At 43.9% G+C, this 143,009-nt stretch overlaps 4 protein-coding genes across 11 annotated transcripts; 2 read left to right on the forward strand and 2 right to left on the reverse strand.

Moving 5' to 3' along the window:
* The first annotated feature begins 24,221 nt into the window (after positions 1-24,221).
* Positions 24,222-35,541, forward strand: TSEN2 (tRNA splicing endonuclease subunit 2). 2 transcript variants are annotated; one of them, XM_062008349.1, is made up of 12 exons: positions 24,222-24,262; positions 25,130-25,325; positions 26,148-26,229; positions 27,944-27,980; positions 30,090-30,546; positions 30,656-30,733; positions 31,288-31,338; positions 31,992-32,130; positions 33,502-33,538; positions 34,040-34,151; positions 34,737-34,826; positions 35,272-35,541. In XM_062008349.1, exons 2-12 carry the CDS (start codon positions 25,152-25,154, stop codon positions 35,329-35,331), a joined length of 1,317 nt encoding a protein of 438 aa, XP_061864333.1. In that variant the 5' UTR covers positions 24,222-24,262; positions 25,130-25,151; the 3' UTR covers positions 35,332-35,541. The 2 variants fall into 2 exon arrangements, with proteins under 2 accessions (XP_061864333.1, XP_061864332.1); XM_062008348.1 differs by lacking the exon at positions 24,222-24,262 and adding an exon at positions 24,500-24,859.
* A 2,399-nt stretch (positions 35,542-37,940) lies between these two features.
* On the reverse strand, positions 37,941-43,952 carry MKRN2OS (MKRN2 opposite strand). The gene is made up of 4 exons (XM_062008489.1): positions 43,747-43,952; positions 42,666-42,715; positions 41,457-41,619; positions 37,941-38,652 (listed from the first exon to the last, which is right to left on the reverse strand). The coding sequence occupies exons 1-4, from the start codon at positions 43,950-43,952 to the stop codon at positions 38,433-38,435; spliced, it is 639 nt and encodes a 212-aa protein (XP_061864473.1). The 3' UTR covers positions 37,941-38,432.
* Positions 43,953-44,058: 106 nt separating this feature from the next.
* Positions 44,059-55,985, forward strand: MKRN2 (makorin ring finger protein 2). 2 transcript variants are annotated; one of them, XM_062008586.1, is made up of 8 exons: positions 44,059-44,145; positions 44,398-44,526; positions 47,247-47,395; positions 48,019-48,326; positions 49,150-49,364; positions 50,886-50,996; positions 52,512-52,656; positions 53,848-55,985. In XM_062008586.1, the coding sequence occupies exons 1-8, from the start codon at positions 44,120-44,122 to the stop codon at positions 53,989-53,991; spliced, it is 1,227 nt and encodes a 408-aa protein (XP_061864570.1). In that variant the 5' UTR covers positions 44,059-44,119; the 3' UTR covers positions 53,992-55,985. The 2 variants fall into 2 exon arrangements, with proteins under 2 accessions (XP_061864570.1, XP_061864571.1); XM_062008587.1 differs by having other exon boundaries at positions 44,084-44,134.
* Positions 55,986-56,893: 908 nt separating this feature from the next.
* Positions 56,894-101,935, reverse strand: RAF1 (Raf-1 proto-oncogene, serine/threonine kinase). 6 transcript variants are annotated; one of them, XM_062008580.1, is made up of 18 exons: positions 101,803-101,935; positions 90,343-90,397; positions 81,215-81,430; positions 80,242-80,354; positions 79,112-79,214; positions 77,067-77,224; positions 75,986-76,084; positions 74,380-74,533; positions 71,321-71,348; positions 71,106-71,233; positions 69,898-70,015; positions 66,274-66,358; positions 65,507-65,683; positions 64,405-64,451; positions 62,936-63,054; positions 60,712-60,843; positions 58,917-59,051; positions 56,894-58,068 (listed from the first exon to the last, which is right to left on the reverse strand). In XM_062008580.1, the coding sequence occupies exons 3-18, from the start codon at positions 81,419-81,421 to the stop codon at positions 57,928-57,930; spliced, it is 1,944 nt and encodes a 647-aa protein (XP_061864564.1). In that variant the 5' UTR covers positions 81,422-81,430; positions 90,343-90,397; positions 101,803-101,935; the 3' UTR covers positions 56,894-57,927. The 6 variants fall into 6 exon arrangements, with proteins under 6 accessions (XP_061864564.1, XP_061864566.1, XP_061864565.1 ...); XM_062008582.1 differs by lacking the exon at positions 101,803-101,935 and adding an exon at positions 101,555-101,784; XM_062008581.1 differs by lacking the exon at positions 90,343-90,397.
* Between the last annotated feature and the right edge of the window lie 41,074 nt (positions 101,936-143,009).

A 143,009-nucleotide genomic window follows, 5' to 3' on the forward strand; every position in this document is an offset into this window, starting at 1 on the left:
ACATTAGGAATCCATTCACCTGGAAATCATTGGAAGAGGATTGGATTGATTGAGTTTGTAGATCAGGTGTGATCTGATAGCCTAGAATATCCAAGAAATAAAGATTCAAATTTACCTTTCCAAACACATGATCCTGTCTTGCCTAGAAGCCCATTTCAAAATACACCATGAATGTTACTGGAGACCCTCCTGAAACTTTGGGTGCTTAGCACTGGCTGTTCCTGGTGACAGTTCTCCTCTTTCTTTTCAGCTGTTGCATTAATTATTAGAGGACGAGCAACCAATGTATTAGGAAGCTTTCTTAATGTTTGTTTCTATTAGGCAACTGTGTTTGCCATGGGGATAATATGCAATCAGGGCTGGAAGAAGCCGCAGTGTTTGCAATCTGTGGATGGATGAGGTGAACTTTTTCAGTGGGTACACCCAAGAACAGAAGGAGAAAGGGTGTACAGGGCAGACTTCTCATTTAAGTGTCATCCTGGTATTCAAATGTGGGAAATTGCTCCTTTAGCAGAAAATACAAAACACCTGTAACAGGCTGAATGGAGCAACAGATCTCATGTGATCAGCTGCTGCTGCTAATGTAACTAGTACTATGCCAGCCCTATAAACAACCTGGTTGTTTATTACTTTCAAAGAGAAGTGCTTATTCTATAGATATGTTTGTACTGTTCTCATTAGCAAAAGTGTAGCCAGTGAAAGAAACAGCTCACTATGTACATGTCCTCTCCAACGTCCTGTGATAACAGGAGCTGCAGGTTAATTATGTTTCATCAACATATTTCCTTCATTCAGCTTAAATGTGTTGGGTTTTTTCCATTTCACTGGTAACAGTATTTTCAGACCTGGAGCTGCCAACAAAGCCTGCAAAACCCCACCTTTGAGACAACAAACAGACTAACTGTATGTTTAACTACCTGTCTGAATGTGCAATTCACAGACTTGCTCATAAAAGCAAGAGATGTGGCAGAAGCACAGGGCTACACCTGCTATTGTACAACAGCATCTTGTTACACAAAGTTTTGTACGTTTGACTTCAAATAAACTGAATTCAGAAAAAGGGAAATGGTACAAATGCTCCTCTACAGCAGTTACTCTTTCAGATGCCTCGACCACCAGCTTGGATTTTTTCCCTTCATTCTGTCAAGAATACCTCAAGGCTCTCAGCTCCTGCCTTGCAACAGGAGGATGGATTAAATCTCTCAGCTCCTTCCAGCACTATTCTTCTGTTTCTCTGTTTCCAAATGTGATATTCACATTTTTCTCCAACCCCTCCACCCAGCTTTCTTGAAATGGCAAGATCTAACCTTGATATCCCAAGTGCTCTTTACTGCTGCTTTGAATTGCTCTTCTTCAGAGCTGAGAACAACTTGATCATCCACTTTATCCAGAGTAAAAATTGAACACCACTTAAAACACAGTCTTGCCTTAAATCCTTTCTTTTACTCAATTTTCCTTGTCATTTCTCTTCTAAATTAAGAGAAAATATGACAAAGGCACACCCTGGACTTGTTCAGCAGAGGCTGAATCTATGAACTACCATAGATTTTCCTTGATCTAGATGATAGATTTCAAAAGTCAAAGAAAGAAAATACAACTATAAGACAGAAATCATTCTTCTGCCTCGATGCTCTCAGTAATTGGTTGCTGAAGCAAATCAAAGACATCAGTTTTTCAGCACAGCTTTTTCCCCTGTTATCAGCTGTCTGAGAAATGTGTGCAATAACCTATAGCTGAAGTGAGCCTCCAATCTCACCATCAGCATTTGCAGTTGCTCCCAGAAAATATAATGACGTTTCATTATTGCTCCCACATTGCCCTGAGGTCTGTTACAGAATGTACTGGGACTACACACCACTGGCCAAGCTGTAACAGCAAGAAGCAGGTGGAAAAAATAAAATACTGCTTTAATTTCCTGACATACACTAACCTTTTACTATACCCAAAGCAAGGAAGGATTATAAACAAGATCTTACTTTTTGTTTGTCACTTGATTGATGAACTGCTTGAGTAATTCTCACTACATGTATTTAAACCATATTTTTTCCCTGCCACAACATGCTCTTGGATTTCTTCTCTGGGAACTTGTGTTTACAGAGCTTTGCAAAGCATAAGTGCTGTAGCTGAGTTTGCAAAATTCCTTGGCTTGCTTGTGTAGGATTGGGCATATAGACAAAATACTGGAGTGACAATCTGCAAGCAGAACACCACTGCTTCAATTCCTGCCAAATTGATAGCAGTGCTTCACTGCCAGATGATAAAGAAATGAAGCAATTATCAGCAAGAGAACTTTGTGACTTACAGACTGTACTGATGTCTGATTATTACTCCAGTTGGGGAATACAGAAGTGGGTAAATGTGTAACTACAGCAGAATCAAACCAAACCACTTGGCACTAGCTTGGAGAAGCTGGCCATCTAGAAGGAGTCAGTGACTGATTAACTGAAGAGCAAATGCTGTGTTAAGGCAGATAGCACAGAGGGAAGAGAATGGCCTCTTTCTATGTTTTTGCCTGCACTGTGCAGCTCTACATTTACTAAGGTCAGTCATGGTCTTGTGTCTGTTTTGAAAGGAGCAATGTAGCATTATCAAAACAACCCCAACAACAACCAACCAACCAAACCAAAAAGCAAAAAAACCCCAAGCCAGTGGTTGTTTCCAATAGGTGATCCAGTGTGTGCACACACATGGCAACATACCTCCCTTCATCAGTAGTTTTAACAGAGAACAAGGTGAACACTCAGAGCAAAAGGCTGCTTGGACCTTGTATCCACACAGCATTTCACCTCTGGTTAACTAACCGACAATTAACTCAAAGTAGATAATCCCCTTATAAAACGTAGCCTGGACACTCCCCAGACATTTGTTCCAGACAAATACATACACTTTTCTCCTGTTCTGACCCTGTTTGGCAGTAGGATACCAACCCCACACACATCTATTGTAAGGAATCTCAACCCAATTGCTCAGAAGTGCAAGGTGCAGGCAGCTTGTCTCAGGCACAGCAGTCTCTCTTCCCAGTCCAAGAAAGAGTGTACGTTGTATTATTTCACAGATTGCTTCCCTGAGCCAAACTCATGAGGGAGAATTTCTCTCCATCAAAACATGAGTTGTTGTTGGGGTCAGAAAAACACAGTGAAACAGAAGCACTTTTAATAAAGAGAAAAAGAAATGCTGCTTTTATTCCCTGTTAGAAAAAGTTGTGCTCCTTGAGGGATGGAGGATTCTGTGACAAATGTTCTCATTCCTCTTTTATTTTTAATCCAAATTCCCAGCTGTAATTGGCCTCAGGTCACATGCTATTTGTTCTGCCTGAACATCCTCAGATGATAGCAGAAGTCATTGTGAGTCATTTTCTCAGAAAGAGAGGCTGCATCTCATATTCTTCTGCAAGCCAGTCAGAGCGAGGGGAAATGCTCTCAAACACAGCAACACCAGAGAATTCCCTTTATGCTTTCTGTGTACAGAGAGGCTATTTACACATCTCCTTTCCCCACACATTAGTCAGTGGAGATTAATGGGGCAGAGGCCTTGCCTGGTGGCTCACAATGACAAGGTTGTCCTGACATCAGAGGAAGGGATAGCAGAGCCTGGGCTCACAGACAGCAGAGGCAGCATGGCAGCCCTTGGTGAGAAAGGGTTGGAAATCACTCCTGCTGAAGTGGTTTGTAAGAAGCAGAATCACATGCAAAGATTTACCACTGTCCTCCTGAAATCTCAGCAGCATTTGGATAAACTGGCTTTGAAAGTACTGATCAATGGACTCACATTTCTGACCTGCTCTCTGCAACTGTCTTGTCTTTTGACTGATCATTTTCACTCTCAGTTGCTTCAGCAAGCAGCTAGATGATGTCTCAACATCTTAAATGAGCTAAGCTGCTCTGATTCCTGGACTTCTATTCCTGCCTCCTTGTCTTGGAGGCCTGTGAAGTTTTGGTGATTGATCACTGAGTTTCACTTTGTTTTACAGCTGCCTCCAGGCAGGAAAAGCCTCTCCAGATATTCAAAAGTGAGTTCCACTGAATTATGGCTGTACATCACTCCCCTGTTCATGAAGATGAGAACAGTATAATTTACTCCATTAAATATCTGCTGGTTTTCCTAGTTTAACAAAATGATGCCTCATTTTAAACTACTTGTATTCTCCACTCTGTCTCTGAGCCAACACCCTTTCCTGCAACCAGGGCTCCAAGGTACAGAATCCTTCACGTTAAAGCATTTGTCTCTTGGCCCCTAGTCTGCACCAGTGTTGATAAGGATGCCTTCTGCAATGATAGGGGAGCCACAGGGTGTATTTTCAGCCTAGTCCTGGAAGTGGCCACACACGTACTGCCACAGCTCATACGCAGACCTCTCTGGTTTTCCCTTTGTGACTGGAAGCTATATCTTTGACAGAGAGATTCTACATACCTCATATACCAAGTTGAATACCCCAGCTCTACCCCACAGTCACCCAGGAACTTGGGATGTTTGATAGAAGGCTTTTTATTTCATTTCCACAAGCAGTGACTCTATGAAACGCAGCAGGTAGGATCAGCAGCCTGATTCATCTGCTGCCTCTGTCCCATTCCCCTGAGGTGTCAGAAAGAATGGCTGGATTTATGGATCCTACTAGGGCTTTGTTTTACATGTTTATTTCCTCCTCTGTTTATACATACAAGATAAATCATAGAATCACAGAATGGTGGGGTGGGCAGGGCCCTGCAGAGCTGCTCCAGCCCCAGCCCCTGCTCAAGCAGGTTCCCCTGGCTCAGGGGGCACAGGGACGTGTCCAGGTGGGGTTGGAAACCTCCTGAGAAGGAGCCTCCACACCCTCCCTGGGCAGCTTGGGCCAGGGCTCCCTCACCTCAGCACCAAAGGAGTTTCTCCTTGTGTTTAAGGGGAACCCTTTGTATTCCAGCTTATTTCCATTATTCCTTGCCCTGTCACTGGACACTAGAGAGGAAAGTGTCACCCCATCCTCCTGCCATCAACCCTTTAGGTACTTAGAAGGTAAGATCCCCTCTCAGCCTTCTCTTCTCCAGACTAAACACCTCCAGATTCTGCAGCCTTTCCTCACAAGAAAGATGTTCAAGTCCTCTCACCATCTTTGTAGCCCTGACTAAATCAGCTTTCTGGAGGGTTAAATCTGTTTACCCTCAGATTGGTACTATTCTGGCAGCAAGACTGTGAGTAGCTGTTTGTGAAGTCACTCATATCCACAGAGTGGCCTAGAAAGCCACTTCCAGAGGTCCATGTTAACTCAGCACTTGTAATCCTTCATTCCTTATCTTTGCTGAGATCATTGGCAACAGGGCTTACTGGCTGACTGGTTCCTTTTCTATGTGCACAGGACTAAACCCAATTTGTTTCCTGTACATTGCTATGAAAGACATCTAGCTTCTGTCCATATTTCACTACCTTTGCATCATTCAATGGTTTTGCTGGTGTATACAGAAGCTTGTGTGGTTTGTGTTTGATACAAAAGGGTTTCTCAAGAAATATAACACTTGTATAAAGCAAAACCAGCCCCTGATTCATGATACAAGGGTCGAGAGTGCTAGCAGTAGCAGACTTTATAACATTAGGATGAAGTTCTGGAATCATTGTCATTTAACACAGGGCTATTTCTGAACTCTTTTTTGTCAATTAGCACAGGCAGTGCTGCATTTAGCAGCTTACCAGGCTCGTGGGAACCACAGACATTTGCACCAGCACCAAATTTGGACCCTGAAGTTTCATACACTGGAAGCTGTAGATAATACCATAGCTGAGCTGCTGCTGATTATAGATAATTACACATTGGCTGGATAATTTCAATAGCAATCTCTGAGCTTTCACAGGAGAAGAAATGGAATCATTTCTTGTCTGAGCAAACGATGTCTATTTGCATGCAACTGTGTTAAAGGGTAGCTTTGCATCCAAATTAGTCACTTGAATACAGCCTGGACAATGAGGCAATGTATGGCAGGATGCTAACTGAGGGAACAGAATGACAAATCTCTTTCCTGTATGTTTTACCCAGCACTTTAAATACACAGAATGTAAGTCATCTTGCACTTCTAAAGAGTACAGGCAAAGAAATTGCTGTATTCTGATTAGCCATAGGAGAAGATTCTCTTTTGCAACTGGACCATGTCAAGTACTGTACCTAGAAATTAAAACTAATCTTTTAGAAGCACTTCTGTAAGTCAGAGCTGCTCACTAACAATGTGCTGGGTCTTGTCAGCACAGGGGTGACTCAGCATACCATCACCTCACAGCATCAGGATGTAAAGAGAGGAAGAGACGGGGGCAAAACCCACATGGATGGCAGATGACAGACTTCTGCAGAAACATTTGCTTCTGGTCACATAAACGTGTGGGTCAGCATGTGCCTAAACATTTATGACAAAAGAATGCTTCTCCTATGTTGATTCTGAAACCTGCTACAGAATCAGTGTTGGTGCAGAATCCTCCTGGATGGAGGTGGAAAGTTTGCACAGGAAAATCCTAAAACATTCAATGTTGTTCTAAAACACACTTAGATTTCAACAGAGATTGTGCATTAAATAATACCCACATTATATCTGATCTGCTTATGCCAAAGTGGGGAAAAAACAGAGATTGTGCATTAAATAATGCTCACATTATAACTGATCTGCTTATGCCAAAGTGGGGGAAAAAAGGTTGAAGTCAGATGGTTTGTTCCTTTCTGTGCACGGGAGGGAGAACGGGGCAAATACTGACAGCAGAGAGCTTTGGGAGGGAGCAGAGAGGAGCAGGGGAACTTGTGCTCCTGCTACATCTATTGTCAAGCTCTGGGAGCCCTAGTTTGTGTCATTTTGCAAGCTCTGATTTCTACTGTAGCCTTTAATTCAAATTCTTGGTGAATCCTGATCTCAGTAGCCAAAAAAAACTCCAGGGACGCTCTTGGAATAATCCTCAGGCTGTAGAAAACTAAAGGATAATTCTTGGCAGCATGCTACTGTACTTTCAGAGAGCCTTTCCAATATGCAAGGTTTAATAAAGACAGCAAAACCAACATATATTCCTCTTCCTTCAAATAATATACCTCTGCATCTCTTTATAACAACTCCTTTATTCCCAGAGTGATGAGGCTGTCACATAAATCACACGCGTACAACAAGTAGGATTAATTATAGCTCCAGAAATATGCTCGCCCACATTCCCACCCCTCCACAGCCCACAAACTCCTGTGGCAATTAAACTATGTGGATTATGGGTTGCTTCCCTAGGGTCACTGGAAAGCTAAGGACAGATGCTTGGAATCCTCTTGCTGTCAGTAACGCTGCTGCTCTCTTAGACACTAATACCAAATAAATAAATAATCTAGGGCCAAGTTGGTTTTACTCAATGTTGAAACCTCAGGTTGATGCAACAGGACCTTGCAGTGCTGCAATAGGGCTGTGTTGGAAAAAGGCAACAAAAGTTTCACCTCATGTGAGTACCAGACAAAGCCACATGAAGTAGCAGACCTTTAGTGCAACTCCGAAATGGGAAGATGTTTGTTGTAGGTTTGCCCTGGCTGCCCTTCACTCATCTTCAAAGTAACAGGAGTGAAGTACCATTACCAAGTGCTCTGTGTTAAGATGTTAGAGAGCATTCATATAGGGAGAGGCACAATGTAGTGTAGTTGTAAATGCTACTGGAAATAATGGAACAAATCAAGGAAAATCAAAAGACCATAATGGAAGAATGGTTTTTCCCTGGTAAGTTCCATGTCTTGGGAGCAAATTTACCCTAATATTTAGAGTCAGCCTTAAAGTCACCTTAATCTTCACAGGGTGACTCTTTCCTACCTAAGAGTCTTTCAAAACCAAGGAATACTCTCATGGAGGACTAGAATGTGGCAAACTGGAGGGAAGTCTTGATTTTTGCCCATCTTCTTTCTCATTTTTCTTGCTACTCTTTTCTCTGTCCTCTGAAAATTCTCCCCTTTCTGGCAGCCATGTGAATCAATGCCTCTGAGCCAGGAAAGCTAAAGGAGACACAAGGCTGCAAGCTTAGGGAATACACACTCTAGCCATGACTGCCTGCCTGGGCCACATCATTACAGGGAAGAAGGGAGCAGATCCCAAAAATGTTGAGGAACACTGAATGTCTGATTATCTCTTTGTGATGAGGAGCAATTCTAGGATTTATTTTGCAGGTTATTGCTCTTGCTTTATGGGAATTTCAGCAATTTCAATCAAAGGAATATGCAGTTGTTGCTGTGGATTTTCCAGCCTTGAAACAAGTTTTAGAACATTGCATGAAGGCAGATTGGGAGATGACTCAGATAGGCTTTGCTTTCCAACACAAAGTTCTGTGTGATTCTCTGCTTTCCTAGAATGGAGGAGTTTATTTGAAGTTCCTCAGAAAATTGACTTACTTAAAATCAATGATCAGTAGAGACCTAAAGCTAGGTTAAATAAAATGCTGGCAGTTTTACTGCAGCAAACAATTCTGTGCAGGCAACCAAAACTGTGCATTTTACCCCTTGCTCTTCTTTTCATGGTTGTGAACATTGTAGTGCTGGTTTTGTAAAAATTAAGGTTCTGGCCATTCATGTGAAAAAACCCTCCTGGAATTAATGGTATTAACATTGTTCCTGGCCAGTTTTAACACTCATTCTACTGTGTCTGCCTTCGTTTTCTATTGCAGTTGATGAAGTGACACTTCCCCTCTCCCTGGAAGACTTTATTTTCTTTTATTGCCAATGTGAACTGACTGCTACTGAAAATTCTTCTCCCAGAAGTGGCTGGCTGCAAACAGGTGGTAAATTATGAACCCTCTTGGTTTCCATAGAGTTATATGTCCTGATAAAGTCACCAAACTATTCTACACCACAGTCAGACCCAAATGACATTGGATCCTTTTGTTCAATGGCACTAGACAGATAGCAGTGGAGTATCTCTGGAGAAAGCTAGTGCTTTGGCACCTCCTTTTTGTTTTGGCTGTGCAATGATAAGATAAGGCTTCTGTTTTGCTTATGAAATCAGTTGCTAGCCACTACCTCCTTTCTTCACTGATAGTTAGAACCTACTAGTTCTGAACACACACTGCCTCACAGAAATGTAATATAGATCACAACTCCTAGCTGTTTTTATTTTCAAGTAGCAGTTTGCAGCCTGAATTTAGGTATCCTAAATTTGCAAGTAGAAGTTGTTCTATCACAGGTCATAAAGTACATATGTTTAAGTTATTTAGGTACACTGACATTATTTAACTTTACAGCAATGTGACAGAGACTAAACAGTTGAGATTGCCTTGAAATTCTGATATGTGGAAGAAAAACTGGTCAAATTATCAACATGGACATTTTATGCAGAAGTCTAAATTGCAGTGATGGGCTTCAGATCCTTCCTAAGCCTAAACCTCTTCTTTAGAAAAGGAGAGGGAGAAATAACGAGAATAACATTTAACCTTTCAGCAGTTGTCCTTGGGAGGGGTCATTTCACCCACCTCTGAAAAGATTGCACGTGTGCAAGTAGGAGAGAAGCAGAGCTGACCCCAGGCCACATATCCAACCCCAGCTCAGTTTGTATGACAGACTCTGAATGGCAGATGTTCTGCTGCATCCATGGCTTCAAAGCCCATATCAAGAAGAGAGGTTCTTTCCTCTGAAACCTAATCTAACCTGGCTAATTCCACTGTGTGTTGACAAAGGGATTGCATTTTAAGAATGAGTTCAAACCAATGAAGTTTAGGTCTTTACTCAGCATACCATACATATTTTTTCCACAATCCTAGTTACCTTTCCAGCAAAGGCAGTAGCTTTTGCAGAAATGCCACATTTACATTGGTTTTTTTGCACCTTGCTTTGAAGCAGGAGGAAGGGTCACACTGGAATACACGCTGCCAGATTAGAGACACCTGGCATCTGGTACAGTTTAGCGATTGCTAACTGCTTTTCTGGCACGTTAGAGGATACTTGTACTTAGATTTGCCATCCATAAAAGTGTGGGAAGGTTTTGGTTAACGGAGCATGGGTTCATTTCATCTCTCAGCTCTGATTCCATGTCATGTGTTACATCAGCAACAATGGAAGGCAGAAGGCATTCATTTTCTGTGAATACTTGTCATGTATTGGTAGAACAATTCCTTGGTGATGTGAACAAATGGTGATCCTCACACCCTCTAGAACTGATGTTACATGAGCAAGCACAAGACTCCTTTTACCACATGTCAAAGAGTGGACGTTTCTACAGCTCAGAACCCGAACTTCTGCCATTACTGCTAGTTTGGAGTTGTGGAGGTGAATGAACAGTTAAATTCTGTCCTTAAGAGCAGGTTTTCTTTAATCCACTTTTTCCAGGTCTTTCCAATTTGCTGCCACCTGCACACAAGCTGTGAGTGAGTCTTCCAATTCCTGTTGCTTACCCATGAGACCAGAGTATTATTCGTGGAGTAAGGAGGTTTATGGAGACTTTAAATATGCATTTTAGATACTTAAAAGGAGAAAATTTGCATTTAGATAGCTGCTACTGCTCCTCTGAATACAGAACCACTTTTAAATGAGTTTTTGTAAAATAAATACATTTAAAATATTTTGAAAAGGAATTATAAGAAATAATAAGCCTTAAATAACAGTACCATTCTCTATTACTATCAAAGTAACTGGTTTATAAGTGGCTTCCTTCTGTTTTGCTAATAGGGACACCGAATCAGTGAGGTGGTGTTTGCCAAGTGCATGTCAGAAGGGAGAATTAGACCCAGCATTCATATTTGTAGTCTTAACATCCTGCCTGCCTAGACCATGGTGCCTCTAAATAGCCTGCTGGAAAGGTGTCAGAAATGTGGCATTTTTGTGAAAGTCTATGGGGAAACGATATAGACCTTGCATAACAAGTCAGTTGCTGTTCTATTTATTCCAAGTATTCAAATCCAACCACGAGTCATTTTTTAATCAGACAGTGTTGACCCAAGAGATTCGTACATCCACTGCAAGAATTGATGCAATCGTGCTACAGTCTTGCAATGATTTGTGTTAATAGTTTGTAGACCCAAGACCTTCCATCAAGATATAACACCAACATCAGGCTGTCATTGGATAACCATGCCATTAAGGTGCACAATATCCAGCACTCCCAAATCCTAAGGTTTTTGTGAGAACCCACAGGTATTTACCTTGCATGATTTCTGTGGCAAGCACAGACACATAGACACACAGACACACAGACACACAGACACACAGACACACAGACACACAGAATGGTGGGGTTTGGAAGGGACCTTTAGAGATCATCCAGTCCAACTCTCCTGCTAAAGCAAAACCCACCCAGATCAGGTCACACAGGGATGTGTCCAGGTGGGTTTGGAAAACTGCCTGAGAAGGAGCCTCCACACCCTCCCTGAGCAGCCTGGGCCAGGGCTCCCTCACCTCAGCACTGAAATAGCTTTTCCTTAGGTTTAATGGAACTGTTTGTGTTTCAGCTTCATCCCATCACCCCTTGTCCTGTCACTGGATACAACAGAAAAACAGTGCTGCCCCAACCTCTTGCAACAAGGAATCATATGTGCATCTGACTTTTTCATGTGTTTGAGGACAATAGGAACATGGATTTATGAGTATGAGAAGTTTTACTGACTACAGACATTGCAGAAACCCTTCCCCTTTTTTTGTGAACTACAAGCCTGGCAAATTTGGCTTCTGGAACACAAGATCTTTCAGGTTCCCTGCTCGTGTTCGCAAGTATAAAGTTCTAGAGGTCAGATTAGGCCCTCAAATTCATCCCTGCTACGCTTAACATCAGCAAACCACGTCCTCAGTGACCCATCTCACTTATAGGGACTTCATCTGGGTGTAATTGAAACTCAGTGAACAATTCTGTTTGAAGTTTCAGGAGATGAACTGTAATCAGCAGTTCACTCACTTGGAGTTGTGTTTAGAGTATGAGGAGGAGTGAAAAAAAACCCCAAGTTTTTCTCTGGTCAGCTGATAAGAACAAAGTACAACTCTACTGAAGAAGCAGCACTGTGTGCACTCTAATTTACAGAACAGACTTGCACTCAATTTAGACCAAACAGTACACTCAGTAGAGATTATGTATGGATCTCAGGGAACTTCTCCAGCACTAACCAATTCAGTCTTTCAACACTTCTGAAAGCTAGATGACATGACAGAGAATGTTCTGTTCTTTAAAAAGTTCTATTCTGTTCTTCAAGCTGACTGTATTGCTTCTTTATTGATGTGTTGATTCAAAAAGATGGGAACAGAAGAGAAAATCAGTGTCTCAGCTTAAGCTATAGATCAGTAAACAGCACTGGTGGACACACACACCTTCAAGAGCAAAGGAAAATCATTCGTGGATCTCTCAAATCAGAACAAGGTGGCAACCTGCTGAGAAAAGCTGCACAAACAGCCTGGCAGGCATCTGAAAATCTAATCCTGTCTTTTACCAACTGGTTACTAGCTTGTCAGCTGGTGATGTTAAACATTTGCTGAGAGACTTGTTTTGAACACTTTTATCTATCCCATATTGAGACTGATATTTTTGTTTCAGAAGGGCAGTGCCCACCACTCATCAGACTTCCAAAGGGAACAACACTAGATGACAAACAGTTCTGCTGTTAGATTGACAGACAAGTTTATAGAGAAGGTGATGAAATTCCAGCTCCACTCTGGAGTCTCAAAGTACTGCAAAATTCAACCCCAGTGAAATCAAAGGCACGAAGCTTAAAAACAGAAAGATGCTTTCAGCAAGAGGCCTCAGAGGGAAGGCAGCTTTATAGCCTTGCAGATGGCTACTGAGAAGCTTTTTCTAACTGAAAGTTAAGCTGAGCCACAGTGAGATGAATGAGTTGATACCCAGAGTTCAAGTGTGTGGCAGTTTATTTAGCATGCAAACACCTTGCTTTTCAGCCCACTGTCTTAATCTACACTGCTCCTGTGACTAAAAATAAACCTCCACCCACAGCAAAGAAAGTCATTTGCTGGCACTTGGACCTCATTTAAGAACTAAAAAAGAAGGAAACCTCAGTTGCATTTCTATAGAAAGCACTTAATCAGCAAACCAGAGTTCCTTTAAAACCTCAGTATGTTTAATTCTCCTTCCTTTTACTAGGCAGCCTTCCCCTTCAAGCCTCAATAATTCGTTTCCCAACAAAAGACAGAAATACTTTTAGAACAGCTTTTACTAATGTTTACTGTGGCATATGATGCTTATAAAATCTTTTTAATATGTAACCATTTAACTTCTCTTGGCAAGATAAATTCATGGTGATACACATATTTTGTAAATACCACACTAACTTAGCATCTGAGTCAGAACGGATTCTAACAGAAAACACCATTAGAATGACACTTGGGTTTGCAAATGCAGTAAGGTATATCAAGCAAAAAAAAACTGGGGATGAACTAGAGTTGAGAGTTCAGTGTGTTCTTTATGGTACAGATGGCAACTGTGTGCCCTGAACTTCTGTGAGGGTATTTCTGAGGTCATCAGCTATCCCGTGGGGGAAGTGAGTCAGCAAAAGCGTAAGTGATTTCAACACCTTTGTTATAAATTCCATAGATTAGTAATATGAACTTTACAAAAGTTTTGCTAATTTGGGACCTGTGAGACTTTCCACTGAGTAACTTTAGCTTTAAAGATTCATATGCTGCCACAATGTTTTTATTAAAGCAGCGTTAAGGATTCGAGCAGGAGTAAAGATCTTACTTTGCTGCTCTGGGGCTGCATTTGAAAACAGTCCCTGCCCTAGAAAAGGTTAAGGCAAGACACAAGCAGCTATTAAAAGCTAAACAAATGAAAAACTTTAAGGATTAGAATGCTTTGAATATTGAGTCAGAAATATACAGCTATTTACAGCACAATTTAAACGTTTTTACAAAGGTGGCTTTATCTAAAAGGCTTGTATCAGTAGGCAATGTCAACTGGAAAACTTAGACCCCAAGCTGAAAGGTAAGCTAAAGAAGCAGTTTTCAGGAAAAAGGTATCACAGACCTCTAGGATCTGGTAAAAGAGTAAGGAGAGCATGTGAGTTTTGAACTGTAACATGCTTTGGGAATAAGGACAGAAATTTAGACCTGAAGGCTAAGGAGAATTATGTTTTCAGCCATCAATAATATAGAATCATAGAATCACAGAATGATGGGCGTAGGAAGGGACTTTTAGAGATCATCCTGTCCAATCTCCCTGCCAAAGCAGGTCTCACCTAGATCAGGTCACACAGGAACATGTTGAGGTGAGTCTTGAAGACCTGCAAGGAAGGAGCCTCCACACCCTCCCTGGGCAGCCTGTGCCAGGGCTCCCTCACTGAAACACTGAAATAGTTTGTCCTTATGTTTAAATGGATCTTTTTGTGTTCCATCTTCATCCCATCACCCCTTGTCCTGTCACTGGACACAACAGAAAAACAGTGCTGCCCCAACCTCCTGACACCCACCATTGAGATACTTGTGAATATTAATGAGATCCCCCCTCAGTCTCCTCTTTTCTAGACTAAATAGGTAGTGACATTCAGATGTCACTACAGAACTGTGGTGTGCTCAATGTAATGAATATTTCTTTACATGACTGCAGAATGAGGCTTCAAAATAGCAGCAACTCCCCAGCAGCAATCAGCATGTGCGAAATGCAAACACAAATACCTGTGTCTTGGAGACAGGCTGTTCACAAGATTATTCTATTATCATTCCCCAAAGGATAAGTTCTATGTATTCAGCACACAATGATTCTCTGCTCACCCTAGGTGAGCAATGGTGTGACAAAGCAGGAAGTTTGATCCCATTGTTCTAGACAGCCTATATATTAAATACTGTTGTATCTAGAACAAATTGAGTGTGTGTAACTTGTTCCAGACATTAAACACTTTAAAAACCATACATCTGAGGCTTCTCAGAGGTGTATTCATCAGGGTGCTCTCTGGTTACAGGTGATTTTCCCAGTCCAAGATCCAAATACATAATCTAGTGGCCTAAAGGCGTTTTGCAGCATTGTGATTCTCCTATGGGACTTTGTGGGTATAATACAATGAATGGAACACATTCATCTGTGGATGGAGTTTTCCATCTGTGACAGGTTGAAAGTGTTAAACAATTCAAATATCCCTCCATTTTCTCTAACTTTTCAGGACTCGACAGAATGGAAATCACTTATGTGAAACATGACACATGTTGAAAGTCTGGGCCATTTCAAATGAGTAAACTGGGTGTGCAACTTCAGTCTGCTGCTGTCAGGGAAAGGCTATGAGAAGTGGAGTGTTCATGCACAGTTTTGCTGGGACATTCAACTCTAGCTGTATGATTTGCATATTTGTACCCACAGTTTTACAAATCTGAATACCAATAACTAGTAGTCATTTGACTTAATCAGCTTCTTCCCTTGTGATATGAAGGACAATCGTGTCATAAATTGCACAGCAGGTTTCATAACACGCTGCAGTGCGATGACAGGAAAGTTTGTGTTCAAATACAGCCACCCATATTGCTTGGCCACATGCCTCTCTTCTGGATTTATATAAGAAGCAAAAGAATTGAGGCTTGATGTAGATTTTTTCCTGAGTGAAAGTAACCAAAAAGCTATGATTTTTACTTGGTGGCAACTAAGGTGCAGAAGCAATCCGAGGTAAAGACACAGGGAAGATCAAGCACTTCAGCTTCTCTTTGACTTAAACACACCAAGGTCAGCTCCAAGTGTGGGCTTGGCTAACAGCACACCTACATCATGGCAAAAATAAAGGGCTTAGTCTTCTCTTTTTACTTCAGAATAGTTCCAACAACTGTTTATTCCAAGATGTAAAGCCTGCATTCTAAGCACTGAAAACAAAGCCTGCTGTATTAGGGTAGCTTCTGTATCAGTTCACCCATTCCCAAGTCAAGTGCCAGGTTAGCAGAGCTCGGTTGCAACCTGCAGCGTGTCCTTGCAGATTTGAAGCACTCTTGACTGCTGTTGTACTGCTCAGAAAAGTCCTGGCCATCCACATCTGTCCTGTGCCAACTTCTTGCCCTCACTGACGTAGTTAGTGTGATGTCACTAACACAGTCACTTCTTTCAGTGGCTCATGATCAGGGTCAATGCGCTTACGTTTTTCAGTTCTTAGCACAATGGACAAAGTCTTTCTGGGCCATCTCTTTTTTTTCTGCCCCCAAGATTTCCAGACCAGAGTTTACAGAGGCTTCACTACTAAATAATGTTTAACTTCCATTTGTTAGACTTGGGGTCTTCCTGCAAGCTTTAGCTGAAGCAGCATGCTCACACTAGCATGCATTACAGAAGGCCACACTTGACCTACTCATTCTAGCAAGGACTGGTCACAGTTGTCTGAATTATGAAAGGTGTTTCCTAGATAAACTATTGGTAAACTCTCTCAGATCAACAGCATTGCTTTTTGTTTCAATGGCTGTGAGACCAGTCACTTTGAAAGGACTGGTAATGATTGTTCTCTGCTGAATCCCATTTCCATGACAAAAATCAGGAGATGGGTATGATCAACAAAGCCTGGGTCTCTGAGCCTGACATTTACCTCTGGACCTTTGGTGTCTGTGTCCGAGATCTGCTGTGTAGCTAAGCTAGTGAAGTTGCAGAACAACTGGGTCGAGATCATGTCTTCCCCAAAGTACTTCAAGTATATAAGATATTGTCAAAGCCCAAGCCTCCATCAAGCCAACCATTTTGTCCATCACGACTGTCCTTTACCGAGCTTGATGGATGGAAGCAAGATTTCCCTGCTGTTTGCACTTCCTTTTATGAGTTATTTACTTTCTTTTTCTTATCTGAAGCCTGGATTTCAAACACTACTGTGCCCACAGTTGTAAGCCCAGGGAATCCAGTCGCTAGCTGTTTGTACCTTACTCGTTGTTTAAACAAGCCCACATCATCTTATAACCATGTGAAGAGAACTATCCAACTTGATACAGTTTGGTCTGTCCTACAGTGGCAGAACTATCCTACTTTTTAAAGACAATGAGGCCAAAATGGTACTTGCCCCAATAAAACAAGCAAGGCCAAAACAGATTAAAGTACTTCTGTAAGAAGCCTAATGATCTTTGAGAGCTATTTGTCATATTTGAGAGTCTAGTTGAGTCTAAGGGCTGTGCACTCAGAAAGCAGCCCTTCAGCTTTAGGATCCACTTCTCCATGCTAGTGACAGTCCTCGTCCCACAGATCCAGTAGCAGACGTAGGATAAACCTTTAGCCCAATGTTCATTCTGGCTGAGACACCAAAAGCAGCAGATCCCAGCAGGTAATGGGGAAATGAAAAAACAAAAAGGACTGAATCTACACTCGAGTTCAAAAGGTACAGAAAGAGGTAGCAAACAGAACACAGGAAGGGCAGGGACAAATGAGACAAGGAACTAAGTAAAGGAGTGAGACACCAAGCCATTAGAAGCTGCTCACTCAGTTTACGATAGGTAATTGTTTGCCTTTGTGTGCTCATAATTGCATTTAAAATAAACAGACCATTTCCTAGTATAGGCCATGGCACTGTTTTTTTTCCTGGTAAAAGTTTTAAGAATACCATAGGAATATTAAGATGCTGACATGTAAAACTCAACAAAAGAGCTACAAACCTTTTCCTGTTATTAAACAAACGGAAAGTAAATATTGAAGATCAGGCTGTATTCCTTAAGAGGATGTTCTGGGGAGGGGGTTGTCTTTAAAAATGTATATACTTTTGGCAACAAAGTCATATTTTTGGGTTTATTTCAGTTCTTAGAATGTGATGATTTAGGGATTTATCTTGATTTCATTGTTATTTTGTCCTTTTGTCAGTTATGACACATGAACCTAGACAGCGTTTAGGATGAGCTTTGAGGCATATCTCAGATGATATCTGAATCCAGCAGGATTGTTTCCATGCTTAAAGGCAGACAGCCATGTCAAAGCACGTTCCTGAAGCAGGAATTGTCTTGGTTAAATGGAGTGACACCAGATTTTCATTTTGTTATATAATAAAACCCAAGCTATTCTGTTTCCTTGATATTGTAAATGAAGTAAAAGTGCTGGAGACAAACTTAGTCTTTGATGCTATAAAGTCTGTGGGAATTATAAATCACTAGTGCCTAGTTTGCATCTGGTCCTGGAAGCTGCCTTAAAATTGTCTGGTACATAGCATTCTCAAATCAGTTCTTACATTTAAGAAAACTGACAATGCCTGGGAAACCAGAAGAAAAACAGTGAAAAAAACCCCACTCTCTCCTGGGTTCTTCCTAAAATGGAATTCAATAATCTTAAATGAGGCCTTCATTTCAGCTCCTGGAAGTTCCCAGTATGTGAATCAAATCATTGGTCTCTGCCCTGTTATTAGTCAGTGGGTCTGCACATCACAAAACACCACAGAGCACAGAAACTGTTACAGGTAATGGAGGAGGTAAGACTGTCACCCATTTGGCAGGATAAAGATGACTCTCTAGATTTGCCAAGGCAAACAAGCAGAGGGATGACAGAGATCATCTTCTGCCAGTATCCATGAGAAGATGTTTGGAGTTGTAGCCCAGCACTTTCCATGCCACAGCACTCACCCCTTCAGCAGCAGATGAGCACACGCTTGAAATGGAATGCAAACCTTGCTCTTAACAGTTGCCATAAGCTTCTCTGGCCCAGCCAAAGCAGCAAAAAGCATCTTCAGTAAACGACTACCAAGGCCAAAAGGCTGTCTACATATAGTTCATTTAAAACAGTGAGGATGAACAAGGCTGTGTGTCCAGCTACTGCATGAGCACACGAGCATAACCCTGTGTTCCAACACTCATTAGATAACCAGAAAAAGCAGGTAAATATTAGACACCAATATCTGAAGGGAAATGTAATGAATGAAGCAACTATTTAACCATTCTGCAGGCATAGCTAAAAATCTGAGCCAGTGGCTTTGGAATCTGCACACAACTGAAGGCGAGGAAAACACTGTGCATAATAAATCTAGGAGCCAAATTGACCAAAAAACCCCAACAATCCACTAAAATCCTTGAGAGCTTTTCCCAAATATTTATTCCTACAAGTTGATATAAAGCACATCATAACCTGAAGAATAATTAGAAATGCCAGGGTGTGAATAACTGGGGAGGTCACAGAATCACAGAATGGTGGGGGTTGGAAGGGACCTTTAGAGATCATCCAGTCCAAGCCCCCTGCAGAAGCAGGTTCCACAGGAATGTGTCCAGGTGGGTTTTGGAAACCTCCAGAGAAGGAGCCTCCACAACCTCCCTGTGCAGCCTGTGTAGGGCTCCCTCATCTCAACACTGAAAGAGTTTTTCCTTATGTTTAAATAGAACTTTTTGTGTTCCAGCTTCTTTCCATCACCTCTTGTCCTGTCACTGGGCATTACAGAAAAAAGTGCTGCCCCAACCTCCTGACACCCACCAGTTAGATATTGGTAAATATTAATGAGCTCCCCCCTCAGTCTTCTCCAGACTGAACAGCCCCAGGTTCCACAGCCTTTCCCCCTAAAGAAGATGCTCCCGTGTGTGTGTTTCCACCCTTCCCCACCCCGATAATGGGATCTGCAAAGCCTGACAGCCTTAACGGACCCGCGTCTGAGAGACTCTGAGTGTTTTGCGCTCGGTTCAGTGCCTTTTTAGACAAAGAGCCAGGCGCACGACTGGACGAAAGTCCATCTCACGTTTACATCTTCCACCGCAGCACAGCAGTTCTACGCGTTCCGCGCAGGGCAGCCACCGGCCTTGAATTTGTGAGCGAAACTTGCTGAAATACGGCCATCTAGTGGAAACCCTTCATCATGGCAGTTCGCTTCCCAACCGAAATAAACCAAAAACCCCTTAAATGGATTTTTCCTGATTATCTAGCTGCAGCCTGGAGTCTTGTCCTTGCCTTGTGAAGGTGACAGAGTCAGAATCTGGCAAAACAGAAGCTGTGTGTCACTTAACAACTGACCTAGGTGACTGATGAAGCAGGAAAACTAATGACCCGTGAAGGAACAAATGTTTCTTCAACAAAAGGTAAATAAATCTGATACAGGAGATCAAGGGATGGGCTCTAAGTGCCCTTAATTTCCCCTGAAATTGCAACCTCAGACCTTTTGCGCCAGTTTCCATGGGGAGTAAGAAAGGGATAACTCTGGGGGTGCTGAAAGCCTTGATGAGGTGAAAATTAATGTTTAGAACACAAACATAGAATTTGTGATGGGAATGGAGAGGTAGCTGTGAGGACAAAAAAAAGGCACACTGTCTGCAGAGAGACACTGATGCCATGGGATGTCAGCTGCATCAAACAGCCCCAGGAGAATTCCTCACTGAATCCTGTTTTAACCTCCAAGAACATAAAATCATGTTCCCCTCTCTGAAGCATGTCAACTACAGACTCAGCTTTAATATTCTCTTTTCTCATGCTGTTCACTTTATTGCAGCCCACCTTGGGATTTGGGCTGTGATGGGATTTCTTACTGGGTTGATGCTTGGCCAATATTTGTCTGACTTCTCTTTTTTGGTCTCCTGTGAAAACCATTCGAAACTAAGCAGAAACCAACCTTGATTTATTTCTTTAATAAACAAAATGAAGATACTGCATATTAATAAAAATGAAAACTATTCCCTAGTTGTTTTCTTTAAAAGTTTCCAAAAACAGTCCTGTATCTCTGTCAAAGTTAATGTAACCAGTACTTCCATGGGAATCGCTGTCAGTCTGGGGAAAGTGGAACTGGCTAATGTAAATAACTGCAGCCCATCCTCCAACTACTGTTCAAATCACCTTGTGAGAAAGGAACCAGCTTTATTGAGAAGAAAGTGTCACAATATTTCTCCTGCAGGCTGTAACTGGTATGGGATTAAAAACAAAAATAAAGCTTTGCAGAAACATTCTGTGAAAAAAAAACAGAGAGAAAAATCAACCTGATGATGAAGCATGACCTGGGTGTCACAGCATTCTATGCCAGGCTTTTATTTTAGTGGGCCATTCAAAATTACCTGAAGACACTACAAGAGCAGGTCATTCTTTTACAATATTGTGACTAACTTCCTTGAGAGTGCTACACAGGGGAATAGTTTTACAAGCTGACATTTCTGTTTCTTTTCATAAGCCTAAGAATGTAAAATATGTATTTAAAGAGTACCTGGCCTGTGTGTTTTGGCTGAGAAAGGATTGGGCATTAACTTCCCAACTCCCTGTAAAATTGCCAAACATCCAGAAAACAACCACCTTGGGTAACAAAACTCCTTAGTGCTTTCCTGCATTCAGCAACTTAATTTTACTGGCAGTAGAATCTTCATAGCACATAGTTACTATTAGATGTTAAACATTAGTTAATATTACATGAGCCCTTATTGTATAAATGGAATGTTTCATCTCAGTGATTCCAGGCAAATTTTGTAATATGGCTGTTACAGGGGAAGGACTCCACACACCACAGCAAGGCTGTGAGAAGATGATTGCAAATGCTTCTGTAGATTTTAAAGGCTGTAATGTTACATGGTCACAGATGGAGTTTAATAAGGCTGATGGGGAGGGCATGCTTTGCCATTCTATTTCCCAGGTCTACGCCTCCACCATCGACTGAAAAATCCTTGTAACAACCAGAGAAAAGCTAGCAGTCTCCCCCTGGAAAGACACATTGCTTCTTCAGAGGGACTACTATGCATGCATCAGTGTCCCCAGACAGGACAATGCCACAGGAGATTCTGGGTATGGCGACAGAAACAACAGGACGTTAAGTCAGGCACCCGACAACTCAGGACTGTGCAGCAAAGGCAACCGTGTCAAAGCTAAAGGCAAGGCATTTCTAGAACTGAAGGGTTACAACTCAATCCTTCCCATCACAGTTTGGAAAAGGGGGGTGTACTAGTTTTCTCAGAAAGCTGACATTGGTTTGGACCATAATTTAACAAGAAGCACCGGAGTAATTCAGCTGAGCATCAGTAGTAAAGCAACCGAGTACTCTGCATGAGAAGCAGCGAATCAGACAGAGATGACATGAAACGCTCTGTTCTCATCATGACATTCCTGAAGCAAAGGACGGTGAAACAGAGACGGGGCTCTGAAAGGTGAATTAAGCAAAGGTGCAGGCTTTGAGCCTCCGCAGGGCAGAACAGAGTACTGCACCTTCTGCCGCACTGCAGGGATCAGAAGAGCTCCCGGCAGGATCGACTCTCAGGAAAGGATCTCGCGTGCTTTCAGTGCAGTCCCTCGTCTCAATGCAGGATTAGCTTGATTTGAACTGTTCCTGAAAGATGTTCGTCTAACCTGCTCTCACAGTTCCCAGGGATGGACATAACACAGCCCACCCAGGTACTGACTGCTGTCTGCACCTCACAGGCACAATGTTATTGTGCAATATAATCTTGCTTCTCCTTTAATTTCCCAGTGGCCGTGCAGAGCAAGATCTGTCTCCCTCTTCGTGATGGTCTCTTTTGCCCATTTTACTTTTCTAGACTGAGTTATTTCAGCCTTCCCTCATGGGTCACCCTTGTCACTGTGCCCTTGACTCCTGACAGCAGTGTGACAGTTTCTGACTCATTCCCAGCTAGTGATTCACTGTAACCTTGAGGCACAGCCTGGTCATTCAGCTGCCCCTATCGCTCGCTGTTTCATCATAAAAGAGAGCCAGATACTTGTGAAAGCGGCTGTACAATTATTGATATGCTAAAAAAAACCCACCCAGGCGTGATTCATCTCGAAGAGAGCTTGTCCTTCAGATGGCAGCATTTCTGACTGAAGCACAATCAGGGCTCATGATCAGAAACGGGAGCAGATATTTGGTTGAAGAAACATGAGGGTGATTTGGTTAATTGACCTACTGGCGTATACTGTGCTTTCCCTCTCAAGGCTGTGCAAAGATAAGGAGATGTGAAGGAAAGCAACTGACCCTACAGCTCTTCTTGCTGTTTTGTCTATAACGTAGGTCTTACAGCAACCTGTCTGCACAATGAGACAATATATCTAGCCTAGATAAATTCCACTTCCATTTAACGAGGCTTGATTTGGCAAATTTAGAAGGAATATTTGAAACAAAGTGACATCTTTGACACTGGCTTCACTTCATATTGTTACCTAGAACACTTCAACTCGTGGGTGGCTTAGGGGTAGAGCTCTAAGAATGAAGCTGGAGTTATCAGAGCATTGCTGTGTAATTTGGTGGCAGGAATACAACAGGGTCCTCTGGGGCTTAGCTTCAACATTTCCTGTGGGAATCAACACTCAAAAGTAACATTCACTGGTATATAAAGTGGACTTTTGTCAGAAGGAACTGTAGGAACATGAACAGCATCCTCATATTTTGTGCTACATCTCTGGTGTGTCCTCACAGCCATCACTGCCCCCTCCCCGTGCTCACCAGTCCCTCTGGAAAATGAGAATGCGAGATAAAATACCTCATAAGAAGGATGTATGCTTACAAGATTTCATCAGTGACTTCACTGGTATTGAAAATCAGACAGATTTGTCTGTTGAGAATCTGTCTTCTTGGAGCCAACACATCATCATCCTCATTCTTTGCTAGTGGCACCTCACAATGTAGCCTCAAAATAAGAACAGGCAGTTGCACTGTGTAACCGTGAATTTGATGAGCAAGGCTCAAATCCATAACAAGTTCACTGTTCACCAAAGCAGAGCAAGGGGGGATGTTTGCTCCTCCCCAACTGGTGAGAATGCCCTGCATTTTATTTGGGTGCTTTTCTTCTCTTAAATCGTGTCCTCCCGAGCTCAGCTCTGGTAATAAGCTGCACGACCACAACTACCCCTGATGATGTTGTGTAAGTAGCACCATTATCCCAGGCAGCTCTATGAGTCACGGCCTCGGCAAGGGTTTGATACCGAGCCAAACCCAACGGCTTCCAGCAGAAAACTGTCTCCCTGCCTCACCTCCCACGGCTGAAAACCTTCACCCGCCCATCTGTCCCAAACGCCCCTCGTTACGAGGCCTGCCGGGATGAGCGGCCACGCAACGCGCCACGTCCCCGGCCTTTATTGCGTTTAAATGGCCAGCACGCGTCGGGCAGCCGTCGGGGGCCGATCCCGCACCACCCGCGCTGGAACCGCGCCGCACCGCCCGCCGCACGGCGGCCAGCCCCGCGGGCAGCGCCCCGGGCCCCGCACACGCCGCCCCTCTCCCGGCCAGGCTCCGCAAACGCCGCCCGCACGCAGCCGGGCCCCGCACACGCCGCCCCTCTCCGGCCAGGCCCCGCACACGCCGCCCCTCTCCCGGCCAGGCCCCGCGGCGGCCGCTCCGCACGCAGCCGGGCCCCGCACACGCCGCCCCTCTCCCGGCCAGGCCCCGCGGCGCGGGCTCGGCGCGGGGCGGGGCCGGTGGCCAGCGGCGCCGCTCGCCAGCCCGGTGCGCATGCGCGCTGGCGCCAGGGGGCGGGTGTCGCGGCGCTGGCGGCGGCCCGGGCGCGCGGCGGGGACGGGTGCGTGGCGCGTGCGGTTGCTGTGGCGACGGGCGAGCGGCTGGGTCCGGCCTGGCCCGTGGCCGCCCGGTAGCCGCGGGGCCCGCCCGGCTCCGCGGGAGCTCGCCCCGGGCGGGGCTGCGGGTGCCGGCGTGGGTCGGGTGCTCTGTGGGCGGCCGCCTGCCCGCCTGAGCGTGTGGTGCCGCGCTGCCGGCCCCAGGCCCCGGCCTCAGCCCCGGCCTCCCGCGGCCGCCGCGCCGCGCTGGGCTCCGGGCGGGCGGAGCTGCGGGGTCCCAGCATCCCGGCGGGCGCGGACCCGGACCCGGCCCTGGGGAAAAGCAGTTGCTGTGCCTGGGCGTCCGCAGGGCCTGTGTCCCTCTCGGCTGGTCCGCGGCAGAGCCGTAGCCGGTTACCTGCGCCCTCCCTCCCCGCGAAAGGGGTTCCCGGGGTTCCCCGCGAAGGGGGTTCCCTGTTTAAAGACGAGAAACCTGCCAGGCCGCGTCTCTTTTCTCCAGAAAAGTCATTGTCGTGGTTATTCGAAACAGTTGCTACTTGGTGCTGTGGTTTCTGTTTATTCTGCTCACTCGCCTGTTCAATTCATGAAACGTTCTCAGCAGGGTATGTACTGGCCTTTCATCGCACGTTTACTTTATAAAGCCTTCCTTGGCTGAGAACTATCCCGACCTGCTCTTCATGGGGGTACTGAATTGCCCGAGAGAGATTAACATCAGCAAATCACTGCTTGTGTTTGGCATGATAGCTACAGAATTCAGCTTGGATTGTACTGTAGGGCTCATTGCTAGTTTTGCTATTGGGAAGGAAATAGTCCTGAAACATGTTAAAACCGGTGAATTCCTGATGGTTAAATGTCTTGTTTCCACTTTTTAGGAGGAAACATTAACATTAGGAGATGGCAGAAGCAGCTTTTCATCCCCCAAGAAGGAAAAGAAGAGTTTTTGAGTCATATGAGGCTCCCTTTCCTGTGGATGTAGGTGGGAAGGATTTCAGAATATGCCAGGCTGAAATCCTCAACAACAATGTTATTGTGAGGAACCCTGAAGATATCGAACAGCTTTATAACAAGGTGCTGTACCCTATTTACACAGTATTTTTAGAGTGTCAGACCTAGGTAGAGCATAATGCTTGTGTGAAGATATGCTTTGCCTCTGTTTTCCTCCCACTTGAGCTTCCAGTCATTCTCCATATCTCCATCCTCTCAGGAAATCGAAACAAAACATCTTTTCAGCATCAAATGTGAAAAGTACTTCATTCCCAGCAAATCAACTTTAAAATGAAGTGATATTGTGAGCTAAAAAACAGGAGCAAAGTCTTCATGTTGATGATGCTTCATCTCAACATGTTATGCAGCCTTGCAAAAACATTTTCTTCTTCTGAAAGCCCAGGAGGGTGGAATAGGAGTGTTTTATAAATGCTTCTATCATTCTTTTAACTTCAGAGTGATTTCTTGCTCAATAAAACAAGCTACATTAGGTCTGTTATGTCTGAGTACTGTTTCACCATTGTTCTTTTGCAGTAGCTTCATCTATCTCTTTGTTTTGTTATGCATTGTCACAGTGTTAATGCACAGGTGTTCTGCATCTGCTTTCTTAAGTCTACTTGGAGATGTTAACTGGCAAATATTTAGGGCTGAATGTAACATTTAGAATAGAATTTAAGTGCAGGTGTTACTCAGCTGCTGACTGGAAGCTGAGCCATGAGCTTCAAGTGCAGGTGTTAGTGACTGGAAGCTGAGCCTTTTGCTTTAGGCAAAGCTGAAATGCTGCAGAATTTCAAGGTGTTTTTCTTCAGCTGATCTTGGCAGGCAACATGTTATAAATAGGAAAGAAAGAAAGAAATGGTTGTGTCATGATACAATAAGGGGTTTTTTTCTCCTTTGTCTTTGAAGGGCTATTTTGGAAAAGGTATCCTGTCAAGAAGCCGACCAGTGTACAGCATTTCAGACCCTGTGCTGGTTACTAAGTGGCAAGGTAAATTGTGTCTATTTCTATTTCCATCCCTTTTCTAATAGTACTTTCCTTTGCTAACTTGAAGATACATGTTTATAAACTACACACTGAAAAATAATCTTTCTACTGGGTCAGATCAAGGGTCTCTCTCCTCCCCTGTACCTTGTTGCTGGTGATGACCAGTACAAGATGCTTAGGAAACATACAAGAGCAGGAAAGATGTCAGTAGCTCCTTAGTGCATTCTTCTGGCCTTCACTGATGTGTTGCATAGGAAGTCTGTAAGTAAAGGTGTCATCTTGAACTTCTTATAACTGTCCAATTCTTCTTGGTTTTAATCTGTAAGTTTGATTATCCATGAAATCATGAGGCAAGGAAATGTGACCTTTTTTACCTGATTATAGTAAATTGCATTTAGTCTGCTCTGGGTTGTTTGCAGAAAGATTGCTGTTCCTCACTCACCTTTTCCATCACAGTTAAGTCTCAATAGACATCACTGGATTTTATCATATCCCTCCATAATCACAGCACAGAATCGAGTTGGAGGCCTGTGGCCAGTGGAGTTCCACTGGGTCAGTTCTGGGGCCAGTCTTGTTCAACATCTTCATCAGTGACCTGGATGAGGGGACAGAGTGACCCTCAGCAAGTTCCCTGCTGACACCAAACTGGGAGCACTGGCTGATTCCCCAGAGGCTGTGCTGCCATTCAGCGGGATCTGGGCAGGCTGAGAATTGGGCAGAGAGGAACCTCCTTAGGTTCAACAAGGACAAGGGCAGAGTCCTGCAGCTGGGGAGGAACAACCCCCTGCACTAGGACAGGCTGGGGGTGACCTGCTGGAGAGCAGCTCTGCAGAGAGAGACCTGGGAGTGCTGGGTGATAATAAACTAACCATGAGCCAGCAACGTCCCCTCGTGGTCAAGAAGCCAATGGCATCCTGGGGGCATCAAGAAGAGTGTGGCCAGCAGGTCAAGGGAGGTTCTTCTCCCCCTCTGCTCTGCCCTGGTGAGGCCTCACCTGGAGTCCCGTGTTCAGTTCTGGGCTCCTCAGCTCAAGAGGGACAGGGAACTGCTGGAGAGAGGCCAGTGCAGGGCCACCAAGATGATCAGGGGACTGGAGCATCTTCCTTGTGAGGAAAGGCTGTGGGACCTGGGGCTGTTTAGTCTGGAGGAGACTGAGGGGGGATCTTATTAACATTTATAAATATCTAAAGGGTGGGTGTCAGGAGGTTGGGGCAGCACTTTTTTCTGTTGTATTTAGCAACAGGACAAGGGGTGATGGGATGAAGCTGGAACAAAAAAATTCTGCTTAAACATAAGGAGAAAGTCCTTTGGTGCTGAGGTGAGGGAGCCCTGGCCCGGGCTGCCCAGGGAGGGTGTGGAGGCTCCTTCTTGGGAGGTTTCAGAATCTGCCTGGACACTTTCCTGTGTGACCTGATCTAGGTGGTTGCTGCTTGAGCAGGGGTTGGGCTGGTCTTTAGCAGTCCCTTCCAATCCCCACCATTCTGTGATTACCTGAAATCATCTTCTTATGGGTGGGAGCAAAACATTTTGTTGTTCCTCTTGTGCAGGCTGTTACCTCTGTACCTTTTCTAGTTCTGCTGTGAATACAAATGGGACCAAAATGGCATAGTGTCTTAAAAATGGGGGTAATTAGTAGGCTGCAGATTACCCCTGTAATCAAAATCATGTGGAAACATTTTCATGTTGATGAAACAGTGTGTGATTTTTCTTTCCACAGGTGCTAACAGAAACATGCCTATAATTACATCCAAAAAGTAAGTTAATTTCCAGGAATTTATTCTTGGTGTTTTTAGGAAACAGATTGGTTTGTGTTTTTCCTCACTGGCTTTCAGATTGTTAGCTGTATAAATGATGATGACCTGCTGCTGTTTCTTTTTGTTTCCTTTATAAATCACATTAGAAAACTCCAAAATGAAGTAGGTGATATTCAGCATGAAGTGCAGCAGGTATTAAGTGATGAATAGAAGCTGAGATTGAGTGCATGCATAGTAGGCTGGTAGTAAACTTATAGTACTATCAGGCATAATAAACTTGTTTCTCAACTGAGGAGGAGGAAGAAAAGTTTCTGGGGCTAGCTATTTAAAATAACTCTCCCCTTTCCTGTGTGAATTATTACAGAGTGAGCTGAAGCAGGTCTTGAACTTTTGTAATGCATAAACAGGCTGGTTTGGTTGTTTTTAGAGTCTGTGAACACTGCTGGTTTGTAGAGCGTTGGACCACATTCTTATTTTCTTCTGCTATAACAGTAATGAGCTATTAAGAGTGTGCAAGTTACTCTGTTTGCTCGAATCTTGTGACATCTCTAAAGATTTTACTTAAAAAGGATATTCCTTCAGCCCTCAACTGTAGGTAGGACAAACAGCAATGTTCCTGCTGCTGCCACTGCTGCAGTTACTGGTACTTGCAGAAACACTTCCCCTTAATGTTTACAAATAGGTAAAAGGTGGGTGTGAGGAGGCTGGAGCCAGGCTGTGCTCAGTGATGGCCAATGATAGGACAAGAGGCAGTGGGTACAAGCTGGAACAGAAGAGGTTCCAAAGAAATACAGTGAGAAACTTCTTCCCTGTTGAGGTGAGAGAGCCCTGGCAGGGTCTGCCCAGATGGGCTGTGGAGGCTCCTTCTCTGGAGACATTCCAACCCACCTGGATTAGTTCCTGTGTGCCCTACTCTAGGTGGTGCTGCTCTGGCAGGGGGATTGCACTGGATGAGCTTTCCAGGTCCTTTCCAACCCTTGAGGTTCTGGGATTAGTCTGCTTTGTGGGTGCTTTATGTGCCAGCAAATACAACTGAGCAGCCATGAGTATACCTTTACATTGCTGCAGAAAAGGCATCATCATCTGTCACAGAGATCTCTAACTGCAAATTATATGGTGGTTAAATCATAGGACAAAGAGGAGTCATGTTTTATACCCAAAAGTACAGCACTGAATGATAACAGCTTTATTATGAGGCTGCAGAGGGATTTCTATGTTGTGTTGACACGTGTAATTTGCATTTCATTGTCTTTGTAGTTCTTCATTACCTGGTTTGTTTGGGGACATAAAGAGTATTGGACTGGAGTGGTCTAGGTTTGATTAATGACAGCTGCACTCAGTACCTGCAGCTGTCACAGAATGAAGATGAATGTCTGTGCCTGGATATTAATGTTATCTTCCAAGGAGAAATAATTAAAAGGGCACAAAAACTCTTTCATAATTGCAAAACATCTCAGATATATTTTCAGCTGCTGTCTCACTGATGGGATTCTGTTTCTCAGAGATGGGAGGGGTTTGGTGAAAACTAGTAGAAGCAGGAGAAAAGTAGTTTCTACTTAAGAGTTTTACACTGATGTTTTTGCTCTACCATTGGTGTTCCAAGGGTAGCTAAAACAGTTTGGAAGATACTGTTGTCAGTAGTTAGCAATGTAATAGATGACGTGTGTGAGAAATCTGTATGTAAAGTCTTCTTGTGTATTTTAATCCTGCAAGCTCTGATACCAAGAAGGTTTTTTTGCAGGGAATTCAGGCTAAAGGCTTCCCTGAGAGAAGGGAGGTTTTGCCTGGTGCAGTTCTTGCTTCCTCAAACAGCATAGCAGTAGTCCTCATGCATGGTTCTTGTGCAATGCTTGGCGTTTGTTGCCACAGAGATTTAAAAGGCAAAGCAAAGGCAAGGAAAGTAGCAGAATCCTGATGTGCAGTAATGTCTGCTGCTTCTTGAAGACTGGAATTCTGCTACTTTGGTGTATTTGCACAGCAGTGATGGGAGAGTAGTCAGGTTTGGTTTGTGAACTGTGCTGAATCTTTCCTTTGAGGTGCTTGGGTTTAAGATGTTCATTAAAGGACATCATGCCCTAGGACTTCTATTTTATTTCACTTGTTTGCCAGGTACCAGTATCATGTTCAGTGGGCTAAAAGTGTTTTGCAAGAGCAAGGATTTGATGACTGCTCAGTTGCCCAGATTCTTGAAAATTACACTAAACCTCTTGAGCTGCCAGTTTTGGAAGGGGATGGAGCTGAACAAACAGGGAACAGTTGCAACAGAATGAGCCCAAGTACAGAAACCAAAGGACTTTCCAGACAAGCATCTGCAGACACTGGAAATGCAGTAGCCCCAGGTCTTGAGAATCAGAATGAAGGCTCCAAGAAAGCCCTTTTGGAAGGAGATCCTGTGCCCACATGTGCACAGGAGCAAGGTGACTTGAAAGAGGCAGCTGAAGTGTCTTGCCAGAGGCGTGGTGAAATGATCCAGTCAAAAGAGTGTGCTCCAGAATATGTCTTGGTGCAAGAGGAAGAGGAAAGTAGCTTATGTCCTGAAGATGACTCTGCTCATGCACAAGAAAATGTAAGGAGACAGAGTATCCTCATCTCTATTTTCAGTGCTATTTTCAGAATCCAGTCTTTTTTTACAGCTTAAAGTTTTACTAACAACAGTTTTGTTTCTTTTCTTGCAGCTTGTCAAGAAGGAAAAACTAGTATGCAGAAAGAATCCCTTTAGGATTTTTGAGTATTTACAACTCAGCTTGGAAGAGGCAAGTCTCAAGTACAGGACAAGTTGCTTTAATCTGAAAAGCAAACATTCATCCATGTTCAAAGTCATTTCATACCTGTTTCTAAAGTGCAGGGTTCTCCACATCTCCTAAGCACTTGGATTGTCTTAGTCATCACATTCATTGTTAATAACCTGTGCTAATTACATTATATGGTTGAAAAAAACCAAAAGCAGGCTGCAATCCCATTCACTTTAGATGATTTATCCCACTGGCAAAGAGGCCAGTGATAAGACTTAAGTCTAGGAACATCAGGAATACAGTATTTATACAAGTTGTGCTTCGGTTGTGCTGCTTCATGTGTTACCACCATTCCTTCAGCAGGCTGCAGCACCTGCATAGTTACTTTGTAGTGCTGTGTCTGTTCAAATGGGAAGGTCACAAAGACAAATCTCAAAGGAAACTTTCAGGCAGCTTGTTTGCCTTGAGGACATTAGAGTGGTTGTATAAAATGAGTTTGAGCTGCTTCTTGCATGGAATATACACCAGAGGAAGAGTCTAGCTGTCAGTCCAACTTACTCCATTTCTTTTTTCAGGCTTTTTTCCTGGTATATGCTCTGGGGTGTTTAAGTATCTACTATGGTGAGGTAAGAGACTGGATTAATTTTGGCTTACTGGGGATACTTCAGATATAGTCTGAAATGTTCACCTCCTGAGGCAGTATTTCATGCTGTTAATTCTGAAGGAGGAAATACCAAACAGAGTAATTAGCAAGTTTTTCTTCCAAGCACTGATATTTCTCTTTATGAAACACTCATCTAAAAGTTTTTCTGTTTACCAAGGCAAAGAAGGTTAAGCACAGTCTTTCTGTAGAGCAAGGTTTTTGTCACTCAGGCAGCAAAGGGCTGGAAGCAAGTGTGGGAGGAGTAATATGAATAGTCTCTCCCAAAACAGGAGAATTCCTTCAAGCTGTAAGCATTGATCTGCAAGTGTATCAACCTACTCTTCATGCAATGGCAAAACTATTGAAACCTGTGTGTCTAGATCAAGCTTTATCAGGTTTTCCCTCAAACAAAGGCATTGTGGGGACTGATAGGGAAATGCTAAAAACAGACCCACAGAATGGAGCAATGGGGTTGTGTCTTATCTTTAGAGATTCCATATTGTATTGCCTGAAGTTCATGCTCTTTGCCATAGCTTGTGATACTTGATGTTTGGCTGTTAGCCTCTGCTACACATACAGTGTTCTGTTATCTGCTTAATATGAATGTAGTCACATTGATGGCTTTGTGATTTTTAGGAGCCCCTGACTATTTTGAAGCTCTGGGAAGTGTTCAGTGAAGTGAAGCCCAATTTTAAAACTACCTACATGGCATATCACTACTTCCGCAGCAAGGGCTGGGTCCCCAAAGTTGGGCTCAAGTATGGAACTGATCTCTGTGAGTACCTTCCTTAAACACAAAACCCTCTGCAGCTGTCTTTTCTGTGTACTTTGTTTGGCAGAGGAAGAGGGGGAAGGGACTTGTTTGTTTGTTAACAGGAGGGTTTCTAATCTTACAGAGTTAGTGGTGTCCATAGTAAGTCAAGAATTACATTCGGTCCAGTCCTGCCTGGCATTCCAGGAAGATGAGGGTAAAGGGAGATGTTTTGGGATGCCTGCATGCAAACCAGTGGGTGTGCTGACACAGCTGTCTCACCTGGGGGGTTGTGTGCTGGGATGTGGCCAGACTGTGCTGAGTTAGCTCATCTAATCAGTGGGTAGGTATGGCTGAGTCCAGCATTGCTGCTCTTAGTGTCTTGGGCTCTAGAGGGGGTTTTGATACTGATCACCTCACAGAATGTTAAGGGTTGGAAGAGACCTGGAAAGCTCATCCAGTCCAACCCCCTGCCAGAGCAGCACCACCTAGAGTAGGGTACACAGGAACTCATCCAGCTGGGTTTGAATGTCCCCAGAGAAGGAGACTCCACAGCCCATCTGGGCAGCCTGTTTCTCACCCTTTGTTTGTGTTCACTGCTCTTGGATTTGTGCCTGACAAAGGCACAAATGGGATGGTTTAGGGCTAGCAGGAGTTCTGCCTTACTCCTAAGCACCTCTGGCTTCTTTGGCAGCACCTTCTGAGGGTTGATGTTACTAGAGTTGCTTGTAATGGATCATTCATAAGTGATGGTTGTCACTGGCCATAGTCCTTTTCCTGCCAGGCCTATGCTTGCCATCTGTGTAAGAAAGTGCCCTCTTTTAAGCTTCTGATAAAGGAGAGGCAGGAAATGGAAGTGTTGAGCTCAGTGGCAGCAGTCCAGCTGCAGTGAGTCTTGTGTACCCTTGTAGAAAAAAGGAACTTTGAGTGGATCTGGTGGGCACTATGTAAGAACTTGTGCCCTGTCCCCCTCCAGGCCCTGTTGGAAGTGCTTGCTTGGAGCAGAAATTCAATGACTTACTGTCATCTTTCACTTGTGCTCCAGTGGCTCAACTTCTGTTGTGAATACTGTGGTAAAAGCATGAGGCTGTTGCAGAAAAATCCCATCCGAAACTTTTTCCTACAGCAACTGCTGAGTGTCCCTTGGCTCTTCTGCTTTTCTCTCTCACCTGCCACTCCCTTGCCCTCAGTCACCCTGCTGAGGGGCTTTTTGTGTCTCTTCCCTCTCTCTCCACTTGCTGGGACAACTTAATTCTGAGCAGAACTCAAAAGTGTTGAAATTCTGTCTTGTGTAATGAAAACTTACAAAAACATTTCAAAGTCTGTGTGGAGCCAGGTGTTAAACTGAGATGGAAAGTGTGATGATCTAACTGAGGTGTTTCTCTTTCCTTTCAGTGCTGTATCGAAAAGGCCCCCCCTTCTACCATGCAAGGTTTGAAACTCATATTGCTGCCTATTTAACAACAGAGCTACTCAACAACAGCATTTCTTGGAATTCACCTAGCAGTGGTTCTGCAGTAAAAAATGACAAGTGTGGATGAGCACATGTGGCATTCATGGGAAGGATGCACTGGGGAAAGTCACTCGACTCGCTCATATTGACTTTAAAAAGTATATGGCAGGGATAATATATGTCATTTGGGACAAAAAAGCTTCTCAATAAAGACAAGTATAACTGTCTTTATTTGTTAGCTAGTCAGAGTGAGCTCCTAGGTCATAAATGTCAAACCAATATCAGATTGGCATTTGTAAGAGAGTGCTACAAACATCAGCAGAAAGGTGAGGGGAGAGAGTGCCCATAAGCACGTTCACAGCTTCATCTCTCTTCCTCATAGAAAGAGACTGAACTTTCACAGCTTGCAGTTTAATCTTAATTTTCATGATCTTCCTGAAATGGTAATGTCCTTTCAGTGACTTCTGCTTTGGTTTCCAGTTACTCTGTTATTGCTGAATTGGTGGATGATAACTTTGAAGGTTCTCTTCGCAGACCACTCAGCTGGAAAACCTTGTCTGGGCTGAACAGAACAACTGTTAATGCTTCTAAGGTAAGAGCATTTAAAAACAGCTTTAAAATGATAAATGTGCAGTTTAGTTCCAAAGAACAGAGACTTGGAGTGAAGCTGGAAAGAGAATCCTTCTGTTTCTGCTCAGCTGAAGAACATGTTGAGATGCCAGTGGGCAAGGAAGTTTCATTTGTCAATGTCCAGGTGGATTCTGGAGGAGGATTATTAAAGTTCTCTCACCTGTTGGGATGTTAAAAGCAGGACCTGGGGGACCCTTCTTTCCTACTTGGACTAGATCCCTTCAAGGTCCCTTCCAACCCTTAAGATTCTGTGATTCTTCTGAAGAGTGAAAGTTTCCAAAAGGGGTCCCCTGTGACAGCACCTCACCTGGAGCGCTCCCATGCTCACAGCCATGCTGCCTGGGGCTTGTGCCAGAAGGCTGCTGGATCTCATACCCCCATTATGCTTTGGTAAGGCAAAGGAGAGATGCACACTACCCAGCTCCCTCCAGCTTGGTTTGCAGAAGGCATCTTGTCAGAAAGCTGGTGTTTTTGTTTCCAATGAAGCTAAGGCTTGTGTAGCTGATTTCTTCCTGGGATTCAGGTGTTCCTGTTTTCTTTGCCACAGGAGCTGATGTTATGCTATTTGATTAGACCATCTGACATGACTGAAAAGGAGATGTCCACACCAGAGTGTATGAAAAGGATTAAGGTTCAGGTGAGTAATTGCTTCTCTCTTTTGCTTGTGGAGCTTTGTCTCGGGGCAGCTGGACAGGCAACTGTCAGAACCCCTCCTGGTGCTTTGGCTTGCACACGGGTAGCTGCAATGAAATAACTGGATTCCTTTGTGCCCCAAGGCATGAGAAGTGCATCTTTAAAGACTTAATATCTTCTAATCTAAATGCTAGTGTTGCTGCTGCTGTGAATGGAAGCATTGGCATGGGGAAACAGGGATAGCTGTGGAGGCTGTAAGCTTCGTGTGTGTTTGCAAACGTGAGACCAGCTCACCTCAGGAACAAATGCAGTCACACGGAATAAAATCACTCAAAGGTCACATAATAAACAGCAGCTTGCTAAAGGCTTCACCCCATCCTTCACTCATTATCTGAAGCTTGTTTTCTTCTTCTTTTTCCCCCCACAATCATTGGTGGGTTTTATTTCAGGAGCTGATTGTAACTCGTTGGGTGTCTTCCCGTGAGCGCAGTGAGCAAGATGAGCCGTAACTGGCTGCACAGGGAGTTGGCTTTGAACGCATGTCTTGTGTTTTACTTGATCTTCTCACCATGAACTGTTGCCTCAGAACAGTTTCTATCAACATACTCAGTTGCTGTGTATAAATGCAAATGAAAATGAGGCATGTCCTGTTTGCTGGAGAGAGTGTTGTACTGAAAACCATAACTGAACCATAATAATGCACTTGGGGAGGGAATAAAGCTGTGTCCCTACTCAAAACACTTGTTTCCTTGGAACTTACACAGGTGTGTGTCTGAATGGCAGTGAGTGGTGATGGAATTTTTAGTACCTGTGAACAGGCACTACAGCCCTCAGAGCCATGAAGTCCAAAACCTGAATGTCTGCCTGAAAGCTGAAGCAGTGAGGGATCAGTTTTCTGGGAGCTGTAAGGCTAACTTCATTTTGTACCTCAGCACAAGGCCCTCAGAAATGAGGACTTAAACTTTGATACTCCTCCAGTTTAGTGCTGGTTTTAACTTGTTAAAAATCACAGTAATGACAGTGACAGCCTTTTGAGACACTCTTGGTACCATTCTTCTTCAACCAATACTAACTTCCTAACCTTGAGGAAGTGGCAGAAACTGAGATTTGGGGAGAGATCAGGTTGCTGCAGCATTACAGCACCTTGCTGTTGAGTGCCTGGACCCTGCAATTCAGTGGCTTGTTTCCACAAGTGCTGCTCAGAACTGAGGAGCTCTGAAAGTGTCAGGATTTAAAGTACTTCTGGGGTTGAAGCACCTTAACAGCAAAGTGAGGCATTGGGCACCTTTCCCCACTTGGTTAAGGTGTCCTTCTTCCCTTGGGATTTGCAGCATAAGTTTCCTCCTTGAAAGTAAGGGCCTGATCATGCCCCATGGCTGCAAGATGCCTGCCCACAAGCTGATGCCCTTTACCTTTGTTGCAGATGGGTTACTGTGCAGAGAATGAAGATTTGCTGAGCTAGTGGGAGGAAGTCAATCTCTTTGGCTGGGCAGGTCCAAGTCTCAGTGTCACCTCTGCTTTTTCCTCTTTGTCTTGTGCAGCTCTGTGTTCTGTGCAGTGTGAGCTCTGGGCAGTGCTGAGCAGCTCCGCCTTGCTGCACTAGAAGCTTCCTATTTTTTGACTCTATTTTTGGTAAGGTTTAATCATCTAGCTTGCAGGTTCTTAAATGTGATGTTTACTATTGCACAGCTACAGTTGGAAAACAAACAACCCAACCAACCCAGCAGGTATTCAGCTGTCTTTCAAGCAGAGCCAGGAGCTTTAAGCAGCAGCTACACTGCACATGAAATATTGCTGCTTTAGATTCAGGCACCTGAGTTTGGTCTTTGCCTTTGAACAACTGGCTCCCTTGCTTCATTCACCCTGCTGTTGGGATTTTTGTCCCCTCCCTGTCCTGTGTTGTGAAGGAACCCATTTGCTCTGGTTTGGATTTTCTTTGTGCTGTTTCACTCACTGTGCAGGGGCTTTGCCTCCTGGGCACAGGAAATTTCCCAGGGCTGGTAAAAATTCAGTGGAGTGGGATTGTTGTCACAAAGCCACAGTGGTGGTACCTGAGGCAGTTTAGGTTGTAAAGCCAGGGCACTCACACAGCTCAAAGTGGAGGATCTTCTGGTCTTTGCTGTCATTTAGTATGACTTCTACTGGAATAATGTAAAATCACAGCACCTTAAGGGCTGGAAGGGACCCTGACAGATTGTCTCGTGGGAGTGTTAATTGCACAGGAGCTTTTTGAAGCTGAACTGGTATGGAGGTGATGACTTGTCTGTCCAGCTGGGTTGTCTCCAGCTGCAGATGCCCTTAACTAATGCCTCAGTGCTGTTGTATCAAGTAACTTACAGTAGATAGTTGTACCACAGCACCTCTACTTGATATTTTACCAATGATAACAGAGTACTTGACTGAAGCATGGATTCAGTTTCACTCAGAAATAGCATACCCTGATTCCTTTTGTAAGCCAGATCCCAGCTGAAGGTTTGACTCACCCCAGGAGTGGGTGTTAGGAGGTCTCCCAACAGCAGCTTGTTTGAATAGGCTTTGAAAGGAGCTAGAATTTAGCATGAAGTAGAAAAACATGGGGGTGTGAAGTGTGCTGTATGCAGCTAGAGAGTGGGGGAGGCAAGGTTAATGCAGCTTGTGCACACAGAAGTGTTAACTTGGCGTGGACAGAACCTCAGTCTTTTATGATTACTTCTCTAGCTTTGAAAAAAACAGCACTTGCATCTAGACTAAATCCAGCTTACTTCACAGAAACTGGTTAGAAGGAAAGAAAGGTGACATTTTCTTCAACTAGAATGTAAGCAAATAAAGTGCAAGTGCACAAAAGGCTGAGTTACAGAATCCCAGCCCCAGCACACGCTGCTGAGGGACGTGTCACAGGTAGAAGTGCTGGTTGCAAGATCTTCCTAATGTCTTTCAACCCCAATTTCCTTTAAGTTCTATATTTAAAGATAAATCCTGAGGCATCTTTTTGGTTATTACAGGTACTGACAGCTACAGACACTAAGTCATTGTCTTCTAATCCTCAGCATCTGTCTCAGTTTGGGGAATAAACATGCAAAATGTAAAGAACTGGAAAACAAATACAGCTGGCCAAGAGGCTGGATTTATTTGTTGTTCTATTTATTGGTGATGAAAGGAAAATAATGTATGTGGTGACTGCATTAAGCCACAGACTTTGGGTTTCAGCAGCACACAAGCACCAGTTCCCTCTTTTTTAACCAACAGTAAACAAATGTGAGAGGAAAAAGAAAACATTTTGGTTTGCTGCAGCTTAAGTGGCCCCAGTTCATTTGTTAAAACCCTTAATTACACAGAAGTTGTGATTTCCAGTATGAAATGCCTTGGCAGAACAGAGCCTGGAGTGGATACACATGGGGGAACATTCTGCCAGAGGAACAGTTCCCATGGAAATCTCCTGTGGCTTGCACATAGTGTTTCCTTATAGTGCACAACTTCATCTCTGCTCCTCCCATGATGTGCAGCTTAACAGGTCGAGTTGGTTGTGTTTTTAAACACATCAGTAGGTCATGCATCATCTTAAACCCTGAGATGTGGAGTGTGTAAGACCTCCTTTCCCTGCTCCATGTTTTAGTATAGCCACTTGCCATGTTCAACACTGTTCTTCTTGAGCAGGAAGGGGTACGATGTAGAACTCATTAGCTGTTAGCTCCCGGTGCAGAGTGATGTATTTGGAAGCTCTCTTTGTCTGGGGTATCACAAACTTCTCTGTGAATTCACTCTTAGTCATCTGCTGTTTCCCTTGTGCAGTCAGGACACTGTTAATGAATCCCAGGGCGTAGGTGTAGCAGTTGTGCTCATGCTCATCATACCTAGGAAGAGTAACTCGTTAGGAAGAGTTAGCACTAAGCCACTAATTGCTGTGCATGCAGGAATATTTTACTGCTCTCCAGGAACCATTGCCACCTTCTTTAATCCTGATGCTTAAAAACATCCTGTTCAGTCCAAGTTGCACTTTCCAGCCAGGGATGCTAGAAGCTGTGAGCATGAAAACAAAAGTGCACGTGGTGCCACACAATTAACACTCCTGCTGCAGGCTTTGCAATAATCACAGACTCTTAAGGGTTGGAAGGGACCTCAACAGCTCATCCAGTCCAACCTTCTGCCAGAGCAGAACCACCTAGAGTAGGTCACACAGGAACTCACCCAGCTGGGTTGGAATGTCTCCAGCCCATCTGGGCAGCCTCTGCCAGTGCTCCCTCACCTCAACAAGGAAGAAGTTTCTCTTTGTGTTTCTTTGGAACTTCTTGATTTTTATACTTCCTTGGCTTTTACCTTGTTAACCTTTGCTCTTCCATGTGGTGTTACTCTGTGTTACCTTCCAAACATCTTCCTGCAGCAGGCATGTTAACTGTGTGGCCCCACATGCATATTGTTCAGTGTGACATTCACTTGGAAGCTCATGAAAATCAAGTTCAATTCTACAAAGACCAGGTTGGTAAGGTTGCTGGAGGGTGTGCCAAGCTGTGTCCCTTGGGCACTCATTTGTGCCAGTCCTGCAAGGATAGAAATACTGACTGAATGCAGGAGGAGCCATTTAAAAACATTCTTGCCTTTTCTTTTCCCCCTCTACCCTGACCTGGGAGCATGTGGCACTTCCCTGTTCTTTTCCCCGTCAGAACGTTTCATATTGGCCACTGAGGGCTTCAGTCACTCACTGCACTCCCTCACCATGTCCTGCTGCTTTGTCCACTGGCCCTGTGCAGCTGCACTCAGTGCAGACCCACTCAGACTCCTGTCTGCCACCTGCCTAAGCCTCAAGCCCCTTCCCTACCTCCCTCATCCTGTGGCATATTGCTCTCCTCCTTCCTGTCCCTGTGACTCATCCCTTGCCTTGTGCTGGCAGTGCCTGCGTGGTCTGTGTGGGAAGATTCCACAGGGAACCCTCTGTGAGGATTCCTGTCAGCCCTGGGGATCTCCAGGGGGTGTTTGTGCAGCCTGAAGGCTGTGACCATCTGAAGCACCCTTGAGCCCACTCCAGGACAGCTCCCTGCAAAGCCTTTTTTGTTTGCTAAGGGTTTCTGAGGTGACCTACAACCTCCCATTTAATGACCAAGTGATTTCCCAGCTGGGTGAGTTCCTGTGTGCCCTACTCCAGGTGGTGCTGCTCTGGCAGGGGGGTTGCACTGGATGAGCTTTCCAGGTCCTTTCCAGCCCTTAAGGTTCTGTGATTCTGTGTGATGTGCTACAGCATCCTTCCCTTCCCTCAGCTGGCTCCATGGTTAAGCAAAGCAAAAACCACCTTACTTTTGTTTGCAGACTACATCTTTGTGTTTATAATGTAAAAGATTCTCTAACTCTCTTCTTGTTACCACCTGTGGCTTCCAGTTAGCATCTCGTTTCTGGGAGGTGTGTCCTTATATCCTGACAAACCCAGCATCCCTCAGTAACTTCAGGTGCTGGTGGTCCTGGCTGTGGCCACTGCTCTTTGCTGCTGTGACATAGCAGCCTCCCAGTAAATTAAAAGCCATCCAGAAAAGCCTGAACCTAAAGGAGTTACAGGGTTAGATTAAATTAAACAGGTCCCTTTGGCAGGAGGGGGCAGACAGAGGAAAAGCAGAGCAAAGCTCATGGAGAAGATGCACACATCTAGCCTCTGCCAGTGCTTTTCTGACACCAGTAACATGAAGGCACTGGGGACTGACTGACAGACACAAATCCTGTTGGCTTTACAAGTTCCACAGACATTTAAATGTTCTATTCTAGGTCAAATTCTTCCATCTCCTGGTACTAGGGAGATAATACCTCTGAAACACCATGGTCAAGCACCCCCTGAACTGCCAAAACCTGCTGGGGACTTGTTGTGGGGTTTCTTCCTGTTACACAAGATGACCACTATGTCCATTAAATAAAACCCTTCCCTGAGCTGTGCTCAGAGGGGCCGTTTGTTGCACGTGTTGGCTGCTGTGGCAGCAGGGTGGATGGAACACCACCACCAGCCACTCACTGCAAGGAAAGCTACAAAGAACTGAACCTTCTTTTGGGAACATCCTGCTTTAATTCAAAATCTGGGGAAGTCTTTTTGTGTTTAATTATCCAAAGCAATGTTACAAACCAGCTGGAAGGGCTGGAATTGATGGAGGGGAAGGTGCCTTAGCAGGGGGTTGGGCTGGATGAGCTCTGCAGGGCCCTTCCCACCCCCAGCATTCTAGGAAATGAGATTGTTTCCCATTTGTGATCACTGACAACAAAGACGATATCTGGGTGGAAGACCTGGGCAGGAATCCCATCAGGATGGTCAGCCTTTAGATGCAGAGACACCTAAAGCTGTTGAATCACAGTGACAGAAGCAGACTCTCGTGCTTTTGCTCTCAGCAGCACATGCTTGGGGCAGTGGTTCATTAACTGGTGTTTGTCACATAACATTCTTTTGTAGCTGAAGAAAACCTCCCTAAAATGATCTCTTAAAGCTTTCACATCCCAGCAGATGAGTTTGCTCCTCACAGCTCAGAACTCTGTGTGCTGAGCAAGGGCAGGGAGGTTGTGCAGCTGGGATTGTCAGCAGTGCGTGTTGGGAAGGAGCCAGGCCCTCAGTGAACCACAGGCCAGTGGAACAGCCCCATTTAGCATCCCAGGGTTAACAACTCCTATCTCACACAGCTTCTAAACTACCTACCTGTGAGGAAGCCAAGCCTCTCCCACAGAGAAGTCCTCTAGGAGCTCATCCCACTGCTGCAGGAGCGCAAACATGTCTGGCTGCACCAGCGGGACGCTGATGCACTCGTCCCATCCAGCTGCATCTCTGTGAATGCCCTCCTGGTCGTAGTTATACACCACACCTGAAAGCACAGCAACACACTGTCAGCTGGCACTGCAGCACCAGAGCCACAACCTGTTCCATGCTGCCATTCTCCCTTAGACTAGCACCAATGCTTCCCCCTTCTGTGGCTGCAGAGCAGCAAGTGCTGTCACTAAACGTGTTCTCATCTATACAATGGAATTTTGGATGTCTCTGGGTAACAAAAGCAACTTAAAGACAACCAGGCTTCTTTTTTAACCCCCCCAGATGAGACTGTCTGTATATTACATAAACACCTGAGGGGAGATGTTGCACAGATGATTTTTAATGTGGCTTTTTTAAATGTTGGGGTTGAATTAGGGATACTTTTGGAATTGGTTTAAATGAAAATGTTCTGTAACTGTCAAGTAGGCTGCCCAGCTCTTTGCTTCCCTGTGTCAGGAACAGGGCTCACCCATCAGCTCTGTGCCTTTGATTTGAAGCTCTTGTGTGCTCGCTGATGCAAGGTGAATGAAATGCTTTTACTCAGGAGTTTTTTGATCTTCACATCATCTTGTGTCCAGTTCTGGGCTCCTCAGCTCAGCAGAGACAGGGAACTGCTGGAGGGAGTCCCAGGGGGGACCACCAAGATGGTCAGGGGATTGGAGCATCTCCCTGAGGAGGAAAGGCTGCGGGACCTGAGCTGTTCAGCCTAGAGAAGGGGATCTCAGCAGCACTTGTAAATACCTAGAGGGTGGATGTCAGGAGAACAGAGCAACACTTTTTTCTGTGGATGCCAGTGGCTGGACAAGGGGTCACAGGCACAAACTGTAACATGGGAAGTGCCAGTGGAACAGGAGCAGAAACCCCTTTGGTGCTGAGGTGAGGGAGCCCTGGCCCAGGCTGCCCAGGGAGGCTGCGGAGGCTCCTCCTCAGGAGGTTTCCAACCCCACCTGGTTTCCTGTGCCCCGAGCCAGGGGAAGCTGCTTGAGCAGGGGCTGGGGCAGCTCTGCAGGGCTGTGGGGATTCTGTGATGCTCTGTCTGCACAAAGAGCCGAGCTCCCGTTCCCAGCCCCGCAGCGTGGGTACGTGTGCGTTTGTTTTTACCGTTGCTGTTGCTGATCCCCACGTGAAGGTCTGATCTCCCGTCGTACTCTCTGAAACAGAAGCCACAGTGTTGACTGCGAGCAGCGCCCGGCCCGGGCTCCTCACAGCCCCTCTCCCGGGGCACTGACCCCACCAAGGGCTGGTGTCAGAGCCCCAGCACAAACCCCACCAAGGGCCGGTCTCAGAGCCCCAGCACAAACCCCACCAAGGGCTGGTCTCAGAGCCCCAGCACAGCCCCACCAAGGGCTGGTCTCAGAGCCCCAGCACAAACCCCACCAAGGGCCGGTCTCAGACCCCCAGCACAAACCCCACCAAGGGCTGGTCTCGGAGCCCAGCACAAACCCCACCAAGGGCTGGTCTCGGAGCCCAGCACAAACCCCACCAAGGGCCGGTCTCGGAGCCCCAGCACAAACCCCACCAAGGGCTGGTCTCGGAGCCCAGCACAAACCCCACCAAGGGCCGGTCTCGGAGCCCAGCACAAACCCCACCAAGGGCCGGTCTCGGAGCCCCAGCACAAACCCCACCAAGGGCTGGTCTCAGCCCCAGCACAAACCCCACCAAGGGCCGGTCTCGGAGCCCCAGCACAGCCCCACCAAGGGCCGGTCTCGGAGCCCCAGCACAAACCCCACCAAGGGCTGGTCTCAGCCCCAGCACAAACCCCACCAAGGGCCGGTCTCGGAGCCCAGCACAGCCCCACCAAGGGCCGGTCTCGGAGCCCAGCACAGCCCCACCAAGGGCCGGTCTCGGAGCCCAGCACAAACCCCACCAAGGGCCGGTCTCAGAGCCCAGCACAAACCCCACCAAGGGCCGGTCTCGGAGCCCCAGCACAAACCCCACCAAGGGCTGGTCTCGGAGCCCCAGCACAGCCCCACCAAGGGCCGGTCTCGGAGCCCAGCACAGCCCCACCAAGGGCCGGTCTCGGAGCCCAGCACAGCCCCACCAAGGGCCGGTCTCGGAGCCCCAGCACAGCCCCACCAAGGGCCGGTCTCGGAGCCCAGCACAGCCCCACCAAGGGCCGGTCACAGCCCCACCAAGGGCCGGTCACAGCCCCACACGAGCCCCGCGGGCCGCGGCCGCGCACCCCAGGAAGGAGCCTCGCGCGGGCCGCAGCAGGAAGGCGCGCGGCTGCCGGTGTCCGCGGGCGAAGGGCGCGGGCACGCGCACCGGGGCGGCGTTGAGCGCGGCGGCGCGCAGCGGGCGCGCGCAGGCGGGGCAGCGCTCGGGCGCGCGGCGGCAGAAGATGATGGCGCGGCAGTGCCGCAGCCGCAGCACCGCGCCGGCCGCCATGGCGCCGCCCCCCCCGCGCCTCGCCGCGCCGCGCCGCGGTGCGCCGGGCAATGGCGTCCGTGCGGCCCGGGCCCGCCCCCGGCGCCGCCCCGCCCGCGCCTCGGCGGAACCCCGGCGCGCGGCGCGGGCAGCCGGCCGGGTCGCGGGACGCGCCGGCCGCCGGCACCATGAGCGCCAAGCAGGTGACGTGCAGGTGAGCGCGGCCGCGCCGGGCCCTGCCGACCCCCGCGGCCCCGGCCCCGCGCCCGCGGCCCGCTCGGCTCCGAGGCAGCGCCGCCGGGCCCGGCCCGGCCCCCGCCGCGGGATCCGGGAGGCCGCGGCAGCCTCCGGGCAGCGCCGTTACCCGCGGGCGGGCGCGGGGTCCGCTCCGGGCACACAGGCTGTGCCGGGCGCCTCCCGCCAGCCGAGCCCAGCGGCCGCCCTGACCTGCACCGCTCTCCCGCAGGTACTACATGCAAGGAGTGTGTCGGGAGGGGAACAAGTGTCTGTTCTCACATGATCTGTCCACGAGCAAGTCGTCCACTGTGTGCAAGTATTACCAGAAGGGACAGTGTGCCTACGGAACGCGGTGCAGGTAACCAGCTGGCTCTCTTTGAACAGCGAGTGCTAATGGTCACCTGCAGTCAGCTTTAAACCCCAGGGAGTCGGTCACGGAACGGTGGGGGTGGGCAGGGCCCTGCAGAGCTGCTCCAGCCCCTGCTACAGCAGCTTCCCCTGGCTCAGGGGGCACAGCAACGTGTCCAGCTGGGGTTGGAAACCTCCCGAGAAGGAGCCTCCACACCCTCCCTGGGCAGCCTGGGCCAGGGCTCCCTCACCTCAGCACCAAAGGAGCTTCTCCTGTGCCAGGGGAACTTGTTGTGTTCCAGCTTCTATCAGTCACTCCTTGTCCTGTCACTGGCCACCACAGGAAAAAGTTTCAGCTCATCCTCCTTCCAATACCTCTAAGTATTGATGAGGTCTCCCTTCAGCCTTCTCTTCTCCAGGCTGAACAGCCTCACGTCCTGCAGCCTTATAAGAAATGCCCTAGTAAATTCCATGCTGTCCTGGTTTTGTTTAGGCAGGGTAGGCAGCCCAGGGCTGTGTTTTGGGTTTGTGCTGAGAGCAGTGTTGATAACACAGGGATGGTTTGCTTATTACTGAGCAGAGCTTGCAAGGTGCCAGAGCCTTTCCTGCTGCCCTGCCAGTGAGGAGGCTGCAGGGCATGGGGAGCAGGGATGGAGTGTAGCCAGGAGAGCTGACCCAGCCACCCAAAGGGCGGTTCCACACCGTGGAATCTCGTGCCCAGGACAGAAACTGGGGGTTGGCAGGGAGGGGGGATCGGTGCTGGGGCACTGGTGAGCAGCTGTGTTGGGCGGCACTTGGGCTGTCCCTTGGGTTGTATTTCTCTCTGGGTTTGTTACATTCCTTCTCATGGCTGTTATTATTTCTGTATTTTATTATTACTGTTATATTTTAGTTCATCTGGTTTGTAAACTGTTCTTACCTCAACCCATGGGGTTTACTTTCCTCCTCTGACCCTCCTCCTCCTCCCACAGAGGGGAGCAAGCGAGTGGCTGCTGGTGCTTAGTGGCTGCCAGGGTTAAACCCAACCTTCGTTGCATTCCCTCAGGCTGTGGGCAGCCCAAAGCCTGGTCAGGGCTGAGCAGCCCGTGTTTGTCCTTCCCCTGCCCACAGCCAGGCTCTCTGCTGGGGCTGGGAGTCCATGGCCTGCCTTTGGGTGGAGGTACCAAGGGTGAGGGGGGAATCAGGGTCATTTTGGCTGGAAAAGCTCTTTTGGCTCATTGAGGCCCAGCAGTAACCCATGGCCCTCAGCACCTCAGCTCTGCAATGGCTCTCCCCTACTCCCCTGGGCAGCCTGGCACAGGGGCTGACAACCCTCTCTGAAAAAGGGGGGTTGAGAATGAACTGTTAGAGAGCAGTGCAGGGGAAAGGGACCTGGGGGTGCTGGTGGGGAGCAGGATGAGCTTGAGCCAGCAACGTGCCCTCGTGGCCAAGAAGGCCAATGGCATCCTGGGCTGGGTTAGAAGGGCTGTGGGCAGTGGGTGGAGAGAGGTTCTGCTCCCCCTCTGCTCTGCCCTCATGAGCTGCATCTGGAATAGTGTGTCTAGTGCTGGGCCCCTCAGTTCCAGAAGGACAGGGAGCTGCTGGAGAGAGTTCAGTGCAGGGCCACAGAGATGATGGAGTAGAGTATCTCCTTTGTGATGAAAGGATGAGGGAGCTGGGGCTCTGTAGCTTGGAGGAGACTGAGGGGTGACCTCATTCATGTTTACAAATAGGTAAAGGGTGGGTGTGAGGAGGCTGGAGCCAGGCTGTGCTCAGTGATGGCCAATGATAGGACAAGGGACAATGGGTACAAGCTGGAACAGAAGAGGTTCCAAAGAAACACAAGGAAGAATTTCTTCCCTATTGAGGTGAGGGAGCCCTGGCAGGGGCTGCCCAGATGGGCTGTGGAGTCTCCTTCTCTGGAGACATTCCAACCCAGCTGGGTGAGTTCCTGTGTGCCCTGCTCTAGGTGGTGCTGCTCTGGCAGGGGAGTTGGATTGAACAAGCTTTCAGGGTCCCTTCCAGCCCTTGAGACTCCGTGAGCCCCAGGGAGTTTGCAGCTCCCACGGGCTGCCCCAGTGGGTGAGTGCTGTGGGGTGTCCCTGCAGCTGGCTGCACCCTGTGCTGCTGCCTGGTCTCAGCTCTGCACTTTGGGGCACTCGATGCACACGTGTGACTCGTGTCTGTGGGCATGTTCAGCTCCTGAAGCATCTACAGCTCCTGAGAGCAGGACCAGAAACAGGTCTGGGGAGTCTTTTTGTTGCCACCAGAAATGCTCTAGCGCTGGGCTGTGCCTGTGGCTGCACTGGTGGGTGTCTTTGCTGCACCTTTGCCCCCGTGCTGTATTTCCAGGGCTGTGCTGGGTGCTGTGAGTCCTGACCTGTCCCCTGTGCAGATCCCACATCTAAGCACAGGAGTTCAGGGCATGTCACCCCCTCCCACAGCATCCTGGTCTCTTCTCTGCCCACTTGTTTGTGCGAGGGGGAGGCCAACATCTAATTCCACGTGCACACGAGTTGTTTCATGCCGGGTGTCTCTGGAGGAGAAGGTACAGGTGTGCTTTCTGAGGCACCCATTTCTCGAGGCTTTCTTTTAGCTTGGTTTTGAAAGAGACTTGAGCGATTCGGGCAACTCGCCAGAACAGTCCTTGGGAACAAAAGGTCTCTCTTTGGCTTTGTTTGGTTGTGAGCGTTCAGGAGGGCAGCGTCCTGCCCCCTCCCCCGCGCTGCTCCCGTCCCTTTGCCTCCGCAGGTACGATCACGTCCGGCTGCCGGCGCCGGGGGCAGCAGCAGCAGCAGCAGCAGCGGCCGCGCCGCCCCCATCAGCGCCCGCCGCCCCCCGCGGGGCCCGGCCCGACGGCGGCCGCAGGGAGAGGAGGACGCTGGTGCTCAGGGACAGGGGTGAGTGCGGCCGGGCCGACGAGGGGAGCTGGCTGGGAAGGGCTGCTCGGGCTCTTCAGTGCTGAAGTTGGTTTGTTCCCCGAGTCCACTGGGCTGTGTGAGCTCTCCCTGACCCCAGCCTTGTCCAGACCCATCGGGAGGGGGAGGAGGGAGTGGCTGGAGGGGGGCAGCCCGAGGTGGCCCCTGGCTGGCTCCCAGCCCTGCAGGACAGGCCTGGTGTGGTGGGAGGTGTCAGAGGGGGTTTGGACTTTGGGGTTCTGTGGGGTTGGTTTTAGTTGTTGTTACAATACCTCTACCCCCTCAGATGTTTCTGTGCAGTTTGTTCCTGACGTGAGGGCATCTGAAGCAGGGGGGACCTGGCATGTGCCCTGTGCCACCTCCTGAAAGCACAGCCTGCTGTAGCCTGTTGGTGAGCAGCAGGCAGCCAAAGGCTTCCCAAACCCCAGCGTTTCAGTAAGCAGGCTGTGCAAAGTCTGGTGACTTGTGAGCAGGAGGCTTAGGGCGAGACATCATTGAGATGGAAACTGGCTTGCAAACCAGCTGTGTGAGCTGCACAGCCCCGCTAAGGGGAAGGGGAGCGTGTGGGGCTGTGCAGCTCATGTGGTGTGTGTGTGTCTCCCAAGACCTGTGTGGCTCGGCTGAGGACAAGCAGAAGGCGGCTGCCCCCGGCGAGGGGCCGTGCAGCAGCGGGCAGGGCGAGGAGCCGGAGCTGAAGCCGCACTCGTACCTGGAGGCCATCTGCAGCGGGCTGGGCGAGGCGGCGGCGGCGGGCGGCGCGGCCGGCCCCGGCGAGCAGCTCTGTCCCTACGCCGCCGCTGGCCACTGCCACTTCGGGCCCCGCTGCCTCTACCTGCACGGGCTGCCCTGCGACATCTGCGGCCTGCGCCTCCTGCACCCCTTCGACCCCCAGCAGCGCAAGGCCCACGAGACGGTAACGCGGGGCACGGGGCGGCGCTCGCGGCCTGAGCTGGGGGCTGCAGCTGAGGAGAGGGGAACGGCACGGACGGCAGCCTGCGGTGCCAGGCGGCCTCTGCTCTGCTGTTGACCAGCTAGGAGAGGGCTCCGGGAGTGGTGTGTTCCAGCCTAACTGGTAACGATGCTGCCTGGAGACTTGCCTGCAGCGGAACGTCCAGAAGCACTCCCAGGGAATGTCCTCTGTAGCCTAGAGGGGCTCTCAGCGCTGTGTGAGGAGTTGTGTGCTGCTGGTACACCCCCAGAGCTCCCCCAGCCCCTCTGCTGAGCCCCCTCAGACGGCTCCTCCTCAGGGCAGGGTCCAGCAGGGACGGGCTGAGGGGATACAGGGATTTTGGAGCTGAATTTGAAGTAGGGTGGCTGGAGTTGGGTAAAGATGGGCTTAAGGCACCGCTCTTCTCTCTGCCTGGCTGCCAGGGTTGAAGTGCTGCAGGAAAGCCTGCAAGAAGGGACTAAACCTGAGCTCAGGCTCAGGTTGGTGCCCAGTGAGGGAGTGTGGCCTTACTGGTGAGCAGAGTGACATCCCAAGTGTGACACCCCTCCTGGACCCTGAATGGGGTGGTTTTTAGGGGGTATGTGAAGCATCTCCTTGTGCAGCACCCATTCTATGACAGAAAGGTGTACATGAGGGGTGGTGGGGCAGCTTCTGGGACTCCTGAAGCTTCAGAGGACATCAAAGGGCTGAGATATGTGACTGAACTTAATGTTTTTAAAGTGAAATGTTGATGGTGAAGGGGAGGAATGACGCTGTCACTCAGCTCACCTTGCTTCCCCTCTTCCAGAGGTGCATGGCGGCGTTTGAGCACGAGATGGAGAAGGCCTTTGCCTTTCAGGCCAGCCAGGACAAGGTGTGCAGCATCTGCATGGAGGTGGTGTACGAGAAGCCATCGGCCTCGGAGAGGAGGTTTGGGATCCTCTCCAACTGCAACCACACCTACTGCCTGTCCTGCATCCGGCAGTGGAGGTGTGCCAAGCAGTTTGAGAATCCCATCATCAAGTAAGTGGCTGGTAACCAGAGGCTCTCCCTGGGCTGTGTCAGCCAGGGGCTCCCTGGGGGAGGCTCCACATGGGAACAGAACTGGTGAGGAGGGATTCCAGAGCTGTGAGTGTTAGTAGAGCCATCAGGAGGATCTGAGCTCAGAATAGCCCACTCCAAGTGCTGGCAAACTGCAGAAGTGTGGCTGTGAGAACTACCTGCAGGAGCAGCAGAGGAAGCACTGGGTGTCCTCTGGGAACAGTTTAGTGCCAGCTGCTGGGAAGAGCTTGGCCCTTTGTAACTGAGCCCTCTGCCACTGCCTGGGCCGTGGGGCACACACATGTGGGGACTCTGGCCTGGCTGAGGCCCTCTGAACCCCTGCCCTTCACTGTGACCTCTGTGCAGAAGCAGTGACTCCTTTTTTCTCTGTATGTGCTCAATTCTAGCTTACTTGAGCCAAACCAGTCCCACATTTAGCTGCAGCTGAGCAAACGCCCCCCTCTTTGACCTCTACCAGGAACATGTTCCAAATGTGTCCCCCCTCACATGAGACAAAACATCCAGTCAGGGCAGTTTCCCTTTTTTCTGAGCCACTCCTTCAAAAACTCTCAGGTTCCAAGTGTGCAGAGGAAAGGTGGGAAACAGTTCTGGTCTTGTCCCAGAGCAGACTTCTCTGCACAGCTCATGTCATGGAAATGACATGGAAGTGGCCATTGCCTTGGCAGCCTGTGCTGGGGCTGAGCTGCCCTTGGGCAGGTGCTGAGAGACTCTGCCTGCAGGATGGGCTGCCAGGGGATGTTTTGGACTAAATATGAATGTAATGGGGTTCCTTCTCCATAATGAGAATTAAAGGAGAGACTTGGGCAGTTCTGAGAGCAGTGCAGGCTGGGACAGAGTGGTTGATGGGGCTGGTGGGGAGGGACAGGGGGTGAAGACTTTCCTGAAGCTTCTCCAGGGCCTCTCAAGGTGCCTGAAGTTGTGTGTTGGATTCTTTATGTTAGTTCCTTGTGTGGAAATCTTCACTGAATCACTGAATCCCAGCGTGGTGGGGGTGGGAAGGGCCCTGCAGAGCTGCTCCAGCCCAAGCCCCTGCTAAAGCAGGTTCCCCTCCATCAGGAGGCACAGGGATGTGTCCAGGTGGGCTTGGAAACCTCCTGAGGAGCCTCCACAACCACTCAGTGAACAGCTCCTCAGTGCTGGTGGGAGTGAGGCCACATGTGGCAGGGCTCAGAGCTCCTCTGTGTCTGGGCTTGGGCTGATTGCAGTGCTCCTAGGGAGCTGCTTCTTCGTGCACCTTGGGGTTGGTGCAGAGTTACTGCTGTCCCTGAGGAAATGCCCATGGTGGGTGAACCAAACAGAACAGGAGCAGAACCCCAACTGCACTGAGTTGGGTTGTTTCAGTTGAAACCAATGGCAGAAGTGCTGGTGGCTGCCCTAAGGGGATGGGGACAGGGGGGATCCCTGCTTTGTCTTCTGCTGCAGGCCTACTGCTGGGTGCCTGTGGGAGGTGACAGCACTGCTCTTGTGTGTCCATCCACTCAGGTCCTGCCCCGAGTGCCGGGTGATTTCCGAGTTTGTCATCCCCAGTGCCTACTGGGTGGAAGACCAGGAGAAGAAAAACGAGCTGATTGAAGCGTTTAAGCAGGGAGTGGGGTAAGTTCAGCACCCACAAACCCCATTTGCAGGGCTGTTTGACATGGATGCTGCAGGGCTTAGTCACAGGAATTACAAACCATTCTCCAGAGAACTCTTTCATCTCTGCTAAGGCTTCTCTTTAGCTTTGTGACTGCCACAAGAGGGTCTGTTGTGTAATTACAGACCTGAAATTACTCAGACTGCTGAAGCTATTTCAGTTTGTTGCCAAAACTGGCCTCTTGTGTTTTCTGCTGATCCCACAGAGTTGCCTGGAAAGGTGTTGGTTGCTGGGGAAAACAAACAGGGAAGGAGAATGCAATGGTCTCTTGCAATATGGGACAGGAATTCACAGGGCTCTTGTAATGTCTCCTAAAAATGGGAGATGAAGCCCCTCTCAGCCCGAGGGCAGAGCTGTGGGCAGCAGCTTTTCAGCTGCTTGGGGGGCTTTAGGTCTCTGAGGTCCTGTTACAACACAGCAGAACTGTTGAAAGCAGCACCACTCCAGCAGACATTTGAGCCAGCATCTTGCCTTGGTTTGATCTTCCCAGTGGGGAGAAGTATCTGAATAAAGTGAATCCCTTTCAAGGGAGGCTTTTGGCAGAGAGGTGTCAGGTAGGGCTGGAAGTTAGGTTTGGCTCTCATCAACCTACTGCAGAGAAAAGGATAAAAGGTTTTCCCCAAGTGCTCAACTGACTTGAGGAGAGTTGGGTTGGATGTGGTAGGGGATGGCAGGAAAAATGCTAATGAACTGCTAATGAAGTGGAGAGCAGGGCAAGAGCTGGGTCCTGCCAGCACACATCTCCCCTCATCTGTGTGCCAGTCACACCTACATACCTGAAGTCAGGGTCCAAGACAAACTCATTGTGCTTTTAATGCACTGCCTGCTTGGGGAGTTGGGTTGTTGGGGGTCTTTGCTGAACTTTCTTCTCCCTTTAAGCTGCTACTTGATATCTCTGGTTCAGAAACAGTTTCATCCCTGTTTGCATCTGAAGTTTACAAGTTCAGTGGCATTTTCTCTGTCTTGCCTCTTCAGCTGGTTTTCATTGTGGAACCATCCACCCCTCCCCCTGAGTTCCCCCTTTGCACAGAACAGTGCTGCTCCTCCCAGAGCAGGCTGCTTGCATAACAAAGCTGGTGGAAATGTACATTAGCAAAGTATTGTCATAGATCATCCAAAGGAAATGATGAGAGGGACCAGTTCATAAAGATGGAGTGGCAGAAAATGCAGGAGAGGGATGGGGCTGGGCCAACAGCACCAGGTTGTTCATTGAGCTGAAAACACACGTGTGGGCTCAAGGGCATTCTGGGAACATCCTTCACTTTCCAGGCCCTAAGACAGGGAGTTGTTTTTTGCCTTGTGATGCCATTTTCTGCACCTCTTTGCTCACTTTTAATCACCTTCCCCATCCCCTGTGCCTGCTCTCGGCGAGGGAGGGGGAGCCCGAGGCTCAGCGTGCGGCGGGAGCAGCGCTGGGCACTGTGTCTCCTTCCTTACTAACTGAAGGCAGTAACTCTCCCTTCTAATTAAATCAGGAAAAAGCCCTGCAAGTACTTTGAACAAGGGAAAGGAACTTGCCCCTTTGGAGGGAAGTGTCTGTACCTTCATGCTTACCCCGACGGGACACGGGCAGAGCCGGAGAAGCCCAGGAAGCAGCTGAGCTCCGAGGGGACCGTGCGGGTAAGGGAACGCTCCAACCTGTCACCAAACACCCCTCCTGCAGGGACAGTGTGCTCCTGCCCTGAGCCTCACACCCTGCAGGGCCTGGGAGAAGGCAACAGAGCATCCCTCCCTTTTCCTTGAGGCAAAGGTTTGGTGTTAGGGAAGGGAGAAGGCACCTTTCATCTCACAGCACAAATGTATTAGTTCTGTTCTTTCAGCCACTCCTCATCCAGGTCACAGCATCCCCCAATGGTGGGGTGGGAAGGGCCCTGCAGAGCTGTTCCAGCCCAGCCCCTGCTAAAGCAGGTTCCCCTGGATTAGAGGGCACAGGGACATGTCCATGCAGGGATGGAAACCTCCCAAGAAGGAGCCTCCACACCCTCCCTGGGCAGCCTGGGCCAGGGCTCCCTCACCTCAGCACCAAAGGAGTTTCTCCTCCTGGGCCAGGGGCACTGTTTGTGTTCCAGCCTGTGCCTGTTACCCTTTGTCCTGGCACTGGGTGCTGCAGAAAACTGTGTCATCCCATCCTCTCAACAGCCACCCTTTAGGTACTGATAAGTGTTAACAAGGTTCCCCCTCAGTCTTCTCCAGACTAAACAGCCCCAGGTCCCACAGCATCATCGGGGAAGATGCTCCCTTCCCCTGAGCATCTTGGTGTCCCTGCACTGGCCTCTCTCCAGCAGTTCCCTGTCCCTCTGGAGCTGGAGAGCCCAGAACTGGACACAGGACTCCAGATGAGGCCTCAGCAGGGCAGAGCAGAGGGGGAGCAGAACCTCCCTTGACCTGCTGCCCACACTCTTCTTGATGCCCCCAGGCTGCCAGTGGCTTTTTGCCCAGGAGGGCACATTGCTGGCTCATGGTTAGTTTGTTACCAACCAGCACTCCCAGCTCTCTCTCCCCAGAGGAACATTGCTGTTAAAGCTTTCACTTACAACATTGTGAACTCCTGTCCCTCGCTGGCATGGCCCCTGCAGTGGGAGCAGCTCACAGGGCTGCAGTTCACCTTCTGCCACTGAGGTTGGGTCCAGCCCTGAGGGTGCCACAGCAAAGGCTGCTGAAGGGGGACAGATCCCAGCCCAGACTCAGCTCTTGAATCTCAGCTTCTGCCTTCTGTGTTAGTGAAGAAATCAGAGTGCTACAGGCAAATGCTTGGATGGAACTGTGAGCCAAGGGCTGGCTGATGCTCAGCTGGATTTTGTTCTGTTGCAGTTCCTCAGCTCTGTTCGTCTGTGGGACTTCATTGAGGACAGAGAAAACCGGACAGTGAGCAGCACAGAGGAGGAAGTAGCAGAACTTGGAGAACTGTTCATGCACCTTTCTGGGGCTGACGAGGACTCTGCCCCCTCTCACTGAAGAGCAGCCTGATGCTCTCTGCAGCACCCATGCTATTTATTTAGCAAGGCTTTTACTCTCTACAGCACACTTAGAATGAACGTGCCCTGTGGTTTTCCTTGTGCAGTCCTGGTAAAGTTTTCAGATAGTTATTTTGTATGGCAACACAAACCCTGAAATATATGGAGAAAAAGTGCAGTTGATTGCATGGAAAAACCCCCTGAATTGCAAGGGGAGGCTTTCCTCCCTCTCTGGCCTAACAGCCACTGTCTTGTGACCTGAGTGGTAGTGTCAGTACAGCTCCTCTTTACCATTTAAAGCTTAAGATGTTGAAAACTGTTGCTAAATCTATTTTGGGTGCTTCCCCCCATTCCCAATCAACTAAACATGTAGCTACAACACCCCAGTGGGAATAAGTGTAGCTTAAAGAGGAAGTTGACTTCAGAACTTACACATTATACCTCAACCTAGGAGCTGGCTGGTGCCTGTAGCCTTGCAGGAGCCTGCCTGGCTCAGAGCTGAGGGCCTGAGACACCACAGTGCTGGCTGCTGCGTTCAGCCAGGCACAGCACGCTGGAGGCCCAGCACCCCCCTGCCCTACCCTTACAGCACAGCCTGCACGGGGGAAACTGCCATCAGAGTCCCTTGCAGTAGTCATTGCAACAGTTACAGTGACATTTCTGTTCAGTTGAATGAGTTGAAATGTGTTGAACTGGAAGGGAAACCTTGAGCCACTCAAATGAAGAAGCTCAAGAGCGTCCTGGCCACCTCACGGCAGGGACCTGGCAGCGTGCAGCTGGACAGCAGAACTGATTTGGGCTGTAAAACAGCTTTCACTGCTGCTTTGCATTAACTTTGCAGCTCCACTCGAAATTCAGGCTGGCCACAAGTGGAGAGGCTGCTGAATTCCAGACCCTGAGGACAAGCAGAGCTCTCTCCCGTGCCCTCAGCCTTACCCTGGGCAGAGGGCCGCTTCCAGCCCTGAGGCCAAGCCTGAAAGGCCCCGGCTCTGCTCGAAGCCTCCAGCAGGCCAGAGAGCTCCATCCTTGGGGGACAGACATGAAAGCAAAGCAGAGGCAGGTGTGCAAAACCCCTCAGGTCAGCTCTCATGGGTGAAAAGCAGGGCCTGGGTCGCTGTCACAAAGCAAAGAGCAGAACCTTAACCAGTTTTAACTCACCAAGAGCCAGCTTGAAGTGGCAGCGACTGGGTGACTCCAGGACTCTCCACTGCTGGTTGGCATTTCTGGGCCAAAACCAAAGCTGACAAGGCTGGTTCCTCTGAGGGTTCCAGCAGATGAGGGAGAGCAGCTCCTTCCCTCGCTGCTGCAGCCTGAGCAGCCACACTCTGACCTTCAGGACAGAGCTTCTCCACACTTACCCCCTTTGAAGTTAATTTTGCCCAGTGCTTGGTGCCACATCAGGCCTTGGCTTGGCAGCACTCTGACCACTCCCTGGCACATGAAGGCACCAGGGAAGATCTCACACTGGTACCACTCCCTGCAGTAATTCCTCATCAGCAATTGCAAAGGTGAAGGAAAACAGTGTCCCTGAGAGATGCAGTGCTGCAAGGTGAATGTTCAGGGACACTGACAGCCCTCAGCCTCCCCTCTGTTTCTAGCTGGTCTTGCACATGTATCTTCTTTCCAGGGAGAAATATCTTCAGTAACATACCAAAACAAAGTCAATGGAAAGGATATTCTTTACCTTAAACAAGACATTCTTGATTTACTTTGCCCCAAGATGACACAAACCAGGTGACAGTCATCTGAAATTAAGAAGATAACTCGTTTTCCAAAGCTGCAGCAACACCAACAGGAGTTTTCAGTTCAGAGCAGTAAGACAGAACCAGAGACCTTTTCAGTCCTTACCTTTGCAGCTTTCAGCTCATCTGCCATCAAGTGCTGTCAAAACACTCCCAAGTGTTTTATTTCAAGAGACAACCTGTTTTAAAAAGCAGGAGCTGCAGGTTTGTTTGGAAAGGAGAGCTAAAATAAAAGCAGCTTATTTTTTTCCTACTTCAACTTGTTATTGTGAAGGTCAAAGGAGAGAGAAATGATACTGAGAGAGGGCCACAATTAGAGTACCAAGAACATGGTTAACAATCATGTAGAACTCTATGGAGCAGTGTCCTTCAACCTCAGTTTGCTCTCTAGCAAGCAAATGTTATGGCTGTGCTCGTTTATCACCTCAGGATTACTATTCCACCCTCCTGTAACACTGTACAAGCTCCTGAGGACAGCCTCATACCAGTTCTTGTGTCTGTACTTCAGGTTCCTCCCTTGTTGGGTTTGTTGCTGCTGTCTGCACACAGACAGTCCCAGGCTTCCCCTCCGAGGATGGAAACCAAGCACAGGAGCCTGGCTCCCCTCCTTTCCCTCATGAACAGATCTAAACAGAATGCTCTTTAAAATACTGATTCTTAGCTGAAAGCCCTTTGTTTGTGTCATCTGTGGAGTTCAACCAAGACAAAACACTCCCTTCTACCTGAGTAAACAACAGGCTCACAGCAGATAAGATGCAGAGCAGAAAGGCTGCAGTGAACTAGCTCTGTGGTAGATCCCTGAGGGATCTGAGTAAGTAGATGCTGCTGAAAGATGGCTACCAGGGAATAAAGAGCATCCTGTGATGCAGGCAGGTGGACTGTGGAGGCTCCTTCTCTGGAGACATTCCAGCCCACCTGGACGAGTTCCTGTGTGCCCTACTCTAGGTGGTGCTGCTCTGGCAGGGGGTTGCACTGGGTGAGCTTTTGAGGTCCCTTCCAACCCTTAAGCTTGTGTGACTCTGCTGCCTACAGGCTGTCATCTCACCTGTGTTTTCCCTTGGACTCCTGCTGCTTAACTCTTAGGAAGTGGCTCAGGAGGTGCTGTGAGTCTGGCCAGGCCACTGGGTTCCTGCATCAAATGATGACATTGAACCTTACACCTACAATTTAATTTATTTTATTAAAATAAGATAATCAGAGGAACCTTGGCTTACAATAAATGCATTTTCTCAGGAGCAATAAAAACAAAATTAAAACCCAAATCAGCAAGAAAAACTGTGTGTGCTCAGTTTCCTCTTGATAGTGCATCTCTCTGCCGGCAGCTCCGGGTGGGCTGGAGGCTGTGCTCGGCTGCAGCAGTGTGTGGATGCTGGCAATTGGCCTCTCCTCAGCCACAAGAGCCTGTCCCTCTGCACTGGCCCCTCCTCAGGCTGCAACAAACAAGTCAATAGTACCAAAGTAAGCTGCTGAAGTTACTGCAGATGACGGTAGCGAGGCTGGCTAGCTTCCTTCTGAGCAGGACAATTGGGAACAGATTCCATTCTTTTGCAAGAGTTTGGTTTGTTTTTTCTTCTATGTGCAAAACTATTGCAAAAACTATCTTGTGTTGAATTAGCATTTTCACTTATGTCATTGGCTTGATGAAAGCTCTTTAGGCAGGAGCTGATTTCCAGGAAGTTATTCTTCCTCGTCCCTCAAGTCTTGTGTGCAGACCAACCCACCCCAACTTCCAGGCAAAGCTCCCCCAGCTCACGGGGGCAGGGGGCACCCAGGGGCAGGGGGCACCAGCAATGCTCCACCTTCCTTCCCTCCAGCACCGAGGCTGCTCTCCCTGCTGCCCAAATCCCACCTCACCACCAGATTCAAATCAATCCAGAGACACTGCCAAAGAAGCAGCCGTCGCTTCTGTGGATGGGGAAAATAAGGCTCAAGTGCATCTATTAAAAAAATAGTAATAGATCTCTTGATTTGTAAAGTCTGTGAACTATCCCAGTACAAGAAACTGTAGAAAAAGGCCATGTGGAGCTGTGTCCCTGCGGGGCAAACCGCGGGGATCCTTAGCAGCTTGTTCTTCAAACTGGGACGCAGATCATCCTGCTGGCACTGATCCTGTACACTGAGGCATTAAAAGCACAACTTCTGTTACTTCTGTTCCTTTCCCATCCCTAGGGAGAGCAAGGGAAGGGGAGCAGAGCCTAAAAGACGGGCAGTCTCGTGGATGTTAGTGTGCAGGAGTTGATGTCCTCTGTGTGGGCGGCGCGGTGCAGAGAGGGCTCGGAAGCGCTGCGGTTGATCTTGGGCAAAGAATGTTGCAGCAGTTCGATGGATGACAGGATCTGAGGACAATTCAAAGCAGCCTCATTAGACAAGCAACTCTTTTCCATCTAGGTCTTAAACCTTCCCTTACTATGGCTTTAAGCAGATCTTCAGAAACATGCTACAGGGTGGCCCGGGCGACGCTCGGGTCTGGCCCCGTCGGAGCATCGCTGAGTTTCAGGGTGGGAAGGTGCTTCTCATTAGTTCACAGACATCAAGATCAATTGACAAGTTTTGCAGAGTGACAGGGAGGGGATTGCATCTTCTGCCTGCCAGCCTCTTCACAAACCAACACTTGGAACTTTTTCAACAACATAAACTGAGCTTGAGCGTAACAAATCTGCTGATACGTAACTCCAGCTGTCTAACGAGAAAGGACCTTCCTCATCCTCACAGGGACAGGAGGAGGGAAAGAATCCTTTGTAAAAACACCCCCAATTGCTACACGACTTTCCATGCCCCTGTGGGCTTTGTTTGCTTGTTCATAGCTGTGGGGAAGAAGAGGGGAATGGTCTCATTTCCCTCACACCAAACACTACACCACCACAGACAAAGGTAGATTGGATTTCCCTTGTGTTGGGGTTTTTGGCTTGTCCCTCAAATGGGTCAGCTGTTGAATGCAAATCACACTGGTGCTGCTTCAGGCTGGTGCATTGTATTTGTTAGTGACCTTTAGAGGAACTATGCACAGAGAGAACAGCAAACTGCCTCAGGGAGCTGGGCCATAAAAAACACCCCTGTGAATGACCGAAGGCAAAACCAGGTTGTGCTCTACAGAAACCAACTGACCTGTGTACTGGAATGTTTTGTGTGCTCCTGGCTGCTTGTGACATACTCTGAAACTTACACGAGGAAAAACTCAACTTACTTGTGGAAACAGAGGTCTTTCTTCCCTAACTTTCTTCAAGCAATCTGCTACGAGCCTCTTCATGGCCTTGGGGCAGTTCTTGTAGAGCTTGCTGAGGTCTGGAGAAGCATATCCTCGGCCAACCATGAAAATAATCTGAAAGACAACAAGCAAGTAGCAGAAACCCAGAGCTGTGACAGTCGTTTCAGTGGCTGTGTCCCAAGGGGATGAAACACAAGTACCCAAAGGCACGTGGTGAGTACCCAAGGCCCAGGCTCAGGCAGCGCTTTGGCCACAGCAGTTAAGCCAAACAATGCTCCTGCCCCGTGGGATGTGGGACAGGCTCTGTGTGGAAATGCTCAGGAGGTGAGGGAGCTCTTGCACTCAGAAGGGAACAGCAGATGGCCCATGACACAGGCAAGGCCTGGCAGCTCCCTTCCTCCAGCCCCAGCCCAGGTGGGATTGCAGAGCAGGCTGCAGAAAGAGCTGTACAGCCATGCACTTGTGAGAGAAACCACAACTAACACAGCAACTAAAGGGCTTGGCTGCACTCCAGGACAATAAGGCATTAGTGTTGGTAAACACATTTCCTGCCCTAGTGCAAGTTACCAGGGCCATCTTTGGGGACTTCCATCAGACTCCAGCAACTTTAACAGTTGACTACAGAGTATTGCTCCCACTATTGGCCAGGAAACCAGGGGTAGGTTTGGTTGGTCGAGGGGAGTTTGTTTGTTTGAGGGTTTTATTGAGGGGGAGGCAGGGATACAGAACTGACTGTGCTATTGTTTCAACTCATGTTGTCTCAGGGGGTAAAAAAAAAGTCAATGGAGTGTTGCTGAAATAAAGTCTCAGTGTTGTTCTCCAGAACACAGTCTGTCCCTCCCCTGAAAACTTACTTGAGGGTCAGTGTCACGTTTTGCGACAGCCACAAGCACTAAAGCTCACAAACAATCCAATATTCTGAACCAAAACACACTCCAATATCCTCACTTGGAGACAACCTTAAAAAATGAGAAAAAACCCACCTCCTTAACAGAGCTGGTCTCTTCTACTTGGAATATAGACTCTGTAACATAACATGGGCTAAAATCGAGCAGTTTGTGTCCCCACACACACACTTCTTGTTATAAGATCAAGAAGAGTGTGGGCAGCAGGTCAAGGGAGGTTCTGCTTCCCCTCTGCTCTGCCCTGCTGAGGCCTCATCTGGAGTCCTGTGTCCAGTTCTGGGCTCCCCAGCTCCAGAGGGACAGGGAACTGCTGGAGAGAGGCCAGTGCAGGGCCACCAAGATGATCAGGGCACTGGAGCATCTTCCTTATGAGGAAAGGCTGTGGGACCTGGGGCTGTTTAGTCTGGAAGAGACTGAGGGAGGTGTTCATTCATTAATATTTACAAATATCTAAATGGTGGGTGTCAGGAGGTTGGGGCAGCACTTTTTTTCTATTGTATCTAGCAACAGGACAAAGGGTGATGGGATGAAGCTGGAACACAGAATGTTCCACTTAAACATAAGAAAAAACTCTGTCAGTGTTTCAGTGAGGGAGCCCTGGCCCAGGCTGCCCAGGGAGGGTGTGGAGGCTCCTTCTCTGGAGGTTTCCAAACCTCCCTGGACATGTTCCTGTGTGGCCTGATCTAGATGAACCTGCTTCTGCAGAAGGTTGGACTGGATGATCTCTAGAGGTCCCTTCCAACCCCACTATTGTGTGATTCTGAGATCTCAGTTCTTGGTTTGCATTTGTCTTGATCTTGCATTTCTGAAGGGTAACAAATCATCCTGTGCCCAGGAATGCAGTGCAGCCCTGGGGGAAGGTTTCTCACCTGATCCCGGTTGTTGATGTGGGAGTAGGGCAGCTCCCCCGTCATTAGCTCATATAACACTATTCCATAGGAGTAGACATCTGACTGAAAACTGAAGGGGTTGCTGTCCTGCATCCGTATCACTTCTGGTGCCTGCAGGAGGAGAAAAGGAACTAACCATGAGCTGAACTAATTAACAGAGCTTGGAAACAGAAAGGGGAAAATACCTGGAAAGCAGAGAGTGAGCTCAACTGACAGCCAGTGAACAAAGGACACCTGAAAACCCTCGGTGAGCTCTACCCTGAGGCTCTGCAGAAGTTTGGGCATTGCTACTCTTACCTATTAATTCAGCTGAGAGTAGACAAAAAAAGCAATGTTCAATTCAATGAGAATTACTACTCCAACTTGCAGTATCTATGGACTTCTGTCACACACACAGTCAGAGACTCTCACCACCCGTTCTCGAACACGTATGGATGGTAGAGGGGAGAAAGAGACATTTCTGACAGACTGAATCTCTTGTAAAATAGATACCAGAACACTTCCATGAAATGTGAAAATCAGATACAAAGTAACATCTGCTGAAGAACAGGAAAGGAGTGGAAAGCTTTCTGCTATCTGGAAAATTATGACGCTAAAGAACTCGAAAGAACACATTGAAGGACTTTATAGGACAAGATCTAAACCATCAAAATATCTTTCCTGTTGACTATGATGGGTTTTTTCCCCTAAAGAAGCCTCTCAGAATCACTGAGCAAAGCACTAGTTAAAGTACAAGAGCAGAACAAAAACCCAGTAAGAGATTCTATCAGCATTCAAGGAAATCAGCCTCCCCTTCTGCGTAATGACAACTCAGCAAAGATGGTCTCTAAATGATTAAAACGGGGGAAAGAACCCAAACCAAATCTGCTCAGTGTACACAGCTGAACCATCAGCTCAGCTGCTTCCCAAGCCTTTCCTGGAAAGCTCTAAGAAGCTTTGGCTTTTTGTATGTATTCACTGTAACTCTGATGCAGGTGATTTGGTGCCTTGCATAGGTCACAAACAAAGCTTGGCCAAGAACACTTCATGAACATTTCCTGACTCAAATGAGAAACACTTCAGTTAAAACCAAGGCTGCAGGCCTAGGCACAGAGAACCATGTTTTAAAAGGGAAACCTGCTTCAGCTACCATCCCCAGTGCTAAATACCACAAGATTTCACATCTGGTAGGAAGGTATCAACAAATCATTTTTATCTGGCTACGCTTCCCTGAAGCAGATGCCACCAACATTGCTGTGCCTTGTGCTGGGAGCTAAAAATAGTGAGCACTCTACCTGCTGAACTGGAGTAACCTGCACAGTATTAACACAAATGGGACAAGTGGAAACTTCCAAATATTTTGAGTTCTAAATCATTTTAATTATTTATTTGAGTTCTTGCATCATTTTAGTGATGCTTTTTAACCTGGCAACAGGCCCTGTCCTGCTTTCCCCAATGTCCTCAAGTCTCACATTTGAAAAGTCCAGGTGATTTTCGGAAGGAAAATTGTGGAATTGCCTTTTAAGTTCCTGCAGAAGTGAAACATTTGTAGGGAATGTCCTCTCAGACAAGGACTTTGCTGTACCACTTCCAGAGGCAACTCCATAAACCTTCCAGTAGAAGCTGAGCCCTTCTGTACCTCCAGTGGCATTCATCTGCCACAGACAGCCTGAGCTGCCTCAAAACCTACCACAGCTCTCTTGGTGCACCTGAAATGTCTCACCAGAGCGCCAGAGGTGAACTGTGCTCATTCCCATCCTCCAAGAAGCACTCCCCATCCCCTCCCTAACCATCTGCCAAAGCTGTGCCATCAGCAAGTGTGTGTGAGAAGGGATGTGGCCATGTCCCGGGCAGCAGAAGAGGCTGTGATGAAGAACATACAGACCTGGCCTCCAGTGATCCCACAAAGCCACCAGTAAGCAGCTCAGAGCCTGCTCTCCTGTGAGGCAGCCCATCTGGGACAGGCAGGACTACAACAGCAGGGGAAAGGCTCTCCTCTTCCCTCAGAGCAGCTCCCTGCTCTTCCACTGACAGCCCTGTCTCTGCCCTCAGTACTTAAAGGGACAACCCTCAGGTGAATGGTGTCTACTTTGGACAATTCAGCACTCCATTCTTCAACTTTCATGTATCCTGCATGTAGAGTTAAGCTTTAAAGTGATGCTCTGATGAATATAATAGCAGAATGAAAGCCAGTTACTTAAAAGCAGTGAAATGCTTTGCTCACCATCCACAAGATCGACCCAGTGGGCTGCTCCACCTGTTGAGATCCACTCCACCTGGATTTTACAGTTGCCAGACCAAAGTCTCCTATTTTCACCGTGAGGCCTTCATGAAGAAAGATATCTAAACATTTGTTAAAGAAGTTCTGTAGGAAACTTGAGCAAAGCATTCTGAATGTCCTGACTCTGGTTATCACAAATGCAAGCTGAACATCCAACTATATGGTCAGTTCCTCTTTAAAAACCTGCCATGAGTTGTATCTTAAGCACAGGAGAAGCAATTTTATGGCCTCTGTATTGAGAGAGTTAAAACTTAAGACTAAACAGGAGCAGATGTTTCAGCATTATTTGCACAGGTGTCTTTACAATGAGCTAAGACAGAAATCAGCTGTGTGAATTAACATCAATGACTGCAGGTACTTAAAGAACTGGTGTCAGACACCTAAAGAAACACCACAGAAGTCACCACAACTCAAGAAAACACAATCACAAGAAGACACAAATATCACAACAAGAATCCATTTACACAAAGCTCTCTGGCACATTTCCTGAGATTTAACTATGATTGAAGTATTTCAACTGGAAATGCACACATACTTCAGAGCTTTGTCTGTGAAGGTTGATGAGTAGCACTGTGTTTGTTGGGCTTATTTGGAGAAGATCTTGTTTTACAGCTTCATGTCACAACGTTTTCTGTTCAAACAGTTCAGACTCCTACTCCTCATGTCTATGTCAGAAGAGGCAATTGATTCCACAAAAACGGTCACCATTAGCAGGAATCACAACCTCCCCTCCTCCTAAGTGTGAAAATGAAGACTTTTCTGGCTTAACTGAAAACAGGAATCCCCCTGGATTACAAATGTACTGAACTGGGTGTATTTACAGGGACAGTTGCAAACGTTCTGTTCACATTGTAGATAGGGAGTTGCAACTGATGCTGGGAGTTCAATGGCATTTCCCAAGGTCAGACACATCAGTTCACATTTTTACTCCACATGCATTACTCAAGTCATATTTTTTTGCAGGAAATATAGTGGCAAAGGGTTGCCTTTCCTGGAGTTAAAAGTAAGGTTTTGGGCTTTGTTTCTGCCAGTCATATGACCCTGATTTAAATGTATTAAAACTTTATGGGCAACAGTAACAAAACCCACATGTGCAGACATCCATCAGCATGCACAGGCACACATCCCTCCCATGCACTGCAGCTTCCCTCCCATACAGTATACTGCATAAACAGCAGTTAGCTAAAAGAAGGCCCTTTTGGAGCACATCCCTTGCACATCTGTTTTCATCACTCTATCACAACACTTTGGTAAGCAAGCACATCTTGCTAAAAAGTATCTTCTTACTCATCAGTAGGAATTACTCATTAGTAGGTACTTTCATTTGAAACAGTTACTTCAACCCCTCAGCAAGCTCCACATTAACAGCAGATCACTCTCACACTGAAGGAAATAGGATGGAGAAAGGATACTATTGGATTTCATGTCTCTGTGGATGATATTCTTTGCATGTAAATAGCTGTGAAAGAAAAAGCAGACAAGTGCCATTGTGAAGGCTGGTCACAAAACTTACCTTTTCAATTTACTGACAGTTTATTTTGTACTCAATCATTTCATAGACCTGTTGCTTTAGACAATTTACAGGATATGTCTACTGTGGGAAAAGAGAAACGTAGCAAGCAGTGCCAGCTGCTGCCTCGTGAAGAAAGTGGGAGCAATGCAGGAAAGAAGAAATCTCAGGAAGATAAAGAGCAGCATCATTGTTCTGTAGCTGTACACTGTCCTCAGACACTTCCAATTTGATGCTGTGCTACTATTTGCAAAGTGCTTTCGTTCTCAGTCACAGTACACAGCCCTTGTTTTGGGTGTCCGATGGGAAACTTATGTCTTGATCTACAAAATGGGTGAGCAGTGACAGTGTCAACCAATGTCAGCACCTTCTATGCTATGAACATTATAGCCTCCTGAAATAGTGAGGTGGCTGCTCCATCAACTCAGACAGCTGGAGACTGCATCCAAAATCTATGTGTGTGAGTGCTGCAGCTGTAGAACAGGAACAGCCATTCCCTCAACTCACAGAAGTACTATGAGTATGAATTAGGGTTTGCCAAACACTGATGTTTGATGTTGTAGGAAGAAACAGGGGGAAGGAGAAAAAAGAAGTTAATTCTGTGTTTAAAATAGGATTTCATCTAGTGCACTACAGAAAGATTAAGCTGTAAAAGAAGACAAAATACAGACGAGCTGGCTGTTAAGTGACAGGTGGTCTAACATGAACTAACATGTCATTAGACACTACTATTAGTGATAATAAATGCAATATTGTTGTAATACTATGTTACATATTGTTATAAATGAACTATTTTTCCCCCTCATGGGGAAAAAACCCCCAAATAAAATTCAGAATGCATCCATGAACACAGCAGTGCTGAACTGAAGCTGCACAAAGCCTCTACCCAGCCTATCACATTGACCTGTTTCTATCTCAGTGTACTAACTCCACATGTTTGGGTTTCAGAAGGGAAACACCATTCCAAAGAACAAAAGTAGCCAGTGTTGTTTGTAACTACTCACTCCATCCCCTGTGCTGTCTGCCGAGCAATGTCAATGAGCTGGAACATTTGGAACTTGGTCTCTTGAACATGCAGGTGTTTATACAGGCTGCTTCCCTCGCACCACTGCGTAACGATGGCCAGGTTATCTTTAGTCATGTAGCCCATGAAGAGCAGAATATTAACATGCCGAGTCTTCCTAATAGAAAGTAGCAGAAAGAGACATTAGGATCTGTGAAGAAATGGCAAGTTTAGGCAAGAGGCTGAATCCCAATAGCCAAAACGGCTCAGTATAAACTGTGAAGGAATTACTAGATGAGAGGATAATTTTACTGTACTGTAACTGCTTCAGTTTCAGGATTAACTGGGTGGTAGAAGAACAGTATTTGGAAGCAAAAAATATTAGATGTATGTGGATCAGAGCACACATGAAGAAAAGGAATTATGCTGCAGTTTTGGAAGGTGCAATTTAAGTATTCTGCCCAGTGATGAGAATCATGTCAGAATTGATGAGTCCCCCCTGTTTCCCACATGCCAAATGTCACCTCACAAATCACAGCTGTTAGTACTATTTAGGAAAAGATGATGTTCAGAAACAGTGAAGAACCACTGAAATCCCCTCAGTCATGATTTGCTGCCTCAAGTATCACTCTTTTTTTATTCTGCTTCTCTGGAGACTGGCTTGTAGTGTCTATCACAGACTTTTGACCAAGATGGCTTCAAGGAGGGGTAGCAGTTAAATACAGTGCCTTGGAACAACACAATTTAGCAATCAAACTACCAACTCACCTTAATACAGCCACCTCATTTCTGAAAGCCTGGAACTGTTCTGGGGTTGGATCTACAACCTTTAGTATCTTCACTGCTACATCCCCTGAAAATACATTTACCAGAAAGGTTACTAAAAATGCAGCTTTTTCCCTTCCCCAAAAAGAGATTCAAGTATGAACAGTATACTTAAAATCCTTAATTTGGGCACAGGACATTTCGTGTACATAGGTCAACATTTTCTTGCAGACATATGAACTTCTGTAGTATCAAGCAATTAATTTACCTGAATTTCAGTCTAATGGAAAAAGTCCCTAATTGTTCACACACTTCCCTTCTGGGTGTGATCAGCTGTGGTTGGCTAGAACCACATCTATGCTTTTTGCAAGATATGAAGCTACTGAAACCTCAAAGAGTGGCTGAAAAGAAAGGTATTCCAGTGCAGGTGCACTCTCAGCACATTAATTCAAGCAGAGTCACATCAGTCTCAGCTTCCAAACAAGCAGCAACCAGAGTTTCATCACTTTCTGTTTTCCATCCACCTTTAGTGTGCATATATATGCACATACATCTTTTCAGCTCATTAAATTTATACATTAAAAGTTTACACACACACATCTTTTTTAAATATAAACTTCATTTAAAAACCAAACTTGCTAGATTTCAATACTGTTAATTTCAGGAATGGGAGGGATAAATCTTCCACCAGGAATAACAGAAGAATCATGAATGACAGAAGTGGTTTTAGTACTGCAGTAAGAAATTTGGAGCCTTAGGAAAGCAGACTATTAACTGTTCTTTAAGCTGATACACTATAAAATGTTATTTCACAGCTTCTTTTGAATTTGTTTCAAGTATCAGTACTTTAACTTTCAGTGTCTGTTAAAGGGTCATACAGAGCAGAATCTATGATGACCCCGTGCTACCTGTTTAGAGACTGCTTCCAGAGAATAAAGTTGTCCAAATCCTCACAGCACACATCCAGAGAAAGAGCAGAATTGAACAGATTCAAAACGATACAATAGTGGAATGAAGCCAACTGCTCTAACAAAAAGAGTACTAACAGTAAGACCCAGCAATTTCTCAGTGCAAGGAGTAACCATCCACATTCATTTTAACTACACATGGGCAGCGTTTTGGAATTCAAGAGGAGATACGTTTGCCTTGATACTGTCCCAGGAAGGTAGAAGCAGCTTAAGAAAACTGAAACTTCAACCTTAGTCCACATGCAGTAAAAAAGTCTGAGAGGTGCTATGCTCCAACAGAGGCTTATCCAACCGTATAAAGGCTGCTGCCACTCAGCATCACAGAAACATCTCCTATGTTAAAAAAAAACCCTTGAGTGACAGCCTCGACTTCAGCAAGGCTTTTGACACTGTCTCCCATCACATCCTCATCAGAAAGCTCAGGCAGTGTGGCTTGGATGAGTGGATGGTGAGGTGGATGGAGAGCTGGCTGAATGACAGAGCCCAGAGGGTGCTGATCAATGGCACAGAATCAAGTTGGAGGCCTGTGGCCAGTGGAGTTCCACAGGGATGGGTTCTGGGGCCAGTCTTGTTCAATATCTTCATCAACCACCTGGATGATGGGACAGAGTGACCCTTGGCAAGTTCCCTGCTGGCACCAAACTGGGAGCACTGGCTGATTCCCCAGAGGCTGTGCTGCCATTCAGCGGGATCTCGACCGCTTTGAGAATTGGGCAGAGAGGAACCTCCTGAGGTTCAACAAGGGCAAGGGCAGAGTCCTGCAGCTGAAAAGAAACCCTGTGCACTAGGACAGGCTGGGGGTGACCTGCTGGAGAGCAGCTCTGCAGAGACAGACCTGGGAGTGCTGGCTGATAATAAACTAATGATGAGTCAGCAATGTGCCCTCGTGGGCAAGAAGCCAATGGCATCTGGGGGCAGTTTTCCTCTACAGAAACAAATACACAGTAGCACTTGTTTTGTTTAGAAGCAATCTGAAGACAAATCAGCTTCCTCCATCCCCCAACCACCAAATCCCTAGAACTGATTACCAGGGTCAAAGGGGAAATGTGAGTGTTTATGATAGGTAGTCTTCCAACCCATTGAAACTGCCTTGGTTCTGCCTTTTAAATTTAGAAGCATGCTACAGGACACTGTACAGGACCCAAATGGGGTCTGGAACAGAAGTGGGGCAAATTAAGAAAATTGGTACTTGACCATCAGAACAATCTGGAAAAATATGTAAGTGTGAGATAGCTGTTCAAGGAGACATGCACTGCTCAGAACAAGGCTGGCCTTGATACTTGGTTTTTATTTTGGAAGACTAAGTGAGGGAAGCTTATTGTAAAGGTAACACAGTGTGCACAGAGTTGTACACAATCTTCCACAGGTGCTTTCCAAAGGTCCACTGCAAACAGCTGGGCACTTTAGGAAACACAATACCTTTCACTTAATGTAGAACTCCTACTTAAGTTTGCAGCAATCTGACCAATTCATTTTGCTTCATTAAGACATTTGTATTGCTGCATTTGCACTATCAGAAAGTCTGCAGTGTCACTAATTTGTGCTGTGAAATCTTCTGTTTAGAACTGAGGAAACTGAAAGACCTGCAAGCTTTTACACCTTCGAAGAGCACAGGGCAAATGATGGTTAAAATAAAGAGAATGATTAAACTTGGACTTTCTGGAGGAATCAGTGAAACTATAAATGCTTCCCACAAACAAGACATTGACTCTTATCAACAGCAAGTCCAGAGACAGCTACCCATATATCTTGTGCACACTACTGAGGGCTCTTTCCAAATATGCCTTTCCTGTTTAACAAACCAATGTTCTTGACATATAAAGAGTTGCCAGTGTTTTATTCTAATGAATATTAACAAGAAATTCTCATTTATTACCTTGTTTAGTGAGATCTTAACCTATTTCTCTGAGTTCTCTGTTCTATTTAAATACAAAAAATTAGTGTAAAGGTTGAAGAATGTTACTCTTAGCACAATACTCCTTCCATTGATGTTGACAACTTTGGGCTTCAAGACATGGAAGTATTTGTTCTTTAAGAATAGGGAGCAGAAGATAAGTTTCCAGATTGTTTTGATAGCTTACTTTGTGACAAAAATGCTATTGAAATTAGGGGGTGGAGAGGGTTGTCTGTGTTTCATTTGAAATCACAAGCCTTGAATTTGAAATTAAATCCACAGTTTGCCCCTTCTCAAAGTACCTCAGATAACTTTATACCAACAACCATTTTTGCCTCAGGAAAAGCTCCCCAGGAAAAGCAATTCATGCTTGTTTCCTTTCCCTGACACCTTGCACGTCAGTACTCTAATCAAATCACAGAGATATTCTAAAGGGTAAACTTCATTTAATGCCAGGCTGTGAAATCAGCTAATTTTGCTTATTCATTCCTGCTAATGGAAAGCAAAATCTTGTCAGAAAACAAGTTGTTGGAGGGCTTAAAGAAAACAATGGTGGCCCCAATGCAGTGAGCACGTGGATGGCAGTTGTGAGACTCATATTTTGCCTGAATTTCCTCACCAACGACGTGAGATCTGTATTTCTCACCGAGTACCTTCGGGAGCCCATAAGCACACAGCACCATTAAAACAAGTTTACTTTTTTCTGGATTGCTGTCCTACCATATCAACATTTAGAGAAGCCAGTAACACTTGTCAAGAACTTACCGTGCCATTTGCCTTTGTAAACCGTTCCAAACGAACCCGACCCTATTCTGGTGGAAAGCATGACTTCACTCGCTTCTATTTCCCAGTAATAACTGGAATCTCTTTGTCCACGAGGCCTCTGGAACAAAAATTGACATGGCTTTTACTCTAAATGTTTCTGCAAATACATGATATACACACCCCAAGAATGAAATAGCTTCCTTCACACAAGTTAAAGATGCAATGAAACCTCCAGGCCTTGTCATGCAGTCTGGACTTTTGTATTTCTCTTTCATTTGTGAGGGCTGATGGGTTTGTTTACAAAAAAAGACCCCTCCCACAAAAATCTAAGACACCCAACACTTTCTCAGCCAGCTTGAACTGCTTCAGAAGCCATCATTAAGTTCTGCACTAGATCTTATACCTTAAGAGGAACAAGTATTTGAAACTGGCTAACTTTCTGATAATCAACCATTTTAAGGTATCTGAAATATGTAGGAAACTTACTAACTTTTTCAGAATTACAATATTAAAGTTCAGGAAGTCATTCATACTGATGGCATCTCATTACTATCTACAAACATCTCAATGGCAGGTGTCGGGAGGTTGGGGCAGCACTTTTTTTCTGTTGTATCCAGTGACAGGACAAGGGGTGATGGGATGAAGCTGGAACACAAACAGTTCCATTTAAACACAAGGTAAAACCGTTTCAGTGTCTCAGTGAGTGAGCCCTGGCCCAGGCTGCCCAGGGAGGGTGTGGAGGCTCCTGCACTGGAGGTTTTCAAACCCACCTGGACATGTTCCTGTGTGACCTGATCTACATGGGACCTGCTTGAGCAGGGGGGTTGGACAGGATGATCTCTAAAGGTCCCTTCCAACCCTACCATTGTGTGATTCTATTAAATCAATTTTTAGTGCAGAATAGTGCAAGGCAATAGTGCTACCTTTCCCAAATCAGTTAAAATCTTATCACTACTATATACACACAATACAGAGAAATCCAGGATTAGAATCATAGAATCACAGAACGGTAGGGGTTGGAAAGGACCTTTAGAGATCATCTAGTCCAACCCTCCTGCAGAAGCAGGTTCACCATCACTATCAAATCAGCAGGATTACCATCAGCTTTTACTGCCACTCAAGTACAGAGGTTTATCTCAACAAATCACTACTCTGTGCCTATAGTTTAACTTCAAAGAAAAAAGATTATCAGATATTACCATACTTACAATTTTGTTTTTTTCTTGTGTGTTAGACCCAGGGGCTCGCTCTCTTTGGGCTGGGACTGGGGTTTTGGGCTGAGACCAGCCAGTTGGGCTCATATTGTTAGGACTTCCAGACAGAGCAGAAGGTGAGGCTTAAATAGAAAAAGAGAAGACCAATTTATGGACCAGAAAATAAACACAAAACAATTAATTAATTTAGTGACTTTTTGAAACCATACCTGATTCACTATGGCTTCGGATTGCATCCTAAAACAGAAAAGATAGATAATGAAGTTAATAAATATAAGAAAGTACACAAAGGAGCAAGCAAGAATAGTGTTGAAATCGTTCCTGACAGTTTTGGGTCAAGTGCAACACGGTATTGACTTACACCCTCCAAAAGATGACAGCTTGATTACGTTCTAGTTACAAGAATTCTATATGCTAAAACACATGCAGCTTGTGAATTCTTACAAAACATTAAAAATACTCACAGCATATGAAAAGGTATTACAACCAAAAAAAGAAAGGAGAAAATGGACACAGAACAAGGAGAAACACCAGAAATACTGTCTGCATTCCTATCACTGGATTTCTGTACATGCTTGTGTTTCAGATCTGTGATGGTGCTGCAGCTCTTGGGGACAAGTTCTCAAGAAAGTTTTGGGTTAAAAGTAGGGAAACTTTTAAAAGCTCCTAAAACACTCCAAGACAATACCCATTTTGAAATATCACCACTGTACTACTTCAACCCCAAGAAAGGCTACATCTAATGCCCTAATACACAGCCATCTAATTCTCAAAACATTTTTCCCACAGATGAAAGTTTGATGTTTGAAAAGCGTGTGCTTACACAGGTCACTAGTTGGTACAGTGCGACAACTCTCACCTCATGCCACAGGCACTTTACAACACAACTCTACAGCCATGCACAAGATCAACTAAGCTCTGACAAACATGACTTCACAACTTTTCTCACCTGCTATGTATTATCCCAAAGTACATACAGGAAAGGTAAAATATCCAGGTACTGTGTAAGTACAAAGCAAGAACATGCACTACAGAAATGTTAAATACTGTCAAAGTTAATAGAAGTCAATTCAAACTTTCTAACTAGTTAGTAGAATAACAAATGTAAGATTTCATAGGAGGACAGAACAAGCCTACATTCCACCATACAGTTTTCAATTAGGTCAGATTATCCTTAGTACAGATTCATTAATGAAATACATCATTTCACCTAGTTAGTTGCATTCTCCCAGGCTTGACTCTCTACATAGTGTTCTTGCAGAGTACCTCTACTCTACACCTAAGTGGATTAAAATCTGGGTAAACCAGCAGTGAAGAACTCTTGCTACTTTTTTTTTCCTCCCACTTTGAGGACAAGAAAAATCTTTAAGAACCTGAATTAATAACAAGTGATGGGTTTTGAACACCAGCCTGAGAATGTAACTGCTTTCAAGTAAGCTGGTAAAGGATAACAATCTTATCCAATTGTTCTTGTTCTTCTTGAGGGAAAAGTATTTCTGAACTTGAATCCTGAAGTGAATATGTTCAATTTTGCTTATGAATCCTACAGCAAATGAAGCAAAACCAGCATTCTTATAACACAAATAATACCATACACAGTGCTGTAGTTTGTCACCTTTACTTTGATGTGAAATAAAAATAGCACATCATGTTCTTATTCTCGGGGCTTTGTACAGTTATATTCAACAAAATAGTTTCCAGAGGAAAAAAGCCACACAACAGAGGAGTTCCAAAAAGTTTTGCTATAAAAGCTGTGTGACAAAACACATCTCTACTCCAAGCCAAGTTTCATAACAGTATGGATTCATTCAGCTAAACTAAAAATGAAGCTCTTCTGTCAATATGCCTCTTCCAATTAGCATCATCAATATTTAAGTATAAACATGCTATACAGATTTTCATCAAATCAGCTCCAGATTAAACATTTCATGTGGACATTGCCATGGCTGACAAGTTATAGCAATCCTGTTAATCACAAGAAAACAAAAGGCACCAAGAAAATACCTACTCTTCCCCTCAAACAAAATCGTCTGCACCAGGAACTGGGAGAAGCATTCAGGCTGTTATTCTAGGGCAACACGGTAAGAGATAAAAGAAAAGAACAGAGGAAGTATAGGAAAAAGTAATTAAAAAAAGTCAAGGTAAAGGAAAGAAAGAAGTAACCTAATCTGTTTGATTGATGATAATTAAGTGCAGCAAAACTTTTAAGTAAGCATTCATGTTCAAACCCCAAAGCTCACCAACATCCATCCTTCGGCTTCGTGTAAGCCTAAGGAAACTGAAGAGAAAGGGAGCGTACCCTTCCCCATAAAATCCAGCTGACACAAAGCCTCCAAACAAAAAAGCTTCATGGGGCTGCAGTGCATTTCTCTTCAGTTCTAAAGGTCCAGGGGACTTCTCTGGCACATTTCAGGGAGTCTTCACATTTCATAGAAACCTATAAACTACCAGCTGAAGACGCAAGAAAACTTGGCAGTCAAAGGCTTTTGCTTGGCCTAAAGAGTTTTTAAACTGTTCCAGAGCAAAAAGCCAACAAACAGTGCTCTCTGAAGTCCTGCAGTTCAGCATTTTCTTTCTTCAAGCCTTCCTGCAAACCACTCCCTTATTTTGTTAAGCTTAGAAATGAAACAAAACAAACAAACCAAACTAAAACACTTTAGGCCTGACTTCAAAGAGCAGTGTCTCACTACTGCTAGTCTAAGGTAGGAAAAAAGAAAAAAAGGTGCTTGAAAGCAAGTAAGAGCAGAAATATTCCCATATACAGATGGCTTCAACACACAAGCCCAGAACCATTGCTAATACCATACAGGTATAACACAAAACATATTGCCAGTAAGCACTGAGTATTCCAACTCTGAGAACTACATCCAAACTTACAGTACCCAAAGCCTGATTTAAAATAAACACCAGCCCTGCAACAAATCCAAATCTTTCAGTTTGAAAGGAACATTTTAGACAAGTCTACTAAGCATTTCTTCAGCAAAAAATGAGTTTAATTTCTTTTCAGACCTGTGAAACTTGTAAAGCTCCTCCACATCTACACAGGCACCACAAACCTGCCTAGAACTTCAGCAAAGCTAATAAAGACTTGCAAGAATAAACTATTAACTTTCTGTGCAAACATGTCACCTATACTCTTCATCATTCAGCTAACTAAGGCAAACAGGAAGCAAATGACAGAAAGCAAAGGAAAACCAACCAGTGATTATTAGATGGCCAGTCACAATTTTAGTTTAACTTTATGCTATTCCCTCCCTCCCAATGTTACCTCAATGATCCGGCTGTCCACAGGCATTGTAGTGCTAACCATATGGACATTTGGTGTAGATGTAGATCGCTGTCTTTGGGAGAGAGAGCCCTCAGAGGAAGGATTTGATGTGTTGAATGTGAAGGCATGAGGTGTAGAATACCTGTGCTGGGAACTGAGAAGGAAAGAGAGAGAAAGGAAAAGTTGTGGTTATTTTTTTCCCCTTCTAGCAATTGAAACACACTGTTCAATGTAACCTGTCCAAAAGCAATACACACAGAGTCCCAAACAGGGAAAAAGTTGGGACTTACAGGCTAACACAACTGTTTGGTCAGTTGAATCCTTCCTGCTTTAATTCAGGAAATAAATTAAACAACTTGGAGATCTTGTCAGGTCACATACTTTAGATCTAGTACTTTTAGCATAAGTCTGTTTCTGCCATTGTAAGTTTTTGCTACAGTTCATCTCAATTCCCATCAAATTGCATTTAATACACTGATAAAACACTGGCTCTGCTGGATGAATTCTGTTTAAATTTCACAGAACAAACTGCTTCTTTCAAGTCTGTTAAACACACAGCTGAAGAGCTACTTTTACTGCTAAGCCCTGAATTTGTAAAGTTTTGCAAGACTGTTCAACGGTTCACACAGAACAGCCAGCAAGGAAGTCATGAAACCCAACACCAGTTAAAAGGAGGCCAACACGACAACCCAGTTCAACAAAGAGTTATAAATCACAGCTAAGGTCACTCAAACCTTATTTATCCCAAATTACACAAGCATCTTAACTGAAATCAGACAGCCTTCACCAAAGCTTAAAAATCTATCAAGTTAATGAGTCACCATTCAATAGAATATTGAATAGGATATAGAATAGGATGGTAAAGAGAATGTAAGATCAACTCCTGCTGCAGTTCCCACTAAAGCAGATTAAAAAACACATAGAACCATTTGCAGGTCAGCTACGTGCTCTGTGCCTCATTCCTGAACAGGCCGAGGATTTTCAAAGGGATGTAGAAAAAACAAAAGATGGCCTGCCCTCTTCAGCTTCTAGGATTTCAAGGAAAAGAATACAGGCACAAACTAGGATCAGAAGACAGGCTCCTTTGAAAGGAAGGCAATTTTTATTCTAGCATTTAAAGCTACAGGAATGTTCTCTTTAGGTCTCAGAATTTTCTTTAAAAGGAGCATATTTTCAGTTTCCACTGTTCTCTCTTTAAACTCTTATCTGTGATCGTAGTATTTGAACATTGGATTTATGTATCGAGTCATGCAAAACCAATCAAACCTACTATCTGATCAGATAAAATCAAATTAATTCACAAAAATATCAAAGGGAGCCTTGAATTCTCTTAGGCAGAAAAACAAAGGTCTCCAGAAAACCTTTAGGACCCTCCTTTAAAGCCTTAAGACTAAAATTAAAAATATAAACCTCAAATCACTGTTCTGCTTGAATCTAAGAAGAAGATGTTGATCTATGACGAAGTGGTGTTGCCTTCTTGCACATTTATCCCAACCCTCTAGAAGATTGTTCTATTTTTGAGGAGTTGGGGGTGTTCTGGTTGTTTGGGGCTTTTTAAAAACAACTGTATTTCCCAAAACAGAAATGACAGGAAATACTAGCTTACCTAACAGGTATCCGGGAGACAGACTCCCGCATCCGTCTCATTGTCAAGGGAGGTAGTGCAGGGACACCACTGTCACTGATATTTGTACTTGGGAACAATCTGAAATATCAACACAAACAATTACAATTTCAACTGCTACACTACCTCCTGTACAATGCTCTTTAAAGCTGAAAATTTAAAGGGCTGCTTTCTTTCAGCATAATAAACTTCATGAATGCATTCCTGTCTTCACATAGTACTTTTCCTCTGAGTATGGCATGGCTAAAAACTGCGTCTTCAGATTCCCACAGAAAATTTTCATGGGTTCTTTCTAAACTTAAAATACAAATTGTTTTACAACAGGCTTCAGATTTCCCTGAAAGGTTACTTGACAGCAAAGTTTTCAAGTTCTATTAAACCCAGATAGCACCAAGTGGCACAGGTCATCCTACACTCTAACAACTAGTCAGCACAAGAACACGTGTAACTATTTGACCAAATCTAGTTATTAAAAATCACCAAGACAGACATAAAATCAATTCTAGGTTTCAGCACTTTTGTATAAAAAGAAACCTTCCACCATAACAACTTTCAACTGTTGGTATTAGGGAAGTATGATCCTTCTTCAGTTTTCTCACCATTCCATGCGTTTTCAACAGGGTGTCAAAAGTTGTGGTAGTTCTGAATGCTTGTGCTTCCAACAACTAAAAACCAACTGAATCGTGACTTTTGTTTCTTCTATCAAGCATTCCAGCATAAAGTGTTATGTGAGAGGAATGCCTATTACTCTGTTGAAACAGAAGACACTACAGTAACTGCCTGGTCATTCAAGATCCTTGCTTGCTTGTCCCAGAAGACTAAGATTTACAGCAAGAACAAAATGCATTTCATGTAAATGGCCTTCTTCACCTGGGAACAGACAATCATTGCTGGCTGTTTTAGGAAATCAATACACAAGTTGTGTGTACTGATGAAAGTGACTGTGCTCCCCAGTGATCCAAATTGGTCTCTATGGTAAGAGATCAAAGAGAAAGATGCTTCTCTGTCACAGAGAGTTACTATTGCTATTACATATTACTGTGGCTATTAAAAAGGAACTTACAAGAGTTGCCTGATATTGCTCCAGTCGACACACATGGTTGGAACTTTAGTGCTGCAGTGTTCATGGAATTTATAACCACATGTCTGACACCGAAACCCATTTAGCAGGAACTTCTGGCAGATGTCACAGAAAGCAAGCTTTAGAAATGTCTTCCGGGCCTAAAAAACACATTAAATGATTAATCCAAGCTGCTAGCCTCTCTTCTTTAGCCAAGGTGACCATCTTCAGAGCTTGACATACGTAAACTCCATGTTGAAATGTTATTACCAGTGCCCCCAAAGTGCTACCGAATTGAAAAAAATCACACTTGAGTGTCCTTGCATGTATCTCCAGTCTGGCTGGAAATCTGGAAGGTTTACCACCATTTAGGGCTTTGTTTACATCATAATTTTAAATTCAAATTCCAAAGCACTGCTTTGTGCTCAGTAGGGTGATGGAGTTGAGTGGGCTAAAAATTGGGGGGTTTGTTCAGTTTTAGTATCACCAAGGAGGACCAGATCATAACAACCACCTCATTTTTATTTCAGTAGTCAAAGTGCTTGTTCTGTGTTTATGACTAACCAATACCCTCACATAAGAAATTAAGTCCTAAGTAAATCAAATAGCCAAAGGAAATTCTAGGGTTTTTTTTAAAAACTAACATTTATTTTAGAATCTTCTGAAGTAAGAAAAAAAAGGTTAAAGTGAACACAAAAGTTTCCTCCTCTAAAGCAAATTGTGTGGCAGTCCTGAAGCTTGAGCTTCCTCCAAATCTGGAGAAAACACCTCGAGACCAACTGAAGGTGATTTTATTTATAGCTTTCTAAGAATGTGAAAAAGTAGAAGCAAAGCTACTTCCAATTTTTGTAAATCAATCCAAACCCTTCTAATGGACATAAATGATAATCCTTTAGTTTTGCCACTTGGCACAATACATTTTGAGGACAAACAATAAAAAGGCTAGAATATAAGAACAGAGTTCCCCAGGGGACACAATAATGCAAGGTAAAACTCTAAAGAGCCAGGCATTACAAACAAACAAACACAACAAACCCCCAAACCCTTCTATTTATTTGCTCTACACATACAATCCCCAAGTGCCAGGGGTTGGGGAGGGCCCTGCAGAGCTGCTCCTGCCCAAACCCCTGCTAAAGCAGGTTTCCCTGGCTCAGGGGGCACAGGAACGTGTCCAGGTGGGGTTGGAAACCTCCTGAGAAGGAGCCTCCACACCATCCCTGGGCAGCCTGGGCTAGGGCTTCCTCACTTGAACAACAAAGGAGTTTCTCTTTGTGTTCCAGTGGAACTCCCTGTGTTCCAGCTTGTGCCTGTTACCCCTTGTCCTCTCACTGGTCACCACAGAAAAAAGTCTGGCCCCATACTCTCACCATCCACCCTTTAGGTCTACCTATATCAGCACTGATAAGGTCCCCTTCTCAGCCTCCTCCAAAACTGCCCCAGCTCTCACAGCCTTTCCTTATCAGAGAGATATTCCAGTCCCCAAATCTGAGCAAACAGTCCATTTTGGAGAAATAGTTACAAAGCTTTCATTCCTCCCCCAAAATACTGTGCCAAATTACAAGGCAATATCAGCTCACAAAACAAAGTAATGATCTTGCAAATATACATTCAGTACAATTACCAGCTGTCCAATAAAGCTGCTGAACTTATCCAGCCTGTTTTGACTTATGAGCCAGAGACTGAAAATGCAAGTTACCCTCCAGCTCCTGACTTTACAGACATGATATCCTAATGCAACAGTTTCGAAAATATGTATTTATGTAAAATAAGAAAGGCAATCATCAGACCTTTGAAGAATATGTGTAATGTGAGCTTTTAAAGTCTCTGACACTTAAGAATCATTATACATAAATAGAATTCTGGCACTTCATTGCAAATCTGATATTTAGACAATGTAATCTGTCGGGAGTAGGGAACCACATCGTCACTTCTGAAATTCCCCCCTATGTTTAGAAAGCCAAAAGTTTCCTAATGCCTAAAACATTTTTGTTGACTGTGTGATTCAACTGACCCAGTTTACATTCTAATACAGAAGAGGAAGAGCTTACAAAATTGTGTGTAGTGAGTGGAACGTGATCAAGAAAGTCCACTTGCAGTTCCTCTCCAATCAAGGAGGCAGCATCTGTATTCCAATCCAAACGCACTTTTTTTCTGCAAGAAAGAGAAAATGGGGACAACAAAATTACTTAGGAGGCACAGTCTGGCCTAAACAATGATCTATGTTTTGTGAGTTCTCGAGTAAACTGAAAACAAATACAAAAAGGCACAGACAACCTCTTGTGGTGAGCTATATTTCACTGTCTTTCCCTTGAAAACTCAGAAGCAACTTCAAAAACATAGTGATTCACTTCTTTTTGTGTTTGTTTTTTAACATAAGTCATTCAGATAGATAGATTATTTGAAACAAGACACCTAGGAGCTGTAATGGAGTCACAGAAACACCCTCATAAACAAAACATAAATTATGAATGGCAGACTCAGTGACATGAAGGCCAGATTACGTGCTTCAGCACTAAAGTTACTGGTGATCCCAGAATGGACTCAGTTACATAGAGATGTAAACCCACAAATGACTGCCTCATGATCGAGGCTTAAAAGAGCATTAAGCCCAAGCCTTACGAGGTGTGAAGTTAAATGTATTAACTCCATGAAATACCTTCACTCCCTCAGCTTGTAAAACAATCATTTGGTATTTAAAAGCAGCATCACCGGTCCTACAAAAAATAAGGAATATCTGAAGTGAGATTTAAATCCAAACATTGAAAAGTTGTAGAGGAATGTAGAGCCCTAAAACTGAGCACACAGAAGAGAGATGTTCATTTAAGTTGGCCACGAATCACTAGTTTACCAACTACAAATGCAGAGGAGGAATGCATCTCAAATATGAAGGTATATCCCATCATTTCATCTAGAGTATAACAAAAAGCTCTTGAGTGTATCTCTTAAGTTTGAGCATTTTTAATGTTTGGCTTTAAAACAAACAAAAAAATTTAGTACCCAAGAAGCCAAAGGAGTTGCCCTGCAGGAGGGTGAAGAACGCATCAGAAGTGTTCACCACAAAACTGTGCTTTCAAAAGAAATTAGCAAGAGAGGGAGAAAGCATTATTGCTGCTATTCTAAACCCAAGAGTTTTACATTCTGCAGCTGAAAGTTTCACACAGAACATTGCAACTCTTACCCTTTTGGTTCAGTCAGAAGTCGAAAAACCGCACAGCATTCTGGCTGCAGACCTCTTACTTTCAGTGCCTTCATTAGACAGTCATGTAAGGTCATCCCATTTCGCACATTGACCTGTCACCAAGGGAAAAAAACAAGAGACTGCATCAGTGACTGCAGAATTTAGGCTCTTTAGGGGGAGAAAAGTCTTTATCCCCCCCTTTTCTTTAGAAGGACCAGTAAAACTGCACAGCCATTCACTTCTGAAGTTAATAAACAGGTAACTAAAAATTACTTGTACGATGTAAAAAGAAGACTGCTGGACCAACCTGTCAGGCAAGAGCACTTTTGGTCATGTGCATTAACTATTGTGTACTTCAGCAAAGGAGGTTTTGAAGCTGTTTGATAACTTCTCAATTTCTTACAACTACCAAGTTTCTATGATGCAGGATTTTAAACAGCATTCATAAAAGTAGGCAGCCTGTAGGCACTCATACAAGTAAGTAATAGAAATGCAGGCAGACACAGATACCTTAAGTACAGAAAAAGGCTTAAATTAGAGTTCAGATAACTTGGTGTGAGACTATTATTAGTACTCTGAGCTCCAAGAAATCGAATAGAAGTGTTCCCTCAAGAAGTTTCACTTCAGCTTTAACTACCGCCCTTCACTGTGCGCGTGCAAGTGAGGAAAACGGTGACAGAAATGAACCTATGCTTCAAATCCCACAGGCATCATCCTTTAGGTCAGCCAACTACTGTTTGAAATGTTAAATACGTAAGCAAAGTATCTTTCTCATACATACTGCAAATACAGCTTCACTAAATAAAGATATACTGCTTTTGAAACGTCCTCTAGAATTAACTAACTGATGACAACACACTTCATTACAAAAAGAGCTTTTGTGAAGCCTGGCATTTCTCTTGCCAGATACACATCACAGTGTTGGCAATGGGGACAGAATGACATTTCACACATAAAGGTGATGGAGACTTACCACAGTGCGCTGCTTGTTGGGCAAGAAAACACGAATAGTATTACTAGTCTTGGAAGTATCTGATATTTTTCCATCATCAGATGCTCGGCGTTGATAACCAAACTGCTGGACAATAGTAGGTGAAATACAGTTTGGGCCATCAAAGACAGAATCCTTGAGTCCAAAACCATTACTGATAGTCTTCCAAGCTCCCTGAATGTGCTCCATTGATGCAGTCTAAGAAAAACAAACATTTAGAGAGTCAGGGAAAATGATGATCTCTTTCACTCTACAGTGATGCTCTCTCTTCCTGAGACAACAGGCTCCATAGCCTCTTTTGAAAGCATCTGAAAAACACACTGCCTTCTCCCCTGGGATGTGATCAACCTACATACACAGTTCACCCACATCTGCAAAATTAGCCTGAGTCTTCAAAGCATGTTCAAGAAGGACAGAGAGCTGCTGGAGAGAGTTCAGCACAGGGCCACAAAGGTGATGGAGTGAAGCATCTCCCTTCTGATAAAAGGCTGAGGGAGCTGGGGCTCTTGAGCTTGGAGAAGAGGAAACTGAGAGGTGACCTCATTAATGTTTATAAATCCATAAAGGGTGGGTGTGAGGAGGCTGGAGCCAGGCTGTGCTCAGTGATGGCTAATGATAGGACAAGGGGCAATGGGTACAAGCTGGAACACAAGAGGTTCCAAAGAAACACAAGGAGAAATTTCTTCCCTTTTGAGGTGAGGGAGCCCTGGAAGGGGCTGCCCAGATGGGTTGTGAAGTCTCCTTCTCTGGAGACATTCAAACCCACCTGGACAAGTTCCTGTGTGATCTACTCTAGGTGGTTCTGCTCTGGCAGGGGGTTGGACTGGGTGATCTTTCAAGGTCCCTTCCAACCCTTAACATACTGTGATTCTGTGTGACTTTCTGCACATAAACAGATATCAGTAATATAGGCATAATTCCTCTCACTGCATCTCTGGTGTCACAGGAGCATTGATCATGTTATTTTTGCTAATCAAAACCTGGGGGCCTTCAGAGAGGTGGGTAGATGCTAGCTGCAGGCCAAAAGAACGGTCCTGCAAGCCAGGTCTGGCATGGAAGCATTAGCACAGACTGTACTGTTAAGAAAGAGAGGCTCAACAGGAATTATAATAAAAAGCATTCCTTGAAGAAATTCTATCTGTGGTTTTGAGGCTTTGGTTTGGGGGCTGTTGGTCTGTTGTTTTGTTTGGGTTTTTAAAATGGTAGCAAGTTTAATACTGTTGATATACAGTGAAACAGATAACATTTGAACAGGAGCAAAATTCACACGGTATGAAACAGTAATAAAATATTCTAACCCCCCCACACACACACACAATGTTATGTTACATTTCAGCATAAACCTCTCCCAGTGTACAGACATAAACAACCCCCTGCTTATTTCCAAAGCAGCACACAGTACTATTTTTGCACGCTCAGGGACAAAGATAAAGGTTACCAGCGTATTTTTTGCCCTGCTATCGCAACTTCAATGCAGTTTGAACTCCAGATTATATTCCAAATGCATCACATTCAAAAGTAAGCAAAAACAAAGTCTGAAACAGTTTTGAACAGTGAAATGTACTCCCTGCTAAATTTCCAAGCAGCCAGATTCCCTACCAAGCTTTCTAGAACAACAGTAAAAAGTACCAGTGAAAACAAGCACATTAGCCTATTTCCTCCATAACACTGCATCCTTGGGCAAACATCTGAGAAACTGCTGCTCAGAACTACCCAGTGCAATGGCACATCTTTTCCCACATTAGTAGATTGTTTCCAAATCAATCATCATTGGTGATGCATACCATCTATATTCCAGATTCCCCTATGAAAGGTAAAGAAAGTCATGTTAAAGCTACAAAGTCAAAAAGCAGATCAGGAAATGCCAAAATAAAAGTCTTCCTAGCAAGCCTAATTCTGTCTCCTTATGGTACAGGAAAAAACTCACACTGAAAGACCTACATGCTCCTCTGAAATCACAACTTAATACCAAATACTGTGTTACTGAACACCTATCAGTATCTACTAAAGCCTCATTTCATGTATGGTCTTGTATCTCCTTTTTTGCAACTATTCAAACCCTGCAGGTCATTTCCTCATGCTCTCTACTGTAGCCAAAAGAACAGTTGAAGCACTCAACTAATGGAATTCATGATAAGAAAAAAAAGATCTCCACCAGTGTTTACTGTCCATTTTGGGATGCCCAGAAGCGTAAAATTAGAGCTTTGAAGTTTCCACCCACAGCACCAATCCAGAAAGCCTTAGCTAGATTTGTAAGTACCGACCATCGCTACAGACCCAAACCCAGATGTGACTAATACCTAGAAAGGAAACTTGTAACACAAACTTTAAAAGGTTTGGGTTATATGAAGCACCTACCACCACATGCAAACTGTGGGTGAAGAACTCTAAGCCTCTTCCACTGCCTGCTACAAAGGGACCTTTTGGTCAGTTCATGAACATTTCTACCCCTGGCAACATATGCAATGACACGCACATACTTCCTGTCAATTGTCTTCCCTCCATCAATGGCATCAGTTGTGTGGGTCCAGTTGTTCAAAGGTTCAAAATATTTAAGCAACCCAGAGATTTAAAACTCAATATTAGTCAGGATTTAGAAACTTGGGGTTACTTATTTCTTTTTTTAAATGGCCATAAATGACCACAGTCTTATATTTGATGTAAAAGGGAAACAAGGAATGAGAAAACAGAGATATTTTGAAAAAAGGAGGGAAGACAGGAGATTAAAACTGAGGGACACAACTGAGTTCAGTGTGCACAAGCAAGTACAACACTCTCACAGTTCATATGCACTGCCCTACTGTCAGGAATCAGAAAGGTTTAAAAAAAAGTTGTGTACAGTTGTAACGACCATATTATGCAAATGGGCAGCTGTAAGAGTAACTAGTTAGATGGTAACAACAAAAATAGAGTGGAGATAAACTGCTAGAGAAGAGGGGTAAAAGGAAATCCAAACAGCTTGTTCTCTCTCCTCTTCACTTACCCACTATGGGGAACTCTGCTTCACCCTTGCAGGCAATCCATGGGACAAAGCAAGAATCAGGGCTCAAATGGATTTCTGTACCAAGTTGAGACAAGGAATAGCAGGGTAACCATCAAAACCTCCTTCTTGTTACTCCTGCTGTAAATTGACAACACCCTAATGTTACAGCCTTTACATTTAATATTTTGACATGCTGACAACATTTCCTGAAAATTTCAAGAGAAAACAGGAAGTGACAGAAACTTCAAACTTGCATCTCAACAAAAGCTAAGCTCCATACCAAAAAAGGTGCTTCCCTACTGTGTTCTGAATACAAGAGGCCTACTGCATACTGTAGAACGGCCTACCAGAGATCACCACAGAAATACTTTTTGAGGTTGCTGTACACACAGTCAGAAAAATATAAAGAAAGGAATTGCTCTCTGCTTTCTGTAAAATACAAGCGTCAGTGGTATCTTTGACTGCCTCGGGTAAGCACTGGGCATTGTACATTTGGCATAATCCTCTCTTCCAGCAATGTCCTGCTCTCTCTTGCCACAATGCTTCAGCAGTGCCTGTCATCTTTTTGGCTGCAGCTGACGATTGTGGCCCTGGCAACTTGGGTTCACTTACAGATGTTGGGAGGTTTTTTCTAAAAAATGAAAGTATCTCCTCATCTCAGTAGACAAATTTAAAACCTGTCCTTATTAGCTCTTCTTTCTGCCCAAACTGAAGGCAGAAAGTTCTAAATACATACTCCAAGAAGGAATCACCATGGAAAGATGATGATGAACTCAAATCTGCTCTGGAGACTAAACCCTGCATGTAGCCTGAGGGTGGAGGGGTAGTGGGGAAGAAAAGGAAGTTTAAGAGATGTTCACCCTGAGGAGAGATGGGGAACCTAGGATAAAAAGCTGCTAAACCTGCTGTTGGCATCATCAGTACAAGGGCATGCAGTTGGCAAAGTGGAGCTTGTTGATGAAACTGCAGTAATCAATTGTCCTAATGTTGACTTCTGCAACTATTCAGAGGCAAACTCCATGTGAGATGACAGGAAGCTCCAGGTCCTCAGAAACATCTTTTCACTCGGGCCAAGAGGAGTCTAGTCAAGAACACAGGAACACTTCAGTTCTCATACCACATAGGCAGTCACTGGACACGTTCACTTCTCAAACCTTGTCACTGACCTTATTCCTATTATTGCCATTGAAGAAGTCATAAAAGCTGCTTCTCAAGAAGAAATTTATGAATCACACCTTTCCCCTGCAAAGAACACTAGCTTAAAAAAATTACATGAACATACACAAAAACACACACTTTGAACCCAAACACTTCAGTGCATACATAGCTATGAGGTGAGAGAATTAAGGTGGTAACCACTTGACTAGCTTTCAAATGTCAAAAAAAATATATTTACATATAATCACACAACATAGTATCGCATATACACCATTTCTAGGTGGCACCTTACAGAACCACACAAGAGCAGAAGACAACAGACATACTATTTCACAGGACCCAGGTTAGTGTGTTGTCTCCCTTCTGACCACCTTCACAGATCATGCACAATTCAATTTTCACTGTCCTGTGACCTGTGCCCTAGCATGGATTTGTTTATTCATTTTTTTGTTCCAAACAGTAACTGATGAAAGCCATTTTTCTGAAACTAATTTTCTCCAACTCTCCCAAGAACCACACAAATTCACTCCCAGGGAAAGATGTCTGATGTGTTCTGAAGAGAAACTGAACTCAAAATAGAGGAAAGATTTTACAATGATGCCTTCATAAACATAATTTTTAGTTTGTCTATTACAAAAACCTAGCTTTTTTTCCATAAGTTACAAAGGTGTTTCTGAAACAAATTGTTACTAGACATTACATTTGTGTTTGTCAAACAGTCCATTGCCAGCTGAACATTTTCATGCCTCTTTCTAACATTTTTCTTTAAAACTTTACTTCCTGCAGCTCCTCATTTTCATAGAATGGTAGGGTTGGAAGAGACCTTCAAATAGCCTGTCTATGACTGAAGAGCTGCTATAGCAGCAAAGAATGTTTTAAGATATTAAAGTATCAGTTCCCCAATAGACCCAGTACTGCTGGGAAGCTGATATTGATTCACTTCGTAATAAACGTTCAATCAGAGTAGGAAAAAATATCATACTATTCCTCTAGTTCTCAGAGGCATACTGCACACTATGAGAAATACTGCAGTTTTCATTAGCATTTTTGCATAATTACAGGTTTTGATAATTAGTCATTTAACAAGCATTAAAAACAAATGCACAAAACTCTTACACAATGTGCACATCTGACAGTAACAAATTTCTAGAGATCATTTACTCAGATCATATACTCTCATCATTCATTCCTTTCTGATAGATACTTTCAGTTACCTGAACTTTTTCCATGACTAGTAAGAAGTGTTTAGTCTCAATTAAAAATTTCAGCCTGTCTCCCTAAGGGATGCTGAAATTGGTAATGAAAAAGCCTGAAAGCTAATAGAATACAAAGCTAAACTCCTCTCAGGACAGAGTTTAGGTGCCTTGCCCTTTCATTTGTTTCTGAAACAAACACCAAAAGCTTTTAAAAGAAAATGTAAATACAGTCCTCCTTTTTATCAACACTCAGGTTTAACAAAACACATATACAAGGGCAAAGCACCACAAAACAAAGGGCAGAAACCATTTCAAAATGAACACTTTTTTTAGAAAATATAAGCTTTAAAAGTTGGTTATAAGAAAAGGTTTTGTTTCCTATGTAAAAACATCAATAATGCATTTAACAATAACACATTTCCCTTCCCATACAGTAATTCTCTATTGACTTAACAGTGCATGGGTGACCAGTTGTCAAGGTAAAAAAATAAATTCACACCAAACACGGATCTATTTTAATATATAACAGTATTTTTTTTAAAGTAGCTTCTTACAGCAGTAGAAGATGAATAGAGACACATTTCTATATCAATAAATAAAGCTGTGATCCATGTCAACATAATTGCAGGGCATGAATTAATGTCAGTCTAACAACCCAAGCAAATCTTTCATACATCTACAAGGTTGGTGCTTTTCCTTTCAATACCCTTCATCTGAAGAGATAAAATGGCAAGAAGCAAGCTTCCCCAAAGTAACCTGACAAAAACAACTGAAAAACTAGCAGGAAGAAAAGTTAATTTTTCAGGGGAAAAATCCAACAAAACCCATAACCAATACTGAAAGTTTACACATACCATTCCAGCCTCAGCTGTTCTAACCTTGGAAGTATCTTTTCTCATCTTTTCCACCACTTCTCTGAACCCTTCATTTCTTGGTCAGTACTTCAGCACTATGCTGGTAATGTAACTTTGAAGTATTTAAGGAAAAAAACCCCACAGTGATTTTCCAACATTTAGGCTCTACAGTAAGGAGGGCACAAGCAATATTGATTCCCCCTTTTTGTATTTAAGAAAAACTTTCAGAATACAACTTTGATTAGTAAGCATTAACCAGGTCAGACTACTTGGCTATAGCAGGTTGTACTTTGGGCTCTAGTTAATAGGTATTTGTTACCAAAACTATCTGGCCTTTGGTTGCTCTATGCCCGTAATTAGAATGGCTCCAGGTTACCTTTCCTAACCAATCTTTAGAAAGAGCTGTTCAGTTTGTCCTTTCCACACAGATCATTCCCACGTCAGTCACTCATTTCTTTCCACATGAAACTTCTATGAAATTCAAATGCACAGCTCTGTAAGTTTCCCTACAAAATCTGAATTCCTTCATTACAGAAATAGAAGCATTGAACCCTCTGCGTATACCTAAAAGGTGTAAGAGAGCACAAAGGGACATAGAATCCAAACTCTTCCCTTTCCCAAAGCAAAACAAAAGCAATCCCAGGTAAAAAGAAAAATGCAGCAAGTGTTTCCAAGCATTTAATCAGAATTTCTTAACATTTCAGCACAGCTCAGCTGCTGGGTTTATACAGATGCACAAAAGAGCTTATAAAATTGCTAATACAACAGCTAGGAAAGGAAAAGGCAAGAAAGGAAGGTATATAAATGTTGCACATACATACAAGTTTTGCTAACAAAGCACCAGTACTCCATGTCACAATAAAAATTCTGCTTGCTAAAAATCTTATCATCAAAACTGATAAATATTGAGAAGTGGTCACTCAAATGTTTTAAATATGTTCTCTTAGCATTATGAAGACTGTTGAAGTGATATTTAAGACATTTTCATTTTCTAACGTGGTAACATCAAATGCATTACTAGAAACAAAATGCTTTGTTTTATCTGATTGTATCAGAATCACATTATATGACACTTTTGTCATGCTTAGACTTGTCTCTTCACAATAACGTTAAATCTTCACAGCGGATTCCTACAAAGAAAGACTTAGAAAAATTTTTAAAGCAAAATACACCTTGCATGGCTGGTGTGGGGCTCTGAGTTTACATGTGTATTGACATGACACAAAGACACTTTGAACAAGTACTCTTTTCCCCAAGTCTCTCAGTCAACAGTACAGACATTCTCAGACATATGCCTATTTGCATTCTGAACTTGCTCATGTTTGAATTGTTTCAAGTATGGATGAAAGCCCCAAACTGTGTTTACAGTTGCCTGGAACTCATCCACTTTACAGCAAGGATGAAAAAGTTACTCAAATGTCAGCAATCCACCAAATGCCCTTCCCACACAAGTTCTCAAGGATTAAACAAAAGTGACTGAGAATCTCAGCACAAAGAATTACTGAATGTGTCCTCCCTCAGTTGCACGTAGTAAATGAAGTAACACTGAGGCTATCACCACTGAGAACATACCACGCTTTAAATCAGCCTCACTTCTGTTGAAAAAGACCACAGCCTGAGATTAGGTTTTTAAAGTAACTGCTAGGAACTGCTGGACAGGCAGGCTAACTGTACAGCTCAGACATGTCACTCTGACTGTTAAAATACCGTTGCAAAATACCAGCAAGGCCAGATTCTCTGTACAGTTCAAAAGAATAGGATTCCGTGCTCCAGTTCAGTCAGGAGTTAGGTGTTCTCTGCATTCACCCAGGGCAGCTGGAAGCTAATAAATGTGGTTCATTAAATGTGGGCTCAGTGCCAGAGCCAGCAGTGCCACCAGGAGGTCAATACTGCAATTCCAACAGCCTGGGCATGGAAACAATGTATAGACGGAGCCATGGGGGTGGTAAGGGCAGGGAACAGAGGCAATAGCACCAAGAAAGGTTTGGAAAGGGCTTTGAGATATTTTTCTGTAAGAAGATAGAACAAATGATGCTCCCTTATGTTTTATAAAAAAAGCACACCTGGGAATAGTTGAAAATATGTTACTCCAATATGAACTACATCTAATGTGATATTACTTCAGCATTTTAGTTGCAAACTGCCTGGACAGTTCTACTGACTTTATCTTATTGTTTCCTATGCACTCATATTTGCAAAGAGGCCTCCATGAAATTGCAAATAAAGATTGAATATCATTAGAAATTACAGATTGTACACAAGTAAAATTACTTATGACATTTACTGTTCTGAGTACCTCCAAAAAGAAGTTATGCTCCATTTTAAATCTATCATACATTATCTTACTAAATACATCCATGAAATAAACAGTTCAGGTTTGGGTGGGTTTTTACGTGTTTTAAAAAATGCCCTAACAGACTTCTTATTTCAGAGATAGCATCTCAGAAAAGAAAGAAAAAAACAAACCAAAAAGGACCATCAGTTGTACCATAATGTCACAGACATGATTACATTAGGTCTGGATTATTCACGATGTGTCTGTAGTCATGTGGAAAAGCAAATGATCTTTGGAGAAGATAGGCAAATACTCAAGATCTAAATTTCTAAACTGAGGAAGGGCTTCCCCCTGCAAAGTAAATATCCACAGAGACTGACTAAAGTAAGAGCTTACATTAAACACACACTTGGTAAAGCAAACACTGACATGACTGCAGGTACCATAGCAATTTCGTGGAATTAAAAAAAACCCACAAACCCAAATGAATCAAACAGCAAACTGTAGAAGCAGTGAAGGGACACAACCACAGAGCTCGGTTGTGGTAAACTTCCCTTCCTCCAAGAAAGACCTTGGGACCTCAGAAGAAAGAATAGGGCACAGAAAGGAGGAAGAGAAAGATAACCAGAGAAAGTTATCTATACCTTTAGTTTTCCTTAAGTGAATGAAGTCCTACGACAAAAGGATGAAGTACATCATCTGTGGAAGATAACACAAAACCAGAAGATTTTTACTATGTTATTAGACAAATTCATACACATGCACAGTATGACAAATTAATAGCAGAAAAATATTTTGTGAATCACAACAACACTAAATAATATCATCCTTCTACTGTTAATCTTCACTGCCTTAAAACCTTTCAGCATTTCACGCAACATTTCAGTGTAATGAGACATGCTGCATATGGCAAGACTGCATGACAACTAAATGCTACTCCAGCTCAGCATCATCTCATTCAAGAACATCACAAAAATCTTTTGCAGCTAAAAACTCACTAAAGTAAAAATTGAATACAACTTGAATACTTTCTTCTCAGACATCAGTTCCTCACTGATACACAGAAATACCTTGATGACTCACAAATGTTATGACAAACCTTGGATCCAAACCAAACAAATGAGTAATAAGAAGCCAGGCCTCTGAAGACTATCTGTGTCTTGTATACAAGCATCAACTCTATGAGCAAGAATTCCTAAGGAAGCTGAAGAAGTCTGGATTAAAATACTGAAAGCTCAGATTACTTAAAAAACAAAAGAAGTGTAAGTCAAAAATACAAAAACAGTCACTAGATAGTAAAATGCTTTCCTACCCAGAGTTCCCATCTTAATTAGCAATTTCTAAAACAACTCCATGCAGGGATGATTGGAGAAGGCAAAGATGTAACACAGTCACAGAGTCATTGAGGCTAGAAGGGACCTCTTGATATCATTTAACCTCCAATCTCAAGCAGGGCCAGCTACAGCAGGCTGCCCAGGACCACAGCAGCTGTGTTTCAAGCATCTGTGCTAATACACACTCCAGAGCCCCTCTGTGCAACCTGTTTCAGTGTCTGATCACACTCCACAGTAAAAAAAAAAAAAAAAAAGAAAGTACTTTTTCATGTTAAAAAAAATCAAGAAGAGATCTTAGATTGCTGATCACTTTTAGTTGCAATATCCTCTCTCCTGGATAGAGGAAAAAGAATTTGTACCCAATACAGCAAACTCACCAAGGCTAACAAGAAAACAGAAGAGTGCTTTGGGATCTCCACCTTGAGCCACTCAGCAATTTAAAATTAGATCCTACTTACAGTCTGAACTGTACATTTACTCTGCTTAGCAACTTGCATACCTCCACAGCACACACTGAGGAACATGACAGAAAAACATTGTGAATATGGTTTCCATCACAGAAAAAAGATAAGCAAGGAGACTGGGGAGAAGGGAGGAAGACATTCTGTCGTCTTTCACATACCAGATGAAAAGCCGAGATCTTTAGTGCTAACGGAAGACAACCAGTCAGCAATAATGACATACCGAGAAAATAATCCACACTGAATCAGGGGGCAGGAGGCATTGCTTGTGTGATAATTTTTTAACAGATGACATTACTGGGGAATAAGGTGTGGAAAGTGACATGATCAGAAAGTACACAGGGGCCAGAAGCACAGAAGAAACAGGGAAAAAAACAAAACCACCATAAGAACCACAAGACTAAGCAAGGGACTAGAGAAAGACATCTTCTTAAGAACCACGATAGGCATGGGTGGGGTGAGGGCAAAATGTTGGTTGTTTTTCAAAAGTAGCTATGCTGACAAGTAGCACATGGATAAAATCAAGGATACAGTTCGGATCCTCACACAAGGCTACAAGGTCGAGAAGTTTGTAAAGACCAGTTCATCAGGAAAATGAGCTATAAACAGAGGTGAAAAGAGTCTGGGATAAACCTTGAGAAAATGAATCCAGTCAGTATGGATTAATAATGAAAAGGAGAAGAGAAAATGATGGGGTGGCACAGGTTTTACAGACCTAAACCTCAAAGCATTTTTATTGCAAAATCTGCCACAAGAGAGAACTCTCACAGTCAATAAGGAAAGCACAGTATTTCTACCTGCAACCAAAGAGACAGATGTAAGGGAGTAAAAAAAAATACAAATCGCATATTCTTCTTGACAGATACATGAAAAAGATACACACAAAACCCAAAATTCAGTAAGAACATTTGCTAACAGAATTCATAGAATGGTAGGGGTTGGAAGATCATCTAGTCCAACCCCTGCTCAAGCAGGTCCAGCTAGAGCAGGACATACATGAATGCATCCAGGCAGGTTTTGAAGACCTCCAGGGAAGGAGACTCCCTTGGCAGCTTATTCCAGTGCTCTGTCACTCTTATAGTAAAGAAGATTTTTTCTTAAACTTAAGTGGAACTTTTTGTGTTCCAGCTTTTGTCCATCAGCCCTTGTCCTGTCACTCGCACTACAGAAAAAAATTTTTCCCCATCCTCTTGACAAACATCTTTTAAATATTTGTACATATGAATGAGATTCCCCCATCAGTCTTCTCCAGACTGAACGGCCCCAGGTCCCGCAGCCTTTCCTCAGAAGGAAGATGCTCCAGTCCCCTGAGCATCTTGGTGGCCCTGCACTGGCCTCTCTCCAGCACTTTCCTGTCCCTCTTGAGCTGGGGAGCCCAGAACTGGACACAGGACTCCAGATGAGGCCTCACCAGGGCAGAGTAGAGGGAGAGCAGAACCTCCCTTGACCTGCTGCCCATACTCTTCTTGATGCCCCCAGGATGCTATTGGCTTCTTGTCCACAAGGGCACATTGCTGCTCATGTTTAGTTTATTACGAATCAGGACTTCGAAGCCTCTCTCTGCAGAGCTGCTCTTCCACAGGTCACCCACAGCCTGTCCTGGTGCAGGGGGCTTTTCCTCCCCAGATACAGGACTCTGCATTTGTCCTTGTTGAACCTCAGGAGATTTCTCTCTGCCCAACTCTCAAAGCAGTCCAGATCCCGCTGAATGGCAGCACAGCCTCTGGGAAATCAGCCAGTGCTCCCAGTTTGGTGCCAGCAGGGAACTTGCTGAGGGTCACTCTGTCCCCTCATCCAGGTCACTGATGAAGATGTTGAACAAGACTGGCCCCAGAACCCATCCCTGTGCAACTCCACTGGCCACAGGCCTCCAACTTGATTCTGTGCCATTGATCAGCACCCTCTGGGCTCTGTCATTCAGCCAGCTCTCCATCCACCTCACCATCCACTCATCCAAGCCACACTGCCTGAGCTTTCTAATGAGGATGTGATGGGAGACAGTGTCAAAAGCCTTGCTGAAGTCAACATAGATGACATCTGCTGCTCTCCCCTCATCTAGTCAGCCAGTTATACTCTGGCAACCAGGAGAGTTTGAGAAACAAAAGAGTTGACAAAAATACCAGCTGTTACTGCAGATGTGAGATTCCATTAAACCATCAAAGTAGAATTGTTCACCTAAGACAATGGTAAAACCAAGGGAGAAGAAAACCACTCTGTCCTGGAGGAAGTTTGCCTACTGGCAGGATTTCCACCTGAGATATTCTACAGTACAAGAGAAGGAATGAGGGAAGCATGTGTTCTGTAAGGAGAATGCTGAACTTGCACAAGTTGATCACTGGTCATACTTCAGTGTCAAACCACTGCTTTTGAAAAACTAAAAATTCTGCTACAAATACACATCTAATTGCACCAATAGCAAGAACAAGAGTTTGGAACAGAGTTTTAAATTATGTATTTGCATTTGTGTTTCCAAGTTGCTTTTAACTAGATGCTGACAGTTTTAGAAAATTCACCTGGTCAATGTTGTACTTAAGATTAGGTAATCACAAGCATTAGACATTTAGCACTGTGATTCGGATAGTCATACATCTCCACAGGTGACATCCTATATGTGAAGGAATCATCAACATAAATTTAATCAAAATCAAAATTTTTAGAAGTTATGACAAAAAACCTTGCACTACTTTTATTCCTGGGCTGTGCTGTGAATTCCCTGGCTTTAAAGAAATGAAATCATATTGCCTATTTGAAGTCTCTGCATGATAAACTGAAAAAGACAAAACACTCAATATACAAAAACCAAAATTAAACAAAAAAACCTCTGCCAGACATAAAATATGCAAACAAAAGGAAAAGAATCCTTATACTTCCAGTGGCAGTACTATTTCTGATGACAGAGCAAAAATATTTTCAAGTGTAAAACAACCTTAATCTCAATCTGCCTGACAATTATATTCAAAACTTTCTCCAGAGCATACAACATTTCTGTAACACAAAATAATTCCAGGTACTGTTCTGTAATGTAACATCACAAGGGCAGTTCTTACTGGAATAAGTAAAAATAGCAGTAGTGAACATGCCAAAGGAGAGTCTTTCCACTATATGGCTGGTGCTTAGATTGCAACATCAGCTGGCTCTCTTTTTATAACCTCTTGATTGCCAGTGAGCAAGTTACACGGTCAACTTAAAAGGTTTGAGAAATCTAAGAGTAAGCTCTGGAACTCACTTTCAGCTGAAATCAATCTACTGTATCACTCTGACACAAATGCTTTGTTTCAGCATGCTATTATTGCCTGTGTAAGCTTTATGCTTGCTTCCAAAGCATTTAGCACAGATGAATGATGTAATTCAGAACACGATTCTTTTTTTTAAATGTCAGCATAAAATTAGAGGCTTGCACACTTTGTTGCTTCTTTTGGCTGTAGCAAACTCTGGAAGCTACTTAACTTACTCCATTCTCTTGTAGTCATGTATGTGCCATCCTCCAACGATTTTGGCCCATTTCTGCAAACACACCTCCCTCAACACCAACCACTCCCTGTGCATCTGCACTTTAGGTGGATCTTTTTCCATGTTTCTACATAACAACTCTGACCACAACTATCACAAAATGAACATTTCAAACTGTTAGATCAGTGATCAAACTAAGACAGAAATGTTGATTTGCTAGAAGCAATTCATGCTCCCTAGCTAGCAGCTTGGCTTACAGGTGACTGAAGTTGCTTAGCTTTCTAATTCTAACAAGGGAAACCAGTAATCTCCCACCTTCAACACCATAAACAGGTTTCTGCCTGCTCATGCCCAGAGACTGGTATTGATTGGACATAGCTTCCAAAAGTTAATGGAGAGGAAGATGGTCAGCAAAAAGAAAGCTATTTAAAAAAAAAAGGCAGAATTCCACTTAGCTTGCCCAGTAACTGCTACATTTTTTTCCCCCCTCAATCTAAGAAGATACGTTGATGATCATTATTTCAACTCCCTTTAAGTTTGGAAGTGTTGGTATAATCAAAACTATGTTTATTTGCACACAGTGGCCCTGCTGTTGTATCTCCATATGAAGAAACATACATAGGTTTCATGGAAATTCAGAAGTAGAGATATTTTAGACATTTGCCATAGTTAATCCATGAGTTTTATAGTGCAGGGTTTACAAAAGAAACACCCATGGAATGACAACAAGAAGAATTGTTTAAAACTATTGTAATAGATTAAACCTGAAGGAATTAAAATTCAATCAGAAACTGTGAAAATAAGGAAAATATTAATCTGTCAGTAATCTTGAAGTTAGCAATTGCTAAGTAAATTCTGAACTTCATAGAATCATAGAATGGTAGGAATTATAAAGCTGCAGTTACACCTTATGTCATAAATATGATCAACTTTCACTGAAACTTACAATGAAGCCTCTAAAACAAAGTTTAAAAAAAATCCTTGCTATATCAAAAGATATCTTTTGAACTGAAAGCTTAGAGAGGTAGTTACAGCCTTTTTCATCTTCTCATGAAGTGGAATTAAAATCCACCTTGCTTTTTCTTTTAAAAAACAAAAATTAATGTACTTTCTATGACAATCATCCAGGAATAAGGTAACTAGTATTGGTTTGGGTAGCAATAAATAAATTGTTACAATATGATTATTGTTCTTTCCTCTCAGCTACATTGCCACCACTGAAGCTTCCAATCTAACGATTCTCCCTACATTTACTGTAATACTTTGCAGGACTATCCCTCTTGTGTGCCTACGTTTTGTAATAACTCTATGGAAACAAAAGGGAATGTACAAATATTTGCCTGTTTCACTACCTTTCCTTCAGTTTTACAGAGAAAGTCTTATCTAAAACCTCACAACTAGTTTCTTCTACACAGGGAAAATATCAAATAAAGAAAAAAGAATGATAATTTACTTGTTTGTCCAACATGTAGTCACAGTGGGGGAGACACAATTCATCTCTTCCACAGGTAGCAAGAGGGTAAAGCGAGAAGCATCTTTAATAGACTGTTCAGTATTACAATATTCAGGAATAGATTGAAAAGACCACTCTAGGAAATATTGAAAGCATGACCATACTTTGAGTAAATGCTGTTAAATGATTGAGAACAGAACAAGAAAGTGGAATACGTAAAAGCTACCACAAATTACTGAGAAAGTTCACAGGGACATATACTGGAAGCAAATGACTAGAAAAATAAGACATTAAAGGAAAAAGAAGCAGAAAGATTACTCATATGTTAAAGTTTCTCAATATTCACCTCAATATTCACCTCAATACTAGCCACACAGAGGTAGGAAGGCACTAAAGACATCTTTCTTCCAACTGCACGCTACCTTGCATTTCCCTTGCAGTCTCTCCAGCTAGGTGTTCCTCAAACACTCATTTTCAAAACTCTGGCTTGTTCTATAGTGAAAAAAAATGTATGTAACAGAAGACTACAATGGGGGCTCTGAGCCATTTTTTTAAAGTCAAAACCTCTGAGCCAGCTTTAATTAATATGGTTAACCCCATGCCACGCCCAGCTGCAAGTTAGTGAAGCAACCTCCCTCTAGCTTGTGAACTAAAAATATACAAGATGTCTCAACTGCTCTGAGCTGATACTACGTATTTCAATCGGAATGCCATACTAATTAATACCCTTTTGTCAGCTGTTTGTCAGAAATGAAATATTTTAGGGTCAGAGCAACAGCAAGTATGTAAGGTAAGTTGAAACCTGAAATGAAACAAAATAATGCAGTAGTAAGAAAACAGGCAGTACTACCACAAACTACTCAAAGTCTGCAGAGAGCCACAACACAGCAAGTGAAATGATTCCACGGAGCAATGAAACCAAGAACAACAACAACATTAAAAGGGGCTTATATCAGAAGAGCTGGAGATACAGGTCCCACTTGCAGATTTTCAGATAGTGCAAAGAAAACACGGCAGAGTCACTTACACACTCATCACATGCACTGATTATTTGCAAGGCAATTCTAAAACTCTTTTGCCTAAAGTTAAAACCAAGCAGCTTTGATTTAAAAGCGCTGCTGCTCTGCTTCATTTCTGCAGGCGTGCAGAACAAGCATGGAATCAACGGCAGAACATCGACACACCTGCAACTGCAAACAAATCCAGCGACTTGCATTTGTTTCTCCATTGGTCTACACAAATCCAGTTTTTCTACCTTAAAAATCTTGTCTCTAAAAAGCTTGTCATTCCCCATAAGCTAGCAAAAAACATCTGGAAAATGTATAACTCAATCACATTGACTATGCTGCTTAAATGTGTAAAGTCTGTTTATTAATTACCAGTTATAATTCTTAGCTCTGAAGTCGACCAAGAAAACGCTTTACTCATTTACAAATGACTCAAAGACCAGCACTTTGTTTATCCTCATCTACTGTATGCACTGCAGCATTTCAGTACACAAGATGACCATAATGTATTAAACTGTAAAAGGTCAGTCCACACTGCTGCAATAAAATCAACTTTGTGTGAAACAGATGACATTTATAGTACAAACACAATATTCAAGTCACTAAAGGAATAAACGTGCGCCAGCTGCTTTTCAAAGCAAAATCATTGTTTACAAAAAAAATAGCACACACAGCAAGAGGCAACGGAGCACTGAGAATTATTCACAGAACTTTGTCCAAAACAGACTTTCTTTTCAGAAAAATTAGAAACATCTCTAAATATCTATCTGTATTACCCATACAGAGTAAGCTGTATCTACTTCATGCTGTCTCAAAACTCATGAGCTAATCCATGCTTATTGTCCAAATACTTTGTTCATTTTTTCAAAAAGCCAGCATTTTTACCTGATGTCCTACTGTTACAACAACTTCTCTTTCAATTAATTTCTGGAGCTGACAAAATGTTACCACGACCTTACTCAGTTCACAGTGGATACATTTCATCCCAGAAAACACTGAAGGGTTTTGCATAAGCAATTACACAAAAATCAATCAACATCGGTACAATGCAGATGTAAACACATCAGCTCGTTTACAAATGAAACACCAAGGTGAAACTTAGTGAAACTGGTCTTAAAATTACCATGCTTGAAATTTTAGTTACATCACAAGTTTTAGTCTTGATTGAACTATTTTTGTTCCTTCCCCAAATAAAGGTAACTTTGATTGATGCAATTTGATGTTTTCACACGAAATAGAACCTTGCTTTCTATTTTTCTTCATGCAAAGTTGCACTGTCTTTACATTTCTGCATTTTTAATTTAGAAGATGGTCCAGGAACTAACTTCTAACAAAACAATCGTCCTTTTCAATTATTCGTTTGTTTCAAGCTGACTTTGCATGGCAGTTTTGGAAATTCAACTGCACGAAAACACCTTGTTTCCTAGGCGACTAGTCTTACATGATCTTGCCACTCAGCTGTCCTTCTGCCTCTCCTCCAGCAACTCTTGGACATATTAACTTATTTCAACTAAGCTGATAGGTAAGAAGTATCAAGAACACGAAAATCCCATGGGCTATGGAAAAGGAAGCCAGAGTATGGAAGAATCATCTTTTGCTCTCCCAGGCTCTCCATCAGCCTTTGGTGTGTCAGCTGCAGCTTAGCACCACAGGAGGAAACCAAACCAAAAACCCTCCCTCTTGCCTAGCTGGCAGGCCAGGAAGGTAGACAGGCAACACAGGAATAGAGGGGAGAGGAGGAGAAAATGTCTGGAGATGGTTTCAGCAAGGCAATAGCAAAAGTGGGGAAACAAGGGGTGCTGGAGGTCTTACAGAGGTTTGGCAATGGGAATGACTGAAGGTGTCAAGGAAGCTAAGAACAGAATGTTTGCAGCAGAGGTGATCAGAGACCCTGAAAGAAATATGTATTGAACTAGACTTTGTTAGTTCATTCACTCTCATAACTTTATTAGGAACACAAAAGTAATTTAAACATGCTGTATCTATAATAGAACTGAAATCATTAGGACAACTCTTGCATTTGAAACTAACTGATTGAAGCTTTATTTACAGTAATTTGAACTAAGAGCTTTTCATTCTCATCTCCTACAGAAGTTTTAGAACCAACAGCTCTCATCATCTCAATTTAATTTGTTTTCAAATACAGAAAACAAGGAAAACTTGTTTTTTCCTCAACTGCCGCTTCCCACTAGTGAAGGAGCCAAATAAATAAACTGGGGGGAGGTGAGGAGTATATGTCCCAGAAGAAGCTAGTGCTGATTTAGCATACCAAGAAGTGCTGACCAATCATTTCCGTGGGTCATGTTTGTGGTTTATATAAATATGAGTTATTTTAATAAGTTGTAGTAAGTTCAGGCCCTCAGACAGCAGTAACTTCCTTGAGTAGACTTTGCTGTTGTTAAAGAATAAAAAATTGACAATCACAGGTAAACACCAAAGGCATTCCACTGAAAAAAGAAATATTTTCTCTGCTATTTTCTCTCCAAATCTCTTTCAAAGTAGGTTAGTCAGCAGTGTTGCACAAGAAGTTGTCCAGTCCTGAAGACATTAAGTATGGCAACAAACCATATGAAAAACACATTCCAGATTTCTGAAAGCACCAGTGCTCCAACCAAGTAATCTTGTTCACTTCTGATTTAATAATCTAAGATTAAATTGCTCAGTCATCCATTTCATGAGCATGTATAGAGATCCATACCTTTTAAAAATTAATTATAGCCTTAGGGTTTACCTATAGAAGTTTTTCTTTAACACAAACTAAATTAGAGCCACTTCCACTCTGAATGAGTGTCCACAGACACATGTGTAACTGAACTTCCTGAAATTAACTCTCACATTCACCAATTCAATCCTTTCTCCTGCACCAACACTGCAGACATGTCCTAGAGGATAAGCATGTCCATTCAAATCATATCCTAGTTTTACATAATGCAGTGATCCTTTAGGCAATATTTGGAGCCGAGTTTTTCACAAGCATTAAAATAAAAGCCGTTTTCAAAGTCTTTTGTATAAAACTATTTTCAGATATTTAAGTTGGTTTCAGTTTTGGAAGAAGCTTCATCTTATTCCATTATAGACCATTCTTGTTTTGCATAACTACGACAACCTACAATTGCACACTCTGCTGCAGCAATTCCACTACAACTGGTTTTGAGATCTCATCGTCCTAGCTAACATCTCTGTATTTATAAATGTCACTTAAAGGCTAAGAAAGGGAAGAAAAAAAATCTACACAAGTATTTCAGCCTGATGCAGGCAAGACAAACAATGGATAAGAGACATGGTGCTGTTAGCATGGCAGGTCATTTGTGTGTACCACAGATAAAAAACAAAGAGTCCAAAAATCCCCAAGCCCTAGCTCTGGAATAACACTATTTCTAAATTATAAAGTTGTAACAGTTTAAGAAAAAAAAAATCGGAAAACTAAAGAATCTTATTCCAGTTTTCAAACGTCTTTTTCTTTAACTGAATCTAAGCCGAAAAAACAACCAAGCACACAGTTCAAACTGAAGAATGCCTAAGCAGAACGCGTTGTTATGCCAATACGACTTAAATGCTTTTTCCGTTCATAAGACAGTAGATCAGAGTAACAGAAAGGCTAGGGAGTCCCCGCTGGAAGCTCAACAGGGACAATGCTGCCAGCAGCGCAGTGGAGACTCGAGAAGGCCGGGCATGCGGAGCCACCGCTGGGCATCCCCCCGCCCCTCCGCCCCGCGACTAGGGCACCGTTCCAGGTGCCGCTGGATGCCCGTGGCTCATCCCGCCACGGGCCGGGCTCTGCGGGGCCCCAGCTGCGGGGCACACCCGCCTCGGCCGCGCATCCCCCCGCCAGCTCCCCGGAGGCGGCTCCGGTGGCGGGGCTCCGCGCTGGCACTGACAGGCGGCCGCCACGACGCACCTCTGCTCCCACCTGACCCGCCGCCGCCATGGGCCTCGGGCACCCTCCCCCTATGCCGGGCTTTGTGACACCTTCCCCGCTGCCGGGTGCGGGCCAGCTCCTCTGGGGCGGGAGCGCCGGCGCGGGCCCCGCGGCGCACGGGACGGGACGGGACGGCCCCGCGCAGTGGCGCCGGCCCCGCAGGCGGAGGGGACGCGGCGCGCACCCGATCCCACCGCAAAGCGCTCCGCGCCGAGCCGCGACCCGCACGTACACAGTCGGCCGCTTCCCCCGCCGTCCTCGCCGGTCTCCGTCAGAGGAACGCACGGCCGCCCTCGCTCCCTCCCTCTCGCTGGTTTCCCTCACAGCCGAGGCTGGTGCGGCGCCTGGGGCTGAGGCACCGCTGGGCGCAGCCGGCGCCGCTTCAGGCGCCAGCACCGACGGAGAGCCCGAGAGAAAGGGGAGAATGGGGAGCCCGTATCTTCCTCGTTCCCTGCCGCGTTCTCCGCCGCTCGCTCCTACCTATGTCACTCCCTCCCGGCAGCTCCCTCCAGGCTCTCGTCCCGCTCGGCGCTGTTCGTTTCGTTCCTCATCTAAAATGGCGGCCTCACACTCAGCGAGACATTTATCCTCCGCCCATCGATCGCTCGGCACTCGGCTCCCTCCCTTTCTCCTGTCTCTCCTTCTTTTCCCGTCCTGCTCCTGCTCCTCGCCTCTGCGCCTGGCCGCGAGCGCCGAGCTGTCGATCTCCCGCTCCTCCCCCGCCCCCTCAGCGGGCCGCCATTTGGGAGCGGCTGAGGCGGCCGCAGCTCAGGCGTCGGGATGCGGAGGGAGGTGAGGCGGTCCCGCCGTCACTCTCCTACCGCTTGTCGGGAGCCGAGCTGGGGAACATCGGCAGCGAGTGAGCCGAGAGCTGCGTACGGCCCCTCCCCGGGCCGACACCTGCCTCAGTCGCGCTTCCAGAGCTCAGCCCGAAAGTCTTACCTGTGCAAAAGCACCCCCTGTTTCTGAGGGAGACAGCCCGAAATTCCCAAGGGGCGGTACGTGTCGAGCGGGGTGGGGTGTGAGCTGCTGGGAAAGGTATCTGGGGAGAAGTTGGAAAACAGAACGTGCAGCCTCTTTTCCTGGAGGAGACAGGGAACAGCTGTGGGACAGCAGGCTCCTCCACAGCTCGCCACGGCCTCCGGGTACCGACAGAAAAGGTACTGAAGGCCTCTGCAGCCTCTTAAGTTACAGCTAGTGCACCACAAACTAACTTATTTTAGGTCAGGTTTTGAAAATGCAGCGCTGCACGTTAAGTGGTATGCAGTTAATTTGTCATCCCAAAACAAAACTTGGAAGGATAACCCTTCCAAAGTAAAACGGCTCTCCGAGGACTGTTTTTAAAGAGCATACATGTTTGCATTTACAGTCATATAAGTTATATTAATTGTTAATTAAATGAGCCTCCAGCACAACTCTCAACCTTATTTGGGATTTCTCTACAGAAAAGAGTTTATTCTGATATCAACCAAGGCCTGAGCTCAGCTGAAGTCACATTCACCTCACAGAGGCACAGCAAGGACAAGAAAGCAGCAATGTTGAGCTTGCCTCTCCAAGGGAGCAAATAAGAAAAAAATCCCCATACAAAGTCTTTATCTACAGGTGCTCTCCAGGAAGAAGTGTGGTTGGCAAGTAGTTAGATTGAAATGGGGGAGGCAAGCAGGAGCTCTAGAAGGCTGAAGCAGAAATTTCCATACCTCTAGAATGTTTTGGTTCAGTATTTTACCCCCGTATATACTACAAGTTACCCACTTACTCCAGTGTAGTAATGCCTTCAATTTAGAGGATAGAAAGATTCAGCTAAACCTGTGTAGCAGTCTCTTAGAAGACATAGAGATATCAAGCTTTCTATTGGGAAAAGCATTTAGTCTCTTTTTCCCGTTGCCATGGGTCAGACCTACCCAAAAAGCCCCCAGAAAAAACAAATCCAGATCAAAGTGATATCAACCAAAGACAAAATTTTTGAAGTATGAATGATTCTTTTCCAGTTCTTACAGAGCAGCTTCTCTCTGAAATGTCACATTGAAACTGAAGGAGTCCTCTGTTGCACACACACAGTTTACATGATAACAACAGCAGTCACATCCATGTATCTGGCAGCAATGAGCTGAGCCAGGAGAAACAAATAAAGCAACAGTGTGTGCAATAAATATTCATATGGCTTAAGACCAGGCATATCCATTTAATATGGTAGACAGTAGTACAGGCTTTTGCAAAGTATGCAAAAGGAGCTTAAAATGCTGTAATATAAAATATGAATAAACATGCCATGAGAGGCTTGGAAAGAAAAGAGAGATAACTACCTCAAGAAGAGGTGGTTTGGACAGAATAACATTTTAAACTTCTTTTGAAAGAGTAGAAAGATCTAGGTTTATAGTAATGGAACAAATGACCACAGATGTAGAGGAAAGCAAGCCAACTTTCAGATAGTTAAACAGTGTAGCACATGCAAGGAAATAAAATAATTACAAGAAAGAAAAGCAAACAAGGAAACAAGCAAAGAAACTCAAACATTACAGCAGTAAAGTAGAAGGGAAACAAAAATGCAATAAGCTTTCCAAACTAAACTGTAAATTATTAGCATTCTTCCTGAGGTTGATCTGGTTTATGTTTGTGTGCAGTGGTTGGATTTACAATGTGTTTAACATGTGAATGTCCAGGTATTCGACTTTCACTCATCTAGGCACATAATCAAGTCTTACATTTTCACCATCTAAAGCATGTTCTACCTCTATAAAAAGCAACCCAAGGAGTGGTCAGAAAAGGAATGAGAACCAATGCCACTGGGGGTTAGAGCAGGCTGAGTTAAATGGCAGGAACTGTTATTTGAGATATTAGACAAATCTGTCCAGTGGTTGCAGGCTTGGGAGCTCCCTTTCATCCAGTGGGTACATCACATAGGCAAAGCCATCTCAGCTCCACAGGCTGCAGTTTCCTGACAGTTAAAAGCAGGATGGATGATTCTGAGTGACCACTTTGAGTTTCATGTTGAGTGCTGAAAAGATGAAGATGTAAAAGTTAAACCAAGTACTTCTTCGTTGTAGTTTGGTTTGCTGTGTGCAATATCCTTGTACTCCCAGCCTACTTAACTGTGATGACTTGGAGTCTCAAAAAACTCAAGTGTTTGAAGTGGCACCATCTAACCTTAGTTGTATCTTTAGTACATAAATGTACCTATAAGCCTCAGAAGAATGAGTAGCAAGAATTAGGAGTGTAATGCTGGCTGGGGAAAAAGAAGAAATGTATATAGACACACCCTTTATTATGGAATTTTGTGCATCAAATCTTACTCCCCTACTCCTCAAGCCAAGGATTGCTCTGGACTAACTTTGCCATTTTATCCATTGTACTTCAGCCTGAGCCACCTTCAAAGCATTGTCTTCTGCATGCTATTTTGATATATGCTATAAATTGTTGTATTATTCCCCCATAAGAATGGATTTTTTTAGTGAGGAAACATTGCTTAGGAAAAATGTAAGTCATTAAATACAAAAGGAGTCCAACATAGAGAGGCCAGGAAGAAAGTGGCCTTGAACAAATCCAGCAATAGCAGCCTAGAGCAGAAGTACTCCCAATAAGGAATATCTTATTTGAATGATGGTGTGTAAACCATTTCTATTTTATAGTTCAACTGAGAGACTTTCCCCCTGTCACTGAAGTCATCAAAGAAGGCAGGTGGGAATGTAATTTATGGCTTGTTTGGGGTTTTTCGTGCATCGGAATTTAAATTGCATGCACTACTCTCCAACAATAGGCCATCTAATATATGAAGCTGGTAACAAAGCAGTAAACTTGTTTTGTTGGAATGGAAACCAGAGCACAGTCTTGTTCACATTAATTATTTTCGTTGGTTTATCCTGAACAAACTCTTAACTTTTTATCCATATCCAGTGAAATGTGGTTGCTGCTGGGCTGGCTATGGGTACATGCCTTTCTCCACTCTGTTCAGCATCACTTCAGCCAAACAGTGAAGCTAAATCTTGGGAGTCTTTCTCTTCCTCATGAAATTAACAGCTGACTTCACATAGGCACAGTGCAAAGGACAGCTCCTCACAAAAGCTTCAGTCTTTAGCATCAGTCGCAGATTAAGCACATGGTGACTTCATTACTTCCCTGGAAAGGCTGGATTCTGGAAGCAGATCCATTTAAGCAATTCCTGCACTCAAAAAGGGGAAATGAGTCAGGCTGTAAGACACGGTTACGTAGGTTTGTGTATCTACAGGTTCCAAACCCAAGGATTTCCTTCAGTAAGTCTTCGTCTCAGTGTAAAGTCAAGTCATGTACTACATTATACAGAATGGGCTGCCTGATATAAACCTCAGAGATACTGAAACACAAAGTAATAACAGCATCTATTTTTAAGTTCCCTTTAGTTTATTTACTTTCAGGGTGAAGCCAGTTTAAATGCTTTAAGACGGTTACCAAGAGCTGTCCTGCAGTTTCACACACTCTTGTGAGACACACTGTCTCAGCTAAATACACTGTGCCATAGTTGCCTCCACAAGCCTGCTAACAAGTCTTGCCTTATCTGTTCACCACTTCATTCTGGATATAGATTTAAGTTAGTATCATCATTTTTTTCCTTTCTTTCTTCTTTTTTACTGCTTGGCAAGGACTATTATCCTCTGCAGACTGGTATATTCCAGAACCAATTCCATCTCTAAGACTGGATTCCATCCATTAGGCATTCATACTCACATGGGGTTTGTTTTGCTCTTACATAAACTTAACAATTTTTCTAAAATGACAAAAACACAGATTGCAAGAGACTTTCAGTACAAGTTTAGTTGGGAACACTTCAGAGCAAAATTTAAGCACATTTTCATTAAGCCTTGCAGTAAAAAGTATTCTGCAAGAGCAACTCCAGCAACAATAAACAAGAATCTCTCACTGAAAGAGAAAAGAAGTCCCAATAGCCTTTCTTCACTGATAGTCTTACATGAAACATTCTTCAAATTTTCAACAAACTCCCTACCAGTTTTCCAGTCCTCCATATGCTCCTACTGTAATTTATGGTATTAGAGATATCCAGTGTCTCTGGGCTTGTTATATGCAGTGCAGCAGAGAATTTCTGGTTCTCCAGTTTCAGTGCCATGCAATTTGCTTCTAAGAAAATTCAGAGGCACTTCACTACCCCATCCAGTTCTCTCAGACTCTTCTCCAGACAGAATGAGTTAAGTTACTTTCCTGAATTTTAGATACTCATTTGCAGTACTTATTACCAAGATTTAGTTTTCTTCTACAGTGAAAAGAAGTTGTGACACATGAGAGTGCTGGTCGTAACTTTGAAACCCGAGATGTAAAGCACAGGTCCTGCTGACAGACAATGGTCCCTGCTGCCCAACTCAGCCCCTGCCCATCAACTTACTGGCTGTTACAGACCTTGCCTACACAGATGCAGTATAAGCCAATGAAAGAAACATAATAACAAAGTAAAAATATCACTAAAGCCATGTGGTTTGAAAGTGATCTCTGTTGTATTGTGTCTGGGAGGTAGAGTTGTGTTTTTGTTAGACATCCATAGCTGTGGGTTTTTTTCTATAGTTGGAAATGTATCAGAGGGATAGCAGTTGGATTCCTAGTTAGATTGAGAATCTGGATAGCATTGCATTTGCCACAGGCCTTCAAAAAGGAGGCCGGTCAGCCTCACCTCCATCCATGGAAAGGTGATGGAACAACTCGTCCTGGATGCCATCTCAAAACATGAAGGAAAAGATGGTTATCAGGAGGACTCAGCACAGATTCACTGAGGGGAAATCCTGCTTGACCAACCTGAGAGACTTTTATGGGAGTGTAATTGTCTTGCTAGATGAGGGGAGAGCACCAGCAAGGCTTTTGACACTGTCTCCCATCACATCCCCATCAGAAAGCTCAGGCAGTGTGGCTTGGATGAGTGGATGGTGAGGTGGATGGAGAGCTGGCTGAATGACAGAGCCCAGAGGGTGCTGATCAATGGCACAGAATCAAGTTGGAGGCCTGTGGCCAGTGGAGTTCCACAGGGATTGGTTCTGGGGCCAGTCTTGTTCAACATCTTCATCAACCACCTGGATGAGGGGACAGAGTGACTCTTAGCAAGTTCCCTGCTGGCACCAAACTGGGAGCACTGGCTGATTCCCCAGAGGCTGTGCTGCCATTCAGTGGGATCTGGACTGCTTTGAGAATTGGGTAGAGAGAAATCTGAGGTTCAACAAGGACAAATGCAGAGTCCTGTATCTGGGGAGGAAAAGCCCCCTGCACCAGGACAGGCTGGGGGTGACCTGTGGAAGAGCAGCTCTGCAGAGAGAGACCTGGGAGTGCTGGTTGACAATAAACTAACGATGAGCAGCAATGTGCCCTCGTGGGCAAGAAGCCAATGGCATCCTGGGGGCATCAAGAAGAGTGTGGGCAGCAGGTCAAGGGAGGTTCTGCTCTGCCCTGGTGAGGCCTCATCTGTAGTACCGTGTCCAGTTCTGGGCTTACAAATACCTCAGTGGTGCATATCAGGAGGTTGGGGCACCACTTTTTTACTATTGTATCTAGCAACAGGACAAGGCCTGATGGGACGAACCTGGAACACAAAAGTTCCATTTAAACATAGGAAAAAACTCTTTCACAGTTCAGGTGAGGGAGCCCTGGACCAGGCTGCCCAGAGAGGGTGTGGAGTCTCCTTGGGAGGTTTTCAAAACCCACCTGATATATTTCTGTGCCCCCTGATCTAGGTGGATCTGCTTTAGCAGGGGAGTTGGACTAGATGATCTTTAGAGGTCCGTTTCAACCCCTACCATTCTGTGATTCTGTGAGTGTAAGACAAACATAGTAAGTCAGTTGATATACAACCATATCCTGAGAATGTCAAAGCATCAAAGTCATTTTAGAATAATGCTTTATAAACTTAATGTGGAGGTGCTGAACTGCTGGGTGCCACCTGCACAGTGAATAAATAGTCTGAATAAGCATTATTTGAGCTCCAACAGAGGAGGAAGAACTAAAGGCTTTAATTTATGGCTGTTTGAACAGTCATTCTTACTTCATAGACAATATATACAGCATGTTGATTTATACATGCATTCTATTTTTGAAACCTAACCAGACTGGTTTATTTGGTTTATTTTGACTTTCTGAAAAAGTCTAACCACAATAAAATCTATTCAGAGATAGGTACTACAGTTTAAAAATAACAAAGCATAAGTAGCTCTTTCCTGACAGACATTTTTAGAACCAAGCCTGAATATAAAATTGCTCAGCTGCTGAACATTTTTTTATTACACTTGATAAGAGCTTCATAAAGAAGCTGATGAGCTGATTTGAAATAACCTCAAGCTATGCCTTATTTTTCCTGTGCATGGACAATTCCTAGAGTTTGGTAACTGAACTACATTCACTACTCAGCTTCTCCAGAAACTGTTTGTTGTAATAATGTACAGCAAAATTTCACTTTCTTGTGAAGAACCATGAGTATTGAATTGGTAGTAAAAGGGTAACATAGGAAGATGTGTGTACATACATATGTGACTACATGTGAGCATGTAGATGTTCAAAGTGTATGAAGGGATGATAGGCAACAGAAGGAAAAATATAAACTCCCCTTTCTGTTTGTATAAATCCTGTTTGTTGTGATTCTTCATATAAAAGACAACTTTCTTTTTTGTAGCTATTCTAAGGAATCTAATCCTGTGGTCATGTGTTTGTATTGTGTACAGAAACACTCACTTATACTCTTTTTGACACACACTCAGCTTTTATCAAAGGTAGATTCTAAGAGGGGAATCAAAAGCAGTCTAGCTGTATCTATCCAAGCTGCTCTCCAGCCCTGCTATTCCCAGATAAAGCCAAACTGATTAGAATGTGGATATAAGGTGATCATCCCTGGCATCATTCAAAGGTTCAGTGTATCTACCAAAAAGACAAAAGTCCATTTTAGTCACATGTGTACATTCATGAACTAAGAGAAATGTAACTCTCACTGGATTCTGTTATAAAAAGCTATGCAAAGTAAAGGGGGGATAAAAAAGCATTTGGCTTTCAGCACAAGCCTATTTATCCATTGTCTTTCAAGTTCATCTCAAACATTCAGATAAACAAAGATAGGTGATCAAAGGCATACATTACCATCAGCAATAGAGCCATGTTTTAGCTAGCCAGACTTTGATACTTTGTGTCTCAATGTCACATGCAGCAAATTGTGCTTAGAAGGGTATGACAAGTCAGGATTCTGTTGTAAGCACATAGCTTCAGAAACAGCCTGTGAAGGACAATATGACAATAGCAAAAGATTTTTATGAAGCTGATGAAGCTTGGTAGCTTTACAAGTGTAAGTTCATAATGTACCAGTCTAAAGCATGCTGGGACATAGTGTTTCAGAGCGAGACTAATGTGAATTTGGGAAGGTTTGGGTATGTGCTGATGGACCACATCTGTTACAGGTATCAGCGTCATTCTCAGCAGCGGCAGAGCACATCAGTAGATCTCACCACCTGAAGCTCTGTAAGATGACACACCAGTTGAGGTATGCTGTTTAAAAAAATAATGGTTATATATATGGCTAATTCAATCTCTGATTATAAAGGTGGGGGGTGTTTTTGTCAGGTATGTCATGTCATTTATTAAGGCTTTTTTGTTGTTCCTACAAATTGATTTCCCTTAGACTGGCCGGTGGTAGTTGGGATTATATGCATCAGGGGGTGCTTTTCCTCCAATGGAAAAATCAGTTTAATTATGTTTAAAGCTTCTAATAAAAAATATGTTCATTTTGGTCTTATTTTTCTAAGAACTTTTTTTTTCCTTTTTTAATTTCTTTTTGCAAGTTAATAAAAACCCAAAACAATGCTATGAGCAAAACAACTAAATTACTTGAACAGTAATTAGCAAAGACATCAGGTCAAAGGAATGCAAACATACAAGTCTATTGCTATGCCTCACTGCAAAACTCTAGTGTGCTGCGTTAGGAGATTTGTTAAATCTTTCAGCAACTGCAGAGAAATGAGTATCGACATGTCTGATTGTACCTGAGTATTTTTAATACTTTCAAGATGTTTATCTAATATTCAGATGTATTCAGATTAATTTATTCAGACATTTCTTAACTTCAAGCTTATTTCTGGTGGAGACAGGAGCTTTCAATTAGCAACAATTTATATAAGCCCATCTTCTGCCTTTCACCTAAACCAGTGACAGAAGAACTTAAGCAACTGCTAGAACATTATTGCTGAGACAGCAGTTTTGTTTGAGAGTAAGGCTGAATTAAAAAAAAAAAAGCAAAACATTTTGGTCTAAAGCCTCATTTTGCATAGTGTAAGCATCTTTGTGAGTTACAGTAAGCCCATTCTATGTCCACACTAACTTTCTGCCAGGAAAAGGAAAGTAAGGGTATGGGTTTTTTTTCCCTAAGACATATAAAGTTGAATGGAGGGAAAGGAATAGCAAATTCTAGTTGCAAGTAGCCAATACAAATTTACTTACAGTTCCAGCTTAGGGATTGATGACTTTGACATAGCAACATTTTAATTCTTTTATATGTGCCATACTATTACATTAATTCTAAATAGAGTATAACTTGCAGCATTAGAGGGTCAGTAGTGCTTTATGATGGGTCTGTAACTGAAGTAAAACTAAATCTTTCTTGGGGCAAGTAGGGTGAAACTCAAAAGCATTATTACTATCTGAGGAGGATCAATTGCTGAGACATCTCCCCAGGACATATTTGACAGATCCACCTCTTTTAAGGTTGTCTTCTGAAAGTAAACTAAGGTGGATTTTTTTTTTCCACCTCCTGTGAGGGTCATACAGTGAATAAGATACCTTTGGTCATATTGTTTCATATATTGGTGCATGCAGTTTTCAGCACTCTCTGGGGAAATTATCTGACTTTTTGTAGCTTTCAGAGTGACAGACTTCAAAATTACCTATTTTTAGCAAAGTATTTGGATGATATATTCAATACAAAGCAACAAAGTGGTTTCTTCAAATAATGGATTTTGATTTATCAAGTTTTCAAGTAGGGTCATGCTCTTAGCTGACAAGACTGCAAGCAAAACGATTTGCCTTTTTTCCCCCTACAGGCTTCATTTAGCATTTGATAACATGCAGTCAACTATGCTTACTCTTACACATGTATTGCTGACTGTAGACACACTTTGGATCAAAAGAAATAGTGCATATTTTTATAAGAGAGTTTCCAGAATATTTGAAATAGATGATACCTTATAGATATTATTATAAAACACATTAATATTTCACACCACCTTTGTTTCTATCTAGAAGAATTCAGGATATTTCCATTGAATCCAAAGGCCTAACCTTAGATTTTTGTGCTATCATGGTAAAGCATGTTACCTTAGAACACATAAGGGCAAACAAAAAAATCATTACCTGTCAGTATCAGAGGACAGGATTTACTAAATTTAGTAAACTCCTTGTTAGTAAATTGACTATAAGAAAGAAAAATCACCTCTTCCAGCTGCAGCTGGCATTCCACGTTGCTTCCGGATTCTCTCTGAGGTGGGCCATTACTTTTAAATGCACAAATATGCAACGAGATGTGCCAAGCCTTGGTGCAATTATGTTTTCATTTGAACACACCTTAGAGCAGTCTGGAGTATTTAAACATTATCAATGCAAAGCTTTATCATCAATCACTACCCTAAGTGTAACAATTTGTCCTTGCAATATTAAAAGTGATGAAATCTGATACTAGAGTATATCCCAGTTCCTCTGGTATCTGGAGGAAAGTAGTGAGTGTTATCAAACTCCAAGTTAAAGACAGAGTTACTGTACACATGTGTTAGCCAGTATTCTGTATTTGAAAGATGGGATTTAAGAAGCTTGCATTTATCAAAAGGAATTATGGCAGCTAGTTCTTACATTTGAAAACCACAATGAAATGTCACATGAAAGTAATCAAAAAATAAACCAAGTCTATTAGAGATGGATTTCCACTTGTGTCGCAATCCTAGGAAGCCTTTGAGTATGGGTAAGAAATAGGATCTGTTCTCATGTTTGACACAATACAGTTCATATAAAATAGTAGAGTATAGACTTCAGTTTAAGACAGACCATGGTGTACTTGAGTATTTAACTTAAATATGTGGAAAATCCTACCTTCTCTTAGAGATAGGAAATAGACTCAAGTCATTAAAAATCTTCTGGTTACTTTTCCTGTTAGTTTTTTCTGACTTGTTTTTGTAGGAAGTTAATAATTCTCTGAGGAAAGCTCCAAGATGTTTGTGTGGCTTTGTGAGTAACGGAAAGAATTTACAACTGAATCTGCTCCTGCTGCATTGTGGTGTAGAACAGTAAATAATAAAATAGTCAAGAAGTAAGGATCACTGAGACTCCCTTTCTATAAAATAGCTTTTCCTAGAGGAAGGTGGAACTGCTGTACAACAACTTCAATGAAATATTTGAGCTGATACTTGCCAAGGAAGCCTACCTTGGAATTTGGCAAAAGGCCAAGATGTTCTAATTACCTTTACTTTGCAGTTTGAGTTCTTGGTGAGAAATAGCTGCTTGGAAGTAGCTAGTACTGTACAACTTGATAATCCTGAGTGAATTCAATTGTTCTGCTGGGCCAGAAACCTAACCAGTCGTTCAAAAAGAACCCAAGAGCATACTGAAAAGAAAGTTTTGTTACAGGACAAGGGTATCAAATGTTAGGTAGCAAAAGCTGAGCAGTATCATAAATAATAATTGATGTAAGATATTGAAAATAACAATTATTTTCTTATACAAATAGGTAGTTTTCATACTGCCTCATTTGGGCAAAACAAGAGCAGTTTTAAATTGGTTCTTGTTGTAGGAGAGAAGACAGAATTCATTCACCATAACTTAATGCAGCAGAAAACTTTCAAAGCAATAAGCCTTATAAATACTATTCTTACTATAACTGTTTACTAGAAGGCATCACAGCCTTGGTCTCTATTCTCATTTTAGGATAAATTAAAGTTATTAGGAATGTCATTATGTCCCACTGAAGCAGCTGTTGATACAATTACTTCAGTTATATTAGCATCTACCTTCAACCAGTCTAAATTGCTTTATTTTTATCTTAACCTGAAGCTGCTATTCTGGTCTCCCATTGATGTTACAAGAGTAAACAAGCATGAAAAAGGCTACTCTTATCAGGCAGCCATAATCACTGTCTGCCTTCATACATTTCTCTTCCCCTACCTTCGCTACTGCCATCAGGTCCAAAGTTGTTGCATCCCTTTCACAGCAGTGACTGTTTGCCACCCAGTATGCTTTCCCACCAAGAATGCCAACTACATTTTTCTCTTTAGAATTAAGATGTTGCAGGGGGCTTTTTGATTCATAGAAGTTACAGAAGTAGGCTAAAAAAATGTTCAATTTACTTCTCCTAGAAGTATCAGACAGATTTAACTGAGTCACTCTTTTCCTTAGAGAGCTTTTCACTTTTTTGGCTCAATTTCCTAACGCAAGCTTTCACTTTCAGCACAAGCAGTACGAGTGCTAACTTGTATAACAAGTACAGATGATGTGCCCAAAGCAAGTCACAGGTTAGATAATGGAGACAAGCAGGTTATGGGTTTTGTCTAGGGTTAAAGCTTCATACTGCATCAGAGCATTTGGGCTACATTCCTGGTTGTTACATGGAGAAAAGCTGTGGACTTGGTTTAAGTTCTCTGTACATCAGGTACATTCCTCTAAAGTAGAAATACTGCTATGGTTTAGGGCTTTGGTGCCATTTCCCAATACATATAACATACTAACTATATACTGCTGCCAGAGACAGTCCTTTTTTTTCCCTTTCAGCCCCAGCTTGTACACTGGGTCTGGCAGTCATGATACTGCACCGGGAGTCAGATTTTTATGTTTTCATGACTAATCTCACAATCCCAATGCTTGTCAGTCAGTGCAAGGGAAGGAGCAGGAAGGCCTTCAGCTATCATACTCAATTCCTAATGTTGTTTCTTGTCTTAACCACTGCTGAACACCGAGCTGGCATTTTTAGGGAGCTATTCACAGTAAATACCACGTCTTCATCTGGTTGACAAGAACTAAATACCAACTCCCTACTGTATACATACTGTACCATATACATACTGCATACATACATGTAGGTGAGGTGTGCAGGGACTGGAATCTCCCCATTTGGCAACAGTTTACAGATCCAGTTAACTTGATTTATGAAACTGCAGCCTGAGTAGTTAAAAACTCGGTGATCCCAGAAAGAGTGTCTTTTTGCATATGCAAAGTACATCTCAAAGGCTAAACCTTTTTACTCATCTGTTTCTCACACTGGCATAAGCAGCAATCTTCTCATACACAAACAGAGCTGAAGTTGCTAAATTAGGGGTTTTGGTTCATACATTCTACATGTTGTAATGAGTTTATCTTACACTATAGGTATTGTCTGTTTTGGAGAAAGCTAATATGACTTCTTGAGAAGGTTATAAAAAAAGAACAATAGGAGTAGAGAAGTAAGAAAGTTTGCTGATAATCACAGTTTTTCAAGATACTTGAGTCTATAACACATACACTGAAAAAGCACAGTATTAGATTAGGAAGTAGTAGATTAAGTCTTACACAACTGAATACAAAGCAGCAGTCTAGGAAAAGACAGACTACATCAGCAAGGGCTAGTGGAAGGTGTCCCTGTCCATGGCAGGGAATCATAGAATCACAGAACCATTATGGTCAGAAAAGACCTTTAAATTCATCAAGTCCAACCACTGACCTCACACTGCCAGGCCCAGGACTAAACTAACCCCTGTCCCTCAGTACTTCATATATGTGTCTTTTGAATATCTCCAGGGGTGGGAACTCCCCTTCCAATGCTTAACAACCCTCTCAATGAAACAGTTCTTCCTGATGTCAGGTGATGGAGCAGTGGAACAGGCTGCCCAGAGGGGTTGTGGAGGCTCCTTCCTTGGAGGTCTTCAAGACCCACCTGGACATGTTCCTATGTGACCTGATCTAGGTGACCCTGCTTCTGCAGGGGGGTTGGACTAGATGATCTCTAAAGATCCCTTCCAACCCCTACCATTCTATGATTCTATGATTCTATGTCCAACCTAAACCTTCCCTGGTGCAACTTGCACCAATTTCCTCGTGTTCTGTCATTCATTACTAGAGAGGAGAGATTGATCCCAACCTCACTACAACTCCCTTTGGGGAGTTGTAGAGAGGGGTCATGTCTCCTCTCAGCCTCCTCTTCTCTAGGCTGAACATCCCCAGCTCCCTCAGCTGCTCCTCATAAGGCTTGTTCTCTAGATCCTTCACCAGCTTTGTTGCTCCAGCACCTCACTGTCATTCTTGTAGTGAGGGGCCCAGAACTGAACACAGTATTTGAGATGCGGCCTCACCAGCACTGAGGACAGGGGCCAATCACTTCTTTGGTCCTGCTGGCCACACTGTTCCTGATCCAGGCTGTGATGCCCTTGGCCACCTGGGCACACTGCTGGCTCATGTTCAGCAGCTGTCGATTACCACCTCCAGGCCCTCTTCTGCAAGAGAGCTTTCCAGCCACTTTGCCACAATGCCTGCAGCATTGTCTGGGGTCATTGGCCTTGTTGAACCTCATGCAATTGGCCTCAGCCCATGGATCCAGCTTGTCCAGGTCCCTCTGAAGAGCCTTCATGCCCTCAAGCAGATCTACACACACACACAGCTTGGTGTCATCTGCAAATTTACTGAGGGTGCCCTCAATCCCCTCATCCAGGTCATTGATGGAGATGTTAATAAAAATGTTAATGATGAGAAGTTGATCTTTAAGATCTCTTCCAACACAAACCATTCCATGGTTCTACAGTATGTATGCAGTATGTATACAGTACAGTATGTATACAGTAGTGGGTTGGTATTTAGTTCTTGTCAACCAGATGAAGACATGTGGTATTTACTGTGAATAGCTCCCTAAAAATGCCAGCTCGGTGTTCAGCAGTGGTTAAGACAAGAAACAACATTAGGAATTTAGTGTGATAGCTGAGAATAAACCAGAAAGGAGTACTTATTTCATTGTTTAAATTAAGGATGTACCCACATTGTGAATCCAGCATGCAGATCTGTTCCTGTGACAGAATACGTTTAATAAAATGAAGAGGAACAGAAAAGGGCAGCAGGGATTTTGAGATATAAACCAGCTTCCACAGGATAAGTAACTAGATTAGGACTCCTCAGCTGGGAAAAAAAATACAAGAGGAAAAGAAAATTATTTTCATAAGGCAAGTGCCTCACATGCCCATAGAATCATCTCACCAAATAGATTTGAATAAGAACTAGGCAAACTCAGAAGACAGGTACTCTGGTGTGTGTTTGTAGGTATTTCTATCCTAGATTCTTACAGCACTTCACAAACCACAAATAATCCAATGATAGATGGTTAAGAAGAATGCTGAGAACAAAACAGAAGCGTTTTCCCCTTACTATGACCTCCCATGTTCCAACAATGTAAGGTTTTCCCTACTTAAAGGCTAATTTTCTATTTCTGTGCATTTTCAAGTCCTTTACAGTTTTATACTTTCTGCAAGTTGCCTTTTGGTCACCTTACCGTGATTTTATATTTAAATTACAAGAGCCAAGGGTTTTTAAACTCTCATTTAGAAACAACTTAACACTTTTTGATTAATGACTTCTTGCAGCTAATAGTGCTCTTTGTTCTGTGGTTTATCCTGCTTAGGCTTGGAGGGGAAAAATCCTTTCAGCTTTTTCTTTTCATTTTTTTAATTGAACTCGGTAGATTTTGATGAGTCTCTAGAATAGCAATAAACTCCAATAAACTCTAAACCACCTGCAAGCATTTCATCCTCTTAGATGTTACTTCAAAATGAAAATAGATTGATTTGCCTAAGGGCAGGTGGTGCATTAATGAGGGAGGTGGGGAACAAAATCAAGAGGCAAAGCTTAGAAATCTGTTGTTTCAATATCCAAATATACTGTTTTGCCCCATAATTCTTCTTGTATAACAATACTCTTCACTTCTTGGCAACAGTTTTCCTGCAGTTTCACTATACTGACAAACACAGCTACATAGAATCAGAATGGTGGGGGTTGGAAGGGACCTCTAGGGATCATCTAGTCCAACCTCCCTGCTCAAGCAGATTCATCTAGATCAGATCACACAGGAACGTGTCCAGGTGGGTTTTCAAAATCTCCCGAGAAAGAGCCCCCACACCCTCCCTGGGCAGCCTGGGCCAGGGCTCCCTCACCTCAATAGGGAAATACTTTTTCCCTATGTTTAAATGGAACTTGTTGTGTTCCAGCTTCTTCCCATCACTCCTTGTCCTGTCACTGGATACAACAGAAAAAAGTGCTGCCCCAACCTCCTGACACCCACCAGTTAGATATGTGTAAATATTAACGAGATCCCAGCTCAGTCTCCCGCAGACTAAACAGCCCCAGGTCCCACAGCCTTTCCTCAGAAGGAAGATGCTCCATTCCCCTGATCATCTTGGTGGCCCTGCACTGGCCTCTCTCCAGCAGTTCCCTGTCCCTCTGGAGCTGGGGAGCCCAGAACTGGACACATACATGAGGTATGCTAGAACTGAACAATGTTGAAATATTCTTAATCACCAAGATTTTGATTTTTTATTGTTTCCATTCAGGCCACAGTTAACATGTAACCTATTGATAGGGTACAACTGGACAGTTTTAGAGCTAATTTAGAAAGCAGATGCCTTCCATTTGTATAATGGGACTTCTCTCAGTTTAACTACTACGTTTAGAGACATCTGTGTACTGAGTTATCAGATTTGAACTTACATGCGTGTCTGAAATATTAACATACAGATCTTGGTGGTTTACTGGGTGTAGCAAGTACAGAGAGTATGATAGAATGACACAGCAACTGTCCAAAAAGATGTATACAAAGTTGTTTTGAAATTAATTTCTACTCCTACAAAATTATTACCAAAATATTATCACAGTTTGTCACTTATGTGACAGCATCTCCATTAAGTACATTCAAGACATTTTAGCCCCTTTCCTATTTCTGCTCTGTGCTGATCTGATTTTCACAGAATCACAGAGTGTTAAGGGTTGAAAGGGACCTTGAAAGCCAGTGCAACCCCTCCGCCAGAGCAGCACCACCTAGAGTAGGGCACACAGGAACCCATCCAGCTGGGTTGGAATGTCTCCAGAGAAGGAGACTCCACAGCCCATCTGGGCAGCCCCTGCCAGTGCTCCCTCACCTCAACAGGGAAGAAGGTTTCCCTTGTGTTTCTTTGGAACCTCTTCAGTTCCAGCTTGTCTCCATTGCCCCTTGTCCTATCATTGGCCATCACTGAGCACAGCCTGGCTCCAGCCTCCTCACACCCACCCTTTATGGATTTGTAAACGTGAATGAGCTCACCCCTCAGTCTCCTCCAAGCTCCAGAGCCCCAGCTTCCTCAGCCTTCCATCAGAAGGGAGGTACTCCACTCCATCAGCTTTGTGGTCCTGTGCTGAACTCTCTCCAGCAGCTCCCTGTCCTCCTGCAGCTGAGGGGCTCAGAACTGGACACAACATTCCAGACGCAGTCTCACGAGGGCAGAGCAGAGGGGGAGGAGAACCTCTCTCCACCTACTAACCACAGTTTGCTTGATTTCCATCCTGAATGGCTTGTTCATGACTTTCTCCTTTGTTCAATTACTGAAATTCAGATGGGCAGATTTGTGCCTAATGTACAGGCTTCTGGCTCATCCCAGTCTGACCAAATAGAATAAGTCATCTGTATATTGATATACATTACTTGCAGTTTAAATCATGTGCATCTTCTAATATGAAAAGTATTTAGGAGACAAGATTTAGATCCATTCTTTGAATGATCCATGGTTTTTGCAACCTTGATCTGCTAATCCAGGACTGTCTGATGTTTGTAGAAAAGTTATGTCTCAGATTTAGTGATGTTCTTGTTCCTTCTCAGAATCCCCATGGAATCCTGGAGAGTGCATATTTTGCCTTGCTTGACCTTTGTTTAAAGAAGTAGGATAACATTTATTTCTCTAACACCCAGAAACTACAGGAAAAAAAACCCAATGTGACATAAAACCACTTAGAAATATCTTTACAGTAAACCAGATGCTATTTCTGCTTCAATTTGAAGGGTTAAAAACCTGTAGTTACAATAATTTTGCAAATAAGATGCAAAACCCTGACAGATATATCCAAAAGAAGTACAGAGTATGTAAAAGGTGATGGTCTTGGAGTTTTTGTTTATACATGGCATTTTTCTAGGCAATCCAAAGGAGCTTTAAAGCATGCCATATGTTTTAAAAAAACAGTTTTCAAGCACATAGGATTGTCGTCCTAGACTGCTCACAAAAAAAAAACCCAGAAAGACAAAAAGGGGAGCTGGGGAGGAGGAAGAGAAATAACGTTTTCCCATGCAGGTATTCTGGAAAGTATAGCAGACTACACCCAACATAGTAAACAGTTTACAAAAAGCTAGGCTTTGACTTCAAAAGAGAAGTAAAATGAGGAACTCTGCAGTCAAAAAACACAGAAGTGCACTAAGAAAATAAATGTTCAGTGTTAAAATTTATCATCCTGATTCTAGGAACTAAGTGACATGACCACAGGCTACAAAAATAGCCACAGAAGGAGTCACATGGAGTGATGTAATGTGAACATGGAATAAATCCTTGCTTTTTTTAAACTGAAAAATTTATATTCAGGGAAACTCTAGGAAAAACACAAACCAACAAAGTGGTTAGCTCTTGTGCAACAAATCAGGTCAAGGGCAACAGTCATCTGTATGCATCAAATGCATACAGATCAGTATCCCGTGGCAGAAAAATCTTATACTCACCTTGGCATAAGAATGCAAAGCACTGCACAGCAGTAATGAATAACACCTTAATTTCTGGAAAAGTTACTCCACACTGAATACATCATCCTAGAGCCACTTGATTTCTCCTGTTCAGAGACAGAAATAGATGTGGGAGTGTCAAGCAACCTCATTATGAGGTTCTGTTCCCATGAAGGAGGTTCATGGCTTCTCAAATATGAAGGATTTTTGGTCTCTTGTTTTTGTACCACATGTTCTTGTAAATAAAGGTCCCCAGGAAATCTGAGATGCCACAGAGGGCAGGGGATTACATTTCAGTTTTGCCAGCCTGCACTCCCACTCCTATAGCAATATGCTCCAGGAAAAGCTTTTACAAAATCTGAAGTATTTTGAAGGGATTTTATTAAAAATGGTAATCCTAAAGCATGTCTAAGGAATCTAAAAGAAAATAAAACAGCTTTCAAGACCTCTGTTAGAATGTATTGGAAAACACACACCACAGTGCTGAGCTGTGAATGGTTAAAGAAAATTAATAGCTGTATGCAGTGTGCTAATGCACTAATGCAAGCAAAGCACGTCATTCCATATGCCCTGGTGCATGAGATCATTGGCCAAGTAGCTGAATATTTCAAACCACATGAGAGGAGCATTGCTTCTTCCAGCATGGAATATGGCCAGGAGAGAAACAACAAAAAAGTTGTAGAATCTCCTCAAAGAAAAACGAAACAGAAATCAGCCTGGCTATGAGCTGCATGTGACTTGCCACCTCCGTCTTTTACAGAACAAGAGAATCTCAAGGGCTGGAAGGGACATCAAAAGCTCATCCAGTGCAACCCCCCTGTCAGAGCAGCACCACCTAGAGTAGGGCACACAGGAACTCATCCAGCTGGGTTGGAATGTCTCCAGAGAAGGAGACTCCACAGCCCATCTGGGCAGCCCCTGCCAGGGCTCCCTCACCTCAACAGGGAACAAGTTTTCCCTTGTGTTTCTTTGGAACCTCTTCAGTTCCAGCTTGTCTCCATTGCCCCCTGTCCTATCATTGGCCATCACTGAGCACAGCCTGGCTCCAGCCTCCTCACACCCACCCTTTATGTATCTGTAAACATTAATGAGCTCACCCCTCACTCTTCTCCAAGCTGCAGAGCCCCAGCTCCTTCAGCCTTTTATCAGAAGGGGGATGCTCCACTCCATCAGCTTTGTGGCCCTGTGCTGAACTCTCTCCAGCAGCTCCCTGTTCGTCTTGAATTTAAGTTATCCCACAAGTAGATTCTGTGTTACCTTCTCTTTCTACCATGTCATAAGACCATTGAGGAGCTCAGCAGCAGGCTCATTTGGCCTTGGAGCCTGTCATAGCTTCTGCTTGTTGACATTATACTTATTATCCAGCTTCATTAATTCCAGTTTTCTTTTATTCTAGAGCACTTGAATATTCAAGTGTGATGCTTTATGCCATTTAATTTTCTTCATAGAGCTCTGTGTTGGTAAGGAAACAATGTAGCTTTAAAATAAAATGCACAATAAAAATATAGAGAACAATATTACAGCAAATTTGAGATTATAATGAGGAACAACTACAAAGCAGTGAAGGGCTCAAATTGTGGCTCTGCCAGACACTCTTTAGCCAAGACATTTAGGTGAGTAATTGAAATATGCTTAAGTAGATGTTAAGTACTTTACTGACTCTGAGACCAAGTTAAACACAATAGAGAGATTTTCAAGAGTGCCCAAATGAGTTTGTATGTGAAAGTGTGTCAGTTGGGAATACGGTGAAGTAGCAAGGCAGTAACAAGGAGTATCCATTCTTAGCCACACCTGGAGCTTCCAAAGCAATGACCCAGAACTGGGAAATTGCACCTAAATATTTTTCTTAGTCCTACGTAAGGTTTAGATCTGTCTCTTGGGTTGTCTGTTTCTCCTCTCTGAGCTATCCCCAAAAGATAAGGGAATAGCATATGTCATTGTTACCACCATTCTCAAGTTTACTTGACCTCAAATTCAAAAGCTCTTTCACACTCAGGCATTCCACTCTCCTCTCTGACGGGGTTAGTGCTGCATCCCAGCCTAGCCTACTGTTGCTTCTGCTGGTACAGAAAGAAGAAAAGTAGCATTTCATAGAGTCATAGTCCTGTGGAAGGCTGAAATCCACAGTGGGGATGGAACTTCTCACATCCTCACAAGACTGATAACCAGTCCTCACTGGACTCACATGATACAAGGAGGTCACAGGACTTGGTGACACTGAACTGGAAAGACAGGGGTGAAATTGTCAGCTCTGCTGTGAGTTGTACACATGTCCATGAACTTGGGCTGTGACTAAAGGGCTCTGAAAGAGCCTTCTCCAGAGCAGCTATACCTACTGCCCTTCTGCAGGCTGCCAGCCCACATGTTCACCAGAATGTGCTCGAGCTGTGCTCAAAGCAGTACCAAGAGGTTTGAAGCCTTTGGATCATGCTGCAGAGGCAATCTCAGAGGTTGTTTCTGGGAGACATTAGAGACAGTTTTCATCTCCAGTTCTTAGTCTTGCTCTTTGTTCTTACTTTATACTTTCATACCTCACTGAGGAAAGATTAATCAAGGATAAGCTAAACATCACAAGACTCCCAAGTATTACTGTAATAAACATTCCCTTCTAACATTTTGGAACATATTGGAAAGCTGTTTTGTTCAGTAAAGGTCCATAGCTTCCTGATGCCTCCATTTTCTGTTCTTAATGAAAACAGTCATGCTTCCCTTGTTCTTTCAACACTTGAGGCATCATATTGGTTATTATGAAGGACACATTCATGCCAGAATTCCTCCTAGCATTGGATGTAACTGTAATATTGACAGGAAAAAAACCATCTCTAATGCTTAGTAACATTGGAAAGCTACAAAAAATAACCCAGGCCAACAAACTGCATTAATGAAGAATGAGACATTGGAAAACAACGAAAAGCCCCGTTAACATTTTCAACAGAAGGAAGATGAAAGAGCATACAAGAATAGAAACCAGAACTATTTACTGTATAAAGTTCCCCCTCCAGCTACGTAAGTGTTATTCCACTTCTAGTGGGTGAGGAGCAAAGTCTACCATGGCAGTCAGGTGGGAGTAAACCTCACTGACACATTCCTGGGGCAAGTAGACATGTGTGTCCCTGCACAGTAAACTTCACACCTGTAGGAGAAAGTCCCACCTGCAAGTAACATGCTCCTCCTTCATCCGAGACATCTGCCTCCTTTCTTTGCTATGGGGAGCAAAGAAGGGAAAGGGACTCTTGGTAACCAGTAGAGAAACTCATCATAGAAAGGCATGCTCTCCAAAAGCATATACATGCATATCCTTTTCCACTAGGAAAAACTAGTTCTGATTGCAGTTTAATATGGCTTTTATTTTCCATTCTTACCACTCATAGCAATTGTACATTTGTTCCAGACATCTGTTAAATCTCATCTGTCTACCTAGGAAGAGTTTCACTAGCATGATTGCAGCATAGACAGTCTGCTTTTGCTGTCCAAAACATAAACAGAACAACAATTAAGAGTTACTCACTTCTCAGCATACTGAGATGACATTGTAGTGTTATGAACATGGCAATTTTGTGGCTAGCAGCCTTGTTTTCCCTATGGTTTCTAAAAGAAGGAAGAAAATTAACACTCAGCTTATGTTGCAGGAGTTAGAGATTCTCAATTGCCCGTCTGGCATTATTTTATAGATGCTACTTGATCCAAAACTCTGTCTGTGAAGTATCAAATGCAAATGCCATCACAAATCAGCAAGTTCCCTAAAGAATAAAGGTGATGACCACTTTGTTTCCCAGCTGTCCTATGACATGCAGTTTTCTCTTACTTTGCCTCATCTAATCTTTTTTGGGCTGGACAACTAAACTTTGTTGAGCTACAACCTTCCAGGGATTCTGGACAATAACAGGTAGTTTTGCTTACAAATCTTTCTTTAAAATGTATGAAGACTTCCAGGAGGAAGCTTAAAATAAAACATTACATGGCAAGTTTCTCTTGAATTCTGTGACCACATACAGGTTTTCAGTTACATTAAGCTCTGGTGTCCTGAAGCCAGTTATGTAATGACAACTTGGTGTTTAATCCTGCAAAGCAAAAATCTCCCTCATATCATTAGTGTTATATCCCATCCATGACGTAATCTTGGTTTGGCTTAAGGAACAGATTATATCCCTGATCAATTCCTTTGAACTTTGGCAGCACAGTGTTGTTCATTCTTGTGATTTCTCCAAGAGTAGAATGATTCTGTCCTATGAGCCAGCCCATCTTTTGGGACATCCAGCAGCTCCAGCTCTCACATCATTCTCAGTCCTGTCTGTGGGAATCTTCTTCAGTTATCTGCTATTCCCATCTCCTGGGGTACAGCATCTAGGTCATTACTTCACAAGGTAGATGGACCTCTCTTTCTCTGCTTCCATACACAATATGATTTTTTCCAGCTGTGGTGAAATGAGAAGCAGAATCATTAATGCAGCCTTCATAGGTAGAAAAGCAGCAGAAAGTGTCCAGAAGTCCAAGCCAGCTCTCATCTTTTCTCCCTACCAGTCCAGCAAACAAGGAGCCAGTTGGGCTTTGCCTCCTTCTCAGCATGGTGGTGGGCTGAAGAACACTTGGGGTTTCCTCTAGCTGACTGGAGGACTCCAGCCTGGAAGCCATCTCAAGCCTGTGGTAAAAGCAGATGGACGTTGCAGCCCGCAAGGAACAGAAATGTAAATAAGGGCAACATGTGAACAAGGCATCAAAACCATGATTAAATGGAAGCTGGCTACTGTAAGTATTGATGAGGGATGTTGTCATCAGGTGGATCACTAACTGGTTTAAGCAGATAAGGTGGTGGAACAGAATGCAAAGCACTACTGCAAGCCTCCATTATCAGGCAGTTTCAAAAGCTCCCGTACCCCAAAGGCAAATTGCATTCTGTACATTTAGGAGAATTGCCAACATTGCAAACTGAAGTTCAGAGTGCTCAGGATAATCACATGAATAGATGTACTCTCTCACACACACACTCCATATGCTTTTCTTGGTTTTGTTGTTGCCCTTGTAAAGTTTTCTTCCTCGGGATCTTTTGGGAGTCTGTGCTTTTTGAGGTGAACTGTGCAATACCAACACTGAATTTATAGTTGAAGGTGTTCTCCAGCTATTCAACACTGGGAGCCTATGCACACCTAGTATAAAGTGCTAGCTGAAGATAGACTAAAAGCAGCATGAAGTCAGGAACATAGAACCCAGCCATTAAGATATAGGAAAAGAATTCAGGAGTTCTTCATTCTCTCTCCTGCCACCACTCCACCCCCCTGAAAAAAAGAGAAAGGTTTACTCTCTCATAGACCATGAGGAAGAAAAGAGATAGTGAATTATGATCTGTTTGTTTTCCCATCTCAAAGCTTATTGGAGAGGTAGAGATCTGGTCTTTTGGATTCTAATTAGAAAGAAAGGGAACGGTACTAGGGCACAAAGAGGTAGTTGAAAACCCTCAAAACAAAATGAGGACTGCTGTGGTGCTGTGTACAAAAGGCTGTAGTAGGATACTTCTGCTTTAAAGAAAGCTAGTTTGATTTCTTTTGCTGCTTTTGTGATTGCACATCTCCTGTTTTCCATCTGGAGTCCCATAATGGTGCAGCTGTATTTAGCATCTGCAAAACAGCTTTTTCAGGATTAGAAGTTACTCAATCACAGGGTGGAAGTGTTTTGGGAAGAGCCACCAAAGAAGTTTTAGGGGATAAGACCAAGACCATTTTTGGAGCTTGTCAATAAAAACCCCCAAATATTAGGGGTAAAGTCAGTTACCCACATGCTAGGTCCTTGGGTTCTGCCATGACCAAGTTGGATACCCAAACCCAGCTCTGGTGGCAGGGTTTCAATAGGTCTTTCAGTCTCCTGAGGAAACTGGTTTACACAGTTTGCACACAAATAGAAGCAAAATCATGGAACTTATTTTGTCCCAAATAATTGGCCACATTATTTGATAATTTGGAATGGAGGGATGTCTCATCTAAACCAGAAACTTTGTCTTGGAACACTGAAGCCTATCCTGACAAAAGCTTCACCAAAATGAATTTCCATGCAAAACTTTGGCTTTCAATCTTGTTTTCCAGTGAAAAAGCATTGTGTTGAAAGATTCTTGATGAGTTATCTTTCTGAACAGACACATTTCAAGTACTCACTGTGTAGGACAAGGAAGCATTTGAACATCATGAGCTTCATCAGCGTTATTCAACATAAGCGTTATTATACATAAGTAATTAACTGGAAAGAAATATACATAAGCATTCTCTACTGGTCTGCAGTTCTTTGCAGAGTATAGTGAGTAATCCACTGAAAGCAGCTGCAATTTATAGAGGCATAATCTTTGCATATGAATAGATTTTGATCCGTGAATGAATAATTTCTACTTCTGAAAGAAATTCAACATCTTTTGCTTCCTGTTAGAAGCAATTACAATTTACGTGGACATTTCAGCATCGAACACTACACTTAGAATGGAAGCTCTATTTCATTCTTGACTTGCTTTTGACATTACCCAACAAATTCCATGGAAGCAGAATCTTAAGGCTCGTTGGGTGCTAATTTCTGGGCCTGTTCAAGCAGTTAAATTGTGTGAACACATGAGAACCTGAATGTTTTGGATTATCTTTGTACTTACTTCAAGCCAGATAAGTAATAAGTCTTTTTTCATTCAAGTGGTTAGAATGTATGCTACATTGCAAGAAAACATCACTGTAGAGCCATGCCAGCTCTAGTATGGGTAAAACACGTGAAAATAACAGCTATTGTGGATGTCAAGCCAGAAAGCAACTGTGAAGGTGAGGGAGCCCTGGCACAGGCTGCCCAGAGGGGTTGTGAAGGCTCCTTCCTTGGAGGTCTTCAAGACCTGTCTGGACATGTTCCTATGCAACCTGATCTAGGTGGGACCTGCTTCTGTAGGGGGGTTGGACTGGATGATCTCTAAAGATCCCTTCCAGCCCCTACCATTCTGTGATCTGTATTCCCTGGGGTTACTATATGTATGCTTAAGATGCCTCCAGTCAGTTTTATTGACCTTTAGACACGTAACAATATTAAAGAGACATATGCCTGCCAGTCATCTAACACAGCCTTCACTGGGTGTGTTGATACCACCTTTGCAGAGAGACTGTAGGTAACTGCAACATTTGAAGAGATTCAATGTGTATGACGTAGAAACTGTTCAGGAAATTACTGCTACAGAATTTATTGTATGTTTCAACTCCTAATCTAGTTACTGGCACTAAGACTTCAGAAATACATTTTTCTTTGGCCACCATTTGCACAAAAGTTCCTGTAAACAACATAAGCAATAATTTCCCCCACTCCAACTCAGAAGTCTGACTTGAATATTTTATGTCTTGTTACTACAGTCTAGAAGAAGAATCACCAAAGCTCTATTAACATAGCCAGTATGGTTGTGCTTCCCAAAAGGCCTTTTTCAGAAAGCAGCACAAGGTAAATGTAAAAGCTACCAGACTTACATTAAGATTTCCACACCTGTGTTGAAAAGAGCTGTGAAATGCTGCATTTTGCAGTAATTTTAATTCACTGGTAGCTGGAGACTCTTAAGCAGTGAGATCATATCTTTTTATCAATTTAAAATTTAGTACATAACTGAAACCAGGAGAATAAAAACCTCTTTTGAAGACAAAATGTCTCTATTGGGTACATGGCCACTCACATTTGGAGATGCAGAAAAGTGGGATAGTTAATGTAAATGTGTGATGGGTGTGGGAAATAAGAAGAGGCACAAATATTGGATAGGAAGTATTAGCACAAAGGACAACTTGGTGCTTCAAGCACAAAGCATTCATTTCACAGAACTCTGTATCAAAGAATGATGGCCCTATTCATTCCATGGTTCATCTCTATTATTTTTGTCCATAAATAAACACTTTAGCCAGTAATCTGTTTCATTTACAGTGATCTGGATCAGGATACAAAGGCTTATTACATAGCCTGACATCTAAAACTAGCATGACTTCAAAACACTAGTATAACCAAGGAAAAACTTCTTCCCTGTTGAGGTGAGGGAGCACTGGCAGGGGCTGCCCAGATGGGCTGTGGAGTCTCCTTCTCTGGAGACATTCCAACCCAGCTGGATGAGTTCCTGTGTGCCCTGCTCTAGGTGGTGCTGCTCTGGCAGGGGGCTTGCACTGGATGAGCTTTTGGGGTCCCTTCCAGCCCTTGAGATTCTGTGATTCTGGACAATTGCACCAAAAATATTGCACAAGTTTCTGATTAAGACCTAAATGTGTAAAACTTGGCTCTGGCTTGTGTAACAGTTCTTCTTCATTAGCCTGAGTTCAAGAATTTGAGCAATTCTTCAGTGAAATAATAAGTTTTCCACAAGCCCTTGTTAGCAAATGAACATTGAATAGAAGTTGGTGGGAGTTAGAAATTCAGATGCATCATCTCTTCAAACAATATTAATTGCTTGTGTTTTCCTGAAGGAAATTAGGCTGTCATAGCATTCTGTCAGCTCTGTGAGGAGAACTGGGTCAATTAAAGATCCAGAAAGAGGTAGTCAAACCATTTATTTTAGATGTGGAGCCATTGAGGAAAGGCCTGTGAGCTTTTGGCAGTACGTGAAGGAATCCAAATGCAAAGCCCATGAAAGAAACTGGATTCAGAAAGGTGCTGGAAAACACTTTGAGGGAAGCACTCACTCAAAAGATCAGAGAGAGCAACTAACGCCAGGAAGCTGGCAGAGAGACTGGGATGGGTGGGTTAGGTGGAATTGAATCAGGTTTTGGGTTGTTTTGCACAGCACTACCCTAAGCTAGTTCTTACAGCTTCATTCTGGCAAATGGATGGGGCATCAATCAGCAAGACAGGGTACTATAAACTTAACTTTGAAATTGAGGGCTCCCTATCTGCAAAAAAGGGCAGCTGTGATCATCTCTCACTCCTGTAGCCAGAGGAAAGGGGCCCCTCACCTTGCAGCCACTTTCTACAAGAGATGCTCAAGTCACATCTGGTTCAGCTGTGCTCCCTTAGCTACCATTTCCTTCTGTACAGTAGAAAGTAGCAGCAGTGTGAAAAACAACATAGGAGCAGGATACTTTTAACCAGCCTAACATGATTTCAGAGATCTCTGTCTTAGAATGTGCTCAGAGAAAGATTTTTATTGACAGAATAGAGAAGTAGTAGGGAAATGATTTCCCTTGCATTCACTCACACATACAAGGCTACAGTAATCTGAGTTCTAGACAGGTTCCAACTCCTCTTGAAGAATTGAATCTTGTGTAAACCCAAAAATAATCAAAGTTAAATAATAATAAAGGAGCATATCATTGAGTATTCTTACTAGTCTGTCAGATATTCCTTCAATTACAGTAAGAGAAAGGAATGAATAGCAAATCTGCTTGTGTGTTTCGTGGGAGTTTCTGTTTGTGTTTTTATTTGTTTTGGTGTGGGGTTTTTTTTTGGTGTGTGTTTTTGTTGCTACATATGTTTATGGGCTTCTGTGATGGAATCTAGTACTATTTTCTCAGGAATTAAGTTGCTACAAGAATCTCCTCTTCCATATGCCTGTATACTCCGAAACCATCACCTACCATTCACAGTATAGGAGTAGTAACTGATGGGAAAGAGTTAATCTGAGCAGAGGAAGATAAAACAGCCAGTTAGGCTGCACATCCACTAGTTTCATAGAATGGTGGGGGTTGGAAGGGACCTTTAGAGATCATCCAGTCCAACCCCCCTGCAGAAGCAGGGTCACCTAGATCAGGTCACACAGGAACGTGTCCAGGTGGGTCTTGAAGACCTCCAAGGAAGGAGCCTCCACACCCTCCCTGGGCAGCCTGTGCCAGGGCTCCCTCACTCAAACACTGAAACAGTTTGTTCTTATGTTTAAGTGGAACTTTTTGTGTTCCAGCTTCATCCCATCACCCTTTGTCCTATTGCTAGCTACTATAGAAAAGAGGGATGTCCCAGCCTCCTGATACCCACCCTTTAAATATTTATAAATGTTAATAAGATCCCCCCTCAGTCTCCTCTTCTCCAGACTGAACAGCCCCAGGTCCCGCAGCCTTTCCTCGTATGAAGATGCTCCAGTCCCCTGATCATCTTGATGGCCCTGCACTGGCCTCTCTCCAGCAGTTCCCTGTCCCTCTGGAGCTGAGGAGCCCAGAACTGGATACAGGACTCCAGATGAGGCCTCAGCAGGGCAGAGTAGAGGGGGAGAAGAACCTCCCTTGACATGCTGCCCACACTCTTCTTGCTGCATCCCAGGATGCCATTGGCTTCTTGCCCACAGGGGCACATTGCTGGCTCGTATTTAGCTTATTATCAATCAGGACTCCCAGGTCTCTCTCTGCAGAGCTGCTCTTCAGCAGTTCGACCCCAGTTAGTTTGTAAACTAACTGCAGGGGTTGTGTAAATTCCTGAGGCTGCTCCAGTCAGTGTTGCCACACAGGCTTCAAGGTCCACGTACTTACAAAGTATTTATAAGAATTATAAATGGGACACTGGCCTATCACAAGGGTCTCTTAGATACCTTGTGAGACAAAGAATTAGAGCTGTCTCCATGGGTAAAACTAGTTATGGTATTTAAATGCTTTTCACAATCAACACAGTAGCAATTTATCATACATTAAATTCTTAGCACTCTCAGAGTAGTGACCATGTATTTTTGTACTTAGTGTGCAACATGTATAATATACTCTTCAAAGTAAAACCATATCCACAACTTGAAACCCCTGCTTGGGACAAAAGAAGATTTAGAAATGTGTAGCCAACTTCAGTACATACTCTGAAGGCAGCCAGAGCTGCATGTGCTCCCTGAAATCATTATCTTTGATTAAATAGTGATTACAATCTTCCCTCAGATTAAAAAAAGAAGTGTGTGTATATTTATGCATAGAATTTCAAAATCAAAGCCTTGTACTTACTGCATCTTCTGCATGTCATCTGATGGCATTGGGAACAGATCCCAGTATCCCAGCATGCAGCTTGGCAGATAGTCTCCTGCTTATAATGGGCTCTCTAATTGCAATGCATTTTTTTTCCCTTTTGAACTAGCTAACTAACCTGTAATTTTTCTTGGTATCTGCCCAAAGGTAAATGAAGTATCTGATACACCCAAGGAATTCCTCATCTGCTACAGGTGACTTCAGATTGGGAGTTGCCATCACCAAATAAGAATGAATCTACATATACCCAGGTTTCAATAATATCCCCAGGCAAGACAGATCGCTTGTACTTCCATTTTTGTACTGTTTATTAGTTCTTGTAAGAAGAACAGTGAAGCTTGCATGCAGGTCTCCTCCCCTGAGCCCCAACACAAGACTGAAGCTGAGAGATTCAGATCATTGAGCAAGTATTGACTTGATTTAACAAGGCAAGAAGAACCTCAACAAGCAATTACAATTGCTGCTGCTACCCACTAGCTTCAGGTGCTCAGCAATTCAGGAGATCAGCAATGGGTATGTCTAAGCTTGACCCACTTTTTCCTCTCCATTTTGCAAAATCAGGGTTATTCTTGTTGTTTTGCATTTGGCACTTTGCACTTAGGCAAATACATTACAAGAAAGTGTCTTCTGCTGTCACTGTATGCAAAGATTCTGCTGTTAGTATGTCTAGCTGTTAAAAGTCGATGCATAGGTACAGGTGAAGGGGAGGCTGCAGTATTAAGTGCAAATTAGCATTCATTGATAATGGGTCTATGGCAGCAAAAAACAAGAAAGAGCTTGAAGTGGCTCTTCTTCCCTTTTCCTCATTTTGAGAAATACTGGATTTATCCTGCCTTCTTGTCCTTCAGCTGTTCCTGTAGCCTCTTCTTCCTGCTGGCATCTCAAATGGTAGATGAGAGACATTCTGTCCTTACCAGTTGTCTCTTTTCTCCAGATGATGATAGTGGCTGCTGGGTGGTCTGCTTGTCTGTCAGTGAACAAGAGTCTGCCCACTCACTCAGAGGGTAAACACACAGCTTCTCAAGAAGTGGAACCACTATGACCTTCTTCAGCTTTTCCTCTGTTGAAATCTACGTTGTGCAGTGCAGCAACTTTCTGTAAGTGCTTTCTGCAGGAGCAGAGAGGGGAAGCAAAGAGGTTGCGGTCTTTCTTACTGTTATCATGTCTGTTCTTTCATTGTGGCCTCTGCCTTGTTTGATGTGTGGGAAAGCAGATAAGAATCCTGAGAATAATATAGGATGAAGACAAACCAGGCTTTTCACTCCATATACATGAGCTTTGGGTAGAAAGAAAGTTAATTCTTTTGTGGGGAGATTTTTTTCTTCCCTTAAAATGTTACCCATCTGGTCTACTGGGCAAGATGATATTGTGCTGGAAATACACAGCCTTCTCCCAGGAAACCATTACATTTGTAGTCTTTCATTAGATAGGCCCTGTGTATGCCATAAGAGCTCATTGCTCTGCTTCTGGACAATCCTTTTTTTGTACTACTAGCAAGTGTCAGTGTGCCACTGCAGGTCTAGAGCTATGCAGATTCACATTAAAAATAACACATTGCATGGGAGCCAAATGCAAAATCCTGTAGTGAAGAACCTAGATTCAGAAATCACATGCATGCTCCAGACAATGCAGAATGCACTGTGCATGCTGAGGCAATGTCTGCCCCTATCGTTGCCTTGCTCTGAAGCACGAAGCCATTTCAGCACACAGCTAAACCTCATGAAACTTTTCATTTCTGGTAAAACATTGACTTTGCTAACTATGGTTCTCATCAAGAGGTCAACTACACTTACTTCAATCTTTAAGTGTATTTAAAAAACAGTCTGAGACAGACACCAGAAAAATAATCACTCCCAAGTACTTAAATCTGAGCTTTTAGAAGGCACAGAAAGTACAAGCACTCGAAACAGAAAGTATGGGATAGCCTTTACTCTAGATCATGGTGGATACATCTTTCTCTGACTAAAATTTCAAGCTTCTGCATACAAAACTGTTTCACATCATTTAGTTCTCATAACTACAAGATTCATTTCAAATTCATTAGAGGTTTCCTCTCAAAAAAAAAAAGGTTGAATAATTGTCCATATGAAAGCTGGGGAAATGTACTCAGTTTTAGCCATCTTTTTAGGTGCCAGCGGGTAGGTAGACAAACAGATTACATTCACATTACAGTTGCCCAGTAAAAATACTGACATTATTCCCATGCATGTGCTAAGAAGTGAAGTAAATAGGAGTGGAAAATAATTAGCTGGTCTTTGGGAAGATCTGAGTTCAGTTCAGCTTAAGAAAATATCTTCCTGGTATCCATACATTCATGGGTATAGTTCAAGCAATTTTTCTCCATTTCAGTTTACACTTGGGTTATAAATGATACATCACACATGAACAGTGGGAAGCAGGCTGTGGTTCAGCAACAGTCTGTGACATAACACATCAGTCTTGGAAGAGCTTTCATAGACTCATAGAATCACACAATGGTGGGGATTGGAAGGGACTTTTAGACATTATCCAGTCCAACCCCCCTGCCAAAGCAGGTCCCATCTAGATCAGGTCACACAGGAACGTGTCCAGGTTGGTTTGGAAACCTCCTGAGAAGGAGCCTCCACACCCTCCCTGGGCAGCCTGGGCCAGGGCTCCCTCACCTCACACTAAAACAGTTTTTTCTTAGGTTTAAATGGAACTTTTTGTCTTCCAGCTTCTTTTCAACACCAGCTGGTGTGTTTGGGACCTGTGCTTAGGAACAGCTTAATTATGGCATTGTCCACCTGCGGGTTCCCCCTTCTTAGAAAGAGAAAAAGGCATTGTAAATCTTGTGCATATTCTAAAGCAGAATCATCTGTGTCAGATAGCTTGTTGGCAAGGGTCTCTATGAGATGATTCTTTACGTGTGTGGTGCTGCTTTGATCAGTGGATAGAGCGATTTAAAAGATTGTAGCTATGTGTGTAGACATTTTACATAAACAACCTACAGGTGCAGCTAAAAGCACCTCTGCATAAATTCAGTTAGGTAATCAAAACTGCTCGTAAAGTCCCAGTGTCAGAGGGTGTGAATCTGTCATCATGCACCAAAAATATTGATTCTGTCTTTTTCCTTTCATACTATTAAAGTATCACTATGTCAATAATGCCACACTGTAAAAGATGGAGATTTGGGGCTTCACTTCTACAGTGTATTTGGGATTTTAGGTTTTTCTTCTCCAGGCTTCTGTGTACACAATTGTTTGTATGCAAACAATATTTGTGGAGATGTCTATCTGGTGTTTGGGGCAAGCAAAACCAGGGCTTGCCAAAACTTTGCTGCTTTTTTTTCTCCCAACCAACCAACAAATCATTTCATATACCAGAGTGTTTGGGCACCAGAGGGATGTTTTCACATCTTTAATGGAACTACTTATGTTTTCTTCTTGTACTGCAAATGAATGAGAGTACAAGACAGTGTAGAATAAAACCTTGTGACAAAAACCTGGAATCTTTCTCTGCTGCCTCCAAAGTAAGAAAGTTTCTGTCTTAACTACCACTTACTGTTACCTGATACACTCCAGGGTAATAAAGCTGATTCTCAACAGATGTGAGGCAAAGAGTGATCCCTGGTTGGAAATACTCAAAGGTGGGAAGAAGCTAAAGATCCTCAGACATGAGGTTTCTTTAAGCAGGGACTCTGTACACCCTCTGGATTCAAAGTGAGCAATTATTAAATCTGAGTATCAAACAGAATCTACTTGTATTCAATTCACTGTAAAAGTTAAAATAATTTATTATCAAAATGAACAGGTATTCAATCAAACTCCCAGTGCAGCGTGGCTAAACCTGAAATGAACCTCGACACATCTTCTGTGGGAGAAGATATGTATATATATAAATATAGTAGGGTTCTGTGCAAGGATCAGTTCAGTGGCAAAGGGGACAGGGTCTGTTTTCTTGTAAATGCTGGGGACTGGAACATCTGTGTGAGGAGAAAAGGCTGCAGGACCTGGGGCTGTTCAGCCTGGAGAAGAGAAGGCTCAGGGGAGATCTTATCAATGCTGATAAACATCAAAGGGTGGGTGCTGAGAGGATGGGGCCAGTCTTTTTTTTCATGGTGGCCAGTGACAGGACAAGGGGTAACAGGCACAAGCTGGAACACAGGGAGTTCCACTGGAACACAAGGAGAAACTCCTTTGTTGTTCAAGTGAGGTAGCCCTGGCCCAGGCTGCCCAGGGAGGGTGTGGAGGCTCCTTCTCAGGAGGTTTCCAACTGCACCTGGACACATTCCTGTGCCCCCTGAGCCAGGGGAACCTGCTTGAGCAGGGGGTTGGGCTGGAGCAGCTCTGCAGGGCCCTTCCAACCCCCTCCATTCAGGCATCTGGTGATCTTTGGCTTTGTATGCAGCTACTGCTCTTGTCTATAGCTATGGCACCACTATTCTCATTTGGCTTTCCTAGTAGGAGTAATATAGTGTCTCTGTGCTTAGGAGAAAAAGTACAGTCATAATTCCCACGATCCCTCACCTAGGGAGAGGTACTGGAAGGAGCACTGATCACCCAAGCACACAACTCAACCCATTTTATAGAAATATTCAAAAACCAGGGAAAAAAAAGCATTTGGGCTTCAAAAATGAAGTAGGTCACAACCACACAAGTACAGCAACAGAATCCAGACTAGCAGCAGCCGAGGGAGTGCTCATCTAATCATGGTATGCAGAGTAGGGAGCCAACAACATTAACCTAACATACTATGAATACCCAGAATACTCATCCCCATCTTTTTCCTTCAGATTTTAAAGAAATGGGACATCTGCCAATGAAATGGTGTATAGCCATGGAGCTTAGAGAGAAGCAGCACAGGAACCTAGTACTCTGGAGAATAATCTCACGACATTTCCATTTTGTTATTCTGTCTTCTACAGCCTGATTAATGGTAATCTGTTAATGATTTGGATTCAACTGAAGCTGGAAATATAACTCAACATTATTCTTAACTTGTAAACTCCTTCTCCAAAGCAGATGACAAACAAGATGTGCTTCATTGTCAAACCAAGTGTGTATCACTGCCAAGAGAAAGGACACTGGGCAAAGAGGTTCTGATGGCTATTTTTTGGCATAGGTCTATGTTTGTTTAAAAAAATGCCCTTCCTGTCCCTTGGGTGTGGGGCTTTCCATGGAACAATCTCAATTAGCTTGCTTTCCTAAGGACAGGGAGTTTATGTAATGGTTCAGTCTATCTCTTGCTCCAGATTTCAATCACATTTAACACATGAGCCAGGGCCTCAAAAATAATTAAGTTTCTAAGGTCACTTGGAACTCAGCAACTAAAGACAGAAAAAGGAACCATATTCATGCCCCATGAGCTCAGAAACAAACCATTCTACACTGTAGTGTTTACTGCAGCAGGCTGGCCAGCCGCCACTTACCTGAAGCTCAGTGAGCCACAGGTTGGGAGGTTTTTACCCTATGGGAGTGACACTGAAAAGAGAAACACGGTTACTGTGTCCTTATTTGTTAGAGTGAGGAGCAAAGGTGCTTTGTGGATGAGACTATAGAAATCTGCAGTGAGGCTGCTTTAGTTTTACTACTCATAGAACAATGGGGTGGGTTTTTTTCTTGAAAAGCACTCTAACATTCAAACACCAGAAGCATCATCTTCTTGCTCTTCAAGAAGCATGGAACAAGGCTCAAGAATTGTACCATAAATGAGGCATCGAATATACACAACATTTTGGTCCTTGAGTAGAGAACCAGTTTATTTCACTTGTGAATGGGCAAGAGTGGGTAGTAACTTTTGATCTGTATCTCTAACATCTCTTTGATTTAGCCAGGTTACCACAGAATGAGAACCTGAATGTAGCTGCTGAAGTGGCAGCGTGTTGACTCAGCTTTTTCTGAGGAATGCAGTGATATAACTGTGCAGGAAACTTTGTCCAAAATCATAAAATGCTTCACTTTTTTCCCCTTATAGCATGGCCCTCGATGTGTCATTCCTTTTTCATTTGTTGTTCTCAGCCTGGATTCCTTAGATAACTTTGCTAGAGACTTGAGTTTTATTGTAGATATGGAAAACTGCCTAGAAGCTTTGCTCCTTTGTTGCTCTGGCTGCTCTCCAGCCTCAATAATAATCAAGAAGCAACAGATTCAACTTTCCCTGGCAGTCACCCTTTAAAATAAGGGAAAAAAATAAAGGACATCATCCAAAATTAACTCTGCTGCTCCATTAGTTAGTGACTTCAGAAACCAGTGAACATCAATTGTGACTCAGATCTTCAGAGGGCCAATTCTTCCTCTGCTATGCTGGTTATGTGAGCCTAAAATACAGCAGGAGGTAAAGGTGGCAGGGTTAGTACAGAGGTTAATAAACACTGCTTAACACTGTAGATCTTGAATTACTAATGTTTCTATGGCCATCCAGTAATGGTATGAGTCTTGGTAGCACACTGCAGTTGTGCACACATTGTTCTCAGTGCCAGCCTGGCAGGCACCTGCTGCTGACAACAGGGAAAATGCACAAGGAGACACCTGGGTTGCATTAGACAGCTCTGTTAACAAAAGCTTAGCTGACTTCTGTCCAACATTTATGGCTACACAAGGCCAAAAGAAAAAGTACAGAATAATAGATGGAGTTATGTGAAGCATATAAAGACAGTAAGCTACTTTTTAAAGCTGAGAACATGACACACAATGTACATTACACATCCAAGTGGTGTAGGTAACCATGCCCTATTGACATTGCCAAACATAAACTCTTCATTTCTGTTGCTTATTAGTTTGCTAACAGATTATTTGGACTGTAAATTTTCATGCTGGGTCTCTGTCCTAAGGTGATATTGTGTGTGTGTGTGTGTTCACATGGTAAAAGAGCCACAAACAATTGGTCAAGAAGGAAAAAGAGTAAACTTTACTGTTACTACTAAGCTTTATTTTTTCCAACCATTTCTTTGAAGCTGTAATGTGCTCAGCCTTTCAAGCAAGTGCTTCAAATTTGGTGAGTTAGTTTATGTGTTCACATCTTGTAGACTGATTAAAGTTCCCTTTGCTGGACACCCACCAGTTTTATTTACAGGCTGAGTCACTTGTTCATTTACAGTCCCTGGCAAACTGAAATAACAGCACGGGCTTCTACAAGGGCTCCAAGGGGCTGAGACTACACCCACTATCCTTTCTCATAGTGGAGACAGAGTTTAAATGTTGAAACTTAAAACATCCATGTGAAACCACTCAAGAAACTTCTGCATGTTCCACAGAGCATAGCCCATGATGAGTGTTGGTGCTTCCAGAGACGTTCAACAGAGGCAGAACACAACACCCTGACTTTGCACAAGACTTTTAACACGTTTAATCTTTACTTAGGAGGTATCTCAGAAAGAAGATGAAGAAAGAAGATAAACAATATTCCTATCACTTGGTTTCCTCAATCCATTGGATCAGTTCTGAGACTGAACTAAGCATCTTTCAGGCTTCTACAGTTCTTTTTTGCTGATCTTGACCTTCCTTCAGAACTTTATCTTTCTGATGCTCCTAACCACCAGTTTATTTTGACATCATCCTGTTCTACAGTTGTACTGGATCTTTCTGGTACAAAAGCCTTGCTCGTTTCTTCCTCTGTGCTACTCATAGCCTCCTGGGAGCTTCAGTGAGTCTGTTTAAGTTCCCTCAGCCCTATGAGAAACTCTGTGTCCTTGAGCAACTTAGTCTCTGCCTCAGTTCCCCATTTTGGAAGAGAAGATTTGGTATCTCGTGTCCCCTACCTGTTGTCTTGACCTTTGTTTCAGTAATGAGAAAAGGTAGAGGAGGGTTTCATACAACAACACATGTGGCAACTTCTTTTTACGGTGAGAGGAAGGATTATACAAGAAAGTGGACACAGAGAGAGAGCACCTGGATTCACACAAAACCAAGGGAGTTAGGAGAACGAAAACGAAGAGTTTAAGAGTCAGGCAGAAAATCCAAACCTTCCTGTGTGCTGAATAGCCTGTGAGTCCTCTGGGCTGACATAAGCTTTGATAAAAGAGGATATTATTGCTTTTCTTGTAGCTTCTGACCTGCTGCCAGATATTGTCCAACTGTGGTCAATCCTCCAAAATCTTGGGACTTTCCTGTGTTCTATCAGAGGATGTGAATGACTGTTATTTCCTTAAAATTCCAAATAAATAGTTGAAATGTATTAAACCTCAGACTATCTAGGGAAAAAAAAAAGTAAAAGCTAAATCTTTGGGAGGTGAGTTGGCCAGTTTTCTGTTCTAATGAGAAATTCAGCTTATTCACTCCTCTTTGTTAAAGAGAGGTTTCAAAGGATTGGTTCTATAGGTGAAACAATAATTAATGACATATGGCAAGAGCCTATCAGGGCTGAACAGCAAGAATGTGAACCTCTGCTATCCAGGGACAGTGCTGTACAGCTCAAGGGGTTTGGGATCCTGCCTCAGCCTTCTGCTTATTTCATAACAGCTGTGAGCCCTCCAGTAAACTCAGCCCTGAGTTAGGCTAAATTGGACCCACCGACTTGGTGCGTTGTGTAGGGTGATAGAGCAACGTGCTCAGGTCCTTTGTGCTCTCAGACTCTCTCACTGGGAAGTGGGCTTGATCAGCTACTACTTTGCAAAGCTGATGTGCTGCAAAACTGTAAAGGAATCTGCCATGTTCATATACATAAGGAACAGGCATTTGACATGTTTGTTTATAGGTGGTTTTTGTTTAGCACACACGTGGCCAGAGACACAGTGAAACAGCTTCAGATGCACGCCTGATGGTTCCATTAGCTTTTTCTCTGCTGGAAATTAAACCATGCAGGTCCAAACTCATTGTACAGAGTTAATGAGGGCAATGGAGAAATGTAAATTAGCAGTACAGTTTTTAAATACTTGGACTCTGTCTTCTCAATTGTTACATGTAATTAAACCATTTCCTTTTAGCTATACTATTAAAAAACAATTAACTTGTATAAAATGCTGCATGTGAAGTACTTTCAAGGTCACATAGTTGAAACAATGAGGTTTTGTCTTAGAATATTAGAAGGAACCCCAATGAAATGACTTGCACAGTGTTAAACATCCACTTAATACTGGCAGGAGATCACTTCTAGGTTTCTTTAGAAAGCACAGTGTAAGCTGGTGTCTTAAGGTCAGGAACCAAAGCAAATTGCACAACACTCAAGGCCAAGGAAGTAATGTGTTGAGTCCTGTTGCTTCATCCACTGCAACAGACTCCATTGCAGCACTGCATTAAGAAACTGAGGTAAGAAGTAAGACGAGCCATTGCAATATCCCAGCAACATGAAACAGGGCTGCTTCAGGTCCACAGAGCTGAAGGTTCAGTTTAGCTTGAAGGAGCAGAACCTCACAGCTCTCACAAATGCTGAGTGCCACGACTAAACTGTGGCACACTTGGAAAATGCATTCCATAACACATACATAATCTTGATCATCCTTTGGAGGTGTCTGACCTAGATGCAAACTTCCAAGGAGCTACCACTGCAGATACGCTATCGCTGCAATTAGGGGCAGCCGTGGAGCTCTCCTATTGTGTACATATGATACATTGATGCAAACACACATCTACTTTTAAACCTCAGTTTCACAGGCCTGGTGGTTTTAATTTCAAAGCATCAAAAAGGAGGCAGAAAGAAAGGCTCCTGCAAATAGACCTCGATTAAATCTAGAAAGAATTTTTACAAACAAGTCCAACACAGGTGGTCTGACAGCCTCAGATGAGTCGTGCTGGTCAGGGAAGGGCAGTCACAACAACAAAAAGCACTTGGGCTTTCCTATCTGATCTCAGACTCATGAGTTTAACCTTGTGAAGCAGGCCCAGCAAGTATTTAATCCTGACCCTTGAGCCTGGATTCACAGATTCACTAAACACTATGTCACTGTGCAATTAAAAGCACTGCAAAAGCTGTGAAAATCCTCTTCCCCCACCGAGACTCACCAGAGCCTGCAACTCCTTCCCACAGCCTGCGAGCTCGCTGGCACCATCCGTCGCTGTTTCGATCCAGAGGAGAAATCCAAAGGCTGAGACGGGACCGGGGCTGCAGGATGTGTGCAAACAGAAACCAAGTGCACCTGGGGTTAACGCTTCTCAGGGAGGGCAAAGGCAAAGAGCTGAGACAGTCTGAATGATTTGCCTTTCCCAAAGGCTCTAACGCATTCTTTGTGTTAGCAGAAATACCTGGACCCACAGGGCTGAACTCTTGAGTGTCACATGGGTGACAGAGCTAAAAAAAGGCAAACCCCTCAGCTTAATTTAAACTGCCCTGACATGTCAGTGTTCCCCCCTGAGACTGCTGCTGTGCCTCTGCCAAACTTTTCTACAGTTTTCCTGGGATTTTAATATGCCTCTCTCATTGGTTTCGTGCTTTTCCCCTCTTTTATTTTTAGGTTCAGTATTTCACAGTGGTCTGTATAGTCTGCTTGACGCCAGCAAATGTAACTGGATCCCCAGTCCCTGCAAGCCAGGAATTGCAGCCATGATCAGCACGCTGCCGAGAGCACAAACCTTGGCACTGGCCAGAACCAGATAGTCTGAATCCTCGATTCCTCTCATGGCAGGGCTTGGGAAAGGAGGCAAGAAGAGTTCATCAAAATGTAAAGAATAGCTGGGAAAAGTTGGGGGTAAGTAAATAGAAATCAAAGATGCAAATAGGTCTGTTTTCCAACAGATTTGTGTGACCAGCCTTCCAAAAGCAAGAACAGGGACTTACAAAAAAACCCAGAGATATTTCGTTCCCTAGTAACCCAGTAACAGGACAGGCATGCACAAAGCAGATTGCCTTTAAAAATGGCTTGTGTCAGCAAGGTTGACTTTAGTGGAATAAATAAGAATAGGCCTCTTGGCAGCAGGTCACTGCTGACAATAATCTCACAGGTCAGATTTTCCAAGTTATGATGGCTCATTCTACACATACACAACTGCAACTACCAGTTCTTTTTAGAGTGAGCATGAGCCACCATCCTCCACCCAGCCTTTGGTGAATAGGTGTCAAGTTTTTACCTTGCTCTTTCACAGCACACAGCTGGAATGAATCTGCTCTCTGATCCTAAGGAGCTGAATTACCTTGCTTGAACTTACTTTTTTAGCTTTCTGTCACTTTCTGGCCTTTTCTTCCTGTGGCAGAAAACAAAACAAAGGATTGCCAGTTTATCTGATTAAGAAGTTATTCATCCTGACTACTCTAGGATCTGTAACTATGGTAACCAGTGTCTACAATGGAGTGTGACCGCTTGACGGGAGGAAAAACAAGTGTACGGAGTCAGTTATTTCCCAAAGGTGACATGATGAGTCAGCAGCAGAGCCCAGATTAGAATCCAGCGTTTGGCCTGCCCATCCCATTCACAGCTCACTAAACCACTGTTCCTCCTGCAGCCTCCAGGGAATAAAGTTCATTTGGCTGGGTGGTAAATGCTCAACTCCTGCCCTCACGCTTCACCTTGGGGTTTATCTATGACAGGCTTAATTGTTTGTTGCTAAGAAAGAGTGCAAATCAAGAAAACCAGAGAAAGTTTCTTGTCACAGAACAAAGGACACTGCAACTGCAAAACTCCACTTGGAGAGAGCAAGGACACCAGTCTGTCCATACATTGAATGTATAGGTTGGGTGAAATTGCTTGAAAATGAGATTTTTACAAGGCATCTTCTCTGTCTCTTCATAATTAATAAATACAGAGTAAAAAACCTGTAAAGCAGAGATCCTGAGCAGAGCAACTGACATTATCTGACAGTTTTCTCCACTGCATAAAGGAGGTTCTATCCTTGACTTTTTTAATTCCTAGTCTATTTAAACTGGTTTGGGCAAATTATGTGTTTCCTTGGCATGGATGGTGTTCAGTATTCACATTTGCTCAGCTAATTTGGAACTTGGAGCACTTCTGCCAGCTGTAAGCGATGCCACTTCACATGCACACAGGCCCTCACTGGTCTGCTGTGGCATGAACTGGGAAGAGATGTAAAAATGTGACCTGTGTAATCTCCTGCTGTATTCTCATCCTCTAATTTTTCAGTTACTCTTTGTCTTACAGTTCCTCTTGGTTCTCCTTCATCCTCCTGGTTCATGGCTAACCCTTCATTATCATTGTCCCAGTTAGCAAACACTTAAAAGGA

The sequence above is a fragment of the Colius striatus genome, chromosome 15 (genome assembly GCF_028858725.1).
Source record: "Colius striatus isolate bColStr4 chromosome 15, bColStr4.1.hap1, whole genome shotgun sequence".
NCBI classification, from domain to species: domain Eukaryota; kingdom Metazoa; phylum Chordata; class Aves; order Coliiformes; family Coliidae; genus Colius; species Colius striatus.

Bases quoted from the DNA above. Each gene is read 5' to 3' on its own strand.
- MKRN2 (XM_062008586.1), top strand. From the start codon at position 44,120: ATGAGCGCCAAGCAGGTGACGTGCAG. The intron at 48,327-49,149 runs GTAACGCGGGGC...CCCCTCTTCCAG, and splicing joins AGCGCAAGGCCCACGAGACG to AGGTGCATGGCGGCGTTTGA. The intron at 50,997-52,511 runs GTAAGTTCAGCA...TAATTAAATCAG, and splicing joins GCGTTTAAGCAGGGAGTGGG to GAAAAAGCCCTGCAAGTACT.
- RAF1 (XM_062008581.1), bottom strand. From the start codon at position 81,421: ATGGAGCACATTCAGGGAGCTTGGAAGACTATCAGTAATGGTTTTGGA. The intron at 71,349-74,379 runs GTAACATTGGGA...TTTCTGTTTTAG, and splicing joins TGGACAGCCGGATCATTGAG to GATGCAATCCGAAGCCATAG. The intron at 63,055-64,404 runs GTATCCTTTCTC...ACAAATGTTTAG, and splicing joins CAGAGACATGAAATCCAATA to ATATCTTTCTTCATGAAGGC.
- TSEN2 (XM_062008349.1), top strand. From the start codon at position 25,152: ATGGCAGAAGCAGCTTTTCATCCCCCAAGAAGGAAAAGAAGAGTTTTT. The intron at 27,981-30,089 runs GTAAGTTAATTT...CTTGTTTGCCAG, and splicing joins CCTATAATTACATCCAAAAA to GTACCAGTATCATGTTCAGT. The intron at 32,131-33,501 runs GTGAGTACCTTC...CTTTCCTTTCAG, and splicing joins CAAGTATGGAACTGATCTCT to TGCTGTATCGAAAAGGCCCC.
- MKRN2OS (XM_062008489.1), bottom strand. From the start codon at position 43,952: ATGGCGGCCGGCGCGGTGCTGCGGCTGCGGCACTGCCGCGCCATCATC. The intron at 41,620-42,665 runs GTAAAAACAAAC...CTGTGCTTTCAG, and splicing joins GGGGATCAGCAACAGCAACG to GTGTGGTGTATAACTACGAC. The intron at 38,653-41,456 runs GTAGGTAGTTTA...TACTCTTCCTAG, and splicing joins GAGGCTTGGCTTCCTCACAG to GTATGATGAGCATGAGCACA.